We start from the raw sequence: 144,179 nt of genomic DNA, 5'->3' as shown, positions 1-144,179 counted from the left end.
CCTATCTAGAGTTCCCTTCTTTGGTTACTTAGCACATTCGCAGTCCACCTGGGAGACAATTCACTCACTGTGAGGACATTGGCCACCTCAGGGGATATAATCTGGGTTATATCAGTAGGGTGATGGGACCTCTCAGCACACAGACTGCAAAGTTACGGTCTCTGGTACACCAAGAAGGGAAACTACCAAATTAAAACAACTTTGGCAGACAACACATATTTCTCCAACACAGATTCAGTAACAGAACTACAGTCAAGACAATAATACACAGATTAAAGGTCTATGATCCTCACACCAGCTGGTCGTGTAACTGGTAATCTCTAATTTTCTAGGACCTAGAAGGAATTCATTCCTATAATGGTATGCAAAGTCTTTCTGTATATGTGTTGCTTTTATTGGTTAATGAACCAAGAAACTGCTTTTGGCCAATGGCTTAACAGAATGTAGCTAGGCTGTATAAAAAGAGTAGGCAGAGTCAGAGAGAAGCCACGTAGCCACTAGCGGGAACAGATGCACTAGATCTTTACCCAGTAAGCCATAACCACGTGGCAATATACAGATTAGTGGAGATGAGTTAGTTTAGGTTATAGGAGTTATCCAGAAATATGCTTAAGGTATTGACCAAACAGTATTGCAAATAATATAGTTTCTGAGTGACTATTTTGGGAATGAACAAGTGGTCTCCTACTACACAATATGTTACCTGCCTCTTTTCTTTTTAACCCACACGACTCCCAGCTTTCATATTTTTCATTTATTAAGCTATTAGTAGAACTTTTATAGTATTTTAAAGATATGTTTCTTATTCCCATCATACCTTTATGTAATTTTATTCATGCACATTTTTTCTTAATTGGACAATCTTTTGTCTTTTCCTTGATTTTTTACTTCTTTTTTATCTCAGTGTTTCCTCTTTCCTGTCTGCTAGACTTTTCGCAGTATTTTGTCCTTACCTTGTATTATTTTAACTTGGAATTTTTTCTTTTAATTTTTACTTTTTCTAAATTCTTACCCTCATCTTCATAACACTCGTCTATACTCTTTTTCCTTTTCTCTTGTTAACCCCACGCCTCTTCTCTATTCCTTTTTCTGTGCCTCTTTCCTTTTCTCTTTCATTTACTGCATCCTCATTTACCCTAAATAACGAGTACGTCTGTATCTTGAATGCAATGGTGTTGGTATTGTTATAGCATTTTGCTTTCTTCCCTCTGCTTGGAACTGGTGACCAAAACCTCCAGAGTAACCTGCTTGCTGGCACTGTGTGATGAATCCTAACCTGTTCGGCACTGCGCAGTGGGTTATACCCTGCTCTGCAATGTGCGGTGAACCCTAGCCTGCTCGGTGCTGGGCTGTGGATTGGAACTATAATTGTAGAACTAAGGGCACAGAGGCAGGAGGATTAAGAGTTCAAGTTTGAACGTAGCTAAACCAGTCTGAGGCCAGCTGGGGCCTCTTCATGAGATCATATCTCAAAACAGAAACAAGAAAGGAATAGGAAAAAGAAAAATGGCTGAAATATTCAGCATGCAGTCTTCAAATACAACTGCAAGAGATGTGTTAACACCAACAGGTATAAAAATTGCAGCATAGAACACAGGAATGTGACCAAAAGAAACAAAAAGTAATAAGACTCTCCCAAAAGGCCATACTTCCTTAACTAATCAAAACAAACATTAAAACAGGTAAACATCTAGAAGAAAATTTGACAAGTTTATTTGCTCAGTGGCCTCTAAGAGGATGCAAACAAGAAGACAAATTCAATTAGTATTTGGAGAGGAAAGGCGGCAACCCAGAAGAAAAAGTGAGCAAAACTGATGAGAAAATCAGGGATATAGATGAAAAAAATCAGTGACATGAAAGATTCAGCAGGAAAATTAAGATTTTTGAAAAAAAATTAAAAATGGTAGAAATAATGAAAAAACAAACAAACAAGCCAATGGGGAAAACTGATTTAATCAAAGAGAAAAAGAATATGATGGGATCAGCAAATCCCTAATGCTAGAAAAAAATCATTTAACCAACTAAAAAAGAAACAACAAAGAAACTTATAGGAATTAGTAAACATAGCTCAAGAATAGCATTATATGTAAACAGCCAGAACTCAACAATAAACACAGATTGGGCACAGAGATGCCTAGATAAAAAAACAGAAACAAAACAAAATAAATATTAAAAAAAATGCGTGACCCTATACTTCCCTCTATTAGAAACTGGCCCCATGGGTAAAGCCAGCCACTGCCAGACAGTGAGTTGGTGGAAGACAGTCTAGACAACCTGACAAGCGAATGAAAGCTGGAAATAAGCTGGTGGATCTGTGCTATATCTATGATAACACGGATTTAAGACAAATTAGTTAGAAAACATAAAGAAGGCCAAGTGAGCAATAACTGGAAAAATTAATCAAGAAGATATTGGAACTGAGGGACACCCCTGTAATCCCAGCACTAGACAGATGGAGAGGTGATTCTCTGTGTGTTTGAGGTCAGGCTGATCAACAGTTCCAAAACTGGGCTGCATAGAGACACTGTCTCAACTAAAAGACGAAAAAACAATGGTCGATAGGCACCAAATTTTGGAGTCCCCTACTTCAAAAAACAAACACTAATGGATGAAAAATATCAGATATGCTATATAATAATGGTAGATGATTACAATATTGGACAACTGTCTTTAGATACATTATCCAAACTGATGACTAATAAAGGAATTTCAAAGTTAAACTACATCATATGTCAAATGGACTTAAGAGATATATACAGAATATTCAATTCAACATACATGTATATAGGATACACATTTTTCTGGGGAGCCTCTGGAAACACCTTTAAAAAGACAATATGCGCCGGGCGGCGGTGGCGCACACCTTTAATCCCAGCACTTGGGAGGCAGAAGCAGGCGGATCTCTGTGAGTTCAAGGCCAACCTGGTCTACAAGAGCTAGTTCCAGGATAGGAACCAAAAAGCTACAGAGAAACCCTGTCTCTAAAAATCAAAAAAAAAAAAAAAAAAAAACATAATATGCTATGTGGCAAAATAACTCTTAACCAATAAATATAAAAAAATTCAAATAATTTCTTATATCAACTTCGATCACAGGGGAATAAACTTGGTAATCAACAGCATATGGAACTGCAGAGAATACAGAAACACATGGAGACAAAACAATATACTCTCTTGTATGTGTGTGCACGTGGAGACAAGAGGTAGATGCACGTATGTGAGTTCTTCCTCAATCACTCTCTCTCTCTCTCTCTCTCTCTCTCTCTCTCTCTCTCTCTCTCTCNAAAAATGCTATAAGCAGTGACATTTGTTTTCATAAATGATGGAGGAAGTATGATAACCCAGTCAAAGAATGGAATTTATTTCAGTTTGATACTTCTAAGAGAATAATTTTCTTTGGAGCGTAAGTAATTATCATTATTGACTCAATAAAGATAAAGATACTATGCATTTGTGGAGAGGAAGGAGGTGATTCTAAGGGGCAAAAATGTTCACAGTGAGTTTGTGGGTTCGTGCCTCTATTTGGAATGTTCTCTCCATATGGAAGGGTTGTTATTCCACACAGGGAAAGCAAATTTTTCTCTGCTCTGGGCATTACAGCGATGAATGCCTCTGATTAGCAGCCCTGCCCTTCAACAAGGATCAGACCTTCTCCAGGATCAATTTAACAGATAAGGAAAACACGTGTGGAGAGAAGGAGACGAAGTCAGAATAAGAAAAAGACCAGTAAGACACAAACCAAATAGCTCTGTCTGCACGGCTCCATGGTGAGGAGGAGGAAAGCAGAAGCCATTTCAAAAGTTAAGAGGGAAGAGACTTGGGCGCTGGTCCCAAGGACAGTCTCACAGCACTTCTAAGGCTCAAACCCGGCTCAGTTCTTGGTGAGACAGTGACTCACAAACCATTGCACAGGTTTGTGGAAGAGAAAGTTCGTATCGAGTCACTCTGCAGGACCCACAGTGCGGGCCAGACAAGATTTTGAAATCTATTTTTAAAAACTGAGTTAAGAATACAAGGCCACAAATTTGGGGAGCAGCGTGTAGGAGGACACAACCCAGGAGGAGTTGGAGGAATGAGAAGAAGGAGAGAAGTTATGCAGACACAGTTCTCATATATAACACTCTCAGTAAGTAAAATATTTTTTCAAGTGATGAAAACAGCAGAATCCTGAGAACCCGGGAACATGAGAGCAGGGAATAACCAGAAACCAGGGAACCTCAACTTGGCCCGCCACAGTCCTATGATAACAAAAATGGCCCAGGAAGGAGTTGGGAGATGCAGTTGGCAGAAAGCTCAGTTTAGGCAGGAAGTACATAGGGAAAGAAAGCCCTGCTGTTAGTCACTGGGGAAGCATCTCATTCACTGAGAGGAAACTTGGGAATTTGATATTTGAGTCTGAGGACAGTGGATAGATCAGCCGCTTGAGTATTTTCTCTGCCCCACTGCTTTAGGGCCCAAGAACTACAGTTCTAGCAACCATTATAGAACTATAGCTCACCAATAGGCTGATTGATGAAATCAGAAGTTCTTGAAAGTATGAAGATAGGCCCTCTGCCTATCTAGAGTTCCCTTCTTTGGTTACTTAGCACATTCGCAGTCCACCTGGGAGACAATTCACTCACTGTGAGGACATTGGCCACCTCAGGGGATATAATCTGGGTTATATCAGTAGGGTGATGGGACCTCTCAGCACACAGACTGCAAAGTTACGGTCTCTGGTACACCAAGAAGGGAAACTACCAAATTAAAACAACTTTGGCAGACAACACATATTTCTCCAACACAGATTCAGTAACAGAACTACAGTCAAGACAATAATACACAGATTAAAGGTCTATGATCCTCACACCAGCTGGTCGTGTAACTGGTAATCTCTAATTTTCTAGGACCTAGAAGGAATTCATTCCTATAATGGTATGCAAAGTCTTTCTGTATATGTGTTGCTTTTATTGGTTAATGAACCAAGAAACTGCTTTTGGCCAATGGCTTAACAGAATGTAGCTAGGCTGTATAAAAAGAGTAGGCAGAGTCAGAGAGAAGCCACGTAGCCACTAGCGGGAACAGATGCACTAGATCTTTACCCAGTAAGCCATAACCACGTGGCAATATACAGATTAGTGGAGATGAGTTAGTTTAGGTTATAGGAGTTATCCAGAAATATGCTTAAGGTATTGACCAAACAGTATTGCAAATAATATAGTTTCTGAGTGACTATTTTGGGAATGAACAAGTGGTCTCCTACTACACAATATGTTACCTGCCTCTTTTCTTTTTAACCCACACGACTCCCAGCTTTCATATTTTTCATTTATTAAGCTATTAGTAGAACTTTTATAGTATTTTAAAGATATGTTTCTTATTCCCATCATACCTTTATGTAATTTTATTCATGCACATTTTTTCTTAATTGGACAATCTTTTGTCTTTTCCTTGATTTTTTACTTCTTTTTTATCTCAGTGTTTCCTCTTTCCTGTCTGCTAGACTTTTCGCAGTATTTTGTCCTTACCTTGTATTATTTTAACTTGGAATTTTTTCTTTTAATTTTTACTTTTTCTAAATTCTTACCCTCATCTTCATAACACTCGTCTATACTCTTTTTCCTTTTCTCTTGTTAACCCCACGCCTCTTCTCTATTCCTTTTTCTGTGCCTCTTTCCTTTTCTCTTTCATTTACTGCATCCTCATTTACCCTAAATAACGAGTACGTCTGTATCTTGAATGCAATGGTGTTGGTATTGTTATAGCATTTTGCTTTCTTCCCTCTGCTTGGAACTGGTGACCAAAACCTCCAGAGTAACCTGCTTGCTGGCACTGTGTGATGAATCCTAACCTGTTCGGCACTGCGCAGTGGGTTATACCCTGCTCTGCAATGTGCGGTGAACCCTAGCCTGCTCGGTGCTGGGCTGTGGATTGGAACTATAATTGTAGAACTAAGGGCACAGAGGCAGGAGGATTAAGAGTTCAAGTTTGAACGTAGCTAAACCAGTCTGAGGCCAGCTGGGGCCTCTTCATGAGATCATATCTCAAAACAGAAACAAGAAAGGAATAGGAAAAAGAAAAATGGCTGAAATATTCAGCATGCAGTCTTCAAATACAACTGCAAGAGATGTGTTAACACCAACAGGTATAAAAATTGCAGCATAGAACACAGGAATGTGACCAAAAGAAACAAAAAGTAATAAGACTGTCCCAAAAGGCCATACTTCCTTAACTAATCAAAACAAACATTAAAACAGGTAAACATCTAGAAGAAAATTTGACAAGTTTATTTGCTCAGTGGCCTCTAAGAGGATGCAAACAAGAAGACAAGAGGTAGATGCACGTATGTGAGTTCTTCCTCAATCAGTCTCTCTCTCTCTCTCTCTCTCTCTCTCTCTCTCTCTCTCTCTCTCTTGTACAGTTCTATCACTAAACCTGTCGTTTGTTGATTTGGTCAGATTCATTGACCGGCCAGCATGCTCCCAGCATCTTCCTATTTCTGCCTCCACAAAGCTTCACTTACAGGAATGTGCTGCCCTATCGGCCATATCATGTGGGTGTTGTGGATCTGAAGCCAGGTCCTCTGCTTTTAAGACTTTACTGACCTGGCCTCTGGAAGATATACTTTTGAGTGACAAGTGAGACAGTGAAAGAGTCAAGAGAGGGGATTTAAAAATTGCTGCACTCATAAAGTAAAAAAACATAACCTAAAAGAATCCTTGGTTTAGAAAGAAAGTAGTTCTAGAAGGAAAGTTTCTAGCCGTGAGTGTTTACATTAAAAATCAGAGAGCTCTTTCTATTTCCAGTAGATGGTGATTATACCGTGAGTCACCACTGGCTAAAGTGCAGAGAAGAAGGAACTGCAATATGCTCAGGCCTAAAGGGAACATATTACTGTGACCCCCCCCACCCCACCCCTCAAGGCTCATGGATCATAGAGGACGAGAAAGAGAATATAGTACAAGAACCCACTGTGGTGGATGCCTACAGGGAAGCATGACCTTCTGCACCCAGCAGGGCACTTGTACACATCAACTTAGAGCAGTTGTGACCACATGTACAATACCTATGTAAGACTGGTCTAGTTGCCAGCAGGGAGAAGGGAATTGGGTACAACTTTATCCAAGCCCTGAAGTTACTGACATTTGGTAGTTGCTCAGAGAGGGAGAAACAATTTTTCCTAAGAGTACAACCCCTGGTTCATTGACCAGTCTCCTGTAGTAGACTTTACATGAATGAGTTTTATAAAGTTATAAACAACAACAACAACAAAAAACAATGGACACTAAGTTAGGTGAGCAGCGGAGTGCTGTTAAAGAGCTGGGGGAGGAGTCAAAAATGACCAAAACACATTATTTTTCGACTCTCAAAGAACTTATAAAAGACCAGAGCAAATAACATAATGTTGCACATCAAGCACTGAGAAAAATGAGAACAGATCCTACCCCCCAACAAGAAAGGCTAATAATCAGGGTGGAAATTAAAGAGAAAATTAAAAGCAATATATAGAATAAATAAAAGAATGGAGATGATTCTTTATGAAAATAAAATTAACACAAAAGGAGAAAAATTCAGTTTAGAGAAATTATGAATGAAATAGGAAGGTTATTTCAGTTTCTAACCTAAGTTAAAGAATCATTAGAGAAACCTGGTTTCTAGCTTTAGCAGGATCCTCACAAGGGTTCTCCAAACCCAACTCACAACCTGGCTGCTAAAGCTTTCTGTGCTTGCTAGTCACGTTCTTATCATTAAGCAATCAGGGATTCCAGGACTTCAGCATTGAGTATTTCCACTTCAGTGGTTGTCTTAGTCACTGTTTTATTGCTGTGAAGAGGCACCATGACCAAGACAACTCTTATAAAGGAAGCATTTAATTGGGGGCTTGCTTACAGTTTCAGAGTCCATTATCATCATGGCAGGGAGCCTAGCAGTGGGCAGGCACTGGAGAGGTAGCTGAGAGCTACATCCTGATTGGCAAGCAGGAGGCAGAGAGACAGAGAGANCACCTCATCCATCTATAACTATATGTTTTATTTTGGACTTGGAAATTTATAATGAACAGAAACTTACTTACTCCTGGTCCTGGGGCATGGGAAGTCCAAGAGCAAGAGGCATCTAGAAGGGGCTTGTTATTATATCCTATGAAAGACGAAAGAGAGAGAGAGAGAGAGAGAGAGAGAGAGAGAGAGAGAGAGAGAGAGAGAGAGAGAGAGAGAGAGAGAAACTTTTGAAACTCCAAAGCTAACCCCCAGGTCATGTCTTCTCTAGCAAGTTCACATCTCCTAATCTTTCTTAACAGTGCTCTAACTGGGTACCAAGCCTTTGAGCCTATGGAGGCCAATCTCCTTGAAGCCAGCACCACGTGTTTTCCCCATTGTAGATTTCAGTACCCTACAAATTGACTTTGTACACACAGAAACCCAAGAAAATGCAAGTGAGACCCCCAAGGAGCAGAAGGCTGCACTGGGCATCACAGCAAACAGGCTCACCCTTCTGTGCTTGTGTGAGTCATAACCGATGCGCTCACCAGAGGTAAAGGACAATTTTTTTTCATTCAGTTTCATAAGTGGGGTAAAATATTCCTAGCAAAAGTGAAGTGATAAGTATGAATTTCGTCTTAGTTCTCCTGTAACCGTAACCAGAGCCTGTGGCCTTTTCCAGTGTTCCGTTCTCTATGCAGAAGGGAGATATTTGATTTTAAATTGTAACTAATGTGTTATATTTTATCATCATTAAGAATCCTGCTATAATCCAGAAGAGTGATATGCACTTAATAGCTGCTCCAAATTTTAAGTGAATAGTTTTTTAATTAAAATCCGCTTAAAGCAAACTGCTAAGATATCAACCAATTTCCAATAGCTGTTTATTGCTCGCTATCTGTTGGCTTGTCTGTGCTGCTGTTATCCCTAAATAAATAAGCCAAAGCCTACAGCTTCAATTTCCTAACATTTATATTTGAAAATAACACAACTTACCAAAACGATTTCAAACCACAATTACATTCTAATTACTAGCATTTTATTTAACCACAATCAATGATGTGAGACAGAGGTCACGATATAATGAGCTAATCACCAATATTTTACAGAACAAAAGAGCAGCATGGCACCTTACTGAAGGGCAAAGTTATACAAGGAACATCTTTACAGCAATAGGACAATACAGTATGGGGACAGAGGGAAGGTGGCACTAACACCATTCCTTTCTGTGGTGGCAATCTTGCTTACATCTGACGCAGAAAAATAAAAATCTCTCCTTTTGAAAACTCGCTAACTAGCCTCACAGAAAGTTTATTAAATGCTGGACACAAGGAAAGGTAAAGCTCAAGAAGTCACCGAATGAGCTTTAGAACATAAAGCTGCTATGGCAATTTCAACTTTTTAAGAACTCACAAGAGGGACTTAGATACTTTTGAAATGAGTGAGGAGAATTCGGATGTATTTAGTTCATGCGTTTATCAACAGTGTCAAGTTCACTTTGAGCTTTAAAGTTGGTGGGGGAGGTGATACCAAAGCATCAGGGCTGAAATCCTCCTGGCTGGGGCAGTGAGCAGTGCTGCAGAGAAAGGGCCACTCCTCCTGCCTCTGCAGGCATTACTCAGCACCTTTTCAGAATCCAGTGTATCTGGCTGGCTGCAGACAGTGTAAGCCTTCCGTTGCCGCTCCATTTTATTTTTTCTACCAAAAGGAAGGCAGAGAATAAATCGGCAATAGGGCAAAGGGCAAATAGTGATGTCTCCAACGCTATCAACCAAACTTTGTCCCGCCTCCTGTCTTTTTTTCTTCCACCTCCCTAGAATGCTAAGTGCAATCCTTTTATCTGACATCTTGGACCAAAATGATTTCCACACTGTGCCTGGTAATTTTTCAATTGAATATTAATAGCTAAATGGAATCGTAATCCATTATTTCCCCTTGGTCGCCTTCTCATCATGCAAAACCAAGAAAGGACAGTGCCATTATCCTTCTGGCCCGACTCCAACATGCATGTCATTGTCAAATCAAAGGAAATCAAACATAGTAACACAAAACAATTCGCAGAGCTTCAGTTAACTCACCCCTCCCCCCACCTCTTAAGGAATCTGAGAAGGTCACACTAAATTTTAATTAAATGAAGACTTTTTTATGGAATTGGTCCTGTAGATTAAATCTAGAACTAAGAAAGAAGAGCTATATTCTCATTGTAAGTGAAAGTATTTTTGTGGGCTAAATTAATATCATATATTGGGTTTTATTTACTAAATAATAAAGTTGGGAATATGAGCCACTATATTTTTTTTTTTAAAAAGCAAAGGAACTTTGAAAACCTATAGCCAAAGCTTCCACTCCAAGACTTCAATTCTTTCTTTCTTTCTTTCTTTCTTTCTTTCTTTTTTTCTTTCTTTCTTTCTCTTTTTTTAATAAGGCGTAAATTTGGGACCAGGTTTCATCTCAAATCTACCTGTGTTGGTAATTAGAATTCAGGATTCATGTATAGTGAATAATTAGATATTGAGATACACATATAAAATAATGTACCAGTCCAACATCTTTTATACCAGAGGTTCTTAACCTGTGGGTCATGGTCCCTCTGGGGGAATCAAACAACCTTTCCATAGGGCTGGCCTACGACCATCAAAAAAAACACAGATATTTGCATTATGATTCATAACAGTAACACAATTACAGTTATGAGGTAGCAATGAAAGTAATTTTATGGCTTGGGGTCACCACAACATGAAGAATTGTATTAAAGGGCTACAGTAATAGGAAGGTTGAGAACCACTGTTTTATACTATCAAAATGAAGTTTTGGGTCTAGGGGAGTGGGTGAGTTTATGGCAAGTGTATTTTTTAAAGACAGATCCAAGATTAAACTAATTTAAACATTAGAAGAAGCACTTCTGTCTTGGAGACTTAGCTTCTCAGCCATGGATTTTTCTTGGTGAGATCACCGAACTTAGAAAATTTAGGGTTCAGAATCTGGTCCTAGTTCTAAACACTATTTCTTGACTTCTCTTGGCTTCAATTTCATTAGTTGCTCATCCATAAGCCAACTAATCGTATTCAGTCCTTTTCCCGTTTAAAACATTGGCTTCCCTGAGAAACTTGCACACAGACAATTGTACATAGGCCTAAGGACTCTCAGCCCTTTCCTGTGGCCATAGGCGCATAAGAGAAATGGATCAAAAGGGACCAAACTATGCACCTAGTAACCTGAGAAAATAGAGGTCTAGTTCTGGGCAATGATAATTGGGGTAAGAATGAGTCAGAATGTCTTGGAAACATGAAGCCAAAGCCATGGAGAGTTGAATTTGGGGAAGCGACACTTGAAGCATACAAAGTGCCAAGTGAAACAGAGAAAGAGAGATAAGTAGAAAGGAAGCCATGGTTGAACCACAGAGATAAAAAATGGGTTCATCTGATTAGGTGGCCAAATTCTCAGTTGCCCTCTGCCTTCCTGCTTTACTTGTATTTAGGCCCTCGGCTCTCTAATTGTGTGGCTGATATTAATAAATCAATTACTTATCAAGTTGAAAGTCCTTTTATTTCTTGATATAAGTGTTCTGTGACAAAACACAATGTGAAAGTCTTTTACACATGACATGCTCTTTATTTAACTACTCATAATTCCATATTTAGTTATTATTAATTTTTATTTGCGAGACATGGTTTTACTCTGTAACCTATGATGGCCTTTCATTCACTGAATAGTGAATTCCTGATGATCACCCCAGGTGCTGGGATTGCAGGCATGAGCCACCACACCTGGCTAGGTTCTTAATGTTTTTCATTTCATATTTTTAAATTTTATTCTTTGACAATTGCTGAGATTTAAATCAATAACCTAAAAAGGGTTTACACTATCAAAAGTAGAATGCAATATGATTTTACCGAGACAATATATTTATACTTATTCAATTTATAAAGAATGAACTTACTTCAGATTGATGACCGCATTATACTTCACCTTATGTCTGATAACTTAAAGATGAATTTTGAACCATAAATGTGTTGATTTATGTAATATTAAACACTTTATTATTCATAGTGAAAGATACTTCTTAGTAGCCAGAAGCCATTGAATTACAGAGACATGTTTCATTTGTTAAGTACATATAAATTATTTAGGTAATGCACTAATTTAAATCTGTTATTCATGTATAACATAGATACACAGGAAGTAATGCTCAACATATCACAGATAACATGGAAAATAATATTCAAAAAATTAGTTTTCAGTGATGTTTTATTTTAGAACTATCTACTTTGCAGACCATAGAAGACTTGAACACATTATGGCATGGTTTAATAATATTCAGAATGAATAATTCTTTAGCTGTTTGCTAGGTTGGGTAGGAATATATGAGTCTCTCCCTCTCTCTCTGTCTCTGTCTCTGTCTCTCTCTCTGTCTCTCTGTCTCTCTCTCTCTCTCTCTCTCTCTCTCTCTCTTTCTCTCTGTGTGTGTATAAAAGACATAATTGCTTTGACAGCATAATCTATTAGGAGAGACACACTAAACATCAATTGTGAAGGTTGGTTTTAATGTCATCTTGCCATAAATTTGAATCACCTGAGTAGGGAGCCTCAACTGAAGAATCGTCCTGCCTCCCTTGATGTGGGGAGACCCACCCCAAGTGTGGGTGGCAGATCTGGCAGCAGCCCACATAAAGGAGAGATTGTTGGAAGGAAGCTTATTCATGGTTTGCTGACTTGGCTTTCCCTCTTGTTGTTGAGTTTATTGACCCTCTTGTTTCTGCAGCTGATTCCCTTACTGATATTAGAACCAGTGGTCCCTGTTGTGGAATAATCTTTTTGTATGCTGTGAATATGTGTCGCTCTGATTGGTTTAATAAGAAGTTGAATGGCCAATAGATAGGCAGAGTTTCTAGGCACAGAGGATGCTGAGAAGAAAAAAGGTAGAGTACCAGACAGACATGGAGGAGGAAGCAGGAAAGCAGGATGGACAGCAAGTAGATGCGGCAAACAAGCCTCAGGGCAGTATATAAATAAATAGAAATGGGTTAATTTAAGTAATAAGAGTTAATGGGACAAGCCTAAGCTATCAGCTGAGTTTTCATAATTAATAGTAAGTCTCCTTGTTATTATTGAATAGTTAGTGGTCCCAAAGGAAAATCCGACTACAGTACCCAGGTAAAGAGCTCCCACCAAGGCTAATGTCTAGACACTTGGCAGGGGCCATCCTGGATTTGGGAACTAGATTAAGACTGCTGAGGTAGCCATCCTAAGTATCGCTTTGCCAGCCTACCCAGTGTGAGCTATCCACTGTGGATCTACTTGGACTGCTGAGGCAGTTTCAAGGATCAAGCAGCTACTGGACTCTCAGGCTCTTTGGTGTGAGATAGCTGTTGTTAGTATTTTAATGTAATCTGACTGAATAAATTAAACACACACACACACTTTGAAACACAGACTTACAAAAGCGGGCATGATTAACTCTTTCAGGATTTTAGGTAGGGAAAAATGATGCCAAGAAGCTTTCTCACTAATTTACAACTTAAATGAATGAAAATACACCGGGAAGCAAAGGAAAGGGCTGTGGATACGTGAAACATGTAAAATTAATATGATGTTTTGAGATTTAGCAGAAAATTATAAAATAGAACCATGACAGTGTTTAAAAGTGTCTGACCAGTGCCAAGCATTACCTTATGTACTTGGCAAGCATAACTTTGGTCTTTATGATATGATTTGCAAATGTAGATTGTAATCGCTATTTTATAGATGAGGAAGCAAAAATCAGAAAACAAAATGACAATATCAGAGTGATCCTATGTGCAGCCAGGGCTGAACTATAAGTGCTGATTTGCCATAGTTTAGGATCTAGAGTTGTTTCTTTGAATCATTTTAGCTGGAAATTTATCTCTGTTCATGGCATAGTGCCTGGTACCATGTTTATAAATATCTTCTGAAAGAAAGAATGATTCAATTGAAATAGAACTCTCTTTAGTTAGTTAATTTTATTGGAGGTATTTATGGAGACTAGATTAACCAAAACTCTTTAAAGAAAATGATGACACTAGATATTGATCAAAATGATAGTTCTCATTCTTTCTTTGCTTTTTTTTTTTTTTAACACAGGGTCTAATTTCAGCACAGCCCTTGAATATCTTAGTTAGGCCTTGAAGTAGGCCAAAATCTTGACTTAGGCTGCAGACATTGGGGATATTCTCATTCTTAAAATTCAAGAGCCAGTCTTTGTAGAAAACCAAAGTAGTGATCTCCATTTTCTAGATGAGGAAGTCAAGGAAGTGAGGATTGAAAAGAGAGACAGTGAGTGCTGTGTATTGCTTTCTCGTAGTCTCGTATGGAAAGAACAGAAAGCAGTGTGCTGAGAAATCAGAATGGTCACCCTTAACCACTATCAGATGAGCCATGCTGAAATGGAACGCAACTAGGACGGCATACAAGGCAAGAAGAGCTAGAGATGCTGAGAACTCTCTGCTGAAGAAGCTGGACTATGAGGAGAAGCACGAGACGTTACTGAGCTCAGAGGGAGCAGAGAAGTCTTATCAAGCGGCGGCAGATGTCTTATATACTGGAGAAAAGAAACACTGAGGAACTAACAGGAACCCTGGAATAGAGGATGGACATGAAGACGGCAAAAAGCGAGCCTGCGCAGAAGGAATTGGCTCAACAATCAGAGACATGGCACTCTACCTTGCTAACGTGTCTCTTCATCTATAAAACAAGGTTTAAGCTTGATAGCCCAGAAAGTTTCACAAAACCAACAGCTGGATCCTTCCTATCAGATTTAAGGTTCAAATTAGTTCCTATATCTTCTCTATATTTAGTATTTCCCCCTTCAGAATATTCCCACTTAAAGGCAGATAAAGTACATGTTATCCCGTGGCTTTTCTATTCTTGGCCAATAGTTCCTACAGAGTTTTTTTTTTTCTTTATCTTTCCATCTTTGAAATGAATTGGCCACTTAGTCTTGCTAGGGTGCCTCCGTGGATAAGAAAGCAAAGGAGCTGAGCACGTGAGGTAAATATCACCATCCTGAAGAAAGTACTTCCCAGGGAATAAAATCTCCAAAGACCTTATCTGTGGGAGAGTACTTCTGAGAGAAAACGAGGTCATTTCTCATCTCATTTGTGACGTTTTAAATGACCTCAAGTTAAGATCTAAGTGGAACAGTTTTATCTTACATCCAACCCTTGTGGAGATGATCTTAAGAATGGTATTTGCAGTATTCAAAATGTAGAACTCGCAAATATCAATTAACTTGTCATAGTTAAACAAAATGAGATACCTAGACAAGAGAATGAGTGGGATATTAAAGTGAGCAAAATAATTGTATGGGACACAAACTGGATGAATCTCAGAAATACTTTAGATTACAAAGTCAAATAAGATATGACAGCATATGGTTCCATTTTTATGAAATGTCTAGAGAAAGCAAATGTGTAGATACAGAATGAACAATCTGGGTTGCCTTGGGCTGGGTGGGAGTGGACTACAAATGGCATTCGGTTTCTTTGAAGCTTGATGGAGATGTTATAAAATAATTGTGATGATGGTGGCACAGCTCTAATTATATTAAGGACCACCGAACTACACAAAAGACCATACAATGATTCTCACATACCAGTACTCATTATTTAATTAATTTTCTTTTTATGAATTTAATTGTATTTTCACTGGTGTGTGTGTGTTATCTGTTTGTCTGTGTGTGTGTGTGTGTGTGTGTGTGTGTGTTGTATATTTGAGAGGGAAGGCACAGTTGTGCCATCTTGTGAGTTTGTAAAGGCCAGAGGACAACTTTCAGAGATCGGATCTCAGATCCTTCCACTAGGGGTTCCACTGACGACACTCAGGTGTCAGGCTTGCCTGGCAGCAGTTTTAGCTGCTCAGCCAGCCATCTTACTGGTCTTATTTCTTATTTTAGAGTCAGAGTGTCTTGATCATTTTTTTACTTGGTTAAATTCATTAACAACAGATAAGAAAGCGAATGACTGAGAATGTTATTTCTTGCTGTGCTAACTTCCATTTTCATTTGGAGATCCAGTAACTATGAATATTAATATAGTGGCTTAAAACATGTGTTGGTTCAATGTTTTTATTCATTTCTGAAAGCGACTAACTAGTATAAATGTTTAACATAGAGAATACTAGGTTAAGTATAATTTTAAGAGAGGCCTATATAATATTACATTTTATATACAAGTCAACCAACTGTTCTATTAGCCAAGAGTCTTCACCTTTACATGGCACAAGCTAAGAAAGTGCAGAAGATGAGGATTTAGACCAACTGATTGGGTGGTTCGATAATTTTTCCAAAGATTTACTCTCTGTGGTTCCACCACCATCAGTGATTGCTGACCAAGACGTTTGCCGAAAAGGGAGGTGACATCCAGAGAGGCTACAGCAGTAAGAAGGAAGGCCTGTGTTTCCCCTTGTGACTCTCGTTTAGGTGACAAGTATTCTTCCTGAAGCTCAGCTACAGACTGTCCTCATATTTCATTAATGAGGTCAGAAGCCCAATACCAATTCAATCCCCACCAGAGCAATGAACCCACAAACCAGCCTTTCCCTCCAATTTTGGTGAAATAAATTAATTTCCTCAGTGTTGTAGAATATTATTTTAAGATGTGTTACCTTACATTATGCTGGGGAACATTTGTTTAATGATGCAAAGGTGTGTTGCTTTTTGTTTTTGTTTGTTTGTTTTTTGAGACAGGGTTTCTCTGTAGCTTTGGAGTTTGTCCTGAAACTAGATCATGAAGACCAGGCTGGCCCTGAACTCACAGAGATCCGCCTGCCTCTGCCACCCGAGTGCTGGAATTAAAGACACATGCTACCACCACCCGGCAGTGTTGCATTCTTTTAGGTTGGATTTGTTTAATGATATGAAGCTGTGTTACTTTGCCTGTCTAAAACACCTGACTTGTCTAATAAATAGCTGAAGAGCCAATAGCAAGGCAGGAGAAAGTTGAAGCAGGACTGACGGGCAGAGAGAATGAATAAAAAGAGAAATCTGGAATAGAAAGACAAAGAAACCAGTAAAAGAGAAAGAGTATGACATCGGGGGCCAGCTAAACCACTACAGACTCAGTCACAGAGAAAGAAATAAAGAAAAGTATACAGAAATAGAGAAAGATAAAAGTCCAGAGGCAAAAGGTAGACAAGATAACTTAAGAAAAGCTGGGCAAAATCAAGCCAAGCCAAGGACAGCATTCATAAGAAAGGGTAAGGCTTGGAACTTGGTAGTGGGCCCTCCCAAAGAGCAAAGAGTAAAAAAATAACCAACAACACCCAAGCCTTCTGGATATACCTGGAGGGGGCACCCACATAGAATTGCAGTTCTTCTTTGAATCAGGCAGATACTGTTTGTTCTATTACTGAATGTACGAAAGGAAGGCAAGGTCCTTTAAATAGCCTTGAATACAACCTCAATCAAGGTCACTGAAACGAGGTTGAACACAACATTATTTTGAAAGGCATGAAATTTAAGATGATCCTCTGTGACTTAGAGTTACACATCATAGTTTATACATATTAAAACATATATCATTGATGAAAGAGATGAAGGACTGCACTTGAAGAGAACATGAAAATAAAGTGTTGTGAGATCTAAAGAGATGTCTCCATTAAAGCCCTTCCCTCAGAGTTCAGGGAACTACTTGGAAGTGTGTAAGAGCCAGAGGAAATGGAAGACATCAGGAGAACAAGGCCCTCTAAATGAACTCAGTAAAGCTCACATGAACTCACAGAGACTGAAGCCGCATGCACAGGACCTGCACGAGTCTGCACCAGGTCCTTTGTGTATACACAATAGCCCTCAGTTTAGTGTATCTATGGGACTTCTGAGTGTGTGGACAAGTGGGTCTTTGGTTCTTAAATCTTCTCCTGGGGCTCATTTCCTTCTGTTGGTTTGTCTTTTTTAACTTCAGTGTGATAATTTTTAAAAGTCTTGTTATATTTTATTTTTCTATATTTTGCTTTCTCTTTAAGGCTTGTTCTCCAATGAGACACAGAATGGGAGGAGAGGTGGGGAAGAATTGAGAGGAACAGAGGGAGGGAAAACTATACTCAGGGAATATTGTATGAGAAAAGAATCCGTTTTTAATAAAAGGGAAAATATTGCATGTTACTCTGGTTTGGTATACCATATGGTTCTTAGGTCTCAAGAAATATATTAATGATTCCCTTCCCTTAGGTGAGAGCAAGCCTTCAACAACACATATTTGAAAAATGAGTTATAATTTTAGAAATGCTTTACTATTCCCCTTCCAATATTATCTAATATTATCCAGTATATCATTAAAGACAAATTCTAATGGATATTTTAAATTCCTTAAAAACTTTGCGTGGAAGAGTCCAGTGTTGGTTGCTGTTAGAAAATGCTAAAAATATGACAAATCAAGTTAGACACTATCTGCAGGTCATTATTGATGACATCGAAATCATCTGTCTCTATTCTTTAAAGTAGAAAAAGGATGGGTTAGTTTAATGAATTGCCTAACACGTATATTTTGAACACATGGTGGCAGAGTGTAAAAAAGTGGTAAGGGAAGCCTTTTGTGTGATCTCCATCCACAGGGAGAACCAAGTATGAGAAAGAAACGTGAAGACCAGTCCTTACACCCCAGTGTCCGTGTTTAAGGATTGGGTGATATTTTGTTCCTGTTCTGACAAATAAAGCTTTTCTGGTGATCAGAGGGCAGAGCTAGCCACTATTTAACCATAGAGGCCAGGCAGTGGTGGCACACACCTTTAATCCTTAATCCCAGTGCTTGGGAAGAGGAAGCAGGAAGATCAGGAGTTCAAGGCCATCCTGGGCTAAGCTAGCTTGAACCAGCTGAAAAGTAGAAACAGAGCCAGGCAGCGGTGCCTAATGCCCTTGATTCCAGTATTTGGGATCTCATGCCATTCATCCCAGCACATGGGAGACTCAAGTTTTTAATTCCAGCATCCAGAGGTGGAGACAGGAATCAGTATCAGGCCATTCAGTCTGAGGATTCTTAGAGAAAGGATCTTGCCTGTTCGGCTTGAGAATTCCTGGAGATAAGAAGTGACTGTGGCTGCTCCTTTGCTTCTCTGATCTTTCAGCTTTTACCTCATTGTCTGACTAATGTTTTATTGTTAAGACTAATAAGGATCCCGCTTCATAGGAGCCCTTTCCTTTAAGTATTTGATTTTATCTTCTTGTGGTGCTAGGAGGACATTGTTAGGGTTCTGCCTCCTCAACAAAAGTTGCAATAAACTATATTTTGACTATTAATAGAAACAGGATGCTGCATATCAAATATTTGATAAATATATAGGTTTTTGAGACAGGGAACTCACTTTGTAGACCAGGCTGGCCTCAAACACAGAGATCTGCCTCCCTCTGCCTCTGGGATTAAGGATATGTGCCTCCACCACCTGGTGATGCTTGATATTTTAAAGGTGCTATTTAAGCTTCTCTAAAGTTATGATCCAACCAGAAAGAAACAACATTTGCATGGTTTTATAAATTTAAAACTCTTAAGAAACTTTTTAAGATGGTATTATTCATTCTGGTGACATGAAAAATATTTAATATATGATACATGGAATATAATTGAAAACATCATAAAGTTCTATTATACTAAAGAGAACAACTTAGCATAAAACATTAAATATTAAAGCAATATCAATGATTAATATAGAGAATGAAGAAATTATGAGGTTATGAATATTATTTTCTTCCTTGTGCTTTTATAAATATTCTGGTTTTTATAATAGCATTAGCAATTTATAACTATACAATCAATTAGGTGATTAAATATTGGACCCAAGCAAATACCAACATATGCCTGAAAAGTATAAAAGAAGTAATTAAAAATTTCAGACTGTGAGTCAGATCATAAAAGCTGCAGATAATCATTTGTGAAAAATCTCAGAATTAGTTTGAAAAGTGTCTAATGGTAGGGAATATATCATTAGGAATTTGGAGTTTGTATAAAATAATATAATGTTATTAAATTATTTACTTGTTAGGTGCATTTTATACAACAGTATTTTAAAATATTCTTAAAGTATATAGAGTTAGTAAATATGCAAGAATGCTCTAGAATATTCTTAGTTTGATCTCATGTCCTTTAGCCGCTGTTGGGTAATTACTTAGCAGGCAAAGTTGAACCAGGCAGTGATGATGGTACCTTGTCACAACAGACAAGACACTGCATCATGCTGAAGGAAGACACAGAGGGAGAGAGACAGGCACTAGGAGGGTCAGTTGGAGCTGCGATAGAAGTCTGTGCTAGGCACAGCCACATCTCCAAAGGGAATGAGTCATCCTTGAGCAGGAGAGGTCATGGGTTCTCAAGCATTGCAAGAAGCAGTTTCAAAGACGTAGAAGCCGTTTCAATTATTCAGAGACACGCATTTAATTCTACAGGATTAATGGTAGGGTAGATAGGGTGTGGGGTAAGAGACAAACCTGGATAGCTTGTATAAGCCAGCCATCTTGAATTGGATTTTTAAACCCTGACTCCAGTTTCAAATAATAGAAGTATGCTGTTTGCTTGTTTGTTTTGAGAGAGCATACCATCATGTAGCCAGTCCAAGATGGCCTCAAAATTCACAGTAACCCTTTCACCTCAGCCTCCAGACTGCTAGGATTACGGTCACTAGTTTAAAGACTTCTTCCCAGCTTGTCCTTATCTAGGACCAAGTTCCATCTAGACATTCTTCAAATTGCACTCTCGCCTTCCCTCACCCAGCTTGCGCTAGTTGTCTCTAATGCCCTAAATATTGGTATTCAATCTTCCAGACACTTCAAATTATCTGAAACTTGATCTGCTCAGGCTGGCTGGCTCTGAGATTATGGTATTTTAGACCCGAAACCAGCCCGTTGGCTCTTTGGTTTTGTAGCAACACACTGCCTTACATAGCTCAAAATACCACTGGCCTTTTTTTAATGGCATATCACATTCCAGGGGAAGGATCAAAACTGCTGGCTGGTTATATTTGCCCAGTCTTTCAAAGTCCTACTTTTCAGGTTTGCCAAGTCCACTGGATCCTCAGGCAGAAATGTGTGTGAAAGAATTACTTTACATTTTTCTCCTTTCTGAGAATGCAATTGGGAATCTTGACCCCTAGGTTCTTTATTTTATTTGATTTTCTGCAGTATTCGAACCTTAAAAAATTCCTTAAAGCAGTCTGAATAGGCCTATTTTCACAAGACATTGATAATCTATCTATGGGTCCAGGGTTCCCTTCGCCGCTTCTCTTAGGCAGGTTCGCATCTTCCAGGACGAGGCTCTTCCTCATGGCTGTCCTTGCTCCACCAGTGCCTCTGGCTCAGTCTTGCTCACCAATTGTTTTCTCACTTCTCATTCTGCCCTTCACGTCGTTTGATTCCGCCAATTTAATCAGTTGGGTTCTATACAGTTTAAATTTTATGTAAATAATGGTGTTTTGTTGTTTATATATTGTTTAGTATCTTTAGTTTTTCAGTGTAAGGTCATTTTTTTTTCCTCCTAAAACCCATGGCCAATAATTGACACTCCATAAATACAAGTAAATTTCCTGAAAATTTTCTGAAATCTGACTGAAGACATTAGACCACAAAACAATATAATTTCAGACTACTTTCAAATCAAATCTTGAATAGAGTCAGTCAGTTTCTAATTATTACAAAAATTTTCAAAATAGTAAATTGGTATTATTGAATATATATGGATTAATTAAATTAGTATTCTAGGTGATAGAATATTCAAACATTTGGTTATTTTTCATTTACCCTATGGAGTCTATTATTTTGATTATATAATGCTTATCTTTACAAATTGATTTAGCAAATTCCACCTGAAAAAGAGTGTGTTCTAACTTCTATTATTATTATCATTATTATTTTACTGCTAGGGATCAAGCCTAGGGTCTCATACTACTAGGCATCTATTCTAATATTGAGCTGTTCCTCTAGCCCCTATTCTGACTTTTAGAACAACATATTCTTACTTCAAAAATACTTTTCCCACTAGAAACCAAGGAATTTGAAAACAAATCAATAAAGTGAGAAAAACTACAAAAACAATTAAACTACTAATACTGATGATTGCTATGTAACAATTTTAAGTTAATTTATTTTTTATTTTTTGTTTCTTATGTCTATATATGATCATGTTCTACAACATTAAAATTTAAAATTAAAAAGGAAAAATTATTCTGGTTTTAAAAAATTATAAGAAGAAAATAGAAATTGCAATCTCATATAGCAGACTCAACTTTAACACCCATTTTCTTCTTTTTGGGGGGAAACAAACATTTGTATTCTGCCGGTTTCTGTACTATTGTGTTATGAGCAGTTTCTCATTGAATTAAATGGTATTTGATTTATTATACTTAATGGCACTGCAATATCTCATGGTTCACATAGCTCATGATTTGACACAGTATATGCATACTATTTTAAGTTTTGTTTGGACGCAATACTTTTTCCTAATTGGGAATCATTCAATGGATGTGGCAGAAAAGGTTCAGCTTATTCTTTGTTGAAATGATCAGATGGATAATGCAAACGTATCAGTCAGACTTTGACTTCTTAGAACCGTCGTTCAAACACAAAAGTCCTACAAACACCAAGAAAGCCTGAAAGCAGTTAGCTGGTTTGTTTAGGAGATTGTAGCATCATATGGGCATTATCACAAAGGCCAGCGCCAGGGCCATCTACTCTCTTAGAGCTTGCCTCATTCCTGCCATTTCCTGGTACAGATGTACCAGGCTCTGGGCTGCACCATATTTCAAAGACATTATACTTAAATGAGCCTGGCCCAGTTTCTATTGCTTATAGAAATACTTTGAAATTGATTATTTGATTTATAAATTTGTCCATGAGCTCTTAAGTTTTGTTTTCCTCTTAGTTCCTCTTGTGATTAAAATGAGTATGGGCCTTATTTTTTTTTTTTTTTACCATAGATGGTGGCTCTAAATATGTTTCCAGTTCTGCACATCTTGTTACTTATAATGCTTTTTTAAATATAATAGTAATTATTTAATTGCCTCATTAGTATATTAACACATGCCCACATCACTCCTTATGGTAGGAGGATTGTACGAATGATGAAAACCCACCATTAACACAACAATTTTAACAATGCATTAGCAAAGAAATGGCATCAATTCAGTCTTCCCTGTTTGTTTTAGTAGTCACCCGCCAGTCAAAGGCAGCCATCACAGGCTGAATTGTGTACATCTCTAAATTTATTTGCCTAAGGCCCGACTTCACTCCTCCCATATCTCTGTGCATTTGGAAGCAAGGGCTTTAAAATCACTAAATTATGCGTGATCTTCAGTTAGATACACTCTGACTGTTCGTCAAAGCAAGCACTGTGAATTCAGGACCACGGAAAAAAGTTCATGTTAGAACACAGAACATGGCATCAGCAAGCCAAGCAGAGAAACACCGCGAAGAATCATGTCTGTCATTACCTTGACCTCATTTAAACCTCCAGGGTCATAAACAAAAGTCTCAGTTTTTAAATCTCTCAACATGCAGTGTTTTGTTATAACTACATACATACATACATACATACATACATACATACATATATACCCAAAGCATCTAAAATAAAAGCCAACTCGATTTGAAAGACACATCTCTATTTCAAGTCCGACGGGTACCTCCAGGGCATTCGAGAGACGGAAGCAGAGAAACAGCAGGTGACGAGGGACAAGAATATCACTTCTGTGTGTTCAGCAGAGGATGTGCGAGGCAATAGGGATCCTTCTTGGAAATAACTAGGCATCTCTTCTCGGGAAGATTAGGCTCATTAAAATGCTGAACCTAATTATCACCTCTGCTTTCTGAGAGTGTCACAAACAAATACCTTTCCAATGAGAAGAAACATTCTAACATCCACTTAAATTCAAGAGTATGCACCAGCAGAATTTGGGTCGATTTCTTCAAACTTTAAGCTTATGTAAAGTTTTCCAAGAAGGTTCTTTTTATTTTGGTGAGATATCATTGAGAAATATGTCTACAGCATCCTGTGTAAAATGAATGATAGCAATATTACAGATGCATCACCAGCAAGGTTGTTAGGAAAGTTCAAGTGAGGCAGGGAATATAGTCCCTTCAGGAAAGACTTCCGGGCTGACTAGATGCTCACAAGCCAAAGGCTGAAGCATAAACCCTACTTCATATTGCATACAGGAAGCTCAACTGGACCAGAGACAAAAGTGAAAAAACTAGCTAGAAAAAACACACTGAAAACAAAGCAAAATAAGTGTAGGGTTTTGCACAGAGTTAGGCAGATATGGTACCGAAACCAAAAGCACAGATGACATATAAAGGCAAAGCCTTTAACGCATTGACGTTAGGGGAGTGTAGCAAGCAGAATACAGAGGAAACAGAGCATTTGAGGTAGCGGCTGCTGATCACTCACAGGGACAAACGCAAACCCAAGTCTACTCTAAGTTGGAAACCCACATTTCCTGACAGCGTCTAAGTACTGGCTGCAGGAGCATGCGAACACTGGCTTCCCTGTCTCTACTTGCTTACATTCCCCCACCCCCAAGTGTGTTTGTTGCAGAGAAAAAAGCCCCTCTGTGCAAAACTGACTAGATGGCCAGAGTTGGTTTTTTTTTTTCTATAAAGAAGCTTTTATAAATTCATTTATATATGTGAGTGTTTAATTTGAATGTATGTCCACATGTCCCAAGCATTTTTCGCACCCAGGAAGACCGTAAGAGGGCCCTGGGTCACCTGGAAGTAGAATAAGTGATGGTTGTGAGCCGTTGTAAGGGTGCTGGGGACTGAACCTGGGTCCTCTGTTAGAGGAGCAAGTGCTCTTAACGGCAGAGTCATTTCTCCAGCCCCACCAGAGGTGTTCTTACCTGAGAGACTGTAGCGCTGCAACAAATAACCTCAGCCAGAGTCTTTATCTAATTATGTATGTGTGTGCATGTGTGTGAGTGCGTGTGTGTATGTGTGTGTAGCAACATTTTTAAGCTAATAACACTGTATTCTAGGAATGATAATATTTTCTCCCAGACACTTTACATGTTGTTAAAAAATATAGCTTCTTGTGAATATGAACAGATTACATTTTTAAACCTAGAAAGCTGTCAATAAAACACCAGGCTTAAGTTTCCTCAACATAATTCCCTGACGTTCTTTAATAGAAGCCATTTTCAAAGTTTGAGTCCAGCCACTAGGACTGCACGGATCCAAGGGTGGGGGTAGCTGTTGGTCCCATCTTCTTTCCTCTGCATAAAGATGGTCCTCCCCTCCATCACTAAGGGCCCACCTCAGGGACCTCTGTGCCTTCTCTCTTCCCTTGCTCCAACTCTTCTTCCTTATTTTTGCACAACGTTCATTCCATTCCTCTCCTTATTTAGATCTCTACTTTAAGAGTCACTTCCATTTTCTCTTCAAGCCCTTCTCCCCATCATTTCTGTATGCTTTGCTACTTTTCTTTAAGGGGCTTTGATAGCCCTTTATGCATTTTTACTGTCTAACTCCTTCACTAGACTGAAGGCACCATGTGGGCAAGAATTTTGTTGTGGTCTCTATCTTTCATTACCTAGAACAGGGACTTTCCTGGAGGACTAGAATGTGTGTGTGTGTGTGTGTGTGTGTGTGTGTGTGTGTGTAAGATCATTTTTTTTTTGGCATCTTGCAAATGAGAAAGACAACAGGTTACTACTGGCAAGGGCAGAGGACCCGTACCGTACCTGAGTACATACTCTCAGGACTCAGCAGTGGCTCTCCCAATGCATGGGTGAGAGTGTTTTAAAACCAGAAGCTATAGCAAGACTGTCTCTGGGTTGAAATTTGGGCTCTGCCACTTGTCCATTTAGCAATCAAAGTTAGCCCCAATGGCTTTGGTTTCTTCACTTCTCAAATTAGCAACACTGAATTGAATTGAATTGAATCTCAGGATTCAAGAGTACATTTGTGAAGTACTGCTTAAAGAGTAGCTGGCAAAAACCAAATACTGTATCTTCTTTTAGAAAAGAAAATTGCACATTGGCATCTATGGAAATAGACAAGGGAGAAGAGTTGGGCTAGTGCAGTTGGAGACACTTTGTAGCTATCTGGATTTTTCACAAACAACAGTGCCAAGAGCAAGTTGCCTCCTACACCCTACCCTAGCCTGAGAAACCCAACCTGGGCAGTGACTGCTTAACTGACAACTCAGAATCTGGAAAGGAAGTGGCTACTTCCCTAGGCGGGTTCCCACTGGTCCAGAGGGTGACAAATTCTGGCCCTTGGATTGCTTTTCTCTTTGTTTCCAGGCCATCGTTCTTCCCCCCTCCTCCCTAATCCAAGGTAGCTGAGAGAGATCAGACCTTTTTGCTGCTGGCAAATCCAAGGAGTTCCTGGAGAATTCAGTCTCTCCGCCTAACCTGGAGGGAAACAACTTGAATAGAACTTTGTACACCAGACTTTACCACTGTGTTCCTGTAAGGACCACTAGACCTCGGTTGTCTACAGAGAATATTAAACATCCCCCCCCCCAGGTTAACTTTTATTGTCAGGAACACTCAGAAAATGTGCTCTGGTGTGTGTGTGTGTGTGTGTGTGTGTGTGTGTGTGTGTGTGTGTGTGTCTGGGTCTCAAGTGCCTCTCCACAAGAGAGGAAGGCTCCTCTGTAGAGCAGAGTGCTGAGTTTCTGGTCCTTGTGTTGTGTCCTTCAGTTTGCCCACCTGCTCCTGAGAACTCTGGATGGAAGGACAGAAGGCTGCCTTTTCTCCCCAGTGTTTTCTTGGATACTGTATAATTAATTAGGCCGCCAACCATGCCTTCCCAGCCCCCACAGATAGAGAAACCCTCTCAGCCACGTCTTAAAGAGGAATTGCTGTAACAAATGAGTCTCCTGGTAGCAAATTTACCATCCCCAGTAAGAGGGAGTCACATAAATGGAGATAAAGTATTGACAGCAAAATCCAACTTGTTATTTTTAACAGTGTAACTGTTTCTAGCCTTCCAAATAGACATTTGAAAACCAAAAAAAAAAAAAAAAAAAAAACCAAACAAAGCAATGGAGAGCAAAAAGGAAAAAAAAAAGCAGCAGAAGTGAGCAGCAGTGAGTTTAACAAGACTGACCCCCCACTGCCAGGTCCATGTGACATAACCAGCCTCCTGTGCTGGGTCTTGGTGGTTTATAATGCTACCTCATCTCTCCGAGATTGTTTTCCCGTAAATCTCTGTGGCCATCCATTCCTGTCTACACATTATGTTCCCAAAATAGACACCATCTGAAAATCGCTTCAGAGAGCTTGGTGGGGGAAGGCCTAAATTGCAACACTCCTCCAGTGAAGAGAGCGGCCAGGCTTGATGGCATTACCAATCAGCAGCCACAAAGGGGAGTTTGAGAGTTTTTCCCACCACAGTTATTCTGCTTCTGAAAGGAAAGGGACGTGTCAGACACGGCAAACGTGTGGTCCTGGTTACATCACCCTGGCATGTCAGGTATTGCAGCAAACGGGAGAGGTACGCTCCCCTCTGCTCTCAGGCAGGAGGAAGAGAGTCAGGAACCACCAGCCTCACCATGGAATTTTCCTATTCCTCTTTGGCATCCTCCCCTTGGGAAGATTTAAAGCGCTATTTGGAGAAGCGCTCCGTTACTACACTAGCGCACAAGACAGACCATGCAAACCCTGCAGATCCATACCCAAGGAGAAGCCACATTTCCTAGGTGTGATAGCAACAGCGTTTGGCAATGTGCAAGTTTGCTGCTGCGGCTTAGAAATATTTAGTCACATGCACATCTGAACAGAAAGACACCCAAGCTTGACTCAGTCATTTCGTCAGACACATGAAAAAGCACCCGCTCGCTCACACGCCGATTTCGACTGGTTTGTGGAAAGGAGGGGCAGCAGCCTCTCAGTAGATGTGGCGAGAAGGGGAGGGTATTTATACGCAGACCTCGAACAGGTAGAAGAGAAAGAAAAGGCGATAGGTAAGAAGACACGTGAAAAAGCCTCACACACCCAAGGAACATTTTTTTTTATATATATATACGCTCTTCGGAGAGCAAGACGCTCCACAGCGGTTTCATGTAAACCAGGCGGCACCTGCAGTTTCATTGCTGTTGGTGACCTCTTTCTAGTTAAAAGTAAGTCCGTCCTTCCGGTCTGGCATTGCATGAAATAGGGGACTCTTTATCACTTTTCTAAAGTTCCTTTGCAAGTGTAGTTAAGTAAGAGCCGGAGAGAAAACACCCGCTGTCCCCTCCTTGTCCTGGGAATGAAGCATCCCGTCTCAACAGTCCAGCCTCTGCCGGAAGAAGCTGTCTCCCCTGCGATGCTGGGCTTCAGAAGCAGCCCGCTGCCTTCTTGCTTCCCATATGAGGTCTAATTTTTGCATCATCTTTAGGAACAATATGACCTCTATTCCCAGCCATCGAATGCAGTTCCAAAGCACAAATGACAGAGGGGGCGGGGGGCTTCAGGACCAGATCTAGCATAGGATGATTGCAAGCAAGCAAAGGCAAGAGCTGGCCCGGCGCCAAGTTATTTTAGGCCAAAGAATCTCATCCTTCTATCAAAATGCTGAGCTGCAGAACGAACCTGATTTCAGTTCATGGAAGGTTGAGAGAGGAGGGGGGAAGGGGAGGAGGGGAGGAGGAGGATGGGAAGAAGAGGAGGGGAGGAGGAAGAGGGAAGGAGGAGGGGGATAGTTGGTCCGAATTCACATGCAAAAAATAGACTTCCTGCTCTGCCCCAACTCTTATTTCCGTGGGCTCTTCTCCCCACGGATTACCAGGTACGAATTCACCACCGAAGATCACGATAAAGCGATCAGATGGCTTACCTGAAGAAAAGGAAAATTATCCATCTGCAGTGAGGAAGAGCATCTCCCCAAGGCGAGTCGGTACCTTCAGTTGCAACGGTTCAGATTCCTTCTTGCAAAAAGGTGACCAAGTGTTTCACAAGGGCTGCAGCCTCACAGGGGAAGAACACACATACATAAGCACACGCACACACATACACATGTACCAGAGACCTCTGCAGTATCCTCCCGGCTTCATCCTCGCCTCACTCTATGGTACCTAATACAAATCAGCAAATAGCTTGTTTAAAAAAAAAAAAAAGAAAGAAAGAAAGAAAGAAAGAAAAAAGTGGAGACAGCACCTAGCGTTACACTGCCATCTAGCGGTCACAGTTATAGGCTCTCACAGACTGGGTTTGTGTGTTCTTTTCCGTGCCCTTCGCTTATCTTTCTTTTTTTCTCTTCGTTTTGGTTTTATTACTTCCTCTAACCTCTCTTTCAACCCCTGTTGCTCTGTTGATCAGAGCACTATTGAAGAGGAAAATATTCAGTATTGGAGAGAGTTTCTTTTAAATAAAAAAAGTGCTGCTTTTGTTTGTGAATGCTACTTTCCCTTTTCATAAATAAATTATTGTTAGCGTCCCAGATTATAGAACCCACGAACGAAATTTGTCCTTTTCTTCTGCGAGGAGAAAAAAAATGTAGTCCTTTATTACATAGCCATGGCTTTAGATCAGGAACTTTCTTGAATACTTTCTTCAATAGCACTGTGTTAGTAAACAGCTCCCAAGAAGGTGCATTTGAGTTCTACTTTAAACCCAACACTGATGAGCATGTTTTAGCTTACAGTTTCCATTGTTTAGCTGTTGATGTCAAATAATATCTTCATACCCGTTCCCATGGTTTCATTGTTTTTGATTGCAATATGTCTCCCCACCCTCCAGATACAGCATAACCCTGAATTGTCTTGCTGTGCTTGAGAGGATAAATGTATTATCGGTGTCCACTAGGTTTTCTCTGTACCACAAAGAACCAATGCTAAATGATGGGTGGCTCCAGGAACTGAGCTTTCTAAGTCCTGCGCTGCACATCTGGAACACATCTGCTTATGCTTTATCCTGCGCTGTACTGGAATGCACATCTGCTTATGCTTTAAAGTACACCCATCATCATGTGTGGGTGCATATTTCGAGATTACACAAAAACCATTGCCCCGGTTTGAGCTGATTACATAGCTCAGACAAGCTGTCTGTGCCCTTAACAAAAGCCAGGATGTCTTGCTCCTAGCTTCTTTTGTTAAAGTGTGGATTACCTGAGAAGAGGTGTTGACTGAAACTGGTCAGGATGTTTGGGGCTTCTTTCCTTATGCAATTTGGAGGTTGTCTTATAGAGATACTAATTCAGGGCCTACTTGACTGCTAGATGCAGACATGACTTAAGCCCTGGCACCTGGTTGCCTCGGTGATGGCGTAATGTGTCCCCCCCCCCAATTTGGTGTGGGTATATAAGATGTTTGGACAATAAACGGAGATTCTGGCCTTTTCCATGATGACCATGTAAGTTGTGTCTGATTATTTCTCGTGACTCTGTTCCAGCCAAGTTAGGAAGTCTGTGTTGGACCCAAACGGGCTCCGACAATCATGAAGTCTCGGAGTCGCGAGAAATAATCAAACAGCTCCCAAGAAGGTGCATTTGAGTTCTACTTTAAACCCAACACTGATGAGCATGTTTTAGCTTACAGTTTCCATTGTTTAGCTGTTGATGTCAAATAATAAGTACAGCGCAGGATAAATCATAAGCAGATGTGCAATCCAGATGTGCATTCCAGCTGTGTTCCAGATGCACTAACCCAGCTGTGTTCCAGATGCGCTAACCCAGCTGTGTTCCAGATGCTTATGCCAGCTGTGTTCCAGATGTGCATTCCAGCTGTGTTCCAGATGCTTATGCCAGCTGTGTTCCAGATGTGCATTCCAGCTGTGTTCCAGATGTTTATGCCAGCTGTGTTCCAGATGCGTTTTCCAGCTGTGTTCCAGATGCGTTTTCCAGCTGTGTTCCAGATGTGCTTTCCAGATGTGCATTCCCATTTTGCGGCTGTTCTGGCAAAAGCACATTTCTAGGGTGATCAAGATCTAGAACCCAACCTTCCTCAGAAGTCCCCCTGAGCAGGAGTGAGAAGGCTCTGCCCCCTTTGGTGAAGGGTAGGCCACAGAAAAGGTACCTGGAGGTAAAGACTGCCTCTTTTCATTGCCTCTCCCCACTCCTAGCTCCATGATCTGCCTTCTCACTCCTGCTCAGGGGGACTTCTGAGGAAGGTTGGGTTCTAGATCTTGATCACCCTAGAAGCCTTCACCCATATTTTGGTATAAGAAATTTCATAATACCTATGATTAATATTCCACATTTCTTGTGCAACTTGACATGACAATATTTGTGTATTTTCCCTTTAAGTGGAAAGATGTGCCTAGGTCAAATGTTTTTCTCTATTGCTTTTTCCTGTGCATTCAGTGAACAGATTCCTTTTTGTTCATCATGAAATAATTTTGGGTTTTGTTTTATGAATTCTGGTTATCTATATAGTTGAAAATGTTAAGCATGATAGAGTGAGTGTTCCTTTGCATAATAACTCTGTAAAAGGTTAGCATCCCTTTAATTGTACACAAGTGCCTTTAATGAATAGCTCGTCACTTTGTAGCAGACATGTGATTCATCAGAGTGGCTGCAACACTGGCTACTTTAATTATCATACATCTAACAAGATTTTAAGATATTTTTGTAGAATACCCTTAAATCTATACATTTAAAATTTAAAAACACATTCACTTTCTAAATGGAAAAGTACAAACTAAGAAGAAGCCTGTGACTCTATGCTGCCGCTCACATGCTTGCTGTCTGTGTCTGTTTCTTTGGACTTCTGCTAAAAGTTTCCCATTTACTCTCCATATTATAAACCACAGTGGAACTACCACTGTATATATGTTTTGTGGTATCTAAATTAACGAAAAATTTTGCTTCATTCTCTCTGAAAAGTTTCCAACCCCAAAGACTGAGAAGACTATTTCTTGCCCTTCCAGCTCTATGTTGCTCCTTTCTGGAGACCCTGTGTGATCTTGTCTCAGAACATACCATTGATTTCTTGCCTGACTTCCTGCTTGGTGAATGCAGGAACTACACAAAGCAGCTGTGAGATGTGGGCTCTGCCTCTTTTATGAATGGTTCCAAAAAGAAAAGGAAAAAAGAAAAAGAGAGGAAAGAAAAAAAAAAAAAGCATAAAATGTCCTGACCTTGCTTTTATGGTTCTGTCTCTTACTGCTAGTGGAAGGTGGCTGACTTGAGCCCAAGGAAGGGAGACTACAGTGAGATGCTGATGCTGTTAGTAGAACAGTGGCATTGAGGAATGGGTAAGGGAGTCACAGGCAAAAGCTGCCCTGTGTCTTTGGACCGGTCAGTTTTAAGACAAGCAAGAGGGTCTCCTTGATTAGTATCTTGAGAGTTTCACGCTTTCTCAAGGAAAGGAAGCACAAATATTCCACAATTAAGCCCATAAAGTCTCCTAATAGGAAAACGAGAACAACAAATCTTTGTTAATTTCAACCTTAGAATATTTAGTATAATTAATTGTGACCACCACTACTTGAATCTATTTTTGATAATCAGTAAGGAATTATGAACTGGAAAGATGCCTCAGGCCATCCAGAAAAAGTCTATTATTTTGGATAATAGAAATGTGGCATCCAGAGAGATGGTGTACCTATTCAAGGTTACACAGACGGTTTAGTGTGGCAGAAGTCCATTCAAGTTTTTTTTTTTCACAGTTTAACTCTGAAGAAAATGAATATTGAGCGGGGATACGAGCATATAAGAAGCAAAATGGGAGTGAGTAGACTATTTCTAGTTACACGAAGATTGATTTTCACTCATGTTTTGACAGAGATGAATGTAATAGAGGATATAAGAGCAGTTGCTGTTTGAAAAGGTGATGGACAAAACCAACACTGGGTTTAGCCAAGAATAAAATCAGTGACCATCTTTGTGTCTAGCTCTGCATACTGTTCTTAAAGGACCACAAAGTTATCAAACTCAAGGACATGAGAATCCAACGCTTGTGACTTTCACTCGGGTCCAAGGAGAGGCCTAGGAGAAACCAGGTTGCAAATGCTTCCAAGGTTCTATAATTTCATTAAAATCTGAAATATACTTTGTTTCTTTCATTAATAAATCACAGTCATGCAGGGAAACAAGGAAACTTTTTTGGAGACCAAGTTATTATCTTGTTTAGTCCACCACCAAAGCCTGGGCTCAAAGGATCCTCCTGCTTTAGACTCTCAAATAGTCGAGACTGATGTCATGTACCCACACACCCACTGGAAAATAAAAGGCTCTGTTGCCCATGCCTAAGTTGTATACCCCTCTGGCAAATAGACCAAGGATGAGGCCTCAACTTCTGAGGTAAGATCAAGGTACATTATTGTAACAGGTGGAACAGGCTGCTTGTCATCCCAGCCACCCTGCTAGCTTAAACCTGAAATAATCACATAGAAATTATATTAATTAAAACCCTGCTTTGTCATTAGCTCTAGCCTCCTATTGGCTAACTCTCACATCTTGATTTAACCCATTTCTAATAATTTGTATCTCACCATGAAAAGATTCAGCATGTCTGACCTGGAAGCTCCATGGCGGTTCTCTCTTTGCTTTTTTCCTCCTAGAATTCAGTTCTGTCTCCCCGCCTACCTAAATTCTGCTCTATCACCAGGCCCAAAGCAGTTTCTTTATTAACCAATGAAAGCAACACAAATACAGAAGAATTTCCTACACCACACTACAGTATTCAAGTGCTGTGTTTAGATCCACTCCCACGAGGGGCTGAAGAGGGAACGAAACTGCAACAAGAAACAAAGAAGACACATTAACCACAATGGAGAACTCAGGTACCATGTTGGGTTCTATTCTGTGCTTATAAGTGCTCACTCTTAGCTTAGCAAGTTATTTAAATACACTATTTGGGCTCTTCCCTGGTCTTTTTCACTCAGCAATCCCCCCTCTTGACAAAGATAAGTAACTAAAACTGACAAGAATATCATGGATTGCTTATCTGAGCATAAATAGCAATTTTGCATTTGAATATATTTTAAAATCATTCACAACACTTTCCTATATATGGAAGAGATCTAGTTAGTTTTTGGTATAGAGAATATTTTTGATGTTAAAAGAAATAGCTGATATTTATGAGGACAACTTTGCTTACAGAATAAAACTGCAACTTTGCCATAACTTAACAGAAGCAAATACATAATTTCTATTCCCCTAAAGACTTATTGATGACATCTTTTTTCTTTTCATGTTTAAAAGGAAAAGGACAGGGACCTTTCCAGGAACATCACACTGTCACTCCACTGTGTGATGGTGACATCAGAGCTCAGGGCCACCATATTTCACATGGAAATTGCTTTTGACACATTTCTCTGTGATTCCAGTCTTCACAGTTCTATTCACAATTGTACACAGACCACATAGGATCACATTTCCTTCTGCTCTGTCACTTTGGCAAAACTGATTCCCTCCTCCTTGGCCAAATAGTGGACAGAGGTGATTGCAGCACATTGCAGGGGCTCCAGTTATTTGATGGAGATGGACAAGCAGATGGCGGAAAGGTACATGAAAGTTTTACCAATAATTGCGTTCTGCTTAGACTTTTTGAAACTTCTGGGCCCTTGACCTGAGTCACTGCCTTTGGAATTGTATCTGTTCACACTATCTATACTACCTATCAGGACTGCAAAGTAGTTTACCACATCCCAAGTTACTGGGGCTCTGCTGGGAGAAGGGAGTTTGGCAGCTGCATTCCCGTATTCTCGCATGTTGCTTTCCTATTTTTTCTCTGCAGCACCAAGAAAGGAAGCTTCCTCTCATCAATATAGGACGTTGAACCTACAGAATGACTTTGTGTCAGCTTTATCCATGACCTTTGGTAGGTAAGTGAGGTAGTTTAAATGAGAAGGGCCTCTACAAGCTTTGTATTTGCATACTTGCTTTCTAGAAGGTGGAGCAGTTGGGATGGTATTAGCAGCAGGAATACCAAACTGATTGGAGGAAGAGTGTCACTGGGGGCGGGTTTTGAGGTTTCAAAAGCCCATCCTTTCCTAGTTAGCTTTCCCTGCCTCATGCTTGTGTGTCAAACTGTTAGCTCTCACTCAGCTATTGCTCTGGCCTGCCTGTTTCTTCATGGCAAATGATTCTACTTAGTCCTTCGATACTTAGTACCATTCTAGAAAAAGATAGGTTCTCAGGAACAAAGATATTGATATTCAAACATTTCTATTTTCAGGTCAAATTTAGTAATAATTTCATAGGAATGGGGATCATTGCTAAAACCTAATATGTACTGGGAACTTGACACCTCACAGAAATTTCATGACATTGATATTGCTGTGATCATCCAGCTTAGAAAACTAAGACTCAGAAATCTTGATCATTTTGGCAAAGGAGGAGGTAAAATGTAGTATGGAAACTAACAATCTCTCTTCAAAGTAATAATATCATCCTAGCACGATGGCATGTGTGTTTTATATAAATAAATCTCTCTTCAGTGACACAGTATGGCTATGAAATCGACAAGTCTCCGGGATCCAAGTTCAAGAGCAAAGTAGGAGATGATGCAGCAATTCCTCACTCGTCTGGATTACATCACACTGCACTTACTCAGATGCCATGGAAGAAACACATTTCTACATGCGGCCAAGCCAAGGGGACCTGCAAGTATAAGACCGACCTGTAGCCAGAGTTCTGTCAAATGTGATGCGGGGCATGTATCCAGGAAGGAAAATGGCAAATGGTACCTCTTCTTACTTGGCTTGGAGTCTCAGATCTTCTATAGCATGTGAAAAGATATGATTATATTTGGAATTACTCTCACCTAGTCAACACATAAACATGGAATCTCCAGAGAAGTATCTCTCAGTCTGCCAATGCCTTCCTATCCATAAGTCTAAATTTTTTTTTGAGAAAACTAAAAGAGCAGAATTGCCAGTCATGAGAGTTTGACAATGAGGATGTCCTGCCAAAGCTTCACATTTCAAATATTATACTGAATGCTGTGTTTTTAATTTCCTTAGCTCTTTTTCAAACACACAAGTGCTTTCTGGCTCTGCTGGATATCTGTGAAGTCACAGATCCCATGAGAACATAGCGCTTTCTATGCTTTAAAGACTTGCTTCTTTGTAGAGTGTGGCAGTGGACCAACAGCATCTCCATCTTTGAGGAGCTTGTTGAAATTGTGTACCATGATCTCCAGAACAGAATGTGCATTTTGACAAGATGCCCCGTAGGCATGAATCCATGTAGACACTGTTGTTTAACCATGGTGCTGGAGGGTACTATTGTAACAGGTACTCAAGTCTTTAGCACAGTTGATGCTATGATGTAAGTACCATTTAGACCGGAGGTTCTCAACCTGCCTAATGTTGCCACCCTTTAATACAGTTCCTCCTCATGTTGTGGTGATGCCTAGCCATAAAATTATTTTCATTGCTACTTCATAACTGAATTTTTGATGCTCTCACAAATCGTAATATAAATATCTGATATGAAAGATGGTTTCAGGTTTCGCCTGTTAAAGGATGGTTTGATCCTCCCCAGGTTGAGAACCACTAATTGAAACCTTAAAACTCAGCATGTAAGCAGCACCACCTGCTGAAACAAAGACAATGACCCAATCCATCAAAGGTCATAGTTTTAGGAAAGTCCCTAAATGTACTAACATCGCTTTCCAGCTTCCGTAGTTCTGCCTCTGGCTAACTGTTCTTATTAACAGAGGAGTGTCAACTCAGGGTGTAGTTTTGTGCTTAAAAGCTCATCCTGAGAAAGGTTTGGGACTGCATTGGTGTCACAAACAGCCAGTGGAGTCTCTGGCAGAATAATAAAGACTTTCTATTGGTCTAAACCCATGTCCAAGTAGCCTTTGCTGGTGGACACCCTATACCATGAGCCCAGGAATTTCACAGCTCTCATAGCTCCTTTATCATTATTTTTATCACTTCTAAGTTGCAATGCAAAGAAATGGTTTCCATTATGACATTTTCAGACACACATGTCACAAAATGTTGCTCTTACTTGTCCCTCCCCTCACTGTTCTGCTTTGCTTCCCTCTTTTCCCCCTCCTTTTGTCTCCCTCATGCTCCTCCATAGACCTCCTTTCTGATTTTGTATTCCATGTGACCTAATGCTTTTAAGGCTGCCTACTCTTTTTTGTAATCCAGTATATGAATTCAACCATTCCCTAGGCACCTCTACTCCAATCCAGAAACACCATCTCCTAATCTACTCTTTAAATAACAGTTTGAAAATCATTTCACTGTGGTGTCTATTTAAGTAAAAAATTAACATTCCACTTTCTTTTCGCCTAAGCACATTCTGCAAGGGGAATAGATGTGAGCCATCATTTTTCTGAAATTTCCTATATATGCTCAAGTATATGAAATACGCTTTTCCAATAGCAATACTGCTACCAAAGACAGAAAACTGGGGCCATGTTCACTTGGAAATCAGGAATATTGTGTGCTGGGAAGATAAAACCAAATTCTCCTTGTTCCTTTCTACCAGCTAGAGAGAACTTTCTATTTCTTGATATGGAACTAACATAATGGTAGCATTTTTCTCATTGGCTAAATTGTTCCTAAACCCAACTTAAAGAAGTTATATGGGTGGGCAAGGTGCCTGCCTAAGGTATCTGATTGGTCTAATAAAGAGCTGAATATCCAATAGCTAAGCACAAGAGGGATATGTGAGGCTGGCAGGCAGAGAGAACAAAGAGGAGGAGAAATCTAGGTTTGGAGGAGAAACAGAGAATGAGGGAGGCACCAGGGGACAGAAGCCAGGCAGCCATCAGCCAGTCAGACATAGAGACGGCAAGAAAGTAAGAAAAGGTAAAAGTCCCTGTGGCAAGAGTTAGATAAAGAGAAGCAGGTTAATTTAAGTTATAAGAGTTAGCCAATGAAAAATAGGTTAAGTTAAGAGTTAGCCAAAGAGAAACAGGTTAATTTAAGTTAAAAGAGTTAGCCAGAAATGTACCTAAGCTAGACTGAGCATTCAAAACTAATAATAAGTCTCTGTGTCATGATTTGAGAATGGTTGGTGACCCAAAAGAAAATGCCTGGTACATTTGGCACCCCATCTTGGGTGCCAGATGAAGCATTTATCTAATTGTTCTTTATCAATAAAAACTCAGAAGTCAGATACCAGGATAGGAACCTGAATGATCAGAGAAGTGGCAGAGAAGCGACCAGTGACCTCCTTTCTCTCTGGTTCCTTGATCCAAAAGGAACAAGATCCAATCTAAGACCTGCCTTACTACTTCCTGTGTCTCTCTATCTGTCCTCACTCCTCCAAAATCTCTATGATTAATTTTGCTCAGCTAGTAGCTCGCTCCTCCATCTGATTCAAAGCAAACCTTATTGTCAGCCTCAGGAGTGTCAGGATGCAATCAGTATTTCAGACAACAGTCTGCATAGTCCTAAACTGGAAATCCTTGACCTCCTTAGTCCTTTAATGATGTTGTGTATCAGTATCTGGATAAAAAGGTCTGGAAAAATGGGCTACTGAACATGGTACATAAGAAACATATGGAACTCTTGGATGTTTCAGGAGCAGCAGATGAGGCAGGGCTAAGAGGGGCAGAGGAAAAGAGAATATGAATTCCTATCTTTAGTGAAATCTACTAACTCTAAAAGCCATTGGTTTAGCTAAGTATTTAGTAGAAGCTAGTAGTCGAGGGAATCTGGTCCATCTGGGAGAACAGGAGGAACACAAAACAAGACTTCAAGACAAGGGGGATAGTGTAGAACTAGGTTCCTGAGAAGTTCTGGAAAGAAGTTGCATTTCCCCAGTCTGTAGGTACCTGATTGAATTACACCTGCATGCTTTCAAATATGATAGTGTCTAAATTCACTGTATTATTTATGAGGGCATGACTTTATTTTTATGTCAGTTTAACTTGCCAATAGGAGAAACAGTGCATTTCTTTCCTATTTAATATACTGTAACGCTTAAGGGAAAGATAGCCTAAATTGGTGGGAGTCAGAATGGGACGTGGGGGCAGTTTGGTCTTTAGGAGATGTTTGTTAGTCTCCACCACAATTTCTAGTCATCACAATGGAAAGTTGCCTCTGTTACCTGTAAGTAGAGGCCAGTGATAGTCTTTAGTATTCTGCTATGCACAAGAAAGATCCATTGCTAAGAATTTATGACCAGAGACTCCAGTTAGGCCAAGACTAAACCTTGTCTTAGAACAACCACTTACTTTACAGAGAGAATTCAAGCTTCAAAGAGGCTATTGGTGTATGCCAAATCTCATTGAGATAGGTCCTCTACTGCATTCCCAGTATGCCATTTAGCTTCTGAAAGTTAGTATTCTACATGGAACTGATGGAAAATAAACACTCCTGTGAGCAAATTAGACTTTAGATATAGGTACTTATTTCTACAAATCTTTAAAACACAGCACCGCTAACAAGCATTAGGATGACCAGGCAAGGAGGAGAACAGAAAATTCCATTATGTAACACATATTTAGATATACCACAAGAACCATTTCTGTATTTGATCAAATAACAACCCAATAGAGTGGATCTTCATGCGTTTCACAACTGCCTAGTAGCTATAAGAACGTGTATTGCTAGAACCTACATAGAGAAGTTATACTTGGTATGTCTACAGTGAGGCCTGAAGATCTTCTTTCCTACAAATTTCATGAAGATGCTGATATTGATAGCCAGACCACTGAGAACTACTGGCCTAGCATTTGATGGGGAAATGGCAAATGTCGACCGAAGGGTATAGGTATTTAAAACTCCAATGTCATTCTATCACCTTCAGCATAGAGTGATTAATGTTAATTCACACCAAGGAATAAGTGCCAGGACCAAAACCGATTTAGACCATTTTTAATTCAAATTCCAAAACATCTAAAAAGAAAGAAATCAGTATGCTTTTATGTTCTTACATAAAGCAAACAATTCCTCTTACAGAAGCCAGTATAGACAACATTAAAGTAGAACCAGAAAAAATTGAGGATGATAGTGACACCCGAAATATGTCTGTATATACATATACATGCATATTCCAGATGTATAGATATGATTATGTATGTATTCCTTATTTTTAACATTTTATTTCTGACCCCAAGTAACCCCGATCAGATGGGGCTCCTATGCCAATTTGCATCTATTGACGTCGGTAAGATAAAATCAGGCCTTTAGGGAGCTGTAACTGTCTCTTCAAATGATTTGGGGAAATGTGTACATCTTCAGTCAATCACACACAGCACAAATGCAGCCTACCTCTACCCTAAGTGACCAACACCCCCGCCCCCATATTAATCACAGTTAGCCTGGTGAAAATGACACCTAGGGAAAATGACTTCCACAACACTTATTTCCAGTCTGTCGTTTCAGCAATGCCCAGTGCTTCAGAGAGTTCTGCGCAGTCTACCCAGAGAGCATGCTGTACTTATACCCCACTGTGCACCAGCGCTCTCTTGGAGACACCCAAGGCAAACATGAGTCAACTGTCCACTCAGCCCTTGGAGATTAAGGAGACAGTTGATAAAACCGTTAATTCCTTAACTCCTACCACGGACTCCAAATCACAGAATACTGCTTGCCAAAGACACATCGGAAGCCAAGCCCTCAAATGTGCTGCATTCACCCACAACTTTTAAAACCCCTCTGTCTTTTGAAAGGAGGCGCTCTCTGTTGTGTCATCATCTCCGGGTTAACTGAATGAACGTTCTCTGCCAACCTCCTGCTGCTGCGGCAAACTCACTCTGCGGCTTGTCCTACATTTTCTGCAGCGTGCAACTCTGGGGCCGCTGTTTTTTCCTGCAGCAGGACACGGTGTGGGAGAGTCTGAAACAGAATCAGTGCTCTCCTGCTTTCACTCGTACCCTTAGAGGAGTAACTGTTCCCGTCAAACCCCGGGCTGGTCCCTCCAGATCTCCTAAGCACAGCCTCGTTAACCCAATGCAGTTAACCCAGCCTCGTTCGGTGCTAGCATCAAATGACACACTGCTGCAGTGTTCATCTTGGGACTAAGTAGGCAGGATTTATTATCTGCGGAAGTCCCCCCCAAGTACCAGGTTACTGGAGCTCCATTCTTGTCACAAACAGGCGCGACAGAGGACGAATACAGTAGACACAGAGCTCATTTCCAAGACAAGCAAATTCACAGTTAGAGAGACGAGGGCATCACAGCAGCCAAGACCTGCAGTAAATCTTTTCTGGCTCACAGAAATCTCTAACAATGCTCTCCTGCAACTCCTCAGATTAAACAGATCATATTTGGTTTACACATCAAATCAGCAGCATAGAAAAGATGCCTGATTAGCAAATTCCAATTTATGGTGCTTTTGCTCATTATCTTAATGCTAGGAACAGTGCAAGACTTCCAACGCTTCCAATGAATAATCAAGCATCCTGACAGAACTGGAGCCTCTTAGCAATGCCTACCTGCACCTCTCAGCCTGGCTGACAGGAACCTGCCAGTACCAAAGGCTAAAATAAAAAATAAATAAATAAACCACCGAATCATGCAAATAAGTATTTACCCCAAAAGATGTATGTAGTTAAAGTTCAGCTTCCTGCATCTTCCATAGCCCCTGAAGTGTTAATCTGAAGAAACAGTTCCATGAGTTTCCACAGGCCAGTAGTGAGTCTCCTACACTTGACCTAGACAGACTTACATAACGAAGCATCAGTGCTGGGGAGCTTGTACGATGTCATCACCAGCAAGAATAAGAAGTATTGGCAGCAGTAAGCAGGCGGGCAGGCTGGGATTTTGCATGGAAATCATGAGCCCTGCCTTGCTTTTCTTTTCTGAAATGTTTTGGAAGGAGAGTTATGAATAGCCCAGAAATAGGTCTCATTTCTGTGGCTGGGAAGAATGACCAGAAGCATTGAAAGCTAAACCTTCCAGCAAGTGCAAGGTGTCTCTCGTGGAGGGTGCAGTAAACCTGGGAGGAGGAATTGCCTTCTGTGAACTTCTAAATCATCACATCTGGAGTGGAAGAGGACGGCAAAGCGGTGGCATAGCGCAGAGGCTGCTGCTGAGAGCTTCGGTCTGCCTTTAACTCATTGTGGTGAGAGAAGGGGGATGTGGTGGTACGAAGGGAGAGTTGGGGCTGCAGGTTGTTTTGCAGAGAAATAGCCAAAGGATTTCTCATAGTTTTAACACGTTGTTGTTCTAAGCAAGGTGATAGCAGAATTGCTTTTCTGGATAAAATTGAGACTGTGCTGGGTACTGCTGTTTTATGTATTTAAACTCCTGATGGTCACCTGGGAACAGGTACACATCTCTGTGGTTTTCATATAAATGTCAGATATCATCATTAGTTTTTACTCTCTATACTGAAATATAGTTTATGATTTTTCTCATCAGATTTCGCATATAAATAATCATTTTTAGACTTTGAAAGCAATCTCTATGAATATGTCAAGGGGTTTCTTGACATATTCATAGAGATTATTTTATCCTTTTTTGTTTTTTTTAAGATAGTCTTAGTTAGATTCATTTCTTAATACCTGAAGGAATGTTTTAAACAGCAGAATATATATATATATATATCTTGATTACCAATCAATTATCTCAAGTATATATAATACAGATTGCATCCTTAAGACCTACAAACAGTAAATCCAGCCTTCCATCTGAGGATGATGATATTATATCAGCATACAATGACATCACATTATTTAATAATAAGTAGAATCACGGTTTTACATGGGTTGTAGACTAAGCTATATAGTTTCTGAGGTGACCGAAATAGAGAAGCAGCCATGCACGCACTACTCAAAAATAACCACAGTGTTCTGTTCTTAGCTAGGAGTTTGCTGCTCATTTACCACATTGAGACCAGGGTGAGGACAGGAGAGAACGCAGGTCTAGGAGAGACCACAGTGATCTCATGCCTCCTGCCGCTAATCAGCAAGGAAACCTGCTAGCAAGTGGAGTCAGATGTGTCTCAGCTGACACAGACGAGGGGCATGGAACGTGGTTTTCTTCAAGTTCACCTGGAATTTTGCTACCACACTAAAGTAAATGTTTGTTTGTTGGTTTGCTACCAGAACATGGGTGAGATTTATAAAGATTTAATTTTTTTCCCTCGGACAAACTATACTGTCATTAAACATTTATTTGCTTTTTTTTTTTTTGCAGTAGTCTAGATTTTGGGGAAACAAATTCTGTAGCAGATGGAATGAGAAATTGTCGGATTCCCCCCTCAGAACCATAAAGAGCAGTAAGGAGCATACTGGCATATCATTGAGCTGCATCTGCAAAGTCATAAGTTGTATTTGGAGGATTACGTGATAGAGACTGGGTTGATGTGGATTATGTAAGAGGCTTCCAGGCTTTGAAGCGTCGATGACCAGGGAATCAACAACATAGGAAGTGAGGGGCTGGAAAATAGGAATCACTTTAAAAAGTTTTGTCTTACGTGGTTTGAAGAGCACTAAAGCCTCTTGGAGTCAGGGACGGTGCTTTTCACACTCGTCTCTCTGCCGTTACGACAGTGCTTACTGGACCTCATTGAATGTTTGCCGAGATAGTGGGAGAAATAGGGTTTGCAATGAATTAATGTACAGGGAGCTGCATCTCCTATGGTTTGGTAGAATTCTCTGTAAAATAATTTTAAATTATCTATAAAATTATTCATTAATATGTTAATTTAATATGTGCCTATGTGAATGAATGCTTCAGTAATTCTTGTTTAAGAAACTGTTCTTACAGTTTTTAATGGCAAGGTTCTACTATTAGATGGAGCTAGAGTTTGGCCATACATCAGATATAACGTGGTATTCACCACCTTACACCAAAACACTTTGTTTTTCCACAGTGATGCAGTCAGCTGGAGGGAGGATTTCAGAGTCAGGCCTGCAAACTCCTTATCCTTAGTGGCCTGAGCTAGATTTTCTTCCTCTGGACTATTTTCAGCCCATGGCTTTTGTCTTCCTACTTGTTCTGGTTTGGTGTTATGGTGCTTGGTGTCCGACTCCGGCGGGCATGGGGTGAGCAGCCATGTACCAACGAGCTGTACTCTGCTTTCATTCTTCTGCTTCTTGCCTCAAGGCCCCAGCGTGGCTGCTTCACCACTGACATCTTGTCTAAATGTAGATAAGAAGAAAGAGGCAATGCTGAGTGTTAGGTCCCAGCAGGTCAGTTCTTTCTCTAAGAACATGTCCAGAGGGCCATCCTGAGATTGATCTACATCTCATAGTGCTTAAATGTGTAAAATGCCTTTCAAAGGAATGTCAAGAATAACCAAGTTTTGCTATGCCATTGCCAAATCCCAGCAAAGCTTGGGTTCTGGTTTTAAGGCCAATGTGGTGTTCCTCCATGTATTAGCTGCTTTTGTCATTGCTGCGACCAGGCACCTGACAAGAAGGAACTCATGGAGTTAGTATCAATTTACAGAAGGGATAGGGTCCTCCATCATAAGGAGGCATGGTGGCATGGACTTCAGGGTGGTGGTCACTTGATATCCAAAGTAAGGAAGCAAAATGTGGTAACTTTGTGATAACTCCTGTTTCTTCAGCACAGGACCCGCCTATAGAAGCACCCACATTTAGGATGGATTTTCCCATCTTAGTTAGCCCAGTCTCCAACAGACACATATGGTCTGTCTCCCTGATGATGCTAGTGACCTTGACAAGTTGACAACCAAGGTAAACCAGCACACTCTCCTATACATTCTTCTTACTTTATAGTTTTGATTGCTCGTGAAATTGCAATGCATTTAGCAGGGCCTTAAAGTTTAAACTTGCTTAAATTCCAAAAGTACTAAGAGGTTTCTCATTGAAAAAACAAGACTTTATTTTTAATTGTGTGTTTGTGTATGGTGTGGGGTAGACATCCCTGTGAGTGCACTTGACCACAGAGACTGAAGATGACAGACTTCCTAGAACTGGAGTTACGGGTATTTAGTTGTTGGCCCCCTAATGTGGATGTTTTTATTGAACTGCGATCCTATGAAAGAGCAATATGAGCTCTTGAGTCCTGAAGCATCTCATTTTATAACTGTGTCCTTCAAGTACACTTGTTCAAAGGCTTCTTTATTAAAACAAAACAAAACTCACCAAGAGACAATAAATGGATTCTGAATTAAACCTTAACTCTCAGGATCTCTGTAATAAGTAGAATTTCCTCTTGCAAATTTATCAACTAGACTTAAACCATGAGCTTCTCCTAGCTGATCCATGGGCATCTTTTTGTTTTCCATCAATTTAATTATATAATATTGCTGTTGGCCAGGAGCTATTCTGCATCCTGGGACATGGGAATGAGAAGGGTCATATACTCAAAAACCTTACTTACACATTTACAGGGGATATGTCTAGATCAGAATGGGAAATTGCTAATTTTACAGGAAAAAATAGGTATCTTAATTTGTCTTAAAACCAATTTTTATGGACAAGATAGTTGAATTCTAAAGAAAAATTACAATTGTCTTGAAATAACCTCTTCAAAAGCAACTGCATCTTGCATTAGTCTTTACCCACTGAAATCTAGGTGCAGTCAGTGGTTTATATATGTATATATGTTTATGTACATATAAATGTATAAACATATGTACATATAAATACACACACATATATACATACATATGTATATGTGTGAATTTGGTAACATATACTTGTTTTTGTTTTATTTTTATGATCCCTGAATATAATCTACTTTGTTTAGCTTTCTCTCTGATGTTGACCAGTAACAATCTGTAACGTTCCCTCCCAAATGTTGACAAACATCCATAACCCACCAAATAACCAAAAAAAAAAAAAAAAAACCCACCCACCCCAACTCCTGGGAATGTGGACATCATGTTCTATGGGCATCTATGGTTTCCTGTGATTTGGGGCCTTCAGAAAATTGGGAGATAAAACTATGACATCAAGGTTGGACAAGATAAATCAAAAGAAAGAAAAGAATCCAAGAGAAGGAATAGAAACAGAGGCCCAATATCATGTACACTCCGAAGTCCCATAAAAACACAAATCTGGAAGACATAATATATACACAGAGGACCTGGTACAAACCTGTGTAGGCCCTGTGCTTGCTGGACCATTTTTGGTGAGTTCTAATGAGCTTTGATCCGGTTGATTTAGAGGGCCTCCATTTCCTCTGGCTCTTAAACTCTTTCTGTCTCCTCTCCCATTTTTCACCCTTTTATAAGCGAGAAAAAGAAAAGATGAGGAGAATATTGGGCAGAGACAAAGGAGTGCTAATCATAACATGTATTTGGTCGAATGTATTTAATTCTTTACAAACCCCTAATTTATCTCTGCCTTTTAGAAACCTGGGTTATTACCACCAATCTGACATTTGTAAAGTCCTTATGAATGCGATCCCCTATCTTCATGAGATCGGCATCTTTTATGGAACTCTGTACCTTTCTCTGTCTTGTCACATGGAAAGGAAGTATTCTACTAACCTGCTGTAGAACTACATAAACCTGAGAAGGAAATCTCTAATTCTACTAGAAAATTTTGCACAGAATCTAGGAGAGCTCAACCCCCAACTTGGGATGTTGATTGATGTTCATAATTTTAGTGGTGGGGTCAGACTCGTGAAATGGGGATGATGAGATTTTTTGCAAAGCGTTTCTCTGACATTATTGTGAGCAACAATTAGTCCCAAGATGCCTTTTATTTTGGGGATGGCAATCTTAGAAGTGATTTTCCAACCAGATGAACAGCTGCAAATATCTTCAGATTTGAAAGCACTTCTCTTTCTGCAAGACTGGCAAAAAGATTCCAAATATGAATGATTTTGCACCTACGAGGAACTATTATGTCAGCAAACTTAGTTGTGTATGATAAAATCGCCTCTATTTTCCGAGGCAATGCACATTACAGATCAACCAGTAATAGCACCCAGAGACTGAAGAAACTCTGGTTTTAATGTTTTCCAATGTATTTAACATGGAAACACAGCAAAAAAGAAGAAATTTTTCTTTTACTAATGTGTTTAAAGACAACATATTTTGAAAACACATTAAAATATATAATCTTTTTAAAGTGATGTAAGCCAATCTTTAAATGTAAGACAACATTAGAATAATGTGTAATCTTTGAGCCCTAGTTAATTGTATTTTATATAATAAATAATTTTAAAATATTGTGTTCATGATTATTCAAAATCATTAAGCTATGTAATTTTATATGTGTGTGTACATGTGTTTGCATATGTGCAGGTGCATGCAAACATATGTGGGTGTGGGTGTATGTACATGAATGCATATGTGTGTGGAGGCCAGAAATTGACCTTGGATGTCCTTGCTCAGGAGGCTTCAGTCTTGGTTCCTGAAATGTTATATTCACAGCTCTCTTGCTCACCAAGTATGCTAATCTGACTGACCAGTGGAAGCCCAGGTGTCTGCCTGTCTCCATTTCGCAAGCCCCAGATTTACAAGTGTGTACCACCATGCCTGCCTTTTGTTGTGTAGGCTCTAGGACTTCAACTCAGGTCCTTATGTAAAGCAAGTATCATACTGACTGTGGTGTTCCTCAACCTTGTAACTTATTTTTAAACAGATGACTTTATTATGTTTTACAATTATTTTTTGGTGTTTTGTCTCTGTGTATGTGTATACACCACATCCACACAGCCGTCAGAGAGCAGTAGCAGGTGATAGATTGCCTGAGACTTGAGTTACAGATGATTGTAAGCAGCCATGTGGGTACTGGAGATGGAATCTGGGTCCTCTGCAAGAGCAGCCAGTGCTCTTAATTACTGAGCCTTCCCTCTACCCTTATAATTGCTTAATATATACTTATTGTATAGAACAAAGAATGAAAACTATTACAGGAAATCTGCATCTTGACTATCTTTTGTCTGTATTCCTGTTTACTTAGCATCAAAGCAAACTTTGCAAGATTGTGGGGACAGCAACACCTCTCTGGCATGTGAACTTAGTGGGGAAATTTATTCAACGGAAAGTCACGTGCAATCTGATAGTGTTCACTTCTACCCCTCTTGATGCCCTTCTACAAACATGAGACTTTTCTTCTCTAGTAGTCCAAAAGAAATCTGTATCTAACCAGGTAGATCATCAGATTCAAGCGCATCGAAAATATTCTGTTTGAATTTCATGATTAACCCCTTTCTACCTTCACTCATCTGTTGCATAAAAGTTGGAAGGTTTGAGTTTTCCTTCTTCACTGGGAAATGCCACATTCATTACATTATTACTTAACTAATAACCCAGTGGTTGCATTTTAAAGTATCTTTGCTTCTGGTGATTTTTGTTTTTCTTTTGGTGGGCTCTTACATGATTTATTATCATATGGGACATGCAGATTCCTTTACAGATTCCAGCTGCAAGGCACTGGCCAGCTTCTTTGGGCATGCTTTGTCAGTCTGGGTAAACTTACATGGTTACGTGGTCCTCACTAAAGTCAGTCTCTACAGTGAGCCTAGCAGCATTCACTTTTGCTCATGGCACATATTCAACATCCCTACCATCATCAAATGAACATATTTAATCATTGGATTGGGTTGTCCAACTTGCATCTAAGAAGATTCCAGTGAGCTGTCAAATGTCCTAGACTTTTGACAATTGAGAGAGAGCCAATAGCTGTCGTGTTCTCTTCATATCATAGAAAATGTGAACACAGGTCAGTCACCCACATTGAGAAACACAGTACCTCAGTCATTCACAAATGGACACGATTTTGTTGACTGCTTTGCACACATTTTATGTATTTACATTTATAGCCAAGCCAGGCTTAACATACCTGCCTACAAATATTATAATTGTATCTTTGTGTTAAAGAATAGATGGTACCATTTTGTTACATTTAAAAAATGATGAAATGCCCACAGTTCGTTTTTAGTACTTTTTATTAAAAAGTGAAAAGGCCAACCATATTCTTAGCTGGGTAAGGTATTTATATTCTCGGTTCCAATTTATACATGCTCTCGTTTGGGGTTAATGACTTGTGCTCTAGACTATGGGAAATCTGATTTCTTGCATATGTTCTTCCATGCTGTTATTGAAGGTGCACATGTTTCGCTTCTGATGATCTTAACTGATGTGCATCCTCCTTATCTAGCAGCAAAGAAAGACCCTTAATTATCCATAGCCTCTTTTATCTTCTAGAAGCCTATGATACAATCATTTTGGAATACTTGGGCTCTTGCTAGTTTATAAAAGGCGTGGGTAATATCAGCATTGGTCACTCTAGACCGAGGACTGGAAGAACAAAAATAATTGGATTTTAGAAAAGAATAAGAGTGCTTCATCCTTTGGTGGTCTAAGGGATCTTGGGAAAATGAAATTTGGACGGAGAAATGGAGATGGAAATATTACACAAGAAGATGAAGTTAATCTTTTGTGGAGGAAAGGAATATTCCAAAAAAAAAAAGAAGGAATAGGACAGTTTATGCAGAGCTAAGGGTTTGTGCATTATTGTGATTAATCACAAGGACAGCTGCCAAGTTTCCATCATGAAAATAATCTCCAGGAGAATCCATCAGGTTCTATTGCCTATTAATTTCTGTTGATGTATTTTATTTGACATCTTAAATGACAGAATATACTTGCTTGTATTTTAAGTGAAGGTTAAAAGACAAAGTTCGTTAAAGTAATGATTCATATATGATATTTAAGAACTGAGCAATGTTATTGTTCCAAGAAAATTATGAAAATTTAGTCTTAGTGGGGGTTTACATCATGTCCTTGAAATATCTAATTATATGACTTGAAATTTTCACTTAGTACATATTGATTGCTAGTTCTTGGGCAGATATTCATTATTTATCAAGAAATTATGGAAGGAGGTAATGTGGTATGGGAGTACACATTCTTATTTTAAAATAAGCTTGCATTTACCATTAAATATTTTCTTCTTATATAACTTTGAATATTTCCTGTCTGTAAACGTGTGTAGTCAGGAAAAAAAAAGTGAGACTGAACTTAAATTTATCTTAATCCTCTCACTTTCTAATTTTTTTAAAAATGCAATTTTCTTCCATTTTATTCCTTTAAACAAACACACTCACGATGAGTAAGCCACACAATTAAAATCTCTTCCCCTTCCAGGTAGCAGGGGAATTTTCCTAGGTCTGCAGATCGGCTTTTAGCCTAGTTAAAACTTAATACCCAAACCAACTTTCCAAAGAAATATAATGAGATAAAGAACACTCTAAAAGGATGCTTCCTTTTTGTTCCTGGCATGACTTGCAAAGAATCTTGAAGTAAGAATAATAATAGATCGATCACACGGCAGTGCGGTGTTTTACAATGCCATCACAGCATTCGACCTAACTGACCTTCAGTGAGTGATAGGTATTCAACACTCTCCCCTGGACCTGGCCAAGTGCAGTTTCCTTATGAGGAAGAAGCACTGTCTCCCATGGGAGGTCAGATATGAAGGGATGATTGCTGGCTCTTGCGACCATAGTGTCTCTTCTTGATTCGCCCATTGGTAGACTGAGTTGAAGTGAGTCAGGGAGCTTTCCAAAGGCCAACTTACTCAGACAATGGACTGAGCCTTGCTGGTTCATCTTTGTCCACAGGACATTTGAGGGCTTCCTGACAACTCCTATACAGAAGAAAGGATGGGCTTCATGTTTTTATCGTGTCTTCTAACTATGAAACTCTTTCAGGCATTTTCATAAGCCGGTTTCTATATGGGCATGAACCTCTTGAAATAACACCAGAGCTAATAGTACATACACAATTTGTTGTGAGGTAATTTCCCCCTGTTTTAATACAATTTTAAGTCCCTTAGAATAAATCGAATCTTTCTTTACATAGTGGATAATGAGTAATTGGTCCTAGGATTCTTCACAGTTCCCCAAATTTGTAGATGGTTCCTTGTTATTTGTACACTACCTATAAGCGCTTACTTACATACTTTCAATCATCCCTTAAATAACTTACAGTGTTTAATAGCAAAAAATGATCACAAGTGATCTAAGAAATAGGGATTTGGGTCATCAATGCCTATAGCTATGGAGGCTACAATGAGGGTTTTATGTACTTTCTGCCACCATGAAAGCAGAAAGCAACTGTACATACCTTCACTCATTGATTTGGCATTACTGTGGGGGCTTTTTTTCTCTGAAGAAGTGGTTAAACATGCACACAGAATTGTGTTTTATGATACCCCATTGTTGCCATTATTATTATCATTATTATTATGTTATTTGTAATTATTTGAGGTCTGAAAAGATGTTTCAGCAGTCAAGGACATTTATTACTCTGGTGGAAGATCCAGTTTCGGTTCTCATCACCCACATTGGATATTTCACAACCATCTATGATTTCAAATCCAGAGAATCTAATACTCTCCTTTGTCCTGCATGGGTACCTGCATACACCTGATACATATGACACACACACACACACACATAAATAAAATATATACACAAATAAATGCTTGATTTTTTCCTTGCAGAAAGTGCTCAGTGGAGATTCAGAAAAATGACTGTCTTCCATATTGTCTTAATAACTTCACAAGATGATGTTATAAACACTATAATGTGCCCTTTACTCCAAAACTATCAAATATTGGATATGCTTAATAATAGACTTTAATGCATTAGTATCTGCCAAAAAATACTAATGCTTAACATTCATGTGGAATATTTCACCAATGTTTCTGTCTGTAGTGTTCAGTGTTGCTGTTGTAGCAAAAAATATTCATAAGACAGTAGATATTTTCTATATGTGCAATATGGGACTTTTAAATGTGGTTGTTAGTAAGGTATATAAGGGTCTTTGGCTGGTCTGATCTTTCTTCTTAGTGTACTCTGACTGTGATGGGCTTCATGCAGTGTAGCAGGTCTCATAAAATTCTTTTCATTCTCTGTCTAGTGTTAGAAAAGGAAAGAGGGCTTCAGAGATGGCTCTGCAGTTAAGAGAACTTGCTCTTGCAGAGAACCTGGGCTCAGTTTCCAGCACTGGCATTGGGCAGCTTACAACTTTCTGTAACAACAATTTTAGAGGATCCTATACCCTCTTCTGGCCTCCTGGGACTACACATATGCAATGCAAATACATACACGCAGAAACACATAGGTACGCAAAATGAATCAGTGACTAAACAGAGAAACAAACCAATAAGTAAATAAGATTTATCTATCTATCTATCTATCTATCTATCTATCTATCTATCTATCTATTTATTTATTTATTTTGGTTTTTCGAGACAGGGTTTCTCTGTGGCTTTGGAGCCTGTCCTGGAACTAGCTCTTGTAAACCAGGCTGGTTTCGAACTCACAGAGATCCGTCTGCCTCTGCCTCCCAAGTGCTGGGATTAAAGGCGTGCGCCACCACAACCCGGCTCAAGATTTGTTATTTCTTACAAATGAATAATAATAAAAGAAAAATGTAGCATCATCTCCTGCCTGATCCTCAGAAGACCACAAACATGTAAACAAATCAGTCTTCTTTTGTAGTAGCCTTGATCCAAGATGTAAAATGTCACAAGGATTAGCTGATACTTCCTAAGAGATTAGTACCTAATGAGTACCACGTGTAGGGACCGAGCTCCACATGTGTGGTAATGACTCAATGACGTGTGTGATACAACAACGTAGTGATACCTGTTCCATCATGAAGAAGCCTCTTTTCCTTTTAAATGAGGACAGATTCACGATCTTGTGTTCATTAAGGGTACCAAACAAGGGCCAGTATTTATTGATTCTGTTCTACCTCTAAGAAACTCTTCCTGATTCTTTGGCTAAGATCTGTGTGTAGTAAAAGAAAATGCCAATTATTTCCAGTCATTTCTTCACAATACTCTGGTTAGATTTATTATATTCACTAGCAACATCTTCCTTGATTCTGGATAACATGTTGGAGCCATATTTGAAATGTTAAATTCTAAGAGTAACTTATTTAATTTCCTCCCTCTTGTCAAGAATACAAAAGAGATAAGGCCCCATTGCTAAGATGGGGGAGGTGAAACATCCTTACAGACAAAGTTTTGTTCTCAAAACTCGAAAAGAGAGAGTTGAAGCAGACAATTTATAGAAACACGAGAATCACCTAGTATGCGTTATTCTGTGTTCACATATAGCTTTTGCATGATTTTTCTTTTCTCTTCATCACCTCCACACCATTTTTTTTTCAGATAAGATTTCTCTGTGTTTTGGTTGTCCTGGAACTCTCTTTGTAAACCAGATTGGGCTTGAACTCTGACTGTCTCTGTCTCCCGAGTGCTGGGTTTAAGGTCATGAGTCACCACTTTCAGGCTGCTTCATCATTCTTAACCTTTTTGCTTGTTTTGTTGTTGTTGTTGTTTGTTTTTCGAGACAGGGTTTCTCTGTGTAGCTTTGGTGTCTGTCTTGGAGCTATCTCTTGTAGACCAATCTTACCTCAAACTCACAAAGATCCACCTGACAGGTGTAAGATGGAATCTCAGAGTCATTTTGAATGGCTTTTCCCTGACAAGTACGGATGTTAAAAAGGTCTTTAAGTGTTACTTGGCAGTCAACATTTCTCTGGTGAGAATTCTCTGTTTAGGTATGCACCCAATTTTAAACTGGATTATTTGGTTTGCTTATGATTACTTTCTTGAATTCTTTATATATTTTTGGATATTAGTCCTCTGTCAGATGTGGAGTTGCTAAAATATTTTCCAACTCTGTAAGCTGTTGTTTTGTCCTGTGGATGGTATCCTTTGCCTTACAGAGAAGCTTCTCAGTTTTATGAGATCCCACTTATTAATTGGTGTTATTGATGTCCTGTTCAGGAAGTTGTCTCCTGTGTCAATGCATTCATGGCTATTTCCCACTTTCTATTCTATTAGGTTCAGTGTATCTGGCTCTATGTGGAGATCTTTGATCCACTTGGACTTGATTTTTGTGCTGCATGATAGACATGGAATGTATTTGCATCTCCACCATGCTGATATCCCGTTGGATTAGCACCATTTGTTGAGGATGACAAAGGAAACAGAGGGGAGAAAATCCATGTGCAGGATTAGAAGCACGAGATGACTGAAACGGCTAACAAAATAAAATTCCCCAAAGGAAAAAGACATCAGCCTTTATCAAATAAAAGTGTAAAGCCAGCTGTACTCGTTTCCTGACATATTTCACTGTTTTCTTTATGGAATTTGAAAACTGAATTTATTTCCCCCTCCCCCCGCAGAATCAAGTATCATTTGTTACATAGTATCAGAAACTAGATTTATCAGGAATAAATTTACTCACATGATGGACACATAGAAAAGAACAGATTTGAGTAATGTACATTAAGGATTGAGTCTGAAAGATCCTTGGTAGGCTTCTGTCTTGTGTGTTTTCCTCTTGCTGACTTCTGTTTAGATGCTGAAATCTGTTTCGCAGGCCAGCAGATGGAGACATTGGGCAAAGCATTTTGAAACTTAAAGGTTACACTAGAACCACGATTTCCCTCTGTACTTAGTTCCTAAAGAGTAATAACGTATTGCACGTGCATAAAGACTAGTATATTGCTATAATATTGAACAGTTAGCAGCCGGTGGGGATGTACAGGAAGGACTGGTTGTTTGCGTGTGGGGGAGGTGAGTTCTGTAAGAGGAGACACAGGTATTCTCATTGGTTACCTCGGACTGTGGGAAACTCATGAAACCCCAGCTTCTCAATTGTTGTGACTGTGAATTTGAGCCACAATGTCACCCCCTGCCCCCACTTTAACATCTTTATTTTGAGCTCTACATACAGGAAGTCTGGGAGGATAGCTTGAAAACAGGAGGAAATATAATTCTCCCTCCATCCTATAAAGTCTAAGTACAAACGTCGTTATAGTGATCAATATCAATTCTCTGTGACTTTAAATTTCCCCTCTGCACTCTTCCAGGTCTGTTATTTACTCCCCATGCCACTCTGTACTTAGGGACAGGGGACAGGAATAGGACAGTGTCCTCTGGTTGTTATGGCCACCATCACAGGAGGGTAACCCTCTGTTATTTTCCTTGAATATCTTTTCTTTTGGTCTGGGGAGAAATGACCATGTCGCATTTCAATGTAGCAATTGTGTAAAATGTAAAATTTCAATGTAGCAAAAGTGTAAACAAGACGTGCAAATGCACACCGGTTCATTTGTACTGTCCTAATGTAGGCCAAGCAGTGATTGAAAGTCTGTATATTCTTTTGCAAGTGGGAGAAAGGGCTGTTCATGCTGTCTCATTTCTTTCAAAGCTTTTTGCTAGAATAAATGATAATGCATTTCTGACATCTCCAAACACATAGATTTCTCTGTATTATTAGTAACATACACTTTAAATGCAATTGGAATTTGATTGTTACACTAAATGACCCAATAAGTGCCCTAATATAAAACACACTTAAAATAATATTTAAATTTACAAATGCAATACTCATTCTTAATGAGTCTCTACAAGTCTTTAATTTTCTATTTCCTTTCTGATTGTAGCCATTTTCAATTTCCCCTGAGAGGCTTTAGAAACAAACAAAAAAAAAAAAAAAGAAAGAAATTACCTTGAAAGCCCAAGTTTTACTGTAATAGTCTTAGTGTTCCGACTTTTAGGCAGCATTCCAGGAGATTTGCGAACAGGGAATCGTTTAGTGATAATCTAGTGTCTAGCAACTAGATGACCAGATAGCCGAGGGACGGTAAAATATCTGTGGTTAAAATCTAACTAATATTCTTTTCCACGAGAGACTACACTTTCAAGCGATTGTAGATTTCCAGGAACCAAAGGCAACGGAGAAGTAATTCAGAGTGCTAGGTGACATGCTGCTCGCGAGAGCCAAGGGATGTGCTTGTTTGTATTGGTGTTAACATCTTACAAAGGCATGATATAATATACCGCCATGACAGATTATAATATGTATTTGAGGTAAGAATATTTCTTAGTCACTGTTCTATTGCTGTGAAGAGACGTTATGATCAATGAAAATCACAGGTGTTCTAGCTGCGTCTTCCAGAATTTTGAAACATCACCTGTCATCTGACCTTCAAGATGCCCAATGCTAAGCCAGCTGCTAGGCTTATCAGAGAGTCCGTGTAGGAGGCAACTCCTGTCTCTGTTTAAAGACTTACCTTCGACAGTGTGACAATGGTGACTTTGGACAGCTCTCTAATGTCTGATACGCCTCACTGAGCTTCTGAGATGTCTTCACCAGATTTAGGAAGCTGCCATCCATTATTTCCTGAAGTGTTTTTTTCCTGCCTGTTCTCTTTCTTCTGCTCCTCTTCTCCCTCTTGGGCGTTAATTGGCTTTCTACAGGTGCTTGTGATTATGCTCAATTTTCTTCATGTTTTTTTTCCCCTTTCATTCCTCAAATTAGAGAATCCTAATCTAACTACTTTTAGTATAATGCTTTCTCTCTCTCTTTTTTCTTTTTTTTTATTACCAATTCACGTCTTCTTTTGAGTCACTCTAATGAAACTTTCTGTCTTATACATAGAACCCTTCAGTAGTCACTTTATAACATTTTGTGCATATTTATGGTCTTCCCTGTGTGTTGAAAACTTGTTCTTGGTGTTTCTGACTCAGTTATATTTAATTTAGAGAACATATTTTAAATGAGTTTTGAAAAACATATTTTCAATCCAATTACCAAAACATAGAATTTTGAATATATTTTAAGTATTGCTAAGGGTATAAAGAATCTGGTATTACCTGGTATTAACCTGGAGGGTTACCATAGGCTATTTATTTTTCTTTTGATTTTTGTGTGTATATGAGAATTAGTGACAGTTAATGGTCTCTGGGTAGGGTGTTATTTCCTTCAGTAACAAAGCCAACAGTGAGTTATTCTGTGATTATTTTGTTAAAAAAGCTTCATGGCAGTGGTACTGTTTATTGCCACAACTCTATGGCATTTCAAGATCTCTGCCACTACCAAAAAGAACATGGCCAGCTTTTCATCAACACCACTTAAGTGTTTCGTGGCAAGACCTCTTAAAAGAGCTGCAAGGTTTTGCAGCTAAAGCTGAGTCAGGAAGCCTTTCTTAATTGAGAACACTTGCCTCTAGCAAGCAGAGCCTATCCCAGAAAGTGCTGCTATCAAGAAGCCGAGCTTAGGTCTATTCTTTTCTATCTAGAATAACTTCCCACGCTCTCTCAGGCTTTTAAGTGGATTTGGTCCGCCCCACATTGGCACCATTCTGTTGACAGAGGTTTTCTGTCCCATCAGTCTCTTTGTCTTGACTGATATCTGAGTCATGTTGTGAGCCTCAGTTTGTTTGTTTTGTTTTTAATCAAAGGTTATTGCAGAATTTCCTGCTCTTCCCAAAGGGCAACATCTTCCCTAAAACGTTTGCATGGCTAATTCCCTGAGTTCTGAAAATGTTTGTCTGAGTCATGGAATAATTTTCACGCGTTATAGAGAAGAAGATTAATGGAAGTCTTCATTCATTTATTTCCATAGATGCCTTGAAAGTCCAAATTCATTAAGATTTTTAACTCAACCTATCAAATTAAATAACCATGAATTTTAAATCACTCAGTTAGGAGTGAGAAGTTACTATTAAGAATAAAAGCTTGCAGGGTGGTGGTGGCCCAGGCATTTAATCCCAGCACTCTGAAGGCAGAGGCAGGTGGATCTCTGAGTTTGAGGACATCCTGATCTACAGAGAAAGTTTCAGGATAGCCAGGGCTACACAGAGAAACCCAATATTTAAAAAATGCTGGTGTGCCACATCTTTATGGAAGTTATATCTAAAATATTGTAATGAATGCCCACACAGAGCCTTTCTAATAGAGAACGCTGGGTAAGTCTCATTCTGTGTGATGTCTATAGATGTCTTTCTTCTTGAGCAGAATCCTTCCTGCCACATTAGGATAAGCAAAGTCATTTGAAGAATGGGAAGGTTCGTGCTGGAGAAGAATGGTATACAGGGAAAGTTGACGAACTCGACTTTTCTATATTAAGGTACAAGGAAATACAGCTACAGATAGACATTTCTACATGTAATGAAACAAGGTACCACTTATTCATTAAGGATGCAAAAACTGGCTTGACACTCTATAAGTGTGAGGAATTTTTTTTTATTCAGAAGAAGTTCTTTTTTTAGAAACCATAAAACAAATAGACATTAAACCAACAGTCCCCTCTAATTAAAAAGCAGCCTTCCCTCTGTGCTTCTTGCTCTTAATTATTAGCAAGGGTAGAACAAGTCATTTGTCACTCATTAATTGGTAAACAAAGCCAAGAACAGTTGTTCACAAATGGGAGAGATTTCGTCCTCAGGAAAAGGTTGACATATTCTAGAGACCTTTCCTAGAGCTGTCACAGACAAGGCATGTGCAGGACAATCCACGAGGTGGCGCCCTACAACAACAAATGAACAAACTAGAAGCTTAGCACCGACTATTAGGAATCCTCAAAGCAAGATACATTAATGTAGAATTATTATTTTGTATTTGATTTTATTTGTTTTATTTCTTTTTTATACTTAAAACTATCAAGGAGAACAACATTGTTCAGTCACGGGCAGAAATTAAAGAGATATGCACAGCCGTGTGGCTATTACCCCTCAACCCAATTTTTAAAAAAATATTTTTCCATTCAAAAATTTACACTTCCTCTCCTCCTCCCATTCCTCTCCCACTCCCCCGCTCCCCCTCCTCCCTCCCCCTCCCCCCTTAAGAGAGGGCTAGGAACCCTGCCCTAGGGAAGTTTGCCTCTCCCCTACATCCCAGCCTAGGAAGCTTTGCATCCAAATAGACTAGGGTCCCAAAAAGCCAGTACATGCAGTAGAAACAGGCCCCAGTGCCTTTATCAATGGCTTCTCAGTCAGCCCCCATTGTCAGCCACATTCAGAGAGTCCAGTTTGATTGCATGCTCATTCAGTCCCGGTCCAGCTGGATTTGATGAGCTCCCATTAGAACAGGCACAGTCTCAGGGGGTGGACCGACCCCTCGCGGTCCTGACTTCCTTGCTCTTTTTTCTCCCTCCTTCTGCTCTTCAACTGGACCTTGGGAGCTCAGTCCGTTGCTCTGATGAGGGTCTCTGTCTCTGTATTTCCATCCGTCGCCATACAAGGATTCTATGGTGATATTCGAGATAATCATCAGTGTGATAGTGGGGCAAGGCCAGTTCAGGCACCCTCTGCTCTGCTGCCCAAGGACCTAGCTGGGGCCACAACCCAATTTTTAAAGAATGTTGAGAGTTAGCAGAACACTTTTCAAAAGAAAGAAATGGAGGAATACTAAGGATTAAAGGACTAAACTGAGGTGAGGGTAGGGCATGGGAAGATTTTGTTTGTTTTAGGGGAAGGTCCTGTATTACAGTTGTCTCAAGCCTCTTATATGACTGAGATGAAATTCTCATATAAAGATTCCCATTCTCAAGTGCTGGGAGAAAATTCACATGTTAAAGGTTTTTTTTTTTTTGAACACAAGAATGGAATAAATAATATATTCATTAAATAAATGAAGAGAATAAATCTTGAGATTCACAAACGACCACAAGATTAACCATAAGTAAAAGAATGTTTTTATTAAAACAGCACCCAGAAATCTAGGTTAAATTTAAAATAATTGTAATTTAATTTTAGAATGTTCTTAATACTAGTGAGATATATTTTCTATAAATATGACATTTTATATTTTACTGAAGTATAAATGAATTATAAGTGATTAAGATAATTATATTTTGATAAGAGAAATATAATTTTAAAGATATTCTGCTTCTATAAGAATACTATAAAACTTAGGGCCTATCAGCTTATCTGGAACATGGAGTATTTTTGCTCAGTTCTTCTAGAGTGTTGATGTTCATAGGGATCTCTGGTCTTCCAGCTGCAGCACATGACAAGCATTAGAGAAGCTACTCAAATCTTTTCAATTTCGCTTCCCCCAGACAGATCAATCACTTCTCTAAGTGCAACTCAAGAGTGACAGAGAATCGAGCTAAGGGAAGCATGTTTGCTCTCTTGCTTGCATAAAACTATCAATTATTCATGTTCTTCTGTTGTGTTCGTGAGGTGCTGCTTCAGCAAAATTCCCTTCTGCTCTGGCGGATGGATAATCCCCTCTGCCCAGAAGAGAGATTGCTCTGACTTCTACATCTCATTTTGCTTGTGTTATGGATTCATGCGGCTTACAACATTGGAAGATTTGAGCTTTTTTTCTGTCGGAGGAAATTTTTGTCTATATCCATCAGTCAGGTTGGGTGTTTTATGCTATCATTTAGTGCCTATAATTTTGTTTAACAGAGTGACCATGGCAAATATTATTACCATTACAGAGGTTCCTAGCAATCTTTTGAAACCATCCTGCATTCTATTATATTATTTCCAAGGTTGAAATAATAACACAATATAACATCTATTATTTCTACTGTATGAAAATCATTAAAAATACTGGATGCTCTAAAGCCTACATCCAGTAACTGATGATAGCAGATGCAGTGATCTACAACCAAGCACTGACTGATGGCTAAGCTCTGGGAACTTAGTTGAAGAGAGGGAAGAGGGATCCTAGGAGCAAGGAAGGTCATAGGTCAAGGACTGGGAAAACTACAGAAACAGCTGACCCAAGCTAGTGGGAGCTCACAGACTCTGGAATGACAGTTGGGGAGTCTTTCATGGGAATGAGCTAAACCTTCTGAATGTGGGTGACAGTTACCTGGCTTGATCTATTGCAGGGACCCTTGGCTGTGGTACCAGGACATATCTTGGGTGTATTAACTGACATTTTGGAGTCCATTCCCCATGATGGGATACCTGGCTCAGCCTTAATATAGGAGGGAGGAGCTTGGTTCTGCCTCGACTTAGTGTACCAGACTTTGCAGACTCTGCAAGGGAGGCCTTACCTTATCTGAGGAGTGGATGGGAGAGAGTGGGCTGGGGGTAGGTGGGACGGTGGGAGAAGGAGAGAGAGGGGGAACTGGGGCTAGTATGTAAAATTTAAAAAAAATTAAATGAAAATTACTCACAGTTAAAATGCTCACAGTTAAAATAAAATACAGGGGTTTGTATTAATTATATAGCTAAATTTTAGAACAAATATCCACATTTTAGAAATGCTTTAAACTTTTGTAAATGTCCATGTTATCTGACTTTAACATATAGGTTCAATTTACAAATCACAAAAACCCTACCTTTGAAATATTTGTATATATAGCACATCACTAAATATTCATTTTTTACAGTAAAGGCATGAAACTCTTCTGGGAGTATATTTATCATGGCCATTATTGAGCATGTATGTTTACTATGTTGTGGTTCTGCCCAATGTACAAGTAGCCAGGACTCCAAAAATCCTTGGTAGGTCATGGAGCGTCACCCTAGCACCTCTACTGAGCAAAGTTCTTGACTCTGCGTTGTCAGGAACAGCCTTAATGGCTTCATGTGAATTGTTTTATCCTATCTTTCCTACCATGTGTGAAGTAGCACCCTCTTGTATTTTCAATGTGAACAGAGGTCCACAAAGGTAATGTATCCAGGAGCATGGTTTGTTTTGAATCTATATATGGCTCGGAAGGCACACACACTATTACCTGTCATGCATGCTATGCAGCTTCGCAATGTCGGGACTAGAAGAACAAGCGTACATTAGTGTTGTGTGGCTAAATGTTTGCCTTTGGTTACTTCCTGTCTCAATTTCTCCCCCCTATACAAACTCCCTTGTGGAGCTGAATGAATTATTTTGGAATTCCAAACTTCTCTTCCTCAGCTTTTGCATCCAGGAGTCATTACAATGAAGCTGTCTGTGTTGCAAAGACAAAAAAAGGAAAGAAAAAGAAAAAATACTAACAATTATTAGGGATGCATAAATTTACCCCTAAGCTTACTGAGACACAAAATAAATATGACATCATTTCATTTTTAGTGACTTTTATTTTAGATTCTATTAACAATTATAGCTACAATGTAATGTTGACAAACTGAAACATTTTGAGCATTCATGGGTCTATGGGTTTTGTAAACAGCATTCATATATGCATGGCTACTTATTCATGTGCTGGGAGCAGTTCTTGATTGTTTTCATCAGGAAACTAACGACATAGTGAAAACATATACTGAAAAATTGATGGCTCTACACATAAGTTCTAAACCCAGGTCAGGTACTGACCATCCTTATTTAGCTGCCCCCCTTTCATTACTTCAATTAATGTTTGATGAATTTGCTAGTGTGGACGGTTTTATTTACATATGCATTGAATTTCCACTCTTATAAAACTATCAAAATTCTACAAAACCATGCTAAATATTTACGACCGCAAGATGTGACAATTTGAATTTTGAAATAGCTCACAGATTTCTTTTACTATTTTCAGTGAGAAGAGACAAATTAGTTAAATGAGATTCTCCTGTTTTCACCCAAATTACGTAGATGGATGTGCGCTCACATATGTTTTCTTTTATTGAATGCTAATCTCTATCTTCATTTATATAGTCAGCATTCTATGTCCATAGGTAAAATAATTTTAGTGGATATATGACTAGTAGTTTCAGTGGGACAACATTTTATAATTAGCACAAACACTAGCCAATATGAAAAGGGGTGTAAGCTTGCTTTAAGCTTTTACTAAATGTTATCCTATTGTCAAATACCATTTTTAGACCAGGCAGTGGTGGTGCATGCCATTAATCTCAGCACTCAGGAGGCAGAAGAAGGCAGATCTCCCTTAGTTCAAGGCCAGCCTGGTATGCAGAGTGAGTTCTAGGAAAGCCAGGGTTACCGGGAGAAATCCTGTCTAACAAAAATACCATTTTTAATGGATACTATGTCATAAGTAGTGATTTGGAGGATAAACATATTTGTATGTATAAAACTTAATATCACATTTAAAATTATATAGTTCAGAATGAAATATGTTCAGCACGAAGTAGAAAAAAGAGAAACTTTATAACTGTTATTTTTTGCAATGCTAAAAAAAAGTGTGTTGAGGAACCAGTTGCCAATATATTAAATTTACATAAAAATTAACCACTGTAAAAACATGAATAGCAAATCACAGGTAATCTATACCAGACATCTGCACATACTATATCCATAAAAATATTTACAATGTAGTTATATTATTAATGGGCGCGAAACAATGAGAAACTGATTTCAACTGTTAAACAAGCTACTTTCTTAACTGAATGTATTAAAGCTTGTTACAAATGAAAGGTTTTGTGTGGCTCCCCAAATTAAGCCGACCAAACCTATTCTAGCAGCTTAACAGATGCACAGGGCTCTATATTGCTGAGCTGAGCACTGTTTGGAATCTTCTGTAGAAATTAAAAAGTAGCCCCCCCCACCCCACCAAACTAGGCTAAATGATTAAGTATAGATGCAGAGAGCCGTCAGTCTTACATGTAACTTCTTAGGTCCCTTAGACAAATGTGTGTAACGAGACTCTTCTATAGGACACCGTAGAACGCACCACAGTGGACAGCATTCTGAGCAAGTCTCTATAACTATATCTTTCTTCTTGTTCTTATAGCTTCGCTTCTTCTCTCCCTCCTTGTATTCCTCACTCTCTATCTTTGTCTCTTCATGTCTCTAGTAATGTTTAAACTTTTCTTTTTAACTGGGCAAAAAATAAAGAATATATGTTTTGATTACTTACTATACCAACACTTGTGTTGCCTTTGAATTTCAAAAGCAATTTGATGAAGTATGTTTTATGCAGTCACTTCAAAATTTCCCTCAGAATTGTCTACTTTTACTCAGCTCTATTTTCTCTGCAAAGATAATGTGTTGGAAGAATGGCTTCATCTTCTTAGAGTAAAATTATGCGAGAAAGAATCAGAGCAACTTATGCTTACCAAGTGCTTCAAAAACATAAAGTAGATTTCCAGTCCTTTGTAGGGTCGTTCCAATCAGCTCAAAATGAATGGGCTTTCAAAACGATAAGCCTGGGCTATTTTCCTGCTCAATGTAAAGGATATTTCATATCACAGATTTGCATGTTAAGGAGGAAGTGTCAGCTATGTTATTTACAGATGAAATAAGAGAGGTCCAGAGGTTTACTTCCACAATCAGGGAAATTAGTGATGGTAAAGCAAGCTGCTGAGACTCGCTCTCTGAATGCTGCTTCATTCAGACGGCACACCTGGTGGGCAGGTATCACAAGCCTGGTGTTCCTTGTATCTTGGGAAGCTGCCAAACACATTAAGGATTGTATTTAAGGGATGCAGTACATACAGTGTTCCGGTCATCTGCTCAAACAAGTGCTAGGGTATCAAGTAGCTAATTGCATTTCAGGGTGCATTTCATTAAAAGGATACATTAAATTTGCTTAGAGATAAAATATGACAGACCAATATGGTATAAGAAGATAAATGTGACAACTGGCATTCAGAGTTGAGCCATTAGCTGTCTTACTGGGCAAGCCGGATGAAATAAATGTAAGTAAATAGAACTTTGAAGAATATTTTTTTCTGTTATTAGTCTTCGTGTTTTATATTATGAAATGTGATATATGTAATATTTCCCATAATTTCTCAAGGTCCGTAGTTATTGTACATACAATGTGGGATGTAAGAAAGACAGGCTAGCTGTTCTCAGTGAACCTAAAGTTCAAGCTAAGCGACTGAGGTGGGAGAATCAAGTGAGCACAAAATTCTGCAGATGTCATCATAAATCAAAGTGAATGCTAATCTACGCAAATACAAGTGATTTCTTAAATAAGTAGCCTACGTATGCTTCAATCCCATGACATCTTATAGATACCTATAAATTGCTTTTGATGCAATGTAGGGTAAGTTAGAGCACCTCAAAATATAAACTGAACTCTAGTTATGGATAAAGAGTCTGACTCCCTAATAGTAAGAGGTTTTGACAAAAACTTTCATTACTAAATCCCATTACTGTTACAAGTAATTTCATTTCAAACCAGAGGCAAAATACTTGCACTGAATTCCCAATCATAACTAATCCTGTTCGTATTTGTGTCTGTGTGTATGCTTCCGTCTGTACCTGAATTTCAATATTTAGATGGGGTACACACTTAATTAGAAGCTAGAGAAAAGATATGGAGACAAAATGGCCTCCATGGTTTTTGGGACTTGTTAAATGATTAAATCACCCTTGATTGTAGTAATGATTATTCCCTACAGAGTTACGCTCATAATTCTTACAGAACCATTTACCAATGCAAAAATAGCCACGTGCCAATGCTGCCTGCCCTACACCCATTGGATCCGAGCTAGGGGCTGGGCTGCCTTTGAGAATGTTTGGATAAAAAGAGTTTGGCATAGAGCTCCGTGAAAGAGTCTTATTAACACCAGTGAGTCACCTTCACAGGCTGTAAACACATGAGGCTCTATTCTCCACTTTCTTTCCCATCTTTGCCTTTGTCTTCCTTTTCTGTTTTGTCTGTCTCGTATTTCTCTTGATCTGGCTTAGTGACACTATCATACGAAGGTGGAGAGACGGCAGAGGCAGTTGCGTCTGTCTTCTCTGGACTTGAGTTCTCAATAACATTATCAAAAACTATATCTTCTTTATTGGGCAAGTCATCATCCCTGTCTCCATCCTTTATGTATATACTTGATATATTCTTGACGTTTTGCCGAAGGCGGTACCTTCTGTAAGCGCGCTGAATGATAGTAGCAGATACATCCTCTTGTTTTCGTTTTAGTGTGGTTGTGATGGGTTCATAGGAAACTTTAGAAGGATTTGCGGACATAAACCTTTCTTCCATCTGTGAACGAAGAGAATCCATCTCTCCACTCTCACCCAAAACCCTCTTCGTAAAAGCAAATAAGATGTCCAGGCAGTGGATGCGGTCTCCGCTCACCATGGGCAGATCCATGGCGATGAGCTGGACTTTGTTTGGCTTTGCGATGAGAAGGGGAGGATCCAGGGCAGCCGCAAAGTCAGAGAGCTTGCAGAACTCTATGAACTGAGTGGCATCGGGGTCGAACTTCTCCCAGACCTCATAGAACATCTCAAAGTCGTCCTCACTTAGGGGTTCAGTACTTTCTTCAGTGGCGACGCTGAAGTTCTCCAGGATGACAGCGATGTACATGTTCACCACAACCAGGAAGGATATGATGATGTAGCTGACAAAGTAGAAAATCCCCACAGATGGGTTCCCACATTCCCCTTCCACTGAACTTCCTGGATGAATTTTTTTGGGATCACAGTCGGGAGGTGCACTTTTGAGGATGGGGGCCAGCAGCCCATCCCAACCTGCCGACGTGGTGATTTGAAACAGGCAGATCATGCTGTTGCCAAAGGTCTCAAAGTTGAACATGTCGTTAATGCCAGCTTCCTTTTTAACGTAGGCAAAGTTGGACATCCCAAAGATGGCGTAGATGAACATGACCAGGAAAAGCAGGAGGCCGATGTTGAACAGCGCAGGAAGGGACATCATCAGAGCGAAGAGCAGGGTGCGGATGCCCTTGGCACCTTTGATCAGGCGTAGGATTCGGCCTATCCTGGCCAGGCGGATGACTCGGAACAGGGTAGGGGACACAAAGTACTTCTCTATCATGTCGGCGAGAAACATTCCTATGTGGGAGGGGAAGAATAAATGGAAATTTTAGATACTTATGTGGGACAATATCACGAATCTAAATAGCTTCGTCCTCCATCTTACAAATTCAAATTTTCTGTTCTATTTTGAATTCAATATTTTAGCAAATAACTGCTTGTGACATTTTTCCATCTTAACTAAATTCATGGATGCATTCCTCTCTATTTTTGTCTATAAGATGTTTTTCATTCTTTTGAGACTAACGTTGTGTCATGAATAGAAAGGATTATGCACCCTCATGCTCAAAAATCTATTTTCAGGACTCAGAATGGAGTTCAGTGCTAAAGCCAGCCATACTGATTCTAAAAGATGGAAAAAACAGGAGGGAAATAATTAAATAAAAATTTAAAAATTATACATATTTTCTAACTTTTTTAATTTTTTAAAATCGGGTCTGACCATGTAAGTTTTGCTCTTGGCTGGACTGAATACTGCTGTGTAGAGCAGGCTAGCCTGGAACTTCAAAGAGATCTGCCAACCTTTGCCTCCCCAGTGCTGTGATTAACCGGGGCACCACTCCAGCTGCCCCACGTTTTAAATACCGACCTTTGACTTTTATGGCTCTCAGCTGAGTCAACTACTAATTGTAAAAGTCTAGCATTTAGTTTCTCTGAATCTTTGGACCTTTGATTTTAAACACTGTTACGGCTATTATTACTGCTGTGTTTTCAGTCTGTAACCACTGTCAGATGAAAGGCTTCACTGCTAGTTTTAGGGAAATTATAAATTCATTTCATCAAACTAGTCACTGAGGCTGGGGAGTGGTCACTCAGAGGTTTGGGGCTCTTGCAGTGGACCCTAGCTTGGTTCTCAGCTCCTATATCTGGTGCCTCTCAACTGCCTGTAACTATAGAATTCTGTTGTAGAAAATGCTTTCTTTTATGATCTCCCCTATTCTTTCATGCTAATAATTCACTTGAAAGTAAAACAGATCTCAAGCCTGCAGACACTGCTTTGAGTAGTGTGGACTTTATCCACAATTAAAATTTGATTAATAAATGGCCTTACCTACAATGGAGAGGATCACTACCACAAAATCAAAAATGTTCCATCCCACAGTGAAGTAGTAATGTCGGAGGGAGATCAGCTTCAGCACGCACTCCCCAGTGAACAGGATAATGAAGACCACGTTGATCCAGTACAAAACATCAGTCATGTAATCACTTTGCCCTTCTTTTTCTACCATCATGGTTACCATGTTGAGGCAAATGAGGACCATGATGGTGATATCAAAAGCTTGATTTGTTACTAAGTCAAATATACATCCTTGGAATTTGTTCTGCAAAACAAACCGAAAATGACAGCGAATCCAGAATAAAATTCTCAAGTACTATCTTCATCTTAAAATATACAAAGAATCTATAAGGAGTTGGGGGAGGGAAAACATGATCAAAATTTAATGCACAAAGATTAAATAAATTTTATAAAAAGAGTAAAATATATTACAGTTAGTAAATGAACACAAATTAATATTGTATGTGTATGCACATATGCATACACACATACACACACAGACACACACACACACATTATATATTTACCCCTGGCCTAGGAATTGGCTTTTGTGGTTTCTTGGATCCCAGCTTCTTCATTGCATTATAGTACTTCTTCTGTTCTTCTGTCATAAAGATATCTTGACCTCCAAGGTAAAGAAACAAAAGAGAAACCCACTTAAAACCAGAATCAATGAGCAGTTCTTTCTTCTGATTAATTAAAGAGTTATATATTTAAATATAGAGATGAAATTTATTTTCACATGCCTATAATCTATACATAAGATGCCTAAAATGAATACCTATGTATAAACATGGTCATAATGTAGTTCACATTTGTAGAGTACACACATGACCTTGATTATATTTTCACAGACTTACCTGTGATATTTTGGCTTATTTACTGAGGTATCATTTCCTCTGCTAGTTTTATTACTAAACCATATTACTGCTAAATTCAGGTGGATTAGGAATACTTAAAAATGCCTTTCATGCTTTTGCAGATGACTTGGATTCTCATCAGGAGTAGAGTTCTACAACAGCAACTAGCATAATATTAATTTTCTATTATTTTATATTTATTTCCCCACATCGCCGTTTCATGAATTGAGAAAAGAAATAACAGAAAGTGCTAGAAATGTGTGGGCAGTTCTTCACATGTCAGCATCGATGTGTGTGTACACTTCAAATTTTATAGAAAATAAGCATCTTATGTGTGCAACATGTCTATAAGACATAGATGATTGCCTTTTGGTATTGATTTTGTCTCATACCCACAATATCTCATTATGCATGTTAATATTAAAATCCAAGAAAATATGACATCTGAAGCATTTGGGACTCCACCATTTTGAATGGAGGATGTTTTAGTGTAGCTGTGCTTCATCTTCCTCATAAGGATATAGTTATTAAAAAGGGTTGTCATTACTCAGAATTCACACACGGGTGTCCACATCCATGTTCAGCCTCTGCTTCTTCTGAGTTTCCCATTCTAAAACTTCAACCTACTCATGGCTTACCTACTAACCTTCAGCCGAATGCCTGTGGTTATCTTTAGAAATTGAAATGTCTCAGGAAAGTTTTAATGATGAAGAGGATACTGAGATGATGGATAGTTGAGAGAACTGGTAAAATGGGAGTGTGCATTTCAAAAGGGTGGGCAGAGTCATAAACTGAAATTAAAATACTTGCATTTAAAATATTTAAGAGGCTACATTGAATCCTGGGTAACATGTGGGCTTTGAACCAAACTGACCCCTTTTTGTGCTTGCAGTAGTGAATTCTGTGTACTACAGGCATGCCAATGCGTGCACATATCTACCTATAGATGCCTAGCTGAAACCTGAAATACTCTTCTCTAGGAATCCTACTCCTATTTTTCCAAGAGTGTCTCTTCCTGTAGGTAGTACCAAAACCATAGTAACTCAGTCAATTTTCAATAAATTTCAATAAAAAGACATAGATTCTATTCTCCTGCAGTGCCCAACATCCATGGTCATTCTTTGACAAACTTTCTTATTTGAATATGTTCTTTATTAACTATTGCCATGGTGGGCTATTTTAAATATTCTAAGAGTTGCTCAGGTGACAGATTCAACAGGGTGGAGTGGATGGAATAAAAGTTGAGTAAATATTCAGCAGATAGGAAATCTATTACTGGTTCTATTTAGTCTATATTACTTATTAGGAATATGATTTAGGGTTAGTTGCGCATCCTGTTGTGTCTTTCCTCTTTTCTCCTTTTCTTGCTGTTTTTTTTTTCTTATTTGTATTTATAATGGGACTAAATCCAGGGCCTTGTGCATCTTAGGTAATTGCTTTACATATGTTAAATCCCCAATTCCACATCCTCTTTCCTAGGACATTATATTAACAATAAATAAATAATAAAATATAATGGTTGACCTTGTAAGTTGAATTCTATCACCTTAAATGTGTATAAGCACCCTAATTCCTAGAACAACGTAGAAAATGACCTTGATTAAGGATGCTGCTGTTGCCTAGCGTTGTTTAATTAAGAGGATGTCCAAGTGAAACAGAGAGTGTTAATAGTGTGATGTGATGGGTACTTATTAGAGGAGCAGACAGTATAAAAGGAGAGAAGGATGTGATGATGGATAGATACTAGATTTACACTGCCAAAAGACAAAGGCAGGCTTGACTGACAGGAGCTTGACTGGGGATACGTGGTGGATCCTCCTCTAGAGGCCTAGATGAGAGCAGGACCCCTCTACTCCTTCGATTTTGTTCTTTAAACCTGTAGGGGAGAAACCACTGTTGCTTTGAGTCCTACTCTTTTTGGCATTTTCTTGTGACAGTCGAAAGGAACTACAGCTGTTACGTGGATTAATGAGCCAAAAAGCTCAGGCGAGTAATTGATATGCACACTCAGGGGATCTTACTTTCATTAGCTATATTGTTTTTTACGCTACAACATAGGTGACCTCACCTTAGCAACCACATCATATGTGATGGCCTCCTACCCACCATCCTAAAATGCCACAGAGCAATGGCTAGCAGGACAAAAGGATACTTCTAAAGAAATAAAACTACTTTGAAAGTAGCTCACTGGTTTGAATTAGTGCTCTAGTTAGTGTTCAGTCCTTTATAGGCAACATCAGAGAAAACAGAATAATTAATGTTATGTTTAAAGCTATGACAGAAAACTTTTACACAATAAAATGATAGGATTATGTATACATGACATTTCATGTTTGACCAATACTTTAAAAAATAAAATGTAAAAGTAACCAATTAACTTCGAGTTAATTCTTTTTCAGTGCGATGAAGGAAACACTTAAAATACTTATCTTCTTTTTCTGTTGGTTGAAATTGTCTATGATGACACCAATGAACAGATTCAAAGTGAAGAATGACCCAAAGATGATAAAGATGACAAAATAAATATACATGTAGAGGTTGTATTCATATTTCGGCTGCTCATTTACCTGTGGAAAGAGTCAATAGCATGTTGACAATAAATTTTATTATTTTTGCTCTCACATGTGTTTGCAAGGTAATTCTAAGACTGCTATCCTAGAAAGAGTGTTTCAGAAGCATTGCTAAAACTTCGTAGAATCACTATTAAAAATTTATCCAGTAATAGCAAGTGTTTGATAGATACTTACTCTGTATAGTCACACAATCTTAAAGTGATTTATAAAAGACTTAATCATATGCAGAGCTTAATCTCAATCAAATAGGACAAGTCATCAGCTAAATGATGGAAAGATTAAATACCCTTAATTTCCAAATTCATATTAATTTTATTATATTTTTCTATTCATTATAAATATGTCTACTGGATTTCAGGAACATAAACTAGCCAATAATCTTTAAGGTCTATTAGGTAAGATTTTATTTCAATGTGCTTCAAAATATAAAAACAGTAAAAAAATCTGAATAAAGATAATTTCATATTTATTCTATAAACTTGTGTTTGCTGTCCATTAGAGACCACTAGCCTATGCTAAGTGCTGATTGGTGAATCCTCACACTGGATTATTTCCCTTTCCCAGAAGATTAAACTAAGACTCAGACAGTGAAAGTACATTGCTCAGAGTTGAAGAATTTGCGAAATGTAGTAGATCCAGAATTTACATTAATGCTAATCTCGAAAGGTTATACTCCTAATCACTCGATTGCAGCAGGGTGGCAGCTTTTCATTATATTTGTACATACCCATGGCATGCGTGAGACCTGTGGTTCAAAATCTACTGCGTTAAACTAAAAAAAAATTAAAATTGATCAATACTTACATTAACAGAGTCAACAGCTGCATACATAATATCCATCCAGCCTTTGAATGTTGCCTGCAAGTACATTTATAGAACTGTAGTGGGGAGCCCAGACTCTAAAGTGATTATAAACACAGCTATGTCTATTTAGTCTTACAATATTTACTAGTAGCGTCAAATTAGTTTTGTTCTATTTTAAAATATGAATTTTACATAAAACTACTGCGACATTTTAAATCAGAGTATCATATTTGTTTATTTCAAATGTAAAAGCCGTGCTAAAACAGCTATAATTTTTTAAAAGAAGATCATTATCTAAACTTTTTTCCTAATTAAACATTTACAAATTGTTACAATTTTTACAAATATTATGAATTAATGCATATGAACTTCTACTTTGCAAAAGTGGAGAAGAATGTTTTTTGTTACGGCAAGAAACAATTTGTCTCCATTTTTTAAGGCTTGTCTGTGCCTCTAGGAAAGTCTTCTCATTCCCTTGTAAGATAAACATAGAAGTTTCACAATGGCTACTTGGAAGTTGATATTCTGGTAATGCCGTGATGGAGGTTCGAGTGAAAACAAACTTAATACTGGATTAATAAAAATACAATTCAAGAACTCTGTGCTCTTTAGCCATGCTGATAAGCAACACACTCTAAAAGAAAAGCAGGGCTATTGGAAACATCTCATGGCATCTTAATTTCTACCTAGCAGCTTATCTATCTAAACAATGAACGACACCCTCCACTCTGCACCAAGCATTCATGAGAAGAATCACTTACAACTTGAAGCAGAGACAGGTAGCCGAGCCCAACGTTATCAAAGTTCACTTTCAGGTTTTTCCATCGGACATTTCCACTGACATTCATAAGGGCAAAGCACTCAGAGCGGTTTGCAACTTGAGCTGTGGGAAACCGTGAGCCATCTGTAGTGTTAACTCACTCGTAGAACTTGCCAGCAAACAGATTGACTCCCATGATGCTAAATATTAGCCAGAATATAAGACATACGAGAAGCACATTCATGATGGAAGGGATTGCTCCTATGAGTGCATTGACCACCACCTGATACCAGAAAAAAAAAAAAAAAAGGAAAGACTAGTTAAGATCAGTAGTAAATGTCAAACAGACAACAATACAAAATTCAAGGTTGAAGGCCAAGCAATAACAAATCTATATGGAACAGCTGATAATGGCTAGGAGCGTGCCAAACAACACGAGGTGTGTCCTAAGCCCAGGGGTTTTTGATTTACCAGTTTTATGGTTAACAAACACATTAAAGCTACTAGAATAAACATAAGAGTAAATGACCAAAAATGCTAGTACACTTCAAATAAATAAAAAATATAAAATAAAACCTTTAGAACCTGACGCTGACAGGACGAAGTCATGAATGTACAAACTTCAGAAAAGAGAGAAATATAAACATTAATGGCAAAAACCAATAAAGTGTGTATTTCCAGTCACCCCATCCTGGAATAACCAGCCTTCAGAAGCCCACTCTCCTGTATAGTGAAGTTGCTGGATTGTATTTCACTGGGCTAAGGTTAGGAGTCCTTTGGTTGTTTGCCCTCTTTACATTTGGATGATTCTACAACATGGAGGCAATTCTCTTGTAGTTATTTTTCTAACTCTAAAAATGACTCCTATGCAAGTGCCTGCCTGAGTATAGGGCGTGCTGGCCTCAGCCTAAAGAAACATGCGCTGCGGCTTTCCTTCCTCCTTCCTTCTCTGCTGCTCCGCAGCCTTGACTTTGCTAAAGATCCAGTGAGTTCCCTGCTTCAATTTTCCTGCATTACAGCTTCTGGAGTAGTTCTTTACTCTCTCTCTGGGTTTTCATAGTTATCACATCCTTCAAAATTCTGTCTTTCTTCTCACCCGTCAGCTCTCGTCCACGTTTGACACGTTTGAGCATGAACAATTTAGAGCTAGTTTATGAGTGTTTGCATTTCAGTTTAACGTGTTAAGCAGGACCTCAAGAAACTTCCAAATGGAGACACGTTTAGGTCCCTGACTATCTGTGAATGAGTCGAGAATAGAAATAGGAAATATTCTTAAATTTCTTTAGCTGGTATGGGTCCCATGTTTTTGTAGCCATCTGTTGCACATAAACAAAGGGTCCTGCTCTGCTTCCGTAGAACCTTTCTTCATCGCAACAGTCAGGGGACTGATGGTGACTTCCTAACCCCTCAACTGGAACAGTAAGAATGACTCTGGGGAGATTGCAGAGAAAGCTGTGGTGATGAGTAACCATGTTACCCCTCACTTTGTCAGATATGACTGTATAGCTGATCTCCAAAAAGGCTACGAAGAACAGGGCTAGAAGTGGTATTTGGGGAAACCACCTTCTCGTCAGATTTACATCCCCATCCTCATGTCCTCTCTTCTCCCTACTTTATAGGCATACTTTAAGGGCATACTTTATAGCCCTTCGCCCTAAAGGCTTACATATGCAACTCTTTCTATCAGACTTACAGGATCCTTTGATAGTCATGGCTCCTGTAGCCATGTTAGGTTCAAATACCAATTTTAATTAGGGAGCATTTTCTTTCTAGCCTGTATTTTGGTCTAGAAGAAAAGTAATGAGTAAAACCAATTGCGTTAAGAGGGTTGTAGAGCTGCATTGTCTGGAGTTGGCACCTCGAGCTGAATTGTCTGTCTCTAGACTTACATGTATTAGAGTCTGTGTGTCGAGTTTGCAGCAAGATCATGTGCATATCATCCCATTGTAAAGCAACTTAAAAATCTGGGAACAGTTAGTTATTTTTACACAGTTCTTTTTGTGTGTGTGTGTGCTGTCGCTTGTCGACAACAGCTTTTTGTTTTCCTCAATGAGGAGTGTTGCTCATTTGTGAGCCTTCATTAACTCAGAGTGAAATGGTTAAAAATATTTATCCTGTTAGAATAGGCTGCATCTTTTTAACAACTCATTAAAAAAAACAAAACAAGAAAGAAAACAAAAAAAAATAAAAAAAAATGTAAAAGAGTTTTGCATTCTTACAGTGTTTTACTTATGAATTCTTTTCAATTACTGACCTCTCGTAAACTTGGGAATCATTAACTGTATGCATGAGCTAGCAAAAGATTAGAGAGCTACTTAAACAAGCAGAGTTAAGAATCTAAAGGCTAAAGGTCAGAACGTTCTCTTATGCTCACATGAGTTTGGCTAAATACAGAATATACCATTTGGCATGCTGAGTGAACCTAGAGTGGACCACTGGAGGCTGCATGTGTTGTGCGAACATGAGCTCACGTACATGCACTGGCTATCACTGATCCAGGTTCTTCTGAAGGTGAGACATGTCTTCTACCACGGAGCTACCTCTCTAGTTCTTGGTTCTCTGAGATGTGATCTCACTACATGGCCTAGGCTAGTCTCTCAATCATGACCTTCTTTTCTCAGTTTTGAAAGTGGCTAGGCAGACTGAGTTAGAAGTCTGCATTTCTGAAAATTCCCAGGCAATGCTGACAGCTTGCCAGTATTGAATTATCTAAAACACATGAGCCAGACTGGTCTCCATGTTAAGTTGCTCTGAGGTTGCAAGTAAAGAAGCAAGTGAGTAAAATATGATGGGAATGGTGAGTATGTGGTCATAGGTGAGAGGATGCTTGGGTATGTCTTGCGTTGAACAGACAAGGTAAATTCAAATGCAGTTTAATGGTGAGGTGCTTGTATTGACGCTATGCTGTCTACTATACTCAAATCGGTGAGTTAGGGATGAAAACGAGATAAAAGCACTCCAAGGTGAACAAACAATATAGGCTGAGGAATCACATAAATCTGAAGAAGAAGAAATTGAAGAATAGCAATAAATAATTACTTGAGCTAAGTGCAAAAAAATAGAGGCATTATCTGATATGGGTGTTAGGAAGAAGTTCCTGGTTTAATACAACCCTTAAAACTAGGCTGACTCTAGTTACTGCTTGTATCACGTTGTTTCTAGGGAATTAGTCTCTTCTGGGGCTATTACGCAGCATATTACCAATGAACTAAACTCTTGGTACTTAGATTTCTTTGAATGTAATTTTGATACAATTCCACGGAATTTGAATCATCATTACTTTGAGCATGAAATTAGACATAATGGCTAATGTTACCTTACCCTCTTATCCTTTCTTATGCTCCCTGACTAAGGTTGTTCCTTTATCAAAAATTATTTGGATATCTGATGAGGCAAATCATTGGTTTATATATGAGAAATTGTATCAGGACTGCTCATGATCTCATCATTTAACTCTAGCATAGAAAAATCTCCACTTTAAAAGGAGAGGCCACTTATTAGGATCATGTGATTTTTCTACCTATATTACATGAAGGAAGAATTATAGTATCGTTTATTACTTTGTTAATTAGTAGGCACTCTAAAATTCTATGTGTAATTACTAGATATAAACACATTACATATGTTATGTATATGTACACTTATGTATTCAGTGATAGTTCACAATAACTACACACTTATTTTAGAACTATTCCATGCCATACTTAAACAATAAGGATTTTACAACAAGGAGTTTAGTGTTTTTCTTACCCTCATTCCTTCAAATCTAGACAAGGCTCTCAGGGGTCTTAGAGCCCTCAGCGTCCTCAGGGATTTAATGGGGCCAAGGTCTGAGTAGCCAAGAGTGGTGGCTACTAAAGTAACCAGAGATACCTGCAAAAAAAATGACACCCTCAGTAACTATTTTAGTGAAGAGACAGAATACAGAAATGAAAATTCAATTCTAAATCTCACAAAGAGAAAGAAAAAGAAGAATGTAATTGTCCTAATAAAATTCTCTAGTCAGCACACTCCTGCTTGGTAAGGAAGAAAATTTTAAAAGAAAATAGATCTTACGGAAGGTTAACCAAAAGAGGAAATAATAGGAGGAAGAAAGGCTAATTACTACCCTTAAATAGAAACAACAACACAACTTTGTATTTCATAATTACTGGTTACCTATCTGTTTATTAAAACAGAAAATTTAATTACAGCAACCAATGAGTTGTCTATTAAAATGAAACCGATGTCAAACTTAAGTGTGCTTTCAAGGCAATAATAAAAGTATTTTAAAGGCTAAATGGATCTGAACATGAGTATAATCTGTATTTGGAAACCACCTGAAGGTTCATGATGGTGATGGACACAGTTTTAAAATAATATTGCTTTCGGCTTTGGTTTGTCAGGACTGTCACCACAGATCAGTCTGTAATAACTTATGGGAAGAATTTTGAGCTACATTGAAGATAGAGTATGGCTACATAATTCACTGCTTAACAATAAATATAAATTTATAATAATTGGGCTGACGAGGGAGGAGGACTTGATTGGGGAGGGGGAGGGAAAGGGGAGGCGGCGGTGGGGAAGAGACAGAAATCTTTAATTAATTAATAAAGAAATAAATAAAATTTTAAAAAATTATAATAATTGCATCATGTTAGGTCTAGCAGCTATGACGGCCACCCTACAGGAATATGTAATAATTCTTTTCATGTTCTATCTTAAAAGAAAGAACACTTGCAGGAAAGAAATCAACATTCATTTTGGAGCAGAGCATTGAGTTCTTCCATGAAACAAAATCTGTATCTCTAGTGCATTCAATTTCTGGGTAATTTCGGTTTATTATTTACTGCAAGGGGCACTGCTTCTAAGAGCCAAGCAAGTCTTAAACACAGCTAATGTAATGTCAGAGGCTCCGTATTTCTAGAGGATTGGATTCAGGTCAATTTCTGTTTAATTGTTTAGAGAGTAAAACTTCATTGCTTAGAAGTTAATGGCCACTACTTGAAACAGGTAAAGTGCTCTGTGAAACTCATGCCCTTGTGTATTCAATTTGGAATAGCTCACTAAGTGGAGCATACATTTTTAATATCCTATAGCTAGTAGGACCCATTACTCCTCACTCCTGAATTGATTCTGTCATGCATGCTCATTATTTCCCACCTAAGGAAAAAGGTATGCTCTCTTTTTCATAAAAAAGATTCTAAAATTATTACTTAACACTTGAAATCTATAATGAAATAGTAGAATGGTTCTTCAAGCTGGTATTGAATGTTCTGATAGTGCATACTGATAAACTCGAAGAACTCTGCACTCCATTCAATAGCTGAGAATACATGTCCATGTCCTCTCACACCTTTTTTTTAAAAAAGGATTTCCTTTATATTTTGAAATTATAATAGTTAAATCATTTCACCCTTCTCTTTCCTACCTCCGAACCCTCTCACATTGATAAAGCAGTCTGCCTTCATCTTAGGCTTGAAAGCCGTCTCATAGTAAAGACAAACTAGAAATCTGTTTCTCAAATCTGCTTTGTACCACCTGTAACCTTAACGACAAATGGCTCTGTACTGCCTGTTCTAGGAAAGAGCAACCATACCTTTGTTTCAAAGGTTATTATGACTTTCTCTTGTTATGATTACCTTGTATGACCACCTTGCAAGCATTTCTTTGTTTGAGGAAGTTGTTACGTTCTGTTTCTGTAATATCACCTGTTAGCCTGCCAAGTCCTCCGTTTAGAAACTCAAACACCTGGACTTTAACATGTTTTTATCTTTCCAATGTCCCAGGAAAATCCTTTAAGCTCCACTTTTAAGGAGAGACAGCCCACAAACATGAAAAAAAAAGAAGCTTGCTTAATTGCTTACTTTAATTAATTTGGTCATAATGATTTAGGTCAGTGGTCTTTTTACTTGCATCTGTGGGATTAACGATATACCCCTCCTCACTCTATTCAAATTTATGACCTCTTTTTTTTCTGTTGATTGTTGTTACATAAATCTCTCTCTCTCTCTCTCTCTCTCTCTCTCTCTCTCTCTCTCTCTCTCTCTCTCTCTCTCTCTCTCTCTGTGTGTGTGTGTGTGTGTGTGTGTGTGTGTGTGTGAGAGAGAGAGAGAGAGAGAGAGAGAGAGAGAGAGAGAGAGAGAGAATGTGCATGTGTATGTTCCTAAATACATAAAGTTGTAGGAATATCAGAAAGTACAACAGAGAGTTTGACTAACATGACTGCCTAAACTTAAGAGTTGAACAAAGACAACAATCAGGGATACACCAAGTGGACTGTAGCAGGGGGAGTGCTGGAAGTTGAAGAACCCTCCACCCTACACAAAGAACTACAGGCAATTGAGGAGATGGCAAAGGGAGGAGAGTAATTAGCATACATGTATATGGAATTGTCAACAAATAAAGAAGCAATGATAGAAACTCACCATCTCCTTCTCTATTTTTCTGCTGAATATTGAAACTAGTGCCTCACGCATGGTAGGCAGACACCCTATAATTGAGTTCTATCCCTAGCTCCCAAATCATTTTGTCTTACATTAAAAATGGCATGTAAAATAAAGTATACTTAAGCATTTTCCAACTTAAGCATTTTCCAATATACAAGTCCTAAATCAGTCTCTGGACTTGTTTAAGTAGTGTTGACTTCTGTGCTTTGCTGCCCTTCTGGAGGGGTGGTAGCTTGACGTTTGAGAGAAGAACAATAATGACTCATTTTGTTTTCTTCATCAATGTGACCGAGATGAACATTCCTCAGCCTTTCTTTCCATCTAACACCAAGTCAGACTTAACCCTAAATTCTTACCTAAATTTCAGCTACTATGTCAGATAGCTTGACTATCTCCCCTTCATCTCTAAATTTTATCTTGTGAAAATTAGTGTCTTTTCTCCCCTAGAAACATTCATCTGTCCTTTTCTGTTCCTTCCTCTCAAAGATTCTCTGGTCTTCCATTTTTTTTTTGTTAAATATTAACCAGAATGATATTCAAATCATGCACATTTTAAAGAAAATTATTTCTGCTTTAATTATGTGTAGGATTTTAATCACAGGTATGTCTGTTCACCGTGTGTGTTCAGTACCAAAAGAGTGCATCAGAGTGCCTGTGACAGGAATTATAGAAGGCTGTGAGTCAACATACAAAGGCTAGAAATCATTACTGGATGCCCTGGAAGAGAAGCCAGTGTTCTTAACCCTTGAGCTATCTCTCTAGGCTCAAATTATGTATGTTTTTAAAATACCATTTCTTTTGTATTTTGGGAAACATATACAAACATATGTTACAAGCATTTGATGGAGTAGTATGGAAGACAAGTTACATTTGCTGAAAGATTATTCCTCTATTCATCACAGGTATATCTCCATGGCCTACATTAATATTCTTAAAAACATAAATGCCTGGCCTTAAAGTAAAATAAGATGGCAAGATGATAACATTGAAAAAACATTAGTGAAAACAGAACATTTAGAATAGACAATCCTTTACAGTTTATTCTAAAATACTTACATCAACAATTAAGAAGTCCAGCCAACACCAGGCATTGGTGAAATATGTTTTATAGCCATAAGCCACCCATTTGAGAAGCATCTCCAGGATGAAGATGTAGGTGAATATCTTGTCAGCATACTCCAAAATAATCTTAATGGTCTTTTTCTTTTCAATGTATATGTCTTCAAAAGCCTGTGGAAACAGCATTCGAATTTTAATTCCTGTCCAGTCTAAAATTTATATTTCACCAGAGAAGCAGGAAATGTAATCCGGGTAGACACATCACAGGAAACAATTGTGTGAAAGCAGACTGCTACTTGACTCTGGTTTGCAGCTACTGCAGAACAGGTGGTTCTGACATTCTTTTCATTGTCGCCAAAGGCAAAAGGACTGCAAAAGAATGTGATTACATACTGCAAGTAATCCTCTGAAGAATCAGGTCTCTAAGACCCAAGGGTTCTTACTTCACCTGTCCCCATCCAAATGGAAAGAGTACTGATCCTTTTAGACCCGCATTCCAGGCTCAGCTCTCTTGCAAACCTTTGTAAATCCTCCACACTACTTCACACCCACCCCAAAGGGTTAGGAACCTCCTTTGTTTTGTTTTGTTTTCTTCATGCAAGTAGCATTTACATTCTGCAAGAACTTTTAAATAAGAGGAATGACACAGTAGTCATAGCCTTAAATTCTTTGGGAAATAATTATAATTGATCTTAAGAGTGAACTAATGAAGGTATTTAAAATGGCTACTTATCAAAACCATCTTAATTACTAGAGTTTTCTCTTCCATGTGAAAGCACTAACCACTTTTTTTGGGAAAAAAAAATGAGAGCTAAATAGCATAACTTTGGTGATTAACATTGTATTACCCGTCCATGGTCATGGACTTGATCCATTCTTACCCTCTCATCCACCCCCTCAAAAAAATTAATACTTTAAAAGTCATCCTTAGCACATTCTTTTTTCAACTACTGACAGCAATATTGAGGCAGACTGAGGAACTAGGACAGAGAGAACGGGCAGATCTGCTAAGATGTACAACACTGGCTCATGTTGTGAAAGTCAGCAGGCTAGAAGTGTGTGTGTGTGTGTGTGTGTGTGTGTGTGTGTGTGTGTGTGCGTGTGCGTGTGCTAGTCTAGCTCTCAACGTTTTCCTGCGCCTTTTGCCCAGTCCTGAAAACTCATACAAGGCTCCTAAACAGAAACCATAGCTCTAAAACATGACAAGGAAAGGGTTTGGTGCCAAAGAAGAAGTGTGCTCTTAGAATTGGGGTACAGGTTCAGTGTGAGGGGTAGTGAGTCTCAAAGATGAGACAAAATGCTCTGCTTGACCTCACTGTGACTGGTGTCAGAATCACTGTGACAGGACTCAGACAGATGCAGGGTCTCAACGTCCAGGACAACTTTGTGGATGCAGAAGCATAAAGGCAAGGAAAGATTTGGGATTTAGGTGTCATGATTAGTTACTTCAGGTCCTACTTTTTTCTTTTTCTTTTAGGTGTATTCTCGTCTGCTGGGTTAAGAAAAAGTGGCGTTAAACAAAAACCCTTGACATTTACTATATTTGAGATATAAAGAAACATTTTAAACCCTGTATTTAGTTTCCTTCTTTGTTAAGCAAGGAAAATATTTATAATATCTTAGGGTTGTTTGAAAATTTAATGAGAGGAATATATATCAAAACTATAACATATAGTAATTCGTTACTATAGTATAGCCATGATTTGCGTTTATTTTGCCGACAAGGTAAAAGTCAAAGTTAACCTGTAAGCCCCACTTGCCTAAGGATAGATAACTTTCTGGAATGTTGGGAGCTATGGTTCTTGGGAAATAACAAGTCACTTGTTATCACTCCCCTAAACAAGTTTGTTTACAGAGGATGTGTTTGATCACGTGCGGGCAGGGTATACACGGGCAGGAAGTATGTCAGGATGTATGTTTGTCCCTAATTGGACCTGATGGGAAATGCAGTGAATTGTGGGTTTTGCCTTTTTAAGGCTCTGCAAAATGTGACTTTGCTGCCATTTCCCAGGAATCCAGGGATGGACCTGGCCGGAGTCTGTTTACCACGCCAGTATTTAATTAAAGCTTGCTTTAAATTTGACTCAGAATTGTAGAACTGGTTTATCTCTAGTGAATCTAAGGATTAACGACAGGAATTTCAAAAGACTACCTTACTTGGTAAAGTCCTTAACCAGACACCAACTAATGGAGATTCCTGTTTCCTGTCTTTATGTGAGTCACTTAATTCTTAGGAGATGCCCTCTTCCAAAATACCATTCTCCTTTTTAGATATTTTGTGTTAAAGTTTATTTAAAACTCTAATCCTTTTAACCTGTTCTCTGGTTACAGATATGACTTAGACTATAATAAACTTGAGAGACTTTACTAGTTATTAAGATATAATATTATTAGGATTTTGATTTACATTCAGGTCACACATTCGTTTCTAATTTTAGGAGACTAGACTTGTTAAGAAAGGCAGTGCTTTGTGGCTCCTGTCTACTCTCACATAGTATATCAGTAGTGGATGGTCCTCAAAGACATCACAGAAAGGGAAATTACAAGCCTTTCTCCTTGATAGACACAGATGCAAAAATTACCAGAAAATTACTTGCAAATATCATTCAAAATCATATCAAAAAGATCATTCATCATGACCAAGTTGGCTTCATTCCACAGACGCAGGGTTAGTCCAACATACATACAAAAATAAATGTAATTCATCAAATAAATCAGCTCAGACATAAATCACATGAATATGTCAAAAAAATGAAGAAAAGATCTTTGACAAAATCCCAAATCCCTTCATGGTAAAAGGCTAGGGAGGGAGGGAATATTCTTCAACATGATAAACACTATGCACTACAAACCTTGAGTCAGCATCACACTAAATGGAGCAAACCTCAAAGTGTTTCTACCAGAACCAGGAAGAATACAAGCCCACAAACTCCATTCCTATACAATATAGGGTCATAAATACCACTTAGATCAATATGACAAGAGAAGAAATAGAAGAGAAACCTTGAAATAGAGGTAAGATTATCCCCACTTGCAGATAGCTGATAAGCACTTCAAACATCATTGCAGAATACAAAATTAACACTCAAAGATCAGTACCTCTGGGGCTACAGAGACTGCTGGAGGTCAAGAACACATTGCTCTGGCAGAGGGCCTAAATTTGGCTCAGAGCACCCACAGTGGGTGGCTCACAATCATCTGTAACTCCAGTTCAATGAACCAGGTGTCCCTTTATGGCATCTGTAGGGTGGCATCTTGTCACACTCTCACACATGCACACGTGCACACGGAGCACATAGCTAAAATATAAACTAAATCTTAAGTCAGTGGCTATATAAGTATAAATAAAAAAATCTGTCCCAATGAAATATACATTTTAGGTATCCTATTCTTTTTTGAAAGAGTGACATAGGAAACATGGGGCATCTTTCNTATATAGTCATTGGACAATAATGCTAAGAAAGAAATGCGAATGAACCATGTTCACGAAAGTCTAAGGATTAATTTTCAGCAAAGCTTGCCATACTTACTTTTCCTTTTTGCATATAAAGATAATCGTTTTTGTGAATCCAGAGAGTAGCCGACCTACCAGAGCTCCGCTGCTGAGCAAGATCATGAGAACGATAAAGCTTTCGAACCAGCTGTGTTCAACTATCCTGTAGCAGGTCTTCCTGATGGTCCACCAGACTTTCCCTTTCCCAGAGTCTACATTCACTTGGCAGCATGGAAATCTCCGAACACAGCCTGGCAAGAAAGACATGTGTAGAACACCCTGATGCTTGAAATCCATTACCAAGGGGAAACACTCTCCCACGATCCCATCATTTTTACATTTTAATGTCTCAAGATACCACCTTCTCTCATTTTCTAACTCTGACGGCATTGTTTAGCATCTGCAAATTCTCTTCGATTCGGAATATATTGTCACCTGCGATTTTCTGACGTCTTGATTTCTCCCACACCATTTAGATCGTTTAGCGGAGAAATTTGCGAATGAATGGAACAAGCCTAACACTGAAGCAAAATTAATTTCAAGGCTTTTTGTTGCTTACAGAAAATGTAATTCAACATGATTCTACTTCTCAGTTTAAAACTTTTGAGGGACTGAGAGTGTCGTTTAATTGGTATGGTGTTTGGTCCCCAGAACTGCATGCAAACAGGTTGGGGTGGTGAGCCTGCACACATGCAATCTCTGCAAAAGGATAGGAAGTTGAATGACATCCTTGATAATATACGGAATTTGATGCTAGCCTGGTGTACATCAAAACCTGACTCAATAGCAAAAGTAAACACAAGCACAAAACATTTTGAAAAAAGGTATTCTGATAAAATATTGAGAAAAGTAATGGGAAGTCTTTAAAGAAAGATAAAAAAAGCAAAAGTCACTAGAAGATGCAGATAAATATGTTTTATCTATTCTAGGGTAAAAAAATACTTGGGATTACCTTATTAAATTACCTTGCTATGAGAAACTGAGAGCAATTTTTTTATTGATTTTTATTGAGCTCTACATTTTTCTCTGCTAACAGCAATTTTATTTAAAATATTTGGGCTTGTTTATTCGTTTTTCCATCAAGTGTTTTAGTGTGTGCTTGCATATAGTTTCTTTTCCATAAGATTTTGATCTTATTTAGGTTAAATAAACACAGAAGTTAATGATTAAATGGGTAAACAACTAACATCAGCCACGTAGATGTCATTTTTGAAGAACAGAAGTCCACATAATCTGGTTTATGTTTTGAAAAATAGGTAGTAAGAGGCTTGCTGGAAGAGGCAGAAGCCCAAAATGAATTAAGATACCAGTAGGAGAAAGAGTTTTGTTGCAATAAAAGCAAAAGCTTGAAAGGAGATCCCCTACAAATGTGCAACAAGCAGTCATTTGGGGGAATTAAAACAGTTCACAATTATGAAAGTGATATTTTTAGAGACTCATGTGAAAGATACATGGTTAGAGGAATTGGACAGATTGTGACGCAATTTCATTCTGCCTCAGAGAATTAGATCATATAGTATAGAGGTTGAGGAGTAAGTGATGGATTACAAGGAAAAAATGAGAGGCATTTAACTTGATATCCTCAACACTGTGTGCTGCTAGTAAGTAGAAGAGACACTGAAAGTCATTGAGCTTATAGGTTATAATGCACTAAGTATCCTTGTCAATGGGAAAGAACAAGAAACTAAAGCAACAAGAGATTTGCGATATCTAAATGCCCCTCGACTGAAGAATGGATAAGGAAAATGTGGTACATTTACACAATGGAGTACTACACAGCAGAAAAAAGTAACAACATCTTGAATTTTGCAGGAAAATGGATGGAACTAGAAAACATTATTTTGAGCAAGGTAACCCAGACACAGGAAGACAATTATCACATGTGCTCATTCATAAGTGACTTTTAAACATAAAGCAAAGAAAGCCAGCCTACAAATCACAATCCCAGAGAACTTAGACAACAATGCGGACACTAAAAGAGATATACATGAATCTAATCTCCATGAGAATGCTGTGTGCAAGCACACCTTTTTTCTCTTGGACAACAAGCTGTTAAGCATTGATCTGAATACTGCTGGACTAGTGGAAAGAGGAAACAGGGTGTGCCACATGGTATTCACGGAAAGCCAAGAGGCCACAGTGGAGAGGTGATGGATAGGCGAACGTAAATCTGAATGAAAGGGGCCAGAAAAATCATTATTACAGAGTTTAAGATTTTATTAAAATGTTCAAGTTGATAGAAAAATAAATAAATAACCAGAATTATCTTAAAGACTAGAATTGTTGTAGGAGAAAGTTAACCATAATAAAGATTTTGCTTTGTTGGAGGCATTTTTGCCAGTCTCAAAATCGAAAGAAACATTGTTTTTTATAACTACAGAAATAAAAACACACTGCATTGTAATTAGAAAAGTAAGGAAAGTTTTGCCAGAGGTAAAGCCTCACAAAGACTGCCCCTAGGGTTTATCAGACCCTAGAGATTTCTCTTTATTTGAGGCAGGAGTGCTCAGTCGCCTGCCTGACTTTCAGGCAAAGGCAAATCCCCAGGGACTTCCAGCCTCGCTGGTTAGTAAGGCTATCACATCTTCTCTTTAGAATGACTATCAATTAAACGTAAACACAACAGAATCTCTAAACAGTCTAATGAGTCCCAGAGCATCAAGTCTTTGTCTTTTGGGGGGTTTATGATATCTTACATAAAGTCTAAGCTGGGTTTCATCATGTTAAACCAATGATCCCCGATAACAAAGAAACTATCCAAAGACAGATGGCCCAAGAATATTACAGCATGATCAATATTTAAAACTGATTAGGAGAACAAGCTCTTTAGTACTCTCATTCAAAACGTCTACTTGTTTTAAAACAAATGTTTCATTCACAATTTCCTCTCAAAATAAAGAAAATAAAAGACTGAATGGGTTGCCCATTCTATACTAAAGTGAGAATTGGTAATGAGTTATCTGTACAAAGAGTTGATGAGCTGAGAATATTTTTAAAAGAACATAAATTGGCTCCGCCTACCAAATTAGCTGAAAACTCATGATTTTTTAAAAAAGAAGTTACACGTTAACTCAGATTCTGATGATATAATTTACTAATTGAATAACTCCAAAGGAGTATAGGAGCAAGTACAACCATAAATTATGTCATACCCATTATTAATTGGTTGGTCATATTTATAATGAATTGATTTCTAAGACATTAAGAACAGTGAATAGCATCATGACACCTATGGAATGAGCAGAAAGACTTGAATTATAAAGCCACACATAGAACTAATGAAAGACATGACATAAGAGAGGGAAAAAAATGAAGCAAAAGAAAGACAGAAAGCAAGTTGATAAAACGCACCAGTAAAGTGAAAGTAAGAATCAGAGAAGAATGAATAGATTTGAGCAATGAACAGCAAAATAAACAAAGAAATAAAACAAACTAGCAAACAAACCAAATCTCCCAACCCATCTTTGGTGAAAGTACCAATTTAATTTAGCATCTCTCTGCTTCCTTTGATTTTTCTGTTGGCTTTCTCAACAAATATTCCCTGTGGGCCTAATGCTACCCCCGTTTAAAGAGTTAAATTATTTGATTAGTTCAATTTCATTCTAATTATACTCAAATTTTAAGTAAGTGTCATTCCTAAACTATACAGGAGAAATCTTGACAGCAAATAATTGTACAAATTATTTTTACAAGGCTGTTAAAAAACTTGTTAAGACAGAAGTCATACATTTGGATGCATTTTTTTTTTGTTTTGGTTTGTTCTAAGACAAATTCTTCTGTAACCCAGGCTACATGAAGTTAAGCTCTCAACTTCCCCATACTTTTGCCACCATCTCCCAATTACTGGGATTGCAGACAGCTACCAGCTGGTTTGACAGAATGAAAACGTTAAATATTTTTAACCTAACCTCTCTTAACAGAACTTCATGAAAATACTCAAAGCACTAATTCCTGTAAACACAATATATATTGACAGGTTATAATGCTCTTTTATTTCTCATATAAAATAAATTCAATATATATTTTTAAAAATGTGTGTATCACTGTAGTGTAGATCCCTTTATTTCCCAGTGTCTTTGCTTAATTCACTAATGCCATAGGGTACTTCCTAAGAAAGCCATGTTGGAAGAATAGGAAATCCCTGTTTTGCAAATAGTCCCCTGCAGCATTACAAACTAAGACAAACTTCAAAACATAGTGAATGTGAGAGTTTTCAGTTTTTCCCTTACCATCCGTAAAACATGCCTCTGGCTCATCTGGATTTACGGGCTCAGCTTCTGCTTCTTCTCCTTCTGGCAGAGGGTTATCAACTGTGCTGCACTCGGAGGAACTGGATCGGTTCCGTCTCTAAAAAAGGAATTCACCACCCCAACCAAAGAGGTCATTTATTGAATGTTCAAATATGACAGTTAAGCCTCATTTAATGACCAGTCATGCAAAGTGTCATGAAAAATGTCTAACAGCATGATGACCACATAGAAACACATGTTGAGATCAAGTTACCCTATGGCACACCTAAAATTGATCGTTCTATCTACACATCCTGCAGAAATATAAATCTCATAATGCCAGTAAGTAGTCATTTGGACAAAGCTGGCAGAAGACAGCATTTTATTTTAGCTAAAATTTGAGAAATTATTTGCCATAAATATTGCGTTTATTATGGACTTATGTGAAGTTATTTTTTAGGGAAAACTTACCTCTGGGGAACACGACACAAAAGTGACAAGTTGCCAGTCCCACATGACTAAAAGGACAGAGCTGATAGTTGCCAGAAAAAGATTTTAAGTAGCTGGGATTTTAAAAATTGTACAATAATATCCCAATATGCTCTATTTCCTTTTAGGACAGAATAGGTAGCAGGATGCTATAGATAGAAAGTCTTTAAACAAGACAAATATAAAATGTAAACCGTATTGGAATCCAAATGTTAAAGACCCTACCAACACCCATCTTAATCTCAGATTTTATTGCATGGAGGAGGAGATCATAAAGTATTTCTTTTGAAGGCAAAAGATGTGGCTACTTAAGGGAGCATCACATGCAAATGCTGAAACAAAAAGTCAATGGACTTAAACACAGTAGACTCACACAGGAGAGCAATGAACTCGTCATTATGACCATTCTGCTGATCATAATGTAGCCGAGTTCCCCTCCCTAACTTTATGATCGAGTAGTATGTCTGCACATATACACACATACACAGAAGGTTTCAGGTACAGTACATACAGTAACTTCAGCAAAACTCAGGTAAATTCATAATATTGGTTTATAAAGGGGTAGAGCATCTCACAATGGAAGAGTTCATTTCTCCTCCTCGCTTTCTAAATGATACATAAAAATGAAAAACTACCACCTATCATGACAGTGACTCCCTTATTAAGACGATAATTTAAGTTTGGGAGAATTGTTTAAGCACATTAAGGTGCTAAGATGAAAAAAGATACTCCATTTCAATGATTCTTTTGACAATAAATTTGCATTAATATCATAGGTTTTATTTAAAGTATTCAATTTTAAGATGGACATTGAAGTTCTTTTTAAATGCATTGTTATAATAATCACACATCAGTCATTAGTAATATAGGCATGGATTATTGGTGGTCTTTTTAATAACCAGGGTGAAGAATTAGAAACATCTTATTAAATTAATATTTCAATGTATATGCTATTTCTACAAGGTTTAGGCTTTCACTATTAATATAAGTTATAAAGCTTACCAGAGTTAGCCTTCCTTTCTTCTATGCCTTGACTACAAGTGCATTTTAATAGTATTTCTTTCCTTCTGTGAAATATGCACTTGATTCAGAATTATACAAGTCATCTCCACTTCCTTCTTGACACAACCCTATTGAAATAGCTAATGTAAAACCTATATATCTATATCTCTATCCTATCTATCTATCTATCTATCTATCTATCATCTATCTATCTATCTCTATCTGTCTATCACTATTTACCTGTCTATCTATCTATCTATCTATCTATCTATCTATCTATCTATCTATCATCTATCTACTGCTGTGTATCTAACTTAGTGGTTGGGAATGCATCTTTATCATCATTTTAAACTTGTATAGCTACACAACTATACAACTATCCCCTTATATTATTGAAAATATGTTAAAACCAAAAGGTTTATTAAATTTCACAGTTTTCTCTTTCATTTGCCTTTGTGTTTTTCATTATGTTGAATGTGAGGAAAGACATGTTAAATATTCACCATATTAAAAAAATTCCTCCCTATGTTAATTTCAGACACATTTATTACTTTTAAACCCTAACACAGGCATTAGCACCAAAAGACTACTTCACGATACAATGGAAAACAGTCACTGCTACTTGATTCTTTCTTGATTCATAAACTTCCAAGTATGACTATCTAAAGACAACAATCTTTCACTCAAAAGCAGAAAACCAGAAAATACATAGCATGCACTATAGAAAATGCAGAACTCAACAACATTTCTCAGAGTACGTCTGACACAGAAGGCATCCCAGATATATGCTACATTTAGAATAATTACACATCTTGAATCTATTTGCCTCACACAAGGAAAGATATATTGTTTATGTAGCAAGGCCTAGAAAATTTATTTTACCCTGTTATGAAAACAGTGGGAAGGAAGGGAGAGCAAGAAGGTCGAGAGAAGCAAACTGAAAAGAAAGAACTGGTTTTAAACAACAACAACAAAATTGCAGCAAAATGATACATTACATCTTAATTATAAGCGACCAAAATTCTTCTTCTTTTACTAAGCATCCCTTTTGTTTTATTATTTTCTTTTCAAGATTTCCTCATTTCTGCTATCAGAAAGATTTGTTGACATCCCAGGGATCAGACTTCTACTCAGTTATTAGCAGTAATAACTCACACAGTCTACATGGCAAGTAGTTTCAGATGCTAAAGAAATCATAAAAGCAGCCTTAGCCACTGTCAAGAAGATTTAAAAGAAAGCCAACAACTTACTGAGTCGTGACTTCCCTCAGCATCTTCTACAAGGCCACTCTATATCCAATGTACAACAACTGATACAACTAAATGGTGAGATTTTGGCTAAAAGCATGAACAAACAAAAGCAACATTTGGAAACATAAGGAGTTTGAAGGCTGCATATTTCTTTTCTAAATGTAGTAGTGAAGCCTTCAAACTTTATAGTAACTAAAAAAGGAGGGGCTCTCCCTAATAAAAGTTTCAAGGCTTCCGTGTGGTATCAAAGAATGACCACGATGACTATTGATAGAAAATATTCTAAAAGCATTTAGCAAATGTTATCACAACTGACACCTGTTGAAATTCCAAGTGGGTTGGCAAGGATTTAAGCTAAGCAAAGGTGAAAATTTGAATGTGAGGTGTAAGTATAGACTGAAAGCCTCAAACTGTTCCCCCCCCCCCCCCAAGACAAGGTTTCTCCGTAGCGTTGGTGTCTGTCCTGGAACTAGCTCTGTAGACCAGGCTGGCCTCGAACTCACAGAGATCTGCCTCCCTCTGCCTCCCGAGTGCTGGGATTAAAGGCGTGCGCCACTACTATCTGGCTCTCAAACTGTTTCATATATTGTTCTTAAATGCAAAACAAATCAGAAAGAAAAAAAAACAAATGATTTGTATCTTTTTTTACAATTTCGTCATCCTCTAAGTGAAGATCAGGATGGGAAAATGCCAAAGACAAGAATAATTACCAGTTTTCTCAACATAAGAATTTCTAATATTGTAAAATACAAAGTTTTCATTCATGAAACATGTTTTTCCTAACCTTCATACAGCCTTTCCTCAAAGCATCATATTTCAAGTCACCCTGTGAAAGTGAAAAGCTCTGCTTTTACTTTGTCAACATCTTGAACCATTATTCTATGGGTATTTAAGTGTGTCTGTATTAGCATATTAATGTAATGCTTTCTGAGACCAGAACAAGGGCATCGAATTCCCCAAGTTGAGTTGTAGGCAGCTCTAAGAAACCTGACATGGGTGCTTGGAACTGAGCAGAGACCCTCTAGAAGAGAAGTAAGCACTCTTAACCACCAAGTCACCTCTCCATCCCCAGGAATATAATTTCTTGATATGTACTGCATCTTCTATAACATTAGTTTGGCAAAAATTTATGAATTCACAATATAAACATATATGTAAGCAACATATATATTTATGTGTACATATATAAGTACATGTAAGTGCGTTTCTGAAAATTTTTGAAATACTGGATGCTCTACTATATCTATATAAGTGCTGCTTTATACATGCATATTTTATTCATGATCTAATTGAAGGATACTTATTACATTGTGAAATAGTTTTCTTTAAGATCATTGAATTCAAATCGCTAGCAATCGAGAAAAGGAAATTATTTCTTTTAACTGTAAACAATAACTTCACATATACAGGACACTAAAATATCAGAGTTTTTGTTTATATTTTTTTTTCTTTTTCCTTGTAAATTGTTAGTGTCCTTGTTCCTAGAATGTGACTGTTTCAGGATAACACTTTTGCTTTCTTCACTGCACAATGGACAACAAATAATACGAACATTTCAACATGACAGAGAAAGTAAAAATATGAATTGGATTATAAAATAGGCAAGATTCTTAATATGGCTTTATTACTCAGTCTTTCAAAGATTATACTAAAACTAAAAAATTTTACTTGATGTCAAAGCAATTTATTTTTGAAATATAAATTAGAGAATTTAGATAAAGCAGCCTATGTTATCGTTCATAACCTTAGCAAAAGTGTCTCTGTCTCAGCGAAACAGAGCTGAAGTTCTCACTTATCTTTTTTTTTTTTTTTTTTTTTTTTTTTTAAACTAGAAGCAGAGGCAGTTCTGTGTAGAAGCAGAAATGGATTTTTATCAGTAGGTGATACTACTTCTGGAATTAAATGACACGTTTTAAACATTTATTTCTCCTTGGTAGGCATAGCTCATTAACATTTACTTGATTGTGTTTAAAAATGAATAAACATGTCTAATCTAAGGTTCTGAATTGATTATAAAAATAAAGTGGTAATATTCGCCAAATCATTTCAAAATTACTCAAAATTTAAACTTAGATGTTGGGTTCGTCAGCTGTGCTCTTATTTTCCTGGAAATGCACTCTGAAATCAGAAATGCTGAGTCTTCATTTCCTATCTGTGAATACAGAGCTAGAAAAAATGGTCCCTTTCTATATGATTTTAGTGTTAATGTCTAAAATATTCCTCCATTAAATTTTAGTTCAATAAAACCGTTAATATACTCAATTTTTTAAGCTGAGAGTGGGTTTATGTTAAATATGATTTAAAAGGTCATTTACTATGGTATCTTACTTTTATAATCCATCCCATAGCGTCATATAGATCATGCACTTGAAATCAGTTCAGAACAAGAAAGATATACCAAAAGTAATCAAGAAAGTCACAAAAAAAACGATGGAATAACCCCAGTGACATGCTGTGACGTAGATTCGTCGATGGAACAATTGTATGCTTTTCTATTTTCTTGCAATGGGTCAGGCAGAAAGATTTTGTAGCTGAGCAGCATGCAAGACACTGAAGAAACATCGTATAGGTATGAGGTTTTAGGTAACCTGTGTAAAAGTGGTCACATGTGTCTCTGCGTAGTTAAAGCACAGAGCTGCATCCTGGGGAGTTCCACTGTGGTTTTACCCCTGTAGAAGGGAGAAGGTTAGGTTCCGAAGCTGAGGAAGGCAGCATGGGGAAGCAGTCAGCTGTGACGTCAAGTGCGTAAGGGCTTAAACCTGCAAGGAGAAACTTAGCTTCTGTCTGAAATACATGCTGTGGGCTCACCATTAGGTATTATATTTGAAACACAATAAAAAATAAATGAAATGTCACTGAAGTAGACATAAAAACAATCCTTTAGTTTTATAGTTCTCTTATTCAGCCAATGAACATTTACACTATTATATACTAAGCAATTTTTTTATTTGCCCTTCAATACAAGCAATGCTTTGAAAATAGATTATATACACTGCGGGCTGGGTGAGAGTAATAGTATGTAATGTGGGAAAAATACTCTAAAGTAAGCATTTCACCACTAACTTTTAGTTGTCATGTTTAACTAGCTTCAAGAGTTTAGACATCACAGCGGGGAAGTAATACTCCAAACCTATGAAAGTTAGATATTTCAGACAAAAATTTCTTTCTTTCTCTCTTTTTTTTTTTTTTTTTTTTTTTTTTTTTTTTTTGGTTTTTCGAGACAGGGTTTCTCTGTGGCTTTGGAGCCTGTCCTGGAACTAGCTCTGTAGACCAGGCTGGTCTCGAACTCACAGAGATCCGCCTGCCTCTGCCTCCCGAGTGCTGGGATTAAAGGCGTGCACCACCACCGCCCAGCCAGACAAAAATTTCATTGTCCAATAAAGCTGGAAAGATTTTTCAAAGAGTTTGAAACTGAGAAAAAGAAATGATCAAAGTCTAATTTTCTAGAAGAGTGATTTCCTTCAGGAACCTAAAGAGAAAAGAGCAGAGTCAAGCCCATCACCCCTCTCATAGGAACTAACAAACAATGAAATTTAGCCAGTAAGAGCTTTTCTGGTGAGGACGATAATACTTTTCAAAGTTCAATACTAAGTGAAAATACAAACTGCCCTTTAGTGAAAGAATGCGAAAAAAAATTCGATAAAATCTAAAGAGATACAAACAAGAACAATTTAAAAACCATTACGGTAAGTTGGTATAAAAGATTTAACTTTGATTATATAAAATTTAAGTAACTTTTTATCAGATCAATAAAGTGCATGCATTTCATCACCTCATGTTTCCTTTAGAGATGATGGCTTTCACATTTACAGAAATAAATACTGAACAGATGAGTGAGTGGAGGAGATGGGAGGATGAGGTAAGGGATATGAACGCTTTGTTGGCCTGCGATTTCCTTCTGTGGCACAGTCGGCTAGTGAATTTACCCCTGTGTGCCAGGGTTTGGCTCATGGACCACCTTCTCCAGCCTTAAGACATACATCAATTATTTTGGGGGCCCTCAAAGGGATATGACAGGATCTGGTATAGAATATGTTTAGTCTGCCTAGGTTGCAATGGCCTGCATATTATCACAACTGCAAACTGTCAGATTAAAATGATATTACTATTTTAATCAATGATTACTTAGTGTACATTAACTTTTCAGGTCAATTTGAAAATCAAATATTTAAAAGGGTCAAAATATTTAATGACTATAATTTATGAAAGAAATAATTATCCCTGTCTGAATGCTGGGTACATAGTCATAGAAAATAATAAACTCAATCCCTTTTGTACATTATTTCAAGTACTGAATGAAATAATGTTATTTAGTTGCATAGTGTTTAGGCAACTAAAATGAATATAATACTTGTATACTTGTAGAATAAAATAGTTTTAAATTTTTTTCTTTGTTTTACTGACATATATGAAACTGAGATATGAAAATGGTTAAATATTTACAGTTCCTTATCCTTAAACTTCATATACTCTAATTTGGTGTATTTTTTGAACCCCTTCAGGTGTTCCTTTGTTTGGAATAATCTTTAACAACATGTAGTCTTGTTAGATGAGGTGAAAACTCTGGGTCTCATGAGTAATTACAGAGGGCAGAAGACAGAGACATCATGGCAGAAGTAGACGGTGGAGCTGCTCCTGAACGAGATTGCTATCCACCACCAGATGGCGTAGAAGCAGCAGCGTTGGTGGGGTCTTTTCCCTAGTCCTTTCAGATTGAAGTTGGCTCGGCCACATCTTGAATCCAGAACTCTGGAGCCAAGAACTGTTCAGGAATATGACCTGAGTCCCTGCGTGTGTTTCTGAAGCTCTAGACGGTTTAGTAAATCCCTAACATATCTTCACCCAGACCTCTTTATATTTTAACTTGCTGGTTAAAATATAAACCACACAGTAGCGTTGTACGGCTGAAAGAAAGTAAGATTCTTCTCTCTCTCCGCAGTGCAGCACAATTCCTGGAGGAACTCAAATCTAAATAATAAATCAAGAGAGAGGCATAAAATTATATAGGACTCAAAAATTAGATGAGTTTCTGCCAGCTAGAGCAGAAATTAGGAAGAACTCAACAGGTAAGTGTTTGGAGAGCTGGGATTTAGGAGCTAATGACTTAATAGAAGAATTTAGATTTAAAATTTTAAACATTCACGCAGAGTTTTTCCACAGAAGGAAATCTCAAGCAAAGTAACACAGATATAAAATGCTTATGCTTTACAGGGAAAATTACTTGTTTTCAGGAGGCTTTGGATGAGACTGGGAGGAAGTAGTGGTGGTCAGAGCTGCTTCAGTCTTTAGTGTGAAACCTTACATGTAATGCATACTTCAGGAGACTTCAGAAACTCTATCATGGGAAGCACATGATTAGGAGTGGACTGAACTGAAATTAGTTTCCATACACAGATTACAGGAGACATGAGGCAGAGGGACTAGTTGGAATTGACAGGTAGGGAGTGTACAGGTAAGAGTGATGGAGATGACAAGGGAATCTTAGGGTGTAGACGAAGGCTGTGGCCACAAGAAGGCGATGGAGGATGGGAAAGTCAGCTGTTAATTAAACTGGATTAAATCAATTATTAAAAAAAATGAGCAAGAAAATATTATCCAAGCAGTCAGCAAGCTGTTTGGAATGACACACACACACACAGTCTCTCTCTCGGCATATCCAACGTTAGGCCAGAGAACACCAGACATCTCAAATATTAGTTCATCTGCCAACTGCTAGGGCAACAATCTATGTAAGGTGACCTTACCTCTTTGCTGTAGTCGCTATCTGAGTCACTGCTAAGTTCTTCAGTGTTCATGTTTTCCAAATCAGATTCCCCAGGTGCAATTGGCACAGTCACCGTGAGGCTGGGATTGTGAATGAAGGGCTGGTAGTCATTATCATCCACAAAGCTTTTGTCTACACTGCTCCCAAAACCACTCAGTTTATCCTTTTCTTTGTGGAAATTGTGATCTTTGCTCATCTCAGCGAGTGTCCGATTTGAGATATAGTTGTCTTTTCTGTTGTTTGGATCTACTGCTCGCTTTGTGTCCTTGGGACCCTTTGGTTTTTTGGAGAACGATTTTAGGAGAAATTCACGTAGGGTCCGTTTCACATAATTGATTCCTCTTTTGATCCTGGCCACTGCTATCTGGAGGTTGTTTGCATCGGTATCTTCTTCAATTGCTGTAAGATTGTCAGAACTAAAGGAGCTCAGTAATAATGCCAGAAACAGGTTCAAGACCTACAGCAGGGTAGATGGGGGAGGGGGGAGAGGGACACAGGAAATACAAAGAAGTACACTTTTCAGAAATATAGGTCACAATACAAACCCACAATGACAAAAAAGTGAAGCACCTTTTAATGCTTTTGTCAGAACTCTCTCCGCATACAGACATGGGGGCTTGGGCAGCAGAGGGTCGCAATGCTCCTGTGGAATTGTCACGAGAGCAGATAATCATCCCCCATCATGATCATCATGTCATTTATCCATTTTGTTTTTGTTCAGTCATGTGAGCTAGCCAAATTCCTTTAATGGATCCCAAACGTTCTTTTAACTTACTTTCATGGGAAGCAACGTGTGCAAGAAAATTAGACTATTGCCACTATACTGTCATTCATTGTACCTGACCATTCAGGTCAAGATTTAAACACATTGAACACAATTCATACAAGACAATGAAACTGATTGGCTGACTTTATTGAGCATCACTTAGGTCCTGGAAGAAGTGGCCAACGAGGTCAGGGCAAGGTCTTTTTTTGAAAGCAATTCATTCCTGCCTTTACTTCTGAATTATGTATCCAAGTGAATTTCAAGTTTTAGATTTTTACCAAGGGCGGAAGACATGTAAATTGTATGTATATTTAAAAGTTTTAAATGCGAGTCACAAACAAAACTGAGCTACAATTAAATATTAAGTGTCTTCAAGCCCAAATTATCTACCTCATATTTTTACATAGGCCGGGAGAAATGGAATAGATTGGAAAAGAGAAGAAAGATTACAGCCTAAAAGTGCTCTCTGCTTCCTGGCTGACATCCCATGAGCTGCTAGGCTCCACATGTTGCCTTGCCATTATGGATAGCAATTTTTAAACATTTATGCCAGGTGTCTGTTACAGGAATAAAAAGCCTGGATGACACAGAATCATAGAAAACAATTTTTTGTATTTGCTAAGTACTTTTAGGTACTTTTAAATTGTTATCTTTTTAGTATTTTATTAAGAACACATATGAATATATCCATGTTTATATAAAACTTTGCATGGACACTAAAATTTGAACTTCACATGATGTATATATGGCATAAACTACTCTTTATTTATTCTTTGTAATCACTGTGCAATATGGAAACCATTTTTAAGTCAATGGGTCAGAAGGGGCAAGAACTCTGAGGTTGGTCCAGCTGCTAGTTTTGTGAATTGAGGCCCTATAACCAATATTCTCTTTGGCCTTGCTCCATTAGCTTGGTATCATTAATTTAATCATGTATTATTTACCACTATAGCTTCATATTTGAAGACAGTTCATGTTTTAAAAGGTTAGAGGACTTAATTTGTATGACAAAGCCATCAAAAATGAGAGAATAATGTAGGACTTTTTCTAGGAGGTTAGTTTAAAAAATATAAATATAGGTTTTTCTGGTGAAGGGGATTAAAGATATTATTTTGTTTATAAAGTAAAGTTTAAAATGACAAAAATAACATCTGAAAATAATTGTAATAGAAAATTTAAGTATATGAATAGCTCTTACATACCACAAGGTTGCCAATCACCATGACCATCATGTAAACAATAAGACACATGGTCTGGCCAGCGACCTCCATGCAGTCCCACATGGTCTCTATCCACTCTCCACACAGCACCCGGAACACGATCAGGAAGGAGTGGAAGAAGTCATTCATGTGCCAGCGCGGGAGTGTGCAATCCTCATTGATCTTGCAAACGCACTCCTTGTAGCTCTTTCCAAACAGCTGCATGCCGACCACGGCGAAGATGAAGACAATGATGGCCAACACCAGGGTCAGGTTGCCCAGGGCGCCCACCGAGTTGCCAATGATCTTGATGAGCATATTCAGTGTGGGCCAGGATTTTGCCAACTTGAAGACTCGTAGCTAAAAACAAAATTTAGAATTAATTATAAAACAGCTTTCAATGTTTCTACTCTTGATTTTTGTTTTTAGTATATGTTGTAATCTATATTCCATGTTATTATTGTCTAGCTGAAGGCCATAGTTTGTTTTATCTGTCTTTTAATATTTCTGTTGTTTCTTATTACCATAATAATGACAGTGCATATTATGAAAAAAGTGTTGTAGTTTTCATTGATGATTCTGAAAGCAACTTATTTGCATAGTATTTGTTCTTTTAGAATTGGTAGCTCAATCTTAATTTTACTTTCTAATGCTTTTAATATTTTTTAGACTGCACAGTTGTTTGCGTGATAATGATTTAAACTTTAATTACTAAACCCATAAAGCTATGGACATATTATGCATAAATCGCTGCGAATCATAATCTTCTTACTGTGAATTGTATCATTATATATTAGATTAAAAGTTTTCCTATCATATTAGAATACATCATAGACAGAACTGGACATAATTTCAAGTTCCTAATTAAACATGAGCTTCTAATCCTTTAAGTTTATTTGTAAATGAATGAATTTTATTTTGCTAAGAGTAAGATTTGATATTGCCTTTGATTCAACTTGTAAAATTTTTAAATAATAATAATGTGGATTAAAAAACAAATGAAATCCCTAACAAACATGATATCCCTTCCTTACAGAATGCAGCAGTATCTTTAGCTTCTACTTACCAATCGGAATGATCTCAGGACTGATAATCCTTCCACATCTGCGAGGAAAAGCTCTACCAAACTCAATGTCACAATTAGACTGTCAAAAATATTCCACCCTACTTGGAAATACTCATAAGGATCCATGGCTATTAACTTCAGTACCATTTCAGCTGCAAAGATCCCTGTGAAGATCTAAATGAAATACAACATTTTTTCTGTTATTGGAAAGTAAATTCATCTTGATGGTGACAATGACTATTAGCTAAGTAGTGACTGTGTTCCATACAATGTGCTAGACACTTCAAAAGTGGCAATTCTCTCGTTTCTTTCTATAAGCAAGGCATATATTTCTTATAATTTTTATATAAAGATTGAAAACTTATAAAGTTCTAGTTATCATGTCAGTTTTCATCATTAGAGACAGCATTTAAAAGGATCTTTTAAAATTTCAGAGACATGAGCTTTTGATAATTGCCTAATAATTCTGTTACTACATCTGTCTGTCTATCTATCTATCTATCTATCTATCTATCTATCTGTCTGTCTGTCTGTCTGTCTGTCTGTCTGTCTATCTATCTATCTATCTATCTATCTATCTATCTATCTATCTATCTCTCCATCATTTATCATCTATATCTATTATCTATCTTATAATTATTGCTTATTTACCTATCATTTACTCTATTTTCTATCTATCATCTATCTACTATGTCTCTATCTAATCATCTATTTATTTGTGTATCTATCACTTACATATTTGGTCATCTCTATATCATATATCTATTTATCTATCATATCTACTCAGATATTGAAATTTTGATCCTCTCTCCTTTTTATACTTTCTGCTCACAGAGTCATAAAGAACATGTGACTCAACATTTAAAGGTTTACAAGGGCAGAAGAAAAGTGTTTAACCTACACGGGGCAGATAAAGTTAGATACCTAAAGCACTGATGTGCAAAGTGTATTATTAAAAACAATTAATTCATGACACAGGACTCAAAACTCAAAGATATAACATAAAAAGTTTTGCTTAGGCTTTCTTGTGGCACAGTTTGCCTCAAAGAATTTAGCTGAACAAAAATGGTTCAAAGGGAAGTGGTAAGACCATTAAAAAAAAAAAGGATTATAAGAGCAATAGCAGGGAGTTCTCCACTTGGTGTTGTGTTGTTAGACAGGAGAAAAGGTTGATCTTTGAGTTCATGTGTTATAATAAACTCAGAAAGAAACACTGATTTCCATGACCTAGGACTCCATCAGAAATTAGAAAGCACATACTTCTGCCTTTTGCCTAAAAAATAAGAAAAGAAGAAAAAACCTAATGCAGAAACTCTGGAATTTGTTCAAGAACATAATTAATAAGAGATTAAATCTGGGTTCAAGCAGAGGTCTTTGAAATTATAAAGGTCTGGACACCTCACCAGCATTAATTCAGAACAATACACCCAAAGTAGTTCAAAAAATGTTGACTATTCAGGAAGAGCAATGTAATTATAAAATGCATTTTAAAAAACATTTAAAACTTTAAAATGTTTTTTTTAGGCATTTTGGCAGTTAAAAGACATTGTAAGTCCTGAAATGCTAACACATATGAAAATAATATTGTTATTTATGGAAACCAACACTACTGGTAAAAGTATCTTAAAATAGTATATAAATATCAGAAGGTTGATATTGTAGCTGGATTCATATGGTAAGTTCAATGTCTGCATAATTAGCTGTAGACCCACAGGTTTAAAAACCAGAAGGAAATGGCAAGATGACACCTCAAGGGAGAAGATTGTGGGGACACAACTCACCAGATTCCCTACAGCAAGTACATTTTTGAATTCGTCAGTCATTGGGTGGTGCTCCATAGCCATAAACAATGTGTTTAGAACTATGCAAATGGTAATGGCAAGATCTACAAAAGGATCCATAACAATAAAATGGATGAACTTCTTGAATTTTATCCAATATGGAGAGCAATTCCAGATCAAAAATGTGTGAGCAAATCTGTACCACCATGGTGGACATTTTTGTCTAGACTCTTCAAGTTCTGGAAAAAAATGACAAACATGAAATCACTCGTCGCGTAGGTTATACACTATCAACTAGAAATCATCAATAAAATCTAATATTCAAACACTTGTCATGGTTTAAATTTTGTATAAAAGTGCTATTTCTTTGAAAGCCCAGAAGATTACATAAAAGTCTTGTACTACAAGTACAAGTGAGTTGAAGAAGAAAAAAGGTATTAACGACCAAATACATATGGGACCTCACAGCTAAATATACACTAGTTGAGGAGAAGGCTCGGATGGTCAAGTTCTTGCCATGTCATGAGGACCTGAATTCTGATCCCTAAAACCTACACAAAAAGCTGGGCACTAAAGTTCATGCTTGTAATCCCAACACTGGGGAGGTGGAGGCAGGAGAACCATTAGATTTGGTGGTCAGCTAGTCTGGTTGAATCAGTGATGTCCAGGTTCAGTGAGAGACTCCCTGTCCCCCAAGTTATATGGCGAACAATAGAGGAATATTTTCAATGTCAGCATACAAATACACACATATCTATGTGCCCATTCACCTTCTCAGCACATGGTTATCATTACTATTGATAAAATATTATTTTTTGCATGAAAGTGACATCATTCATTAAAAATTTACATATATAATACTACATTTATATTATGCATAAATTATTTGTATAACTAAAATTCATACTGTACTTAAATATACATAAATTTTGGTGATGTTTATTAATTAATGTAACCTTCTTCTTATTTGAATGAAGAAACACTTTTGAAAGGTTTAATAGAATACGCTGGCATATAAATTCACATGCTCATGAGGTTTTAACTTCCCTTTCATAAAAATCAACATTTTTTTAGTTATTCCCTTTCACCTTTAATATGCTTCCAGTTACTGTTAATAATTTCACAAATCTCTTTAGAGGTGATCATAGTTTATATTAATTTTATTTAAAAACCCATAAGCTAAGATTTTTTTTTTAATCACATACCTTCTACAGTGTTGGTTAGAATGCTTGCTCTGCTCATGGCTCTCTGCCTGAGGTGTGGGTCATTCAGCATGTCCTCAGACAGGAAATAAGAACTGGAAAGTCTTTTCTTGTGCATTTGATTGGTTGTGCCCTGAAGGGGGAGGAAAGGTGACTGATTGCCTTCTTAAGAACATAAGTCTAATGTAGCATAGGTAGAAACGGAATCCGGCTTGGGTAGCTGTAATGAATGCCTATAAACAGAGATTAGACTGCTAGATTCAAACGGTGACCCTGCTGCTTGCTAGATATTTGCAAGAGGAAGGCTACCTAATGCCTCTATCACAAGTAAAATGCATCTAGCGAGAGATCTTGCCTTCTACACTTGCTTCAGGGTTAAGAAATAGCTGTTCTTGTTACAGCACTATTGTGTTCTCTCTGCAATCCAACTTAATCCAATATCTACCGAGAAAAAAAAATCATATGCAACAACAACCAGACAAGAGCTGTAGAGGTGTGTGAAGAAAAAGGGGCAGGGTCAAACACTAACTTCCATCATTGCTATTCCCATTGTCTGTTGGGATACCAACATTAATGAAAACTACTTCAGGAATTTTTTCTTCCTGCTGAAAGAAGACTGTATAACCCTTTGGGTGGACAGTGCTAAGTGACTCAGTTTGAAAACGACACTTCGGACGGATGGCAAGACTTGCAGCGTGGAGAGTACAGACTCTGCCTCAAAGAGGCGAACACATGCTAAAAACCACAGCCCTAAAAGCCACTGACATGCAGTAATTTGAATGGAGGCATGCCGGGCATATTCTTCTTTAAGCGAAAATGCTTGTTTTTCAAGCATGCCACCCGACTTAACAAACAAACAAACAAACAAAAATACTGCACTGGTCTTCTAAAAATTACACACACACACACACACACACACACACACACACACACACACATATATTCAGCCAGTGGTGGTGGCGCACGCCTTTAATCCCAGTACTTGGGAGGCAGAGGCAGGCAGATCTCTGTGAGTTTGAGACCAGCCTGGACTAGAAGAGCTAGTTCCAGGACAGGCACCAAAGCTACCCAGAGAAGCCCTGTCTTGAAAAACCAAAACAAACAAACAAAAAAACAAAAAAAAAAAAAAACCAAAAAACAAAAAAATCGGTTAAACAATTAAATCCCAAAAACTTGTTTCAAAATATCTTGTTTCAGAAAGCCAAAAAAGGAGAGAATTATACAATCCTACAGCACCAGGTATTAGCTTATATGTGCTATGTGATAGATAGTAAAAAATTTTACCAACACACGTATATATCAATATATGTATAATATACATATGTATGTTAATAGGTCATATTATTATATAATTAAAATAATGCAAAATTGTATATAGTCATGTATATATGAAATATCAAAATATAGCTGTGCATACATAATCACACTTGTATATATGTGTATGGGCATGTCATGCCATGTTTTCTCTGCCATTCTCTCTTCTTCCTCCAAATAAAAAAGAGTTTGCCTATACCAACTCTTTTTCACATGGGCATGTCTATATCATACAGATTTTATTGTTTGTCATGCAATAGTAGGTGTGCACATGTAAACTGTGCATTATGTGGGACTTCTATGATGGTCAAATCTTCAGGTTTCATAAACTTAGCTCTTTAGTTTTGTGGTTTTGATTTTCCTCTGGTAAAAAGTCAATTCTTAAATAAAATACTTTTTAAAAAAATGTTAAATACCTGCAAATATGTCATAAATTGCATAGCATTTAACAGATTACAAACATCATTGGAATCTAAAGCTTAGGTGTCATTTCATAGAAAGGTAGCATGCTACTTCACAAGGAAACACCAGCTTAACAGAAAGGCTTAAGCCGTATCATGCAAGCATAGACATTTCAAAGTCACCACAGAGCACATGCACTTTTTTCAAACTGTGTTTAAAGTGTGTGTGGCCATGACTTTGATGGAATTTTATTCTCCCTTCAAATACTACTCAGTTTGCTAGCACAAAGCATACAGGCGTGTTGTCTATGATGCAAACTTGCTGGATTAACGACAGCTCTTGCTATTTGTTAAGGCACCACAACATAATCAGTGTGCAAAATCTACATCCTGGAAACCCCAGGAACCAGAAAAATCAGTGAGGATGGATGTTAAGAACATACCTCATACCTTTAGAACACATGGCCTTTGTGGAAATGTTGGAGCTGCTCCTGAACTATGATCACATGAGAATATTCTGGCTTATTTCTCCTGTTTGTGCTGACAATACTATATATTCTCATACAGATGTTTAAAAAGCTAAAGAGTATGTTTGCTGTTGTTACTCTTGTTATTAACAACTCAAGTAAGAATCCCTTGCAATAAATATATATTAACTGACCTGAAATAAACAGAAGTAGATGGCAAGGAATCCTTGTTTCTTTACAGAAGTGAGGCTTGCCTACTAATAAGTTCAACCTACTCTATATGTTGTAGGCATAAATGTTCTCTAAAGTGATGGGTTTCAGCCTGTAATCTTAACACAAATATAAGTAAATGTATCCTTTTACCAACATGGGACATAAAATATCATTGTTAACGTAAGATTTATGTATAAGTTTGTAATTATGTGTATCTGTGTCTAAGTTGTTATGCACTTGTGAATGCAGTACCCACGGCTGCCAGGAGAGGGATCCAGAAACCTTGGAGCCAGAGTTGTACAGTGGTTACTTTCGTGAGTTGCCTGACTCCCATGCTGTGCCAAGGGCCCTTACTCATTGAGCCATCTCTCTAGCCCCATAAAATATCTTTTAATTGGGTGGTTGCAGCACCTAACTCGTGGGGACTGAGTTATGAATTAAAGCCGTGTTTTCACAGAGAAGGCATCCCCAAACGCAGAGCCATTCACAGGCTAGAGAGCAGACCCCCCTGACTGATGCACGAGTAATTGCCCAGGCATGCCTGAGCTATGGAAAACATCCTTACACTGTCGTCGGAAGTTGCCTTATCTATTATCACCTCTGGAAGAAGCTGTCCATTGGGGACCATGAGGGCTGTAGGTCCGTCAACAAGCGACACCACGCCATTGCAATCCACCGCACTGTGCATCTTTCCGTTCACCGACAGCATTTGTGGGGACCTACTGGCCTGGCTGATGTTACTGCTTCGTCGCTCCCGAGGCCTGTGAGGCACAAATAGTGAACCCCGTCTGCTCTCGTTGTCTCCAAAAATGCTATGCTCGTCATCGGCGAACTCTGTCTCAGATCCAAGATCTCTTCCTCGACCCTTGAAACTGAAGAGACTCGTTCGGCTGCTGCGCCGTGCAGAAAACAAGGAGCCGCGAATGCTGAGTGGTGACTGTGGAAAAAACAAGACAGAAAATGTATGCTGGAGCTCCAAATAAGAGCAGACTTCTAAGCCGGGCGGTTGGTGGCACACGCCTTTAATCCCAGCACTCGGGAGGCAGAGGCAGGCGGATCTCTGGGAGTTCGAGGCCAGCCTGGTCTACAACTGCTAGTTCCGGGACAGGCACCAAATCTACAGAGAAACCCTGTCTCGAAAAACAAACAAACAAACAAAAAAGCAGACTTCGTGAAATTACCACCAAATCGTTAGCCTGAGACCAGCGATGCTGCGCTTGTTTAAAAGAATCGTATTTAAAAGAAAAGCGATTCAACAAAAAGATCAATTCGAGAGAGAGAGAGAGAGAGAGAGAGAGAGAGAGAGAGAGAGAGAGAGAGAGAGAGAGAAGAAAAAGAAAAGGCTCTAACAATCAGAAGAATCTATTCCCAGAACCTGGCAAAGGACTTGGCCCAGTTCTAGCACTAAAACTCATCCACTATAAGGTGTGAGAACCTATCATTTTATAGACTGGAGGCTAGTTGGGTATGCTTTAGAGGACATAGTAGTCAAGGAAATTAAGAGACAGGGTATTGTGACTTCTGGGTTTGGGGGGCGGATAGTTGCTCCCTAGGGAACTGTGGAAAGCCGTCCCCTTCATATGACTCCTCTGCAGTGTAAACTGATTCCATAAATGAAAACACAGGATAGATTATTTAGAAGCAATAAATTCAATAAACGTTAGTGCTGGCTATTTTAAAGACAGGTGGCAGGCACTGGGAACAGTGGAAAATGAGTAAGACAAGGAAGGGCTCTGCCTCAGAACAAGCCGAAACTCCCTCCTGTCTTTCCTTGCATCAGTACCATGAGGATTCTAGATGCCTATCCTAGCCTGTGCCGTGTTTGCAGACAAGGACTGACTGTCTAAGGAACCTGAGGAACAGAAGCTGGAAACTTCCAACTGTGGCTAAGATGACAATGGCAGATAACTCGGGCCATGTCTGGAACCCCAGATCAGGGGATGCAGAAAACAGAGGAAGATGGGTAGGATTATGAGGGTGGGGTACTTGAGCTAAATAGTGGAAGGTGGGGTGCCGCTGTGTCAGGAGAAATTAATGAAGAAAGTTATCAGTAAGAAGCAGACTGGGCTGGGGACATAGCTAACTTGGTAGTATGCTCGCTTAGTTTGTATAAGGCATTCGGTTCAAATCCCAGCACTGCATTGGCCATGGTGACCAATACCTACTATGCCAGCACTGGAGAAGTAGAAGGGATGAGGTCAGAAGTTTAAGGTCATTCTTGGCTATACAGAGAGTTTGAAAAGAAAAAGAAATAAATAAAAGGGGGACAATGTGTACAAAGTAATAGAGGAAGGGAAGGTGTAAAAATCTTCAGGTAACAGTGAGCATCTCTGTTATGGGAAATGAGCAATCCAGGAAAGTAAAGGAAGCTGAGAAGGTCAAGTCAAAGCTATCTGTGATCGGCATAAGATGTGGTTCTTGATCTTCAGTGTTTATTCAAATAGAGTACCAAACCCCTATGCATATATTTGTCTTGACAACAGTTGAGGTGGGGTTGTAGAGTGTGTACATGTTTGGTAGCTCTGGAGCCATGGCTCATCTGATGGGCTTGCAGGGGAACCAACCCAAGTGTAGAGGTTTCAGTGTGAAAAACAAGATAGAGAGAGGGAAAATCCACAAGAGAGAAATTCATTTATTTGTCGACCAGAAGCTTCTGTGCTTGGAGTGGAAGATAACAAAAGAATGGACAAAATTCAGAATTGGCTGCCTGCTACTTTGGTTCATGCTTATCTACAGGACAGAAAAAGATAGACGAACTACTTTTAGGATTATATTATGGCTTTCCCTCCCTCTCTCTTTTCTTCTCTTCCTCCCTCCCTCTTTCTCTCCCTCCCTCCCTTTTTCTTTCTCTCCCTCCCTCTCCCACTTTTCTTCTTCTCTCCTCTTGTTCTTATCAGGAGTGAGGTATTAAAAACATTGACAAAATACAACCATAAGAATTAATCTGTGTTGTAAACACCATTCTTCATTCCTATAGTAGTTTACAGAAACATTTTATTTTAGAAAAATGCTTCTTAAGGAAGATACAGCAATTCTGAAACAATAGCTTTTTATGAAAATGAAAATGGCAACTTAATTGAGAAACCTATACATCTCTCTTCTTTCCATAAACTCCCAGCCAAAGGCAGCATTTTAGGTAAAATGTGATGGTGAAGTCCCCTTCCTCTCTTGGACCCTGACCCCAGTGTTAAGCCTTGCACTGGCTTTTGGCTGTGCAGCCTCGCCTGGTGGCGCCGGCAGTACCTGGTTCGGGGTGGACAGCCTCTTCTCCCGGGAGCGGTGATGTCCTTCCACACCTAGATGGAAGCTTTTCTTTCTGATACTTTCCTCCGATCCCGACTTGGACAGTTTCTCGTCGTCGCCCTTTTCCTCGCCACCAGAGATCTTCTTCTGGTTCTTTTTCTTTCTTCTGTTTCGTCTCTCCTTGGCACTCTTGGAGCTCAGCCGAGAGGTTTCTGAAGAGCTCTCCGACAGACCCGTCATCCTGCTCCGCCCAATACTCGTGTACTCAGCTGCAGCTGCAGCAATGGCCTGTTGAACCAAGACAATCCCAGCATTTAAGTAATTTCCAAATCTTGAAAAAAAAAAAAACAAAAAAACAAAGTCTCAGGGTACCCAGCCTGGGCATTCAGTTACAAATTTTGTCTAGGAAGTAACCTGTGTTGTGTTGCATTACAACCAATGAGCATGTGAGGCATAGTCTCTCCTCTCACGTATTATAATAAAGTTTCAGTACCTTTGTAATGCAACTCTTTCAGGTTGTAAGCTTCCTTAGAATTAAGTAAATTGAAGTACTGTGTGTCGAAGTTTGCAGGTACTTTTGCGATATAAAACTCACACAAAGTGTGTGCTAAGATAATGAATTTGAAGATCAGGTAAGCAAGGGTGACCCATGGAATCAGGAACCCCATAGCTTAGAGAGAGTGGCATGTCTGAAAATAGAAATAAGTTAATAAGGAAATAAAGTGTCAAGAAAAATTATAAGGTCAATGATTCTTATCTTAAGGGATTGATGAAATCTCGAAACTGAATTATCAGGGAGAGAAGGTAGCTATCCCACCTCACTAATAAACAAACAAACAAACAAACAAATAAATAAATAGCTTTATAAACATAAAATAAGAATTCCATTTGGGTTTTATCCTATGATTTATGACTTCCCCAGTTATTTTGATAAATGACACGTGGCTAAGTTGTCTTCTAAGTATTTATGTCAATACCCACATAATTTGGACTGTCCTCAGCCGTGGTAATAGAAGTTTATTTTTTGCAGGGGGAAACAATTAATGCAGGAATGCATGGTTGTTCTAAGTACTAAGTACAAGAAACTGAGTGTTCAGCTCTAAATGGGGCATCTATCAGCCTCTCTCCTTACACCCAGCCAGGCTCAGGGAATACCACAGAAAAGGAAGCAACAATAAGGCAAGAGCCAGAGTATAGGGATTAAAGCTTTGAAATGTTGACTTCTGGGCACAATGTGGCTCTATCACACTCAAGAACTCAGAGCTACTGAGGCTACCTGCGTGAGACCTGTACAAGAGCAAGCTAACCGAAATTCAGGAAGAATGAGGAAGGTACTCTCTGGGCCATGCCCCTTATGGAAGTGCTACTGGCAGTTGGGGCACCAGGGACAGGGAGAATCATTTGTTTCTTTGTGTGTATGGCCATTGGTAGTTTCCCCATAGTCCAGGGGATGAGCCCATAATCAAGCACTTATGGGAAGTACTAATCTGACTTAGAGGGTTGTCAAAAAATTGACTTGAAATTGGGAGAGGTAGCTTGGGAGCATTAGAGAAGAAGAAAATGAGATTTATAGGTTTGAGTGGATGTGACTAGTTCATTGTATATGTGTATGAAATTCTCAAGACTAAAGGAAAATCATTTAAGGAAACTAGATGTAAAGACGTAAAGGAAAAATAGAAAAAATGCCTTCAGTCTTACCCTCAGAAAGGAGTTGTGGTTATACTTCTCCAAGTCATTTATGTATTAGTCTAACAGTTAAATTGTGATTGGATCCTGTCTATCATTATACCCACTATTAGTTTATCAACATTTTCCTCATTACAAAATTTTTGCAAAAAATGTATAATTTTATATATGAGTACAATGTCAAGACACAAAGATATAATCCTATTATACATTTTTGGACAGTTTGAAAATGTGTTATATTTCTTAACTTTACCATTTTAATGTTAAATATATGTGGCACTCCATATACCTGTACATCAGTATCACAGATTATTGGCCTGGCTAGTGTTACAGCCATTCGAGAGGTTAACTATACCAAATCACGCGGCAGGTTTTAAAGCATTTACTAAACAGCTGTACAGCTGAAATACTAAAGCCTTTGCAGAGAAAGCTAGCATGCACTGTGCCTTACTCAGAAGTGATCACAATCATTATTGTGGCTATCTTAATCTGAAAGTTTATAACATTAGCAAAAGTTAATGAGCATTTGTTTTTAATCTCTAAATTGTTGACTAACGTTCATGTTACAGTTTCTTACGATTATGAGGGTCACTTCACAAGATGGAATCCTTGCCTGCTCCTATCAACTAAGTGTAAAAACCATGAGGGAGGAGGCCTTCAGCCTTATGTATATGTGTTGCTTTTATTGGTTCTGGAGGAGAGGCAGACGTTGTTTTCAGTCTCGTACCCACTGGTTAGCTCATGGGGCTCAAGGGAATAGTAGCAAATCCATGGACAGTGACTGTCCTGATTAAACTCAGTAGGTTAGGAAAAGAAGATACAGTTGTAGGAAAGGGACTTGTAGGTTGCGATTGCAGGGTGATTGGGTGAGAGGAAAGTAAGAGAGGATTAGGATGGCAATAATCAGAATGTGCTATCTGTGCGTGAAATTGCAAAGAAAAAGCTGTTATTGCTGAGAATGGACACAACCCTTATATTCTTAGAAGCTGTCATGCTGATGCATTCTGGGTGGTAGAATTATAAGTGACATCTCAGAACATCCGCTATGGAACTGGGAGATTATTATGGTAGGTGCCTGTTCTAGCTCTATTTAGAGCTCATACCTTCAAGTACCTTAGAAATAAAAAGATGCGATTCACACAGAAAACAGAAATTGTTACTTGGTTTTTGGTCAACATCAAGTATGGTCTACTAAAATGAGGAGAATCTACATGGAAAGGACCTTTGTCTCCCCTTTGCCTTCATATTTGCAGTGACAAACACTTACCTCGGCTTCTTCCTGCTCTTTCTTGAGTCGGTCTAACATCTGCTGAAATTCTAATTCTTTCTGTTTAGCTTCCTCGATGTTGGCCTGGTTCTGTTCCTCATAGGCCATGGCTACCACAGCCAGGATCAAGTTTATCAGATAAAAGGAGCCCAGGAAGATCACCACGACAAAGAAAATCATGTAGGTTTTGCCAGCAGCACGTAGAGTCTGGGGGTAGAAAAGGAAATTGTTATTTTAATAATGCAAAAATTTTACTAAATTTTTTCATTGTGCTTGATAGATAAAGAACATGCAAATCAAATACTTTGTATAATATCATGTTATAGAAATATAAATGAAAGCAATATATTTGAAGACAATCAGTATTAAACAAACTTGCCTTAATCAGTATAAAAAGTATAGCAATGTAACAGGCTGGTACTAAGGTTTGATCATTAGTATTAAATAGAGCATAACTTCCTCATTTTTCACATTTTTGAAATTACTGGTAACTTTAGCTCTCATACTGTGTTTTAATTTTTCAAACAGCCCCCTTTATTGTTCAAGTTCTACTCCTTTCCTTTTTAAATCATTATCATTTTAAATTTTGATGCAGACAGATTGCTTTAATGAGTAAATTTATTTGTTGACTCCATGGATATTTATTTTTATCTAGTATCACCATTATTAATGATTAATGATTAAAATTATTTATTTTTAAATGCAGTTTATTCTGCCATTTGCTTCATTTTTAGAAAAATTCAAAATAGCATAGAGATATAAGTGAAACTTATATACCTCTGGAATCCTTAATATTTATTCAATTCCCCACTCTATCATTCTGTTGTTGTTATTGTTTTTATCTTGAATAAATTCATAAAAGTGGAACTTTTAGGTCATTGGAAACTTTTTATTTTCATTAACTTTCTACAAAGGTTACTACCAATGTATGAGAAAGTCTAGCTTCCGTATCTCAACTTAAATTTGGCCACCTTTAATCATCCCTTTGCAAATTTGTATGTCAATGCCTTTATTTTGCATGACCTTAACTTTGAGCTAAGATACTCTTCTTTTCTATATTAATAAAGGTGGGGACTGCGATGGTGGTCCCATAACGGTGGCCCTGGAGACTCTGGAGGATGACAAGGGAGGACCTGAGCCCAGCAGTACAGCATTCTAAGATTCTGCTTTTACCTCTGAATTATTTCTATTAATTTTATTTTCCTACAAAAGGTATTTTTATATAGTTTTTATAACATTTATAATAGTCACAGAATTAAATATAAAAGATGCCAAAAGAAGTACTTATAACAATTCTGAGAAAAGAAATTTATGTTTACATGAAATGAGACAATTATCATTTCAACTACTTTCCTCTTGGGATTGGGCGATGAGAATATATAATATACACATAGAGAAGCCCATGTGGCAAGCACCTCACATCTAGGCTAGAGTGCATGGCCATGGGAATGAACACTATAGGCAGATTGATGTTTAAGCTGAGGAACATTTAAGGGTCATGAATCCAAAAGAGGAAGTAGTTGACAAGGGAGAGGAAGGTTTGGAGTAGAACTGAGTATTTAATTGTAAATAAAGGCTCAACACTAAGGTGTAGTGGGCACAGTATAGGAAAATCTGTGGGCACAGGCCAGGAGGGCCTGGTAGGCATAGAACAGGAGATTCTCCAGGATTCTGACAGCCCAGGCATGTGAAGGAAATGGTGAGTGTGCAAAGACAGCTCAAGAAACTGCAATGTTCTCTGCTCTTTACGGTGGACCCTAAGGGCATGTCGGAAACTAAGGAAGACCTAAAAATTAACATTGCTCAGAACATAGAAGAAAATTAATTTAGGATCTAAGAACTATCTGTTCTAATACGAGTAGGATAAATTAACTCTAATGTTAGAAACACATGTCGGGATTCCCATACTGTCCACAGAAATGAAATGAAAGGAACAGCAACCGCAACAGCTCCCAAGGCAGAGTCAAAGTACACCGGACACTGACTGCCTTCAGAGACGACTGATTCTGCTGGTACCCACCTGCTGGTAAAGGTTCTCCCAGTAATCCTGAGTCATTAGCCGAAACAAGGCCAAGAAGGCCCAGCTGAAAGTATCAAAGCTCGTGTAGCCGTAATCAGGGTTTCTGCCAGCCTTCACACAGTAGTATCCTTCTGGACACTGGCTACAGATAGAAATGGGAATTACAGGTCAGGATATGTTTGGCGTGTAGACAAGGAACACTATAACACAGTGTTAACCTCAAGGTTGAATGTAGAGGTTGAAAACTGCAGAACAACTAAGAGACTGTAACCTGGGGTCAGAAAGAATGGCCATTGCTTCCCATATCACTATTTACTAGTTGACCATTTTGCCAGATTACTTACATTCTCAAAGATACACTTTCTTCCAAGTGGGGACTAGCGAAATAACTTACCTCAAGAATTTAAGATTGACTTTGAATTTAAATAACACGATTAACCCACTCCCTGACCATAGAGCCATTTAGTACATGGAAGATCTCATAAGCAACATATTCATAAATTCAGATCAATAGGGTTTGCTATGAAGGCCTATAGCAAAAAAAAAAAAATGGCTTCTTTGAAAGTTACTCTTGTGGTGAATTAAAGCCAGGAATAGTCATATACAACATTTGAAAATGTTCATAAAAATTTTGGCTTTAAAATTTTTTACTTTCTAAAACTGGCAGATTGGTTTTTAACCTCCTTAGATGAACACGGTGTCTGAAGCGTTTGTGGGAGGGGCAGCTGTTGATTCCGAGGTTCATAGAGTTTCCAGACCCCGATGAAGAGATCCCTTGCTGGCAAGCAGGACAAGAACAAATCTCTGCTGCAAACTGAAGGTGGTGTATGGAGAAATCAAAATGGTGTTTTATAAACAGAAGATTCTGAAAACAGCTAGTCCGCAAGATCCTTTGTAAGTTGGTCCGAGCAGTAAACTCAGTTACCTATGAATCATATTGAATTAGGCAGTGGAGAGCTTTGAGATGGAAAGAGATATTGATTTTGTTATTCTTCTTTCCAAGAAGTAAGGCCTTAAACTAGCCAACCGATTTTTGATAGGCTTTTAGAAAGTATTCTTGTATATCCCAAAATTCTAATGATGGCTATTTTGTTTTGATTCAAGCTTGATCTCATGATTGGTCTTTCTTTCCAATGCATGCATATTCTATAAACATTTTTAAAATTTCTGTTTATTGTTAGATAAAATGAGCAAAATCAATGCCATGAAATTTATGAAAATTGTAATATCGAATCAAAAGTACTCATTGAGCGTGAGATTTTTCTTTGGCAGCATTTTAACTAAAAGCAAAGCAAATATTACATACCCAGAATCTGTGCTGAAGCCACAAAGGAGAGCATCTTTGGTTCCCTCCAAGTAATAAAAATATCCTGTTTAGGAAGAATTTGAATAATATTGCATTACAGGATGTAATCAGTAAGAGTCATAAGGCAAGTAAGTTAATGAATATAGACATGTACACAAACATCTAAGTCTGATCCCCAGTAATGAGCATTTATTCTTTTAATATTCTCATATGTTATTGATAAAGATTCTACTTATAACATTTTATGGACCAGTTTTATGAATAATTATGAAGACAGAAATGATAAACAAAATGCCTAGCTCTGGGAAGTTTCCTTAATCTGGTGCATATGGATGTTAGTGTATGTAGGAAAGCAATTAACAAGTAAATATGTGTAGCAATCCCAGATAGTGGCTGGTTTGTGTCTTCATTGTTACCGTCAGGACTCTAGAGTTGAAGGTTTGTTCTTTAGTGCACAGAGTCATAGTTAGAGCCTTTGGGTTGTTATTGGTTGAATTAAAATGGCTCCAAACTCATGAATGGATCAATGCATTATGGAACCAATCTCAATGGGATGTTGGGAGGCAACAGAGAACTAACTATGAAGGTCAGGCACAGGTGGATCAAAAATGTAAGTCACTGGGGGATATGCCCTTGAAGGACACATTCTGTCCCTGGTCTCTTCCTCCATCTCCCGCTTTCTCTTTCTGCCTCCTGGTTCCCACAAGATGAGTAAGCACAAGTCTTTGGACTTATTATCATAGTGCTCTGCCTTACCACAAATTCAGAGACGACAAAGCTAAGTAACCATGGACCAAAACTTCTGAGACCTTGAGATAAACTGAATTTTATTTTATTTAAACCAATTTAATCATAACTTAAAAAAGAAGTAGAGAGTTATAACTGATCTAATGAAAACATACCAAAACAATAAGAAAAACAGTGTCCAGGAAATTCTAAGGGGATGGAATTTGACAAAGAAACCATTCTCTGATGTTTGAAGTGCCTTTGTGATCACCCTGTAAGATATATGTTGATAGAGGAGTAACATGGATGTAGTAACAGGTTCTGGAATACTTAGATATGAAGAAGGCACGGGATACAGTAGGTAGCAACTGTTTCTGGGGACAGGTGAAATGTGTGTAAGGCACCAGTAATGAAGATGGGGTTTAGAGAGACACAGTCAGCTTTTGATAATTATTTTAAAGGTTCTATTCAAGGAAGTTCAAAGTCATATTTATAGGGAATTCAGTGCCAGTCTGAGGTACATGAAATTTGGTCTACGTCAAAAAAGGAAGACACATGTACATATAAACACTTCATGTTCACGACACTACTGAGTGATCAAGGATGCTTATGAGATTAAGCACATTTCTTTGTGTGCTGCAAAGTGTTTCCAAAGACAGTTAGATAATGAGGCTCTGACCTAAGGACTGGTTTAATTCATCGATGCACTAAAAGCTTGAACCGACTGTAGAACGGTGGTAGAACTGTGGCCTGTGGGGCTTATTTGAAGAAATAAGTCATTGGGGTTGGAGATTTGTCCTGTTGTATCTTCTCTCCCCTTGCTCTTATAGATTACTCTCCTTCCTGGTAGTTAAGAGTTGAGCGTCTCTGACTAGCATGATTCTGCTGCTAAGACGTCCTGCCCACCATCAGCTGGGAACCTTTATAATCAAGGACCAGACCCTGAGAGATCGGAAGCCATAAGCCCAATGTATGTAGTTATAAAAATGATCACAAGGTTTTGGAAAGTGAAGACAGCCTTATGTATTGTTCCAATACAGTTTTGTTTTAACGCTTGTACCTTAAGATCTTCAGTTTAGTGGCATTTCACTTGTATTTTAATAAATTAAACCAACCCGAAGACCTGTAAAGCAAAGCAGTCAGCCATTAGCTATTACCACACCCTCAGTCCGAAAATGGCAGTCCGGCCTGCAGGAATCTCAGAATGAGACTGAGAATGAAGGCTGTTTCCTCCTGTTTTCTAATTCTCTCTAGAACTGGAACTAAAGCCATGCATCACCCAGTTTCTATGGCAAACTAGTATGGCTACTGGGATTAAAGGTGTGTGTTACCACTACCTGGTCAGTAAGGTTGACCACTGGGGCTATTTTACCCTCTGATCCTCAGGTATGTTTTATTATTAAAATACAAGTGAAATGCCACCACACCTCAGTGCCATTTCAGTATGATAATGCTCATATTACAAAGACTTATTTTTATTTCCTGTGCAGTAAATGTATTTCTTAATTTTTATGTATGCGTGTTTATTAATTTTTGTTTTGACTTTAAGGGTCTGATTTGGTTTTGGTTTTTGAGTCAGTGTCATAAATACCTTAGAGTCACCTAAAACTCTGTTTTCTGAAGATAATCTTGAACTCCTGATGTTTCTGTCTGTATCTCCCAAGTGCTGGGATAGTGGTCACGTTACACTTTGGCTGTTTGGGGTTTTTGTCTGTGGGGTGAGGCGGTTGGTGGTTTAATATAGTCCTGACGAGCCTGACACTCAGTATATGGGCCAGGATGACTTTGAGTTTGAGGCAATCCTGCTTCTGCCTACTAAATGCTGGGAGTATAGACTTGGCCAGTTTACCCGGCTGCTTTGATATGCTTTAGTGAATGCCATCTATGTAGTTTCTTGGCAGAAAGAGAATATTAAAGGAGGTTGTTGCTTAGAGTTTTATATTTTTAATTTTTGATACATGGCTGCCTTTTATAATATTTAGATAAACATACATTAAGCTCTCATATAATATAGGTCATTTGAAATAGATAATATTGAAAAAATATGCATATGTATTTCTGTCCTATCCTTATATTATAAGTAGTTATGCTTTATGCTTTGTCTTTGGCCTTTCTTGAGAAGGCACTTCCACTTCCTTATGACCCTCCTGAGGTGTGTTTGTATTTCCAGAGCTATCTGAGTAAGGCTTTCAGAACTGAGCAAGCGTCATGTGCTTTACTCTACTACAGAGCCATTGCTTTTATTTTTAATATTCACAATGACAAAAATGTTTTCTCTTTTTTTTGCTCTTGGTTCAGTTAGAGTACATTAGTGCTAATGTTTTATTTAAATTCACTTCTCACATAGTTTAATTTTTTAATGTTCTATCTAATGTCTTTTAAACATTGCTTCACTACATGGTTAAATTAAATTTTGTCCCCTCCCGGCAGAAAGCTTTGGTGTGTGAGGATGTTTTGTTCTTGCCTTGTAGTAAAACAGGTAGTTGTTTCAGACTGAAAACTACTAATAGAACAGCACAAATAGCTAAAGGGCTTTTAAGGTCGTGGCGGGTCCCATACAAAACAGACCTTGTGAAAGAAATTTTATGTGTGATGGAACTGGAGAAGATTAAAAGAGAATTACTTGTAACATATTTTTCTAAAACTTTTCAACTTTTAAAATCTAGATTGACTCACTAAGTGAAAGCAACTGTGCTTTCTTGGAATTTAGCTGTATTATTATTATTATTCATTTATTTATTATTATTTTAATTTTAACTTGATTTTTTTTCTTGAGAGAATGGCCCATTAGTCATCTCAGAATGGCATCTGTTCTTAAAGCAAGAAAACAGAGAACTGAGTTGATTTATGAAGTACCCAAGTAGTGCTGTCAGGTAATACATAATTTCAGGCTTCCTTTCAGTTCTGTCTTCATGGCCAAATTATTAAAATGTGTTTTAGAAATCACATAAATTTCCAAGATACCAGGGCATTTGTCATTCCATTAATTAGACAGATAAGGATTCTTCAGCTGTAATGACGATGAAATCACTATACTTTATAAATTCATACCTCAACATCAAGCAAAATAATTAAAATATCATATGTACTCACTCATAAGTGGCTTTTAGACATAAAGCAAAGAAAACCAGCCTACAATTTACAATCCCAGAGAACCAAGACGACAATGAGGACCCTAAGAGAGACATTCATGGATCTAATCTACATGGGAAGTAGAAAAAGGCAAGATCTCCTGAGTAAATTGGGAGCATGAGGATCACGGGGAAGGGAGAAAAAAGGAAGGGAGCAGAGAAAAAAATAAAAAATAAATAATAAAAATACATCTTATCTAATAAAATAATTAAATATCAATAAAGCTTTTTCATGTTTTTTTTTGAAGAAAAAATTTCAATTGTTTTATTATATATGCATGTTGGATATTTATTTGCCATTATCATATTTAAAATGTAATTTAAGAGTTTTACGCCATATAATAGAGAAAACAATTACTTAACAAAGTACATGACTGTTGGGACTAATGAGTCTGGCCTTCAGCTGCCCTTCCCTGCTAGAACCTTCTAATTTAAGTTACTAGGAGCTGTGCCTAGCTTAGAGAATCAGAGGATGGGATTTTCACCTGTTGGCCATTGACTGCAGTGTATTTAAGCCTCCATGGTCCTATTAAAGAGGGATTTTTGGTATCAGTGTTAGAAGGTCTGTGTGTCAGTCTGTCTCTGAGTGAGTATTCTCAACCTCCAGCCCTTTCCCAAAAGCTCGTGAACTGGGGTCTAGCTACCTCAGATGGTCAGCACTAATTCATACCAAGTTTCCATTCTTAAAAACTTTGCACTGTGTACCTTGTTTATGTCATAGTAGAGCAAAATGTTTTTAAAAGTTGAAAGTAGGAAATGTAAAGAAAACTCTTCAATTTGCAAATGTTGCCTTCTTTTAGGGCTGGGTTTTCAGAATCACATATTTGGATTCTTCTAAATATAATAATATTAAAAAGCTGTAATTGATTTTGTAGTTAAATTATATCAGAATTTGCACAACACAGCATCAAAGTGGAAAGTCTGAAGCAAATGTATATTTTTAATCTCTTAATTGTTGGTAGCCTACAACCATGCAGTCATTCCGTACTGGAACCTTGATAAATGTCATGCTTTTTTTTTGGTAACTTACAATGTCATCCTCCAGGGAACAGAGGATTTAGCAATATAATTCTCATCCCATCACATCCATGGACAACCTTTTATTTTAATAATGACCAATATAGATAAAGAATTCTAACAACACAAATGTAAGTACACAGCCAATAGGCAACTGAGCCTTAGTGTAGTCATCTAAATTTTACCAGTAGATGCCGGCATATAACCATCTAAAAGGATATATTTGCAGGGAATATTCCTTCCCTAGCTCAACATACTTGTAAATGCATTCATGACTAGTGGCTTCATTATAGGATAGGCTACAATAGATAACTGTACTGTAAAGGCCATAGCTGTCCAGCCATCTTCTTTAAGTAACAAGATTGCTTTGAACTATATGCTGGTAAGCAAGAACTAACATCTACTCCATTTCAAATAAATATATTTGGAATGGTAGCTCTTCAGTGTGCCTAGGGATATAACTCAGTGTGTAGTGCTTTTACCTAACGTATGTGAGAGGTCCTAGTTCAATCTCCAAATTATATTAAGAAATAATATTTTCTAGAAATATTGATTACAAAAATCAGAAATTGGAACATTCCAGAATGATAAAAGGAAGAAAACATGATATTTGTAGAAAACTGTGATAGTAATGAGGTACATACTACACAGTTGACTGCGTAAATGTTGTTTTTCTTCCCATCAGCCCCACCTGCACTTCATTTTTCTTACACTCTTTCACCATCTGAGATAGGCTTGGTTTGCTTTTTCTTCACCAGTGAGTATTTAAAAACATCCAGAATAAGTAGAAAGTAAATTCCCTGCTACCAAGGAAATTTCAATTTCGTTTTGGCAAAAGGGACGTAAGCTGGTAAGGTTTTTTGTTTTCTACCTCATCCTGAGATCAGATTGGAATTTTATGCCCTAAGGTAATTAGGCTTGTCACACAGACACTATCCAGGTGTCAAGATGGATACAACCTGACTTCATTTTTGCTTCTTGTTCATCAATAGCCCCTGGGAAAAGCAGTCTAAGGGGAAACCATTAGAGAACATGCAGTGAGCGTGTTATGAGATGTTTGTCATATGCTTTGTATTGGCAGATTCCGAGATTCTGTACACATCTTCTTCTACTAAGGGGGAGAGTCCTCTGAATTAGTCTTTGCCGACTCCATCAATCATAAATGATACTATCAAGAAGTGCTACAAAGTCTTTCAAATTTATCATTATTTATAAAATTCATGTGGATAAAATATTATTATAAGAATGGTGTTGATAAAACTAAGTTGTCTTGTTTTATCAAACACTACATAATTATTATCAATAGATATATATCTTAATAGCGATAGTTCTATCATTATTACCACTAATTTAGCTATAAGATATTATAGTTCTTAAGTCTAATCTAAATACAAATAGAATTGCATTGCCCATTACATTATATAATTAGTCTTTATAAAAATAAAATTATAGAACAAAATCCATATTGTATACATAGATCTAATGATTAGTGTGAGTCACGCTTAGTTCCTAGCAACTTGACTCTTCATCATGTAGAAATTCATTGTTATTGATCTAATCCAGCTTTCTACACAGAGAATCACTAGAAAGCCAAGGAAAATAAATGTTTATAATATTACTTCTAAAAATGACAAGAATTCACATACTGACAAGTTTTTATTGTATATTAGAATACCTTCAAAGTAATAAAAATTCAAGCCCCCATGCATTGTCAGAAGAGAGTCGAACTTTTGGTGTTATTTCTACCCTGTAGATAGCAACTACAGGGGCATTCTTACTTTTCAGTTCTTCTTCACTCTCAACGGTATTCATGATGCTTTCTAATGTTTCGTTCTCTTCGAGTTCCTTCCTGAGACATTTATGCTTCAGGTTTCCCATAAACAGCTGTAGTCCAATTAGTGCAAAAACACTGAGACAGAACACAGTGAGGATCATGACGTCAGACAGCTTCTTCACTGACTGGATCAAGGCCCCCACGATGGTCTTCAGTCCTTAAAATGTAGGGGAGAAAAGCACATTCACAATGACATAAAGACTCTGAATAAGAAGCACATCAAAAGACAAGCCTTACTAGAAATGCATGCATTATGTCAAGTCAATGGCCTTGAATTGAAACCAGAGAAGGCTTCTGGTTCAAAAGTGTGGATCTGCACAATTTGTTTCTATGAAGTTCAGCAAGTGGTTGAAACTAGTGAAACATTCCCAAAGAATCTTCAGATTCACTCGTTAAGTATGATGCTTGCTGAAACCATAGCCACACTCACTCACAAATGTAGCTTTTATAATCACTAATTCAGTAAACGTTAGTCAAACAAACTACCTCTACGTAATGAAACAAAAAATGTAAGAAACTGAATGAAAGCTCACAGTGACAACGTCTACTGAAGCAGTTCTCACACAAGAAACAGTTTGCTGAAGGAGATGAGACAGTTTCATGCACTGCCCACATGCGGAAATGTCTTATCTTCTTCGTTATGGAAAGTTTTGATTAGTTGAAATTTTCCTTCCTGAAAAGGTGGAAAATCAGCCCTTTGGCAGAAGGAAAAATTTCAAGAGGAGATGTGAGCCAAATGGTCATCTGCCTTCTCCAAGACCCATGCAGCTGCTTAAACTCAAGGGCTGACTTTTTAAATAAAGATTGCGATGCAAAATGGAAGAAATGTAATTTGGTTTGAGCTCTAGAAGGAACTGCTTTTCTCTTAAAGGTCAAAGTCAGCCCCTGTGTTTAACCCCACTCTCACCTGGAATGACTGAAATAGTTTTCAATGCCCGGAGAACTCTGAACGTTCTCAACGCTGAGACATTGCCCAGGTCCACAAACTCTGTCACATATCTGCAATAGGGGGTTTATACACAGACACAGTGACAACACACACGCAGACAAAGAAAACTCCCAAACAGCTGGAGTTGAGTGGCCTAATGCTCCACATCAATCACTTCTTACCTGGGATTACAGAAATAGTTTTCAAAGCTCTCAGGACTCTGAAAGTTCGAAGAGCTGAAACATTGCCTAGGTTTACAAATTCTGTTAAATACCTGTAGAATTAAATCAGAGTTATTCAGAATCTAGGTAGAGTCTATAATACTCACCCGTGCTGTTACTGTTAAGTATTTTCTAGCTGTAGTTTGGCAAGTCTTTTTTTTCCCCTAACCTAATGTAACCTAATATATATGGATTTGAATCATTTGATAAAAATACAAGTATTGTATTTTAATGTGGTTCATTTACCTAAACAATTTAATGCTTCCCCTACCAGGTTAGTATAGTAATACATAGTTTTAATCTCCTTTAAAACATTGAAATCACTATACTAAGGAAAAGAAGCCAAACTCAACAAATTCCATCCAGATGAAATGTTCATCATTCAGGGTTCTCATAGAGCAAAATCAATAGAGTGTTTCCAAGAGTCTGTATTAGGAGGTCACTAGTAATCAGTGAAGGATTTCTTTTCAGAGTGAGTAAAATAGTCTCAATTTAGATAGTAGTGATAGCTGTACAATTTCCAAACATACTAGAAAACACTGAATTGCATACTTAAAAAGGCTGAACCTTGTGACACAAGAATTTAGCAATAGAGAATGAGGAGCTAGGAGAAGGGTATCCATCTTGCCATTTTCTTATCCACAGGAGACAATGGAGCTACAGCTTTTCTATCGGAGGAAACATGATGAGCGAGAAGGTGGGCAAGGATGACGGACCCCGAGACTAGAAATCTAAGACCCGTTTTGAATTGTCAAAATGTCTCAGATAGATATCAATTACTTTTGTAATTCAAGACAAAAGAGAAAATTCTTAAGGTTGAGACTTTATAAATGTTTCTGTTAAATGCATTTTCAAAAAGATATAAATAACTTTAAATTATACCTAAAGCAGACTATGGTGCCCATGCAATAGCTTTACAATACATTAATGGTAGGAGCAGTACACAGTATAACTTTTTTGTTTTAATGTATTTACTAGCTCATGAACACAGACACTGTGCTTAAAATCTGAGGCTTAGTCCACAGTGAGCACTGAGAGTGTGTCTCACACACTATTAAGTTTTTTAAATAAAATTTTAAGAAAAGTGTGTACCTAATTGACACTGTATGCAAACATGTCAATTCAAGTCCTGGGCAGGAAGAAAGATAATCTCCACATTAAATGTATTTTGAGTGAAAAACACATTCTGAAAAAAATATGACTATGAATAAGTAATTTATATACAAATCCTTTACCTTTAAATATAGCTATTGCATTCAAGAAAAATCAGTCTCCAAAAGTTGTTTTTTTACTGGAATACTGTTCTGAGACTTCCATAAATTTTCCAGTTCAAAAAAATTGAGAGTACTTACGCGAAAACAATGACAATAAAATCCAGCCAGTTCCAAGGGTCACGAAGGAAGGTGAATTCTCCCACGCAAAAGCCTCTTGCAAGGATTTTTATGAGTGATTCAAAAGTATATATTCCAGTAAAAGTGTATCTAAGGAAAATAATCGGTTGAAATGTTAGGTGTGAAATGAATCACATCCCATTGAAATCTTTACAGTTTTTTGAAGCATCTCCCGGATGCTGCTGGTGTGTAGATCACCCCACCTCACAGAATATACTACACAAGAAATTTCCAGGAACTCTTAAAATGCCCCTATGAGAGCTACTCACAGAAGACACGGTTTTTAAGGAACTGAGAACATAGGTAATAGATCTGCCTAGACAAGCCCAATAGAGTGCTTAAGAAGAACATAGCCACTAACATGATGTGCGTATCATGTTTATGAACATGCAAGGGGATATGACAAGTTCACTCTTTTAAACATGGTGGCATCTAATGATTCAAATAATGAATGAACACAGAGGAAAGGAAAAACTGAAATAAAATTGTATGCATGAAAAGATAAACTACATTGTTTTATAGACTCAACTTCTAGAAGGATAAAAAAAATCATGAAAATGACCACTTAGCCCTACTTTAAAATACAGCAATGCACACTTACTCTACATTTTTGGTCCATTCTGGAGGGTTGCTCATGGTCATGAATATGCAGTTCGTCAGAATTGTGCACATGATCAGCATGCTGAATAAGGTAGCTCTTAGTCAAGGAGTGTGGGACACCACCAAAGGGAAGAACTTATTGACACGTAAACAAACTCAACTTTTCTTTAGAAATTAATTGAAATGGATGCATAGATTATTCTTTCTGTGCTTTGAATAAAATTAACCTATTCCAAAACGCTAATAAGACCACCCTCTCATTTTCTTATGAGAATAATTTATATTGGAATCTATAAAGACCTCTCAAGGTGCAGAAGAGCCCACATCTAGGTCCGAGGACAGGAGCCAGCCCAGCATCCTGGGGCATTGCTGAAGCCAGGCTTCGGAAAGGATATGAATGTACTAAAATCTTAATAGATATTCTTCTTAGAGGACTGAAGGGTGAGAGCATGTACAGCGCAGGCGTGGCGTTGAAGCGGAAGATCGCTTTTCCTTTGTTCAATACTATAAAAGTCTGCAGGAGAAAAAAAAGAATCAGGATGACACCATATTCCCAGCATTTCCATCCAACGCAATGCTGTGAGAAGTTCATACCTCCACAGCACAGGGCAGAAGAAAGGCTGCCATGGAACTCTGCAAGAAGTTCCAATGCCTTTCAGCAGGTGTCAGTCACTTTGGTCAACGGACTTCAAGGCTGCCTCTTCGCAATAAATGAAGACTTGAGCTATACACAAGTATGTATACCAGGATGTATATAACTCACTTGTAGGCGTGGTCAGTCTTTAACCGCTGCCACAACACATCATGAACTACAAAGTTCATGCTGAATTGCCCCAAAATAAAGCTAGCAAAAAAAAGTCTCATGATGTAAATGTGTTTGTGGTGATGTGTTGGATGACAGCCATAGATCTTCTCAGCCCCCTGCAGACCATGGGGAGTGAGATGGGCCCATCGAGGAAGCCTTCAAAGCATTAAGTCTTTCCTTTATCAAAGTCCTTCAGTGATTACAATCACCTGTCATAACCTAAACTGGCTTTAAGAATACATTTTTCTTTTCTGTTACAAAGAGTTTAAGATTGAGTGGAAACTATTACTGTTTTTTTTTTTTTTACCACAATACCTTGAAAGCTTTTAAGCTTGTTGAGAATTATCATAGTTTATACAAAACTGGTCAAAAAATTTTCACAAGTAAGGCATGTCAGAATTGAAAATATCCTCTTTTTTCAGTGTTTGTGTGCGTGTGCACGTGTTGCCTAAGGGTTCTGATGCACATGCAAATGTGGAGGCCAGAGGACTACTTTACTTGTATTTCTCAGATATAACCGACCTAGGACAGGGTCTTTCACTGGCCTGTAGCTCTTAGATTCTGCTGGGTAGACTGTCTAGTGGGTTACAGGGGATATATCTATCTCTGACTTCTCAGGGCAAGGGTTATAAAGCATAAAGTCCATTTTTCTTTTTAATGTGGTTTCTGGGCAGAAACACAGGGCCTCCTGCAATGCAGGCACTTTGATGATGGAGCTGTCTCCCTAGCTTGGGACCATCCTTCCAACTACTCAGTTTGATTCTCGTATTTTACTTATATAACTATAACGTTGAAAAAATTTTAAAAAGTTCATTCATTGATATTGTTAAAAATAATATATACTTGTATGTAGCTCAGTTCTTCCTTTACTGGAAATACACAGTCCTGGAGTTCATTGGCCAAATTCAGTTTTAAAAGTTTGTTTAAAATTTTTAAGATAAAAAAAACCCTTAAAATATTTTGTTTCCTTTAGCCAGACCAACGACTCATGGAAACGAACACTTGCAAGTAAAGATGAATGGACTAAAAGGTAAATTGTATGTTTCAACGGGCCACACTACAGCAACCACAAGGTTCACCTTCTTTGGTTTTGTTTTTGTGTTGTTTTTGTTTGGTATTTGTTTTTTTTCTTCTTTTAAATTTGGTTTTGATTTAGGAGAGGGAGGAGACAGGGAGATGAGTGGGATCAGAATGCATGATGTGAAAGCCACAATCAATAAAGGTATAAAAAGAACACATATATTGTGTTTTGTCCGGTGCAAGGCAAGTGACATATCTCATACATTTTGCATTTAGGTAGACAAATAAAAAATGTTAACCTCAGCATATTAAAACAATGTTAGGCTATGAACTCAGAAATACTAAGTCTAAAACCCTAAGCCTAAATTATGATTCCCTGTACTTAGAAGGCAAAATGCTTGTGCTGTCTAGAAAGCAGTGATCTCTTTCTTTTGTTGTACTTTTAAACTGAGTTTTATATATAGTTATAAACAAGCTTCCTACAATAAATCTTTTTCACCAAATTGGGAACATGAGCTCATAAGTCTGTGTCTTTTGTAGGGGAAATCTATCTTTTTTTAAGTTAAGCATTGTCTCAACAAACTGGTTTTGACAAATGCATGGCAAGGAATTGTGTCATAAAAGGCAAAGAAAGGAGTCAAAATTTAATGTTTAAATCACTATGTTATTACACAGTCTTTGCAAGACAAAGTTACATTGCAATCAAAATTTAAAAGAATAAGAAGAGCAACTTTGGTGTTTTATATATTTTTTTATTGCAAATAGACTTTTTCCTAACATGATATATACTGATTACTGTTGTCCTTCTCTCTACTCCACCCAGTTCCTTCCCACCTCCCCTCGAATCCAATCCATTCTCTCTCTCACCAGAAAATAAAAACGTTACTAAGGTATAGTGATTTACATATGCTATCATTATTCATTTGTAATAAAACTTTAAAGAAATTTTTAAATCCACATACACACAAGAATTAAATATTAATGTGAATAGCTGGCAAGATACCTCAGCAGGTAGAGCCATTTTCTTCTAAACCTGATGATGACTTTAGTTAATCCCTAAGCCTCACATAGTAAAAGTAGAGAATTGACTCAATACAAGCTGGGACTTCATCCATACACCCTACTTAATAAATAAGTGTAAAAAATTATAGTCATAAGTGCCGCACACCGTACCCCCGTGTCTGCGCTCGGTGCGCTATTACCCACCAGTATGCGAGCTTTGGGTAAGGGGGCTGGAGGTTAAAATACACAAACACACATAGAGAAGACAGCAACACGGGTCATCCTTGAAATCCCCAAGAATGCCCCCTTTATTGTGTTCAGGGGCAGATTATATAGAGATAGCCACGCCCCAGCCAAATGCACCAGAAACCACTCTCCTGCCATCAGGAACTCCTGAAGGTCTCGTGCTCAGAGCAGCTGTAGGCACTCAGATCAGGGGATTACAAGAAATTCGGTATCTGGGGTCTCAACTGCTCCCAACACATAACTATAAAATTATAGGTGACGTGTTCATTATTCCATACCTAAAAAGGCAGATTTTCTATTGAATATGTTGAAGGAATTAATCAAACCAAATCAAATAAGAAGGCCAATTCCACTACCAGTTTTAATGAAATATTACAAAAAGAACATATTCTCAACATGCTAATATGTATTTAATATAAGGCTCATGATATGAAGTCATTAAGTTTCACATATCCTTGGATGGAATGAAGTCATCAGATCTCTACCACTGGAGTCTCAATAACTTACTTTCTTGTCTGCGTAGTATGGGTCCAGGTCCTCCAGGGGCTCCGACACCATCCCAGGGGGAATGTCTCCGTAGATGAAGGGCAGCTGTTTGCCAGCTTCCAAGTCGCTGCTGGGCTTGGGACCTTCTTCATCATCTTCTTTCTTTTCGTCTTTGTGTTCCTTGGCTTTTCCTTCCGAAATGCGCTGCTCAATGAGGGCGAGAGACTGTTTGGTGAAGTAGACAAAGCTCTGCGGTCCTGGGGGAGGCAGCATCGCCATCTTTTCATCCTGTTTGTTTTATTTCCCCTTTGGCTCCTTACCTAAGAGACCTGGTTAAAAGTAAAGAAGAGAAAACGTAACTACATGACTTCTAGAGAAGATACTTTAAAAGCTAATGTCAACCAACTCTAGTACAGGGTGTATTTTGAGACTATGATTGCTCTTATAGCCATCCTGATGGGACGTACAGTTGCCTAGGAGGCAGGACCCTAGACCCAACTGTGAGGGATAATATATGTTGATATATATGGATCACGACTGTAGATATGGCTGGGGGTGAGTCTCTACATTAGATTAACTGAAGTTGAAGACCTTCCTTGAATGTAGGCAGTACCAGTTCATGGCCTGGGATCCAGGACTTCATAAAAAGGAGAAAGCTAACTGAACCCTAGCATCAACTACTCTGGAATGGACTTTGTGAATTTAAAGCCTCCTATCACTGATAGCAAGCGCTTTGATTTTTGCTTTCAATTCAAGATAAGTGCTCTTAGCCTCCTATTCCAGGAATCATGCTTGCTTCATTCTGCCTTGTATCTTCACAACTCCAGACTGTGACTCTGGACCAAGTAAATCTTTTCCTCCATTGGTTTCCTTGGTCACAGTGTTTTACCACAGCATAGAAAAAAAAAAAAAACCAACCAATACACAGTAGAAAACAGACATGTTAGGTAAGACTGGAAATAGACAGAGGTTCAGGTCAAATCAAAATCCAACAGAAAAATGAAGATAAATATAGTTCAAATGGATGAGAACTTGAAAATGGGGTAAAAGGAGGATTGCACAAGTAAATAAACACTTTACCGTTCAAGTTAGAAAATTAGAAAATGATGCTGAAAGCTAGTGCAAATGAGAGTAGTGTAGTCCTAACAGATAGGAAGAAAACAGGAAACATTAGGGAAAGAATGACTAGAGGCATGAGACAATACTGTGAGTTCATTTCCATGGGTATGTCTTAATTTTATAAAGCTAATTATATAAAAACAAAAATAAGCTATAAATTGTAGGGAGATCCTGAACATCTACTTTGAGCCAAAAAAGCCAACATGCAGCTTCTAGTGTAGAAAACATACATCATCTACATTCGGCCCTCAAAGGCCTGCCTGCTTCATATCCCTCCAAAGCTATCTACTCAGAACATTTAAATATATTTGGGGATAAACTGTCAACAATTTGCAATTCATCTTATTGATATATGCCAAGGGAACAAAGTGACACACGGGAAGACTCTGTCTTCTCCTGGGTCAGTATATGGGAACACTGGACACTGCACCAGGTGTAAGCTATGGCTGGGGAGTGGGATTAGTGGAATGCATGTCAAGTGTCCATATTATCAAGTTTCCTGGTAACCCTTAACTCTTGTGATGGATGGGCTTCTGTGCATAGGCATTCTACCTTAAATAAAGCCAAGATTTTTTAGTTTGGAATTAATGAGTCTTAGTTCCTCATATTTCCACAAATACTAAAGTTGTAATTTTTCAAGTTTGTGTTAGGCAGTCATCAAGAAGTAATTAAATATGGCTTCCACAACATGCTTATGTCACTGTTCACCTATTTACTTTGTGTTTTTTTTTAATATTTTTATTTATTTATTATGTATACAATATTCTTCCTGCATATATGCCTGCAGGCCAGAAGAGGGCACCAGACCTCATTACAGATGGTTGTGAGCCACCATGTGGTGGCTGGGAATTGAACTCAGGGCCTTTGGAAGAGCAGGCAATGCTCTTACCCTCTGAGCCATCTCTCCAGCCCCCTACTTTGTGGTTTTTGACAACAATATATATGTAACTTAAATACATACAGATACTTGAGCATACCTAGTAATTCTGAAATGGGAAGGGCCTATTGTGTCTTCTTTTACAGACTATTAATTTGGCAATTGGACCTTTTCATTAAGAACTAACGCGAATAAACGTGTGTTGCAGGGAGCTTGAAGATCAGAGGAGCCAGCTGTTATCTCCTTCCACCAGGTGGGTCCTGGGAGTTGAACCCTTGCCAAGAAAGCCATCTTGTTGGACCAAGAACGCCTTTTAAAATAAAGTAGATATTTATGCAAGCTTGCACAAACTCATGGAGAGGTTTTGTTAGTCAAAATAGGAGACCTTTACTTTAAAGACAAGTTTTTGAATTTTGTTTTATTTGAACAACACACAAAATAGAAGATTAAAATTATCCATTTGAAAGTTGATATAGGTAAACATAATATCATCATAAAGAAACTATTTAGAATTCTGTATCATTTTACCATTGGACAAAAGGAGAGTTGGAATAAGGGAACATGTTTGGAGGAAAAGAGAGAGGAAGAGAGGGAGGGAGAGAGGACAAGAAGGAGGAGAGGGGGGAATGTTTACAGAAGAAAGAATATAAGTGAACAAAAAGGAGAGGAATGATAAAAGAAAACAGTAAGTGAGTAACAAAACACCCATGCTCTCCTAGCATACGTCCAGCAACAAGACAGCCAAAAAACAAAGCAATATTTTCAGCATATTTATTTTTATTTTAATTCTTTATGTTTTCACCCTTACTGATGCTGCTGGCATGAGTTCATCGCCATCAGCAAGTCCACTCTTGCACCTTTTTCTCTTATATCCATTTGAGACATGCAATGCTCTCCTCTGAGTATTCTACATAGTCAATCATCCCCCAGACCTGTCAGCTCTAATGTAACCTCAGACAATCTGTTGCTAAGCAACGAGCAAGGACACGGAAGAACCATTGCTGTGGTAAACTAACCAGGAGGTACATTTAGCCTTTCTAGCATTTATTTTAGAAAGCTGAATCGCCAACTTTCAGAAATAGATGACAAAATTTCCTACCAAAGCAAAGACATTGAAAGGAACATATTTTTTTTAGTCAATCTTAGAAATAAAGGGGCAGATTATTTTGTTTGTCCTATTTATTTATTTTGATAAATATTTATTTAATTTCATATTTAAGTATTGTGTTTATAACATTTACTCCCTGTCATACTTTCAAATCCTCTTATGTCCTTCTGGCTCCTCCTTAACTTCATAACCTCTTATTCTTTAATTATTATTGTTTTACACAGACCCAAAGACACATACACACACTCTTATGAATGAAACCTTATAAGTTCATTTATTGTTCCTCATATGTATATGTGTTTAGGGCTGTGATTGCTTGAGATTGGAGGCCCATCTCTGGAACAGACATTCTCAGCCATTGTCAATTGCCTGTGGCTTTATAAACATATATACTTTTAAACTTTTTCACGTACACTAATTTCTGTGATTTCATCTAAATTTTAGGTTCTCATAAAATACTGAATATATGGCCCCACTTTTCATTTATGCAGTATAAAATGGCTAAAATATTCCTAGCAGTCTGTGTTTACCCTGAAGTCCGCATGGAATAGAGTAATAAAATTCCACAACGTGTCAGAGCTCAAAGACAAAGATTAATCTTCCATGGCCACAATCTGGGCTCTATAGTTCTGAGCTGTGGCTTTAGGTAGTTAGTGTGATCACTTTAAACTGTAATTTCCTAATTAGAAAAGCAGGATTAATCATTGCATTCTCAAACAAACATTTCATAGGGGATAGAAAATGTGGGAAGTACCAGACAGTGTTTGCCACCTGAAGCCATGTGTGTGTGTGAAGCCCTTAGTGCTGTGACCTCAATTCCGGTCTCTGTTTTAATTCATCGCCTGAGTCCGTTATGCCTCTATGGCTAATGTCTGTTAACCACATTAGTTTGAAAAGACTTTAGTTTCCAACAGTTTCTTGGCCTTTTAAACACAAAACATTTCATGTCTCTCTAAAGTAGCAGACATCTGATCCTATGTCATGACTTTAGAAGAAGCTCAGAGCTGGAAAATATTTGATTTGAACCTTTTATTTACCACTTACTAGTTTTGAGAACTTGACATTCCAAATATGCAACTTCTTTTTTTTTTTTTGTCAAAAATAAAATGAGGACTCAGAACGTTACCAGTTACTTTATAAAATGCCTTTGTAGACGCTGCAGAATTTTCCCTAGTACTGATTGCAGGGGCACTTAGTCTGTGGCTCCATTTCATTCAGGTAAATTCTCATTATTTGAAACTTTGTTGGAAGATATTATAAGTACTGTTAATTAGAACAAAGTATGTGGCTCAGGAAATGTCATTATGATTCTTTGGCTCTTTTAAAAGTCATAATCAATATTTCTAAACTCAAAGGGAAGTGAATTCCAACACTTGATTTCTCTTCTGAGAAACATTTAAGCATCACTAATGGAGTCTCTGAACAAAGGACAGAAGATCCCCTCCTGCAGGCAGAGAAGTGTCTCAGTTCTTTGCAGTCTCTGGAGAGTCTTAGGGACTTTGGTGTCTGGAATGGATATTGTTCTTAAAACCTATAAGGAGTCAAAAATCAGAGGCAACCGACAGTGTAAAATACCACTTTGAAGATATCTGTTTAGTTTCCAGGATGCTGTAGTCTTCTTGTACAGAGAACACTCATGGAAGAATCCCTCTAGATGTGACTCAGAAATTATGGAAGTGAATCTCCATATTAATTCTTAAGTTAGTAACTAAATGTGGAAAACATGAGCCGTGTTTGACCATTATCATAGCTAGCAAAGGTCTTATTGGACCTCTGTATCATTTTGACCACATAAAAGGCTTTTGATCATAGAAATTCAAATTGTAATTATCATATGTTTTGTGAGAACTCTATTGTTTTCAGATAGGCTAGATTTGTGTTATGTATCATTGGTGATTTCCATTTTTCATGAGTATGATCAGCATATGTCTTATATATAATATCTGTGTTTTAAAATGGAGGTATTCTTTTAAAAATCTTCTTCAGAAATTTAAACAGCAAACTTTTTTTTTGGCAGTTTTCAATATTTTTTGCCTCCGTAGTTATAACTTTAGGACAATGACAGTGTCTGTCCTTTATTTCAGGGAGTTGGAAATAGTGATCAGTGTACAACTGCCTTGTCATCTCAGGCTATTTTACACCACTGTACCCAATGGGCTTCTTACCTGTGGTAACTTAAACTGTATCTATACTAAGCCAGTCCAACATACCAAATTAAAAAAAAAATCTTTGAAATGGAATCAAGATATATGAATAAATATAATGAAAGTAAAAAAATCTTTAAATATCTGGATAGAATCAGTTCAGATCTAAATCAAATAAAAACAGTGGAAATGCAAAAAAAGAAAGTAAAATTTATATTTTATATTGATACTGTCTGCTTCCAAGCAAAAATCTGCTCTGAAAAATGTTACTTCTTTAGAAAGAGTGATGTTTTTTAAAGGTAAAATGTTGACTGGACTTCATTCATTTTTTTTTAAATATTTATTTTATGTTTATGAGTCACCTGTCCTGATATTCATTTTGAAGCATTTTCTAGCAGAATGAAATCTTCACAAGTGTTTTTTAAAAAGGGTCTTCAACTAAGCACTACTATCAATGAAGACAACCTAGCTTGATAACATATGCCATTAACACGATGTGATGGTGTAAACCTTATTAGTGTGGCACCCCACCCCAATTTTTAATATACATCTCTCAAGAGAAAGCTATCAGAAAACCCAATGCAAGAATAAGGAATGTGTGATAGATTACAGTGATCACCAAATCAACAAGATACAGAATCTCCTAATTTCTGAGTGTGCTGTGTGGGATTATCTGAGTTAGGTCACCTGAAGAAAGGAGATTCACATCAACTGCTAGACTGAATACAAAGAAGCACCAGGATTCATTATCTCTATAGAAGCAACTTGGCTGGAAATTTCAAGCGCCAATTTTACAACCATGACAGACTACACCAATGCTTTATGAGACACAATCAATTCTTCCTGAATTTCCTTTGGTCTTTTGATTACAACGAGAAAAGTGACCAATAGAGAAAAACGTTGCTGCAAAGTTGAGCTGTTGTAGTAATCGTGGCAATGTGGTTCTTAGGTTTTTGGAACTGATTCATAGCAGGAATGTGGAAAAGGTTCTACTTTGTGTGAGCAAAGCTGTTGAGCACAGAGTAGAGGGAAAGGGGCCGTCCTTGTAGAAGCTTGGAAGACAGGAATGTCAAGAGGAACACAGGCTGTACAGACTCAGATCCTGAAATTTCGGGTGTGTGTGTGGGGAAATGACTCTTCCTTGGGCTCAGGGACACTTGTGCGATGTTCTGGCTAAGAATCTGGTTTCATTATGTCCTTGTTCTGAGAAATCAAAGGAGGTTTAGTTTAAAGGAAATGTTTGTTTGACAGAGGAAATTTCAAGACAGAAACATATTCTGTCTGTGTCATAGTTACTCTTCATTTCTCTTGTTTGTGTCTAGAGAGAAAGGGGAGGAGGAAGAAGAGCAGGAGATAGGGAGAGAGAGAGAGAGAGAGAGAGAGAGAGAGAGAGAGAGAGCACAAAATATAAGTTAAAAGACAAGTAAGTGTGAACTTTGACAAGCAAGTTGTGTGAACAAGTTTGAAAACTAGCACTCTGCACTGGACCAACAGAAAAAAGTTGGGAAATGCCAAGGGCAAGCCCAGGAAGGGTGAAACAGGGTGTGAGATCAGAGGCCAGGACAAAGAAGTGAACAAAGCAAGAGAATAACTAACACTAAAAACCTTTTTAAAAAAGTTATATACACACCTGCTGTATAAACTTTCTAAAACAAAACACACATATGTAAAAATAGCTACAGTGGAGTTCCCCTATCACAAATAAACAATGCCCCTACTAGGCACCGCAGAGTAACAAATAAAACACCTCAGTGTTTGAAATTGTCTATCTCTTCGTGGGGTTCTTGGCTATAGGGCCCCTCAGATCCCTCCCCCCCCCAAAAAAAACATTACAGACTATTGCCAATGCTGTTGATTACCAGCTAGAACTTGACCTTAAGACCCTATTGCTCAAGATAGATCAACCTTGAAACATAAAACCTGGAGAAATGAAGCTAGTATTGATCTGGAGACATTGTATCTACTGGCTAGATTTCCTATTGCTGGAGGAATCCTACTGTACTTGAGAGGTTATAAAAAACAGACAACACTAAGTTGAGTGGGGAGGGAAAGGGTATTTGTGAGGAGTTGGGGGTGAACATGGTCAAATATATTATATGAATTTCCAAGATAGGAGATCAAAAAAAAAACTTTGTCCAAAAGTCAATCACAGAATGGAACTTATACAAAAGTCAGACTCTCCCATAGTGGTACATGCCTCCAATCCCATCACTCATGGTGAAGCTAGGAAGATCATGAACTCAAGGACAGCCTGTGATATATAGCAAGTTTGAGGACAGACTGGGCTGTATAACACTCTGTTCCAAAAACCAAACAACCAAACAACCAATAGCGTTGCACTTAACGTATCATGTTTATACAATCGTGTTTATCACATAAAGTGTACCTGGGATAACTAACTAATAATTGGAACTGCTGTTCATCAAGACAAGGTATAGTTACTATAGAATCTCTTATTTTACATTGCTAATTAAGATGAGTTAAAATTCATATAGAAATTGTATATTTTATGCCATACAAAATTGCATTGCTTTGATCAATGGGAAATCCATTAGAAATGCTGATCAATTTTTAAGTCTTTAGACTTGGTAAGATAATTTTCTATAAATGTACTCTCCTGGATGAGGAATGAGCTTTCCTCTTAGAAACAGAACTTGACTGGAGTCACAGTGTCTGAGCACTAATTACACTTGGGAGTCCTATGGCGAAGCGGCTTAGAGAGTGCGTGGTAAAGGATTTTTTTTTTTTTGGTAAGAATATGAGCAGCTTAACTCATCTGTGGTCAACATACTAAACAATTTTAAGGTACTACTAAGAGCCTAATCACACAGCCAGCATACTGATGCTGCCAAGGCATGAGCATCCTCACTCATTGGACTTTGTTGCGGGATAACACAGTTGAAAGAAACCCATTTAATTCAGAAAGCATCCTTTTACAGAACTTCAAGTGCCTGTTGACATCGTCAGAGCAAAGCGACAGCCCCAGTGTGACTGTCTTGGATGCACTTACAGATGGGTCACAAACACAAAGGGCTCTTTGTCAGCACGGCAGCTAAAGCTCATCCTTACCCCTTCACATCGTTTCCATTTGTAGGATCTCAACTCCAGTGACAGGAAAAGCGTTGTGGAAGCCTAGGCATGTGTTTTGGTAACACTATGAAATGAGAACTGCAGATTCATATGGTGCTTGACACTGTACATATGGCACCGAAGGAGATACTGTGTCCTACCTTTACAAGTCTCGACACCCAAGTGGGACAGCAAGATCACTAAACTAACTAAAGATTTCTTCTCTTTATCTAATGGGGTTTCTTCCTTTATATACTGTAAAGGAAGGCAGTAACTATACAAAACATGGCAAATCCATTTACAACAAAACGTTTTGGGAAATATTGAGCAATTACCAGAAACATATTATAGAGGCACTCTGTAGCCTAGAATCAGGTCATTGATGAAACTGTACTGTGTGACCACAGCTAGCCAGCTTCTGGGAATACCAGACTCCTCTGTCTCTGTCTCTGTCTCTGTCTCTGTCTCTGTCTCTGTCTCTGTCTCTGTCTCTGTCTCTGTCTCTCTCTCTCTCTCCGTCTTTCTGATTTTTTTTTATCAATTGTTTTGGACAGGATATAAAATAATAGATATTGGGAGTTGGTGATTTAACTCAGTGGTAGAGCACTGGCCTAGCAAGCGCAAGGCCCTGGGTTCTGTCCTCAGCTCCAGCAAAAAAAAACAAAAACCAAAATAATGGATTTCATCATGACTTATTCATATATACTATCTATGTCATTATACTTTGTTCCTGATTATTCTCCACTGCCTTCCTCCACACCCTTCCCCACTCAAGCTGATTAACTTTCTCCCCCAAGCTAGTCCTAAGTTCTACATTATCATTACATATATTTTATTAGCCTCTCTGCTTCCTAACTCCCTCATTATATCTTCCTTTGCATGATACTTTCTAGTTTCACGACCTACACCCATGTGCAGAAATGTCTAAATACGTATCTATATACACATAGATTTAAGTGAATGCCTATTAAAGAGCCAGAAGAAATGCAACAATTCAGTTAGTTTCGGTTCAAATTTGCAGAGAAGGCTAAAGTGAGGCATTGAATCTTCTGGCCTAATAGGTGAACTTTAATTGTGACAGACACGGGTGTTGATGAACAGACGGGAAGAAAGGGGAAAGATGAAGGTAATTGCTTAGATAGTGTGTCTATTATATACACTGGTGATTAATTTTGTGTTACCAATAATGCATTGCTGTCACACTAAGGTAAGAAATAAAAATACTTCCCCTTCGAATCATGTCATAAATAAATAAATAAATAAATAAATAAATGTTCTGCGGATGAGAAAAGTCATGCAGTGTTTCTCTTTGAGTCTTTTTAAATTTCACGGAACAATATGATTTCCAGTTACATCTGTTTTTCTTCAAATGTTATTATTTCATTGCTCTAAATGGTTGCATTAAAGTCTGCTGTGGATTTGTACCCTCTTTTCCTTATTCCTTATTCTGTTGACAGATTTTAGGCTGGTTCCATTTTTGCTTCTTGCTTATCATGAGTAGTGCAGCTAAAACATAGATACCTTGTGTGTGTGTGTGTGTGTGTATAATGCTGTGTATGTGTGTGTGGCATGTGAGTCCACACACGGAAACGAAGAGGCCACAGTAAGATATTGAGTGTCTTCTCTTACTCTCTACCTTGTTAGCTTAAGACATGGTTTTCATTGACCTAGAAGCTCACCTTTTCAGCTACCTGGCTGGCCAGTGAATTCTCAGGATCTGAGTGTCTGCTCCCCAGTGGTAGGATTAGAGGCACTGTCCGCCGTGCCTGGCTTTTATGTACATGATGGAGATTCAGTCTCGGTTTTTGCTGTTTATAGTTTCGTTGTCTTACCCACCAAGCTACATCCCAAGCACCAATAATTTTGTTTTTAATATAAACACATTAGCTAACCATTTTGATTGCTAATCATCAATATACAACACAGTTACCATGTACTTCTCTGCAAGGTGTCTTTTGTGTCTGTGTACAGATGCAAAAATAAACATTAATAGAAACCTGTTCTTAAGCCACTAGTGTTTGGATACTGTAGCTCTAGATAAAGTTTCTCCTAAGTGGTTCTTAGAGCTTGGGAGCATTTGGATAACTGGAGATGCTGAACTTCAGGCTGAAGGCTTAAAGCACTCCTGGCTACATCCATATGTTGATTAACATTGCAAAAAATTGCAAAAAAAGACCCGAGAAACCTCTTGAATAACGTTCTCATTTTTGGCCTTAAAGTTTCATTCTTGCATTTTTATTAAAATATTTTGCATATAATCTATCCCACTGTGAGAGAGGCACCTACAATTTTGGATATGATTTCAAATTTTTAAAAAATTATATGTATTTTCACATTTAGGATTGTTTTCCATTTGTGTTATTTTAACTTTGGCCCCTCTAAGGTCAGTACAACCAATGTTTGTCATATACTTTATTTAGAGATTTATGTGATAGAAGCATTATTTGTTCTGTTATCTTAAATTCAACAATCAGGCAAAACCTAACCTAAAATTTTTCCAAACATCAGTTTGGAGTAAGGAGTCTAGAATTAGGTCAGTTTGTATCAATCTATAAGTCACCCTTATTATCCTCAGTATAACACTTCTGTTTGCTTTTAACCTTACAATGGCACCAGATGTGAACAATTAAATACAATATAACATTGTTTATCAAGTAACCACCTGTCTTCACCATAGTCTTGACTAGTATGGTGAACCAGGATGGAAATTTCAGTTAGAGTCCTTCTTCCTTACCATCTTGGACATATTAATAGCTGCTCATTATTCCTTCTTAGCACCATTGGAAGGTTGCCTGAAGAGAGGGCAAAACTCCCAGCCCATGTCTCCATTTAACTGCTGTCCACAGATATTATATGGCGCCACTAAAGCAATTATTCGAATTAGAGGCCTTGCACAAAGTGTATCTTTAGTGTAACCGTGTCTGAAACAGTGTAGACTTATCTTTTACTTGTGCAGACCTCCAGTCTTGGCATTGCAGACTAATAATGGGAAGGAGGATAGTCTATAGCTAGAGATCTGTGTTTATCCAGAGCTGGGCACGTGCTCGTTTTATTTGTGAAGATTCCATGGGGCTATATATTTTATGATATATATGATTTCATATATTCTGATTATAAAATTATGCTCTGTAGTGTATGTTCACTGTAAAAAGGATGTATTTCAATCCAGGATTTGCATTTGCTCATATTCATCTCACCCCACTACTGCTCCTCTCGCCTTTCCCAATCCTGAAGATCTCTTTCCTTTTCTCCAATATTACCCATTCCACTCCATATGATACTGTGTTCATAGCCTTAAATATGTATTATACAGCAACTAAATTACACATCTGAGAGAATGCAACTGGTATTTCTAGTTTGTTTGGAGTCTGGCCTATTTTGCTTAACTAAATAATATCTAAAGTTGCATCCCCTTTCCTTCAAATGACCTCAAATGACCCTTACCAAACAAACCGCCATTGTGTATAAATGCTATATTTTCTGCATTCATCCATCTGCTAGTAGACAGGGAAATGGGCTCAATAACATAGCTGTTGCTAATTGTGGCATAGCAAACATGGGTGCTCACGCCTATTGTGGGCTAATTTAGATTTCTCAGGTGTGTTCTCAGAGTGGGTATAGCGAGATATACACTTTAGGTATCCTTTTTAATTTTATAAGTTCTATGCAATATATGTTGACCATGTTTGCCTCCCCCTCCAGTTCTTCCCATATCCCTCCCACCTCCCTCCCACCCAGCTTCATGTTCTCTCACAGTAAATTACTTTACTGTGTAAAGTGTGGTAAGTACTGATTTTGAATATTCGCCTTCTTTTGAAGGGTTTTTAGCAAGTGGAAATTAAGTAGTACTATATCATACGTTACTATTGATTGGTTACATTTCACAGGGTTACTGTTGTCATTATAGTTTATTTGAGACATCTTGAAGACTTTTTAAAATCAAGATCAAAGACTAAAGCAATAATGAAGACCAAGGAGATCTATACATTGCCAGTTTGTTGTTACACAAATTGCTAAGACAATGAATAGTTGTCCTGATTTTAAGGTCACCTCTGGCCGTTTTCACACATGGCAAAACATTTGGCCTTGTATGACTCCGATATCTCTTTAAAATGTTTGTTCTATTTTATTTCTATTTCATCAAATATGGTTTTTTTTTCCATTTGGGGAAAGAATGATGTTTAGTTTATGATCTTCCTGACTCTGTCTCCAAATTGCTTTCAGCACAGGTTGGAGTCATCATGCCCTACCAACAACATTTAAAAAAATACATTTTCCTGTGTATATGTAAGGTATGTTCCATGGAGGTTTGGAATACAAATAGACATTTAAAAGTCTAGTATCTGGTCTCATAGCTTCACATCTGGTTTGCCATGTGTATTTTTTTTTACTATTTTACTTCTTGTAATTTTGTGTGTGCGTGTATGGCAAATTTTATTTTGAATAGTCTGCTGAGTACTGTATCTAAAGCCAGATGCTGGCGACACAGATACAAAGGAGACTTTCTTAGTCCTTTCCCCGAAGGCTTACAGTCCCCTGGGTAACATGGGCAGGTAAACAATGACAGAGATCCTGCCACCTGGGAGCAGCCAGAGCACCCGGGAAAGACATCTGACTTGGACTCTGGAAGGAAGACTCGGTCAGGGGGAGAGGAGACATCAGCTGGGTCTTTGCTTGCAGTGCGCTAACCCCTTCTATGGTTGTTCCACATTTGCTGCTGGCCCCAAGCCTTTCCTTTGTTGTCAGGCTTCTCTCTCATCTGACTGTCCCTGGTGATCTTAATTTTCCAGGCAGCAAACACGTCATCTCAGCTTTGTCTTATCACAGAATGTCAAATGGAAAGCCACATAGAGTCTTTCGAGTCTATCCATAGGCATCTGTAATCTTAGACTTGCCTCGTACAAGAAATAGGACTTGGCTCAAATCTTATTACATTTGTAAAGATGAAATGGCTTAATTGAGTTGCCGATAATGTCAACTGAAGACTAATTAACGTAAGGGGACAGTTCTATTCTTTCATCATGTGGGTTCTAGGGATCAAACTTAGGTCTTCAGGTTTGGAGGCAAGTGCCATTATTGACCGAGCCATCTGGCCAGCCCCAGCTCCAATGACTCTTAAAATGTTCTTTAAGTGATACCTTAAACCAGTGTGTAGGAGAGATCATAGGTTGTAGATAGACAAATGTGTGTGTGTGTCTGTGTCTGTGTGTTCATGCTAATGATGTCATGTAAGTCAATATTACTATGGAGGAGAAGTAGATTGAACTGACATACTTCTCTAATTCATTGACATGTGACTACAGGAAATTTAGGGTACATTGAAAATTCAGGGTACAGGATAAAATCATTAAATAAATTAATTATGCCTCATCTGCCTTGTCTCATGAAAGCAAGACATCTGACCAATTTGTATGAGAATTTTTTTCTGACTCCCCTCTCTCTCCTTTATTTTTTAAAGCAGTCTTTTCTGATTTTACATATCAGTCCCAGTTCCCTCTTCCTCTCTTTCTCCCACTCCCCTCACCTTCCCCTCACCTTGCCTTCTATCCATTCCTCAGAGAGGGTAAGGCTTCTTATGGAAACTCAACAAAGTCTGGCATGTCACTTTGAGGCCCTCCCGCTATATCTAGACTGAGCAAGGTATCCCTCCAAAGAGCGTGAGCTCCGAAAAGCCAGTTAATAATAGGGAAGAGGATACCTGAACTGGCCTTCCCCCTGTAATCAGATTGATGACTACCTTAACTGTTATAAAAGAAACTGCATCCAGCAACTGATGGAAGCAGATGCAGAGATCCACAGCTAGCACTGGGGATCTGGATTTAGAGCCTTTCGCATTCACAGAAAGTTTTCTTTCTCATGGAGCATCTCAGCAGCCACCAAACTTTGATTTCTGCTTATTTAGTTTTATTTTAATTATGTATATGTGTTTGTGTGTGGTATGAGGAGTATATGAAGCACCTATGAAGGCCAGAAGTCATACGTGTGTGTATATGTGTGTGTATGTATGTGTGTGTGTTTGTGTGTGTGTGGTGTGGAGAGTATGTGAAGGCCAGAAGACATCATACATGTGAGTGAGTGTGTGTGTGTGTGTGTGTGTGTGTGTGTGTGTGTGTGAGAGAGAGAGAGAGAGAGAGAGAGAGAGAGAGAGAGAGAGAGAGAGAGAGAAGTCTTTATTTTCACCACCTGCATACTTTTGAAGGCAACCAGTTTTGTGAACTAATCCCCAGTCTGTATTAATATGGCTCTTTTCATTTTAGGAATAAAGTTTGGAAGTTTTGGTAGAAGTATTGTAGAAACCCATACCGTAGCTAGTGAGCTCTGTCACCGTGTTGCTGAGGATGTTAATTATTTTAGGAACTGGAGGGCAGTGAGACTTCCCTCACTGTCGTTGTAACGAGTGTTATGAAGTACCTTTCAGAAGACAGTCTGGGACTTTGGAAATTCAGTTTCCTTTAGAATTTTGTCCCAAATTCCAGAACCAGTGGTGGTGGATTTGATCAGCAAAACACTTTATATATCAGAAACCATTGTTAACATGGACAAGGTGACTTAGTAATACATTGGCATAAGTGGTCATTACCAAAGGAATCAGAACTGGCAAATTAACTGAAGACTGAATTGCCACGGAGAAGATAAAAGGCGCAGTTAATATATTTTTTCAAGAGTCTTAAAGCTCCATGATCTATCAAGCAGGGGTTGTAATGCTTAAATCCATTCCTTAGAGAATGGAGCAGGATGAAAAGGAATACCAGGTCTAGAGTAGATGCCATGGCAGAAGATATAGTGTTTTTATTCTATGAGCAAAGTAACCCTTTCATGTCAATAGTTTTTCTTGGCATCATCACCAGCATCTGGAGTCAATTAAGTTTGGAAGGAAGGAACACTTTACATTTTGTCTGTTTCTCTGCATGTTCAGGAAACTGAATTTACTTCTCCTCTAGTTCAGATGTTTTCTTGAAACTTTAATCTCTTCCTCGGAAACATTTTAAATGTCTGTCTCTTTCGCCAAAAAATAATGTACTAAGTCTATTTTATATCCTCTATACATCACAATGTCTACACAACTTGTTGATGCATTTAAAGCTTATTAAACCTCCCAAGATAGTTTTGTGATCATTTTATTTTCATGGTATAGCACATTTTCAAGAGTTAAATAGGTATCTGGTTCAACTGTGGAAATGCTGTTGCACAATCCCTCTATGGAAGCATCCTCTGAATTCCTATCAAATGGCTTCTAAACACACGTCTACAGTGTCACCCACCAGCGACTTAAAAATGGTGTATAAACTCACTTCTACAGTACAACCAGCAACCTAACAATGGTGTAAACACACTTTTATAGTACAAGCCACCAGCAACTAACAATGGTGTATAAACACACTTCTACAGTACAACCAGTAACCTTATAATGGTGTATAAACACACTTCTATAATACAAGCCACCAACAACCTAACAATGGTGTATAAATACCTTTCTGCAGTACAACCAGCAACCTGACAATGGTATATAAACATACTTCTACAGTATAGCATGACCAGAAACCTTACAATGGTGTATACACTTCCACAGTAACACCAGCAACCTAGCAACGGTGTACACACACACTTCTACAGTACTTGCCGCCAGCAACCTAACAATGGTGTAAAAACACACTTCCACAGCGCAAACCACAAACAACCTAGCAAGAATTTTCCTTTCCATGTGGAAAGCTTAAAACGAAAAAGACATCAGATTAGCATTAATGTTAAAATATTTATAATCTAATGTTCATTTCAGAGAAGCAAAGTGCCAAACACAGGCTCCTTTAGTCAATAATGCCCATCCTAATGTAGTAGAGAGAAGGTCTTGTGATCCTCATTTATATTCATGCTCAGCCTCACCACTTTTATTACCTCTGAGACCCTCAGAAGGTCACCTAGCTTGCCCTAATGCTGGTTACCTCATATAGAAAATATAAAATTTTGATGATAATTTCTAACGTGCTTTTCTTGTCTAAAATATCCATTTAAATCATTCTGACTTTCTGAAGGTTTTAATATATCAGAATTTGTTTTCAGTAAAAGTAATGGTGCCGATAAATAATTATTAAATAAAATGATACTATTTTATGATAGAACCATTTTTGAAAATAAAAAAAAAAGAACATCTATAAATTTCATTAGTTATTTGGAACAAAACAGGAAATGCATATTTTGATATTCATTGTCTAACCCTCTTTTATAAGGAAAATAAATCCAAGTAACCAGTCTGCTATGGGTTGGATATGGTTTGTTCTGAAAAAAATTTATATGCCATCGCCTCTCTCACCAACAGGGTGGTGTATGAAATGGCAAAGCCTTTAAGAGATGCAGATAGCGACTACGTCACTGCATCTGTCCTTAGGAAAGATTACTTGGTGGGATCCCTCTGCCTTTATGAGTAATTTATAATATAGTTTCTACCTGCCATTCCAGCCCTCAGGACGACCATTTTGAGGCTGACCAGGACTGAAGAATAGCGCGAGAGACAAGAGTAGATTATCATAACAAGAGCAAGCGCGGTCCCTTACTCCCAGACCTCATTTTTCTAACTCATCTCTTCCATGTGTGTGTTACCATTGTCACTCCCACTACACTGTGCTCTCTTGGTCCAGCCCAGGAAGGAAGCACCAGATACCGAATTGATGGGGCCAATTTATCTTAAACCTTCATCATC

General features: G+C 38.1%; 1 protein-coding gene across 1 annotated transcript; it reads right to left on the bottom strand.

Annotated features, from left to right (window-relative positions):
- Positions 1 to 61,476: 61,476 nt before the first annotated feature.
- Positions 61,477 to 127,446, bottom strand: Scn9a (sodium voltage-gated channel alpha subunit 9). Its single transcript, XM_050123731.1, is given in 26 exon segments — positions 61,477 to 66,079; positions 67,113 to 67,383; positions 67,646 to 67,750; positions 70,408 to 70,545; positions 71,356 to 71,409; positions 72,117 to 72,398; positions 75,866 to 75,988; positions 79,600 to 79,773; positions 83,192 to 83,346; positions 87,325 to 87,442; positions 95,810 to 96,286; positions 97,798 to 98,154; positions 98,861 to 99,034; positions 100,642 to 100,880; positions 101,847 to 101,976; positions 104,804 to 105,175; positions 107,482 to 107,769; positions 110,435 to 110,641; positions 112,455 to 112,596; positions 113,761 to 113,824; positions 120,413 to 120,625; positions 121,579 to 121,670; positions 122,970 to 123,098; positions 123,610 to 123,699; positions 124,004 to 124,122; positions 127,189 to 127,446. Coding segments are annotated over 26 exon segments (5,964 nt in total). The 3' UTR covers positions 61,477 to 64,886.
- Positions 127,447 to 144,179: the final 16,733 nt, after the last annotated feature.

The sequence above is a fragment of the Alexandromys fortis genome, unplaced genomic scaffold (genome assembly GCF_014885135.2).
Source record: "Alexandromys fortis isolate MF-2015 unplaced genomic scaffold, M_Fortis_MF-2015_v1.1 scaffold_8_9099976_23576923, whole genome shotgun sequence".
NCBI lineage: Eukaryota > Metazoa > Chordata > Mammalia > Rodentia > Cricetidae > Alexandromys > Alexandromys fortis.
Note: the sequence above shows the minus strand (reverse complement) of the source record. Positions and strands in the feature narration are given on the sequence as shown.